This window comes from Neovison vison, chromosome 12 (genome assembly GCF_020171115.1).
Source record: "Neovison vison isolate M4711 chromosome 12, ASM_NN_V1, whole genome shotgun sequence".
In the NCBI taxonomy this organism is placed as follows: Eukaryota; Metazoa; Chordata; class Mammalia; order Carnivora; family Mustelidae; genus Neogale; species Neogale vison.
Window position 1 is genome coordinate 99,205,609 of NC_058102.1, and position 109,192 is coordinate 99,314,800.

The window sequence follows — 109,192 nt, forward strand, 5'->3', positions numbered from 1 at the left end:
AAAAGAATGACCTTTCAGGTAATGAGGTTAGGTCGGTCCTTGAGACCTGGCTGGACAGAGAGGTATCAGCAGAACCAGCTCCCAGCAAGCACCCAGGAAGGAGACGGCAGAGACAGAGATGGACAGAAAGCGGAAAGAGTGTGGGACCCCCCTGTCTCTGTCCACCTAGCTTCTGCTTCCCTTTCCCCTCCATGCCTAAGGAAGAACCCCAGCCAAGACAAAGCTGCAGCCAGACCCCAATCAGACTCCTACACAATCCAGGTCTCAAACTCTTGAGAGCAACCACCTCCCTTAACAACTGAGAAAGAATGGGCTGGAAACTACAAAAGAATTGCAAATTAGAATCAGAGCTAAGGAGCTGCCCAAATTAGGTAGGCATTTAAACAAAAAGAGGTGGAAAAGAGGCGGGAGCTGTACTTCCAGAGGGATCTCGACAGGTCTTGTCAACACGGTGGCATATCCCACCCTAATCTCCCAGGCCCCCAACTCCTTACCCATTTTAAGGGAAGGAAAATTCACCGAAACAAAAGTTATTCATGAATGATACTTTGGAGTACCTCTAGTCTGACCCCCTCCATTTAACGAGTGGGAAAACTAAGCCCAGAAAAAATGATGTGGTCCCCGCAGAGAATAAGCAGCAAAGCCAGAGCCAAGCCTCCTAACCTTTTTCTTGTGCTTTTCCATCCTGTGGCTCTCTTTCTCCTTCTTTAGTCACCAGTCCTGGTGTTTAACCTCAACCTCATCCTTCTTGCGGCAATTTAATCCCGTGTCTGCCTTACCCTACCTCTACACAGATAAAAACCAGATATGTCTGCTCCATCCATAGGCTCAAAAGACCGCGATTTTTCTCTCTCTGTCCTCTGGTCCCAACGCCCCCCCGCTTCCAGGCAGCTTCTGCCAGCCTCGTTGGTCTCCTTTTCGCCTTCCAAACTGCCCCTACCCCTTGGAGACCCTTCCGTCTTCACTCCCCCAACCCCACAATTCCTCCCAACTAGCTTTTGAGTTTGATAGGGACCAAAAATGATGCTTTGGCAGCAGTGACGGATGGATGTGATGTGCCTCCCACGGTAATGCTATTTAAAGGGGCGGCCTCACAATCCTCTCCTTCCAAAGTGACAAGAGAAAAAGCCTGCTCCTCAATCTCTCCAGAGCTGCAAACTCAGCTCAAGTTAACTTCTGACTTCCTCAACCCGCAGCCTGGCCTGTGCTCCCGCTTCCTATTCAGGTGGGAGGGAGAGGACTTGACAACTTACTGAGGTGTGGGGGTTGAGGGGGGATTCATCTTCGTTTCTTTTGATGACAGGTACTTAGGAGGAGCAGGAGGCCCTGTGGGGGGAGAACTGGAAGAACACTCCTCCCCCAACCTCGTGAGTGCTTTTCAGCCATGTGCCTGCTGCTTCTCCGAGTCGAACTTTGTTGGAGAAGAACAGAGAGAGGCACAAGGACCTACGTGAGGGAAGTCTTAGCCCTAGCTGGGACCTCCTTCCCTCTTGGGCCCCAGGGCTCAATTCGTAGCTGTTCTAGTCCTCCCAGGCAAAGGGTCACCAGGTAAGATCCCCTGGGCCCGGCCCAGCCCCACCTGCCCACGGAACTGAACACCATCATAAGAGGAGCAGTCTTTGCATTGCCTGCAGGAAAGGGAGCTCCTGGGCAAGCATCTCACCCCAGGCCTGGTGGGAGGGATAATTCCAGCTCATTGCCGCAAACAACTTAATGGAGATTTTAATGAAAACACTGCACTAATGAAAATGCTGAGGCTAGAACTTACTCTCTGCCTGCAAGACAAAACAATTGGAGTCAGAATTTCTCCCTGATAGTCATTCCTCATTTCCTTTTAAGGCCTGAATTAAACAAGCTGGGGATCTGAGAGCCTGGTTATGGGTGATTGTGTCCCCAGCTCTCAGGGGTCAGAGATCAGGGAAGCCTACTGCCAAAAATGCTGATGGGTCCCATCACCACATCTGTCCCTTCAGCTGGAGACATTCACCTTTTGTTTCAGGTGGTAATGAAGCGGGAGAACTGAGGTTCTTGTCTCACGGAGTTGAAAAATGAATCTCGCCTGACCAAGGAGAGGGAGTAAAGTGATAGGTTTTATTGAGTGAGGATACAGAGAGCTCTCAGGAGTGAGAAGGGTCCAGACTGTGGGCCACTGAGGGCTTTTAGGGTTGGTCTTTTATTGAAGGCTAACCAGGGAACTTCAATCCTTTTTTTTTTTTCTTTTTAAGATTTTATTTATTTATTTGACAGAGAGAGATCACAAGTAGGCAGAAAGGGAGGAAGGGAAGCAGGCCCCCTGCTGAGCAGAGAGCCCGATGCAGGACTCGATCCCAGGACCCTGAGATCATGACCCGAGCCGAAGGCCGCGGCTTAACCCACTGAGCCACCCAGGCGCCCGGGAACTTCAATCCTTTTAATGTCTCTACTGATAGCACCACCAAGTAAGGATTAGTGATAACACCTTCAATGGCTTACTTCCTTTTTAGGGTCTGGTAAATCTTTGTTGGTCACAAGTAGTTGTTATAAGAAGACCCCACCTCTGACACCTGGGACAGGATGGTCTGGTTTGTTCCCTTTAGTTTCCTTACAACTTCCACATTTGGGGGATTTTTTTTTGTAAAAAATAATAAAAGTAAAATAAAAGTAGACCGTAGACCGCTACCTATCTCTCCCTGCCTAGCCCTGCCCGTCTCTTACTCAGTAAAGCCACCATGCCCTCACCTTCTGTTTGCTCATTTTAGAATCTCTTCTAACGACCAAGTCTTCCCAGATGAAGAGGCAGTCTGGTCAGGTAGAAAATGTCTAGGATTGAGATCAGGCTTCAGTCCCGGTTCTTGATGTAGTGCTAAACATGTGACCTTCATTAAATCACTAAACATCTCTGAATCTATTTACTGGCCTAAAATAGGGAAGCCTTCCCCAGCTATCTTGCAGAATTGTCATAAAAGATGCGAGAGCACTTTGAAAAAGTATACATAACAGAAATGTGTGTGTGATTACATATTTGTAAAAAGATATCAGGTCCAATGACAACATCTTAGAAAAGGAGAACAGATTTCTACTGCCAAGAGTTAGGGAAGGAGAAGGGGACGTGATTGTAAAAAAGCAACATGAGGGATCCTTGTGGATCTTGACCGTGTTGGTGACAGATGCACAAACCTACATGGGAAAAGCTGTACAGGGATGCCTGGGTGGCTAAGCCAGTTAAGCATCTGTCTTCGGCTTGGGTCATGATCTCCGGGTCCTGGGATCGAACCCCACAATCAAGTCCCATATCCCCCACACATTGGTGTCCCTGCTCTACCTCTCCCTCCCTCTCTGTCCCTCTCACTCTGTGCTCTCGCTCTCACTCATTCTCTCTCAAATAAATAAATAAAACCTTTTTAAAAAGAGAAGAAAAAAAGAAAAAGCTGTACAGAACTAAATACATACACACAGAGGAATGAGTATAAGTAAAGCTGGGAAAATCTGGATTAGTTCATGAATTGTATCAAAGTCAATATCCTGTTTATGATAGTATACTATTGTTAGCCAAGAGGTTAACTACGGGAGAAACTGGTAAAGGTACATAAGATCTCTCTGTGTTCTTTTTCTTTTCTTTTTTTTTTACGTTGAAGTATGGTTGATACACAGTGTTTCTGTGTTATTTCTTACAAGTGCATGTGCGTTAGCCACCTCAATTTAAAAAAATAAATGTTTTGAAGTAAGCTTTATGCCCAACGTGGGGCTTGAACTCACAACCTTGAGATCAAGAGTCACAGGCACTATCCACTGAGCCAGGCAGGCACCCCCTCTCGATAAAAATTTTAATTAAAAAAAAAAAGTATCGGGGCGCCTGGGTGGCTCAGTGGGTTAAAGCCTCTGCCTTCATCTCAGGTCATGATCCCAAGGTCCTGGGATCGAGCCCCGCATCGGGCTCTCTGCTCAGCAGGGAACCTGCTTCCCTTCCTCTCTCTCTGTCTGCCTCTTTGCCTACTTGTGATCTCTCTCTCTCAAATAAATAAATAAAAATCTTTATTAAAAAAAAAAAAAGTATCTGGGGCACCTGGTGGCTCAGTGGGTTAAAGCCTCTGCCTTGGGCTCAGGTCATGGTCTCAGGGTCCTGGGATGGAGCCCCGCATCTCATCAGGCTCTCTGCTCAGCGGGGAGCCTGCTTCCTCCTCTCTCTCTCTCTCTCTGCCTGCCTCTCTGCCTACTTGTGATCTCTATCTGTCAAATAAATAAATAAAAATCTTAAAAAAAAAAAAAAAAGGATCATGTCTACCCTCTAGTCCCCTGCAGAAGCTTATGCTATCCGCTGGGAGGCTCCTCTCAAGTAGCTTTTCACGTGCATGGAACAGAGGTCTCCATTTCCTCAAGAACAAGATCCCAGAAGAGAGGGGAGGGTCTAGGAGGAGTCGTTCAGATGCTTCTGAGCCTTCCCTTGCTCATCAGTTTTGCCCTCAGTCTCAAAAGGCCTGACCCTGAATCACTCCTTTAGAAGGCCAACCAGCTGATGTCATGAAGCTGGATGCTCTGTTGCTTCTATCCTAAAGAGCAGACAATCGTTGCTAAGAAAAGCTTGTGTATCAATTATGAGTCCCAAGTTAAAAAAGTATTGACTGAGCCTGGGTCTTGAGAAATAAAGATCAAACATGCATACAAAGTCCCAAAACAGCTATCAAATGGCTTTAATGAACCCCAGATGGTTTTGTGAAAAACCAACAATTGCTTCCTTTTTTATCATGCAAATATGGACATGACCCTAATTAATCAGCTAGTTAATTATATTTGCACACTTCAACAGTTCTCAACCTGTGACACAAGATCTGTTGCTCCAGTCCTCCCTGGCCATGGGTGCACCAAAATGATGGATGGGGCCACTGTTTCCTGCCATGGAGTTAACTAAATCAGCTTTAGTGCTATCTTAAACGCCCCAGGCATTGTGACACTTGAAATTCTAATTAGTGCAGAAAAGGGCCAAGTTGAAACAGCTTGTACTCCCTCAAGTATACCCACTTTCAGGGCCCTATAATCTAATGAGGTCTATGAAGTTTAAGATCTAGAAGAGAAATCCCTGCCTGGAGCAACAGCTGTACCCAGGATGACAAGGGGATTTGGGTTAAATTAGTGGCTCCAGATAGGAGGGAGAGTACCCCCAAATGATCTGGGAGGGAGACCCACATGACTCTGATCCAATTAGTTGTCATGTGACCTCATATCAGCTAGACTGACCCTCTGCTCTGGGTTGTAGTGATGGCAAAGAAAAAGCAGGCGGGGTTCCAGCGAAACAGATGGAAGAACTTACTGGTTCCCCACAAGGTGTGGGAGAGCAGGTGAGGGGGGCTGGGGCCAGTGATAACCTCTCACTGCCCATGGAGGCAGTAGAGCTGGGGGCAGAAGATAAGACCCATGACTCCTGAGAGAGCCCCACAAAGGAAAAAGGGAGTTCCTTTGCTGCTGCTTTGCAGTAGGAGCAAGCTGAATGTTTGCTGAACACATTTGGAAAAGGAAGAGAGGAGATAATCATCCTAATGAATGTGCAGGAGACAATAGCAGCTCCAGTGGGAGGATTATAAGCTCATTATGGTTTAATATGATGATTGATCATCTCTGCCCGCCAGCATTAGCTTAGAATCATGATGAAGGTCGAGAGACCCATGCCAGTCAGAGCTCAAGTGCTAGTCACAAGAGAAAACATACTTGCGTGTCACTCGTGCTTTTCATGGTAAAAATTCACATACGTGGTCCCCAATTCCCTCACTTTTCCAATAAACTGTCCTTCACCCCCACCCCCAACCCCACCCCCAGCCAGCCTGACCCATTTCTCTATGATTTCTCAGCCCTGGACTATTCCTCCATATGTCTGTTCATCAGCTCTGACTCCTGAGCCCATCCCTTGAGAAAACAGCTGTAGCTTCATGGGTCTAGGTAGGTCCAAAGGGTCCTTCAGTGGGTACTGGCTGCCACTCGGTTCAGGTGGAAGGCCCGGGATACTTCCCGGTAGGCATTTCGAAGCAGGACATAAGGGAAACAAGACTCCAACATGTCCAGGGTCAGGAAGGAGGACTCCTCCACTACCTGGAAAAGAACAGGTCAAGAGATGAGAACCACAGCTAGCATATAACTCTGTGATACCCTGTTCCTTCACTCAGTTCCCTAGGCCCTTGGAGGCCCTTAGAGTTATGAGTGAACAACGTTCCAAATCATACACCCCTTCTTCCCACACTTGGTTTAGCTTTAGGAAAGCAATGTGGCCTCTTCGGCTTCATTATAATGGTCCCTGGGCCCCTTATCAGGGTTATATGAAGGACTCAGGAGCAGAAGAAAGGAAAGAATCACTTCTCTGCTGGCAGAAAGACTCCCATTCTCTCCCATTCTGGATGCCAAACCAAATGTGGCGGGCAGCATGGAAGCAAGTAAGGTTGGATTAAAGTGCTAATAACAAAGCTTTGCAGAGAAGGAAACAATCACCATGGCAGGCCAAGAAAGAAGGGCCTGGAATCCACATGGGTCCTCTTGTGCTGGGTCTCAGTATCCTCCCTCCCTCAGTACAGTGCTTGGGGAGCAGTAAGGATGCTGCATAAAGGAGCAGGCATGATTAATTAGTTTAATTAGAAGCCTGTGTGCTGTGGTAATCCCAGCAGCCCCCACAGCCAAGCAGAAAGATAGCTCGAGATGCCTGGATAAGACTGAGGGTAGCAGTGGAGGGCAGGGGGCATATTAGCAAAGAGCCCCACAACCTAGCACTGTGCTAGAGGGTCCCATCCCTGAGGAAGGAACAGGGCATGCTTCCCTCAGTGTCCTCCTCATCCACGCAGTTGTGGGACTAAAAAACACACACTGGAGAGAAGTGTCCCATATCCTCTGGCAATTCACACAGATGGGCCCTCCCCAAAATGTCTGGTATTTCAAATCCTGAAAATTCACTCAAGAAAGAGAATTTACCTTATGGACTCTAACATGGTTGTCTCTCTTTCAAGTTTTAAAATGTCGGAGATTCTGTTATTCTCAAATACAGGCACACACGATACACACATCAGCCTCAGAGGAACAGGCACTGCAGGCTGAAGGAAAAGTCTGCCAGGATGGATAGCTCGGATCTTAGGCTGGTTAACAGAAGGAATTTCTGGCCAGGCAAGACTTTTAAACCTTAAGCCAGGAGAGAAATAAGGTCTCTTTTCTGGGATATGACCCTCAGGTACAAGGAAATGAGTGATAGCTTCAAGAAGGATCCACAGGCCCAAGACTTCCTAGTGTTTGCTCCATTAAGCACGGAAAATCACAAGGCTCCTAACTGGAGGAAATTCAAGGCAGTGGAAACAGCCCTACAGCAAAGGCTGAGCAACTTAGGTTCTCGGCCCAAATCTGCCCACAGATTTTGGGGGAGACCTTGAATGTCGTCTTTCCTTCCCTCTCCTCAGTTCCTTCACCTATCAGTTGTAAGGACTGGACTAACAGCCAGGATCTGATCTCATCCTGACATCTAGGATTCCACAATTCTCAGAGAATCATCTCCTCTCCCGATGTAACCATGCCAAGAAGTAGCCGGCTTCCCGGGGGGCATGGGCACTGCCCAGGCTTCACAGCCAAGACAGAAAGACCCCAGGGAGAGAAGGGCCTGGCCAGGAGCTGGTACTACATGAGTCGCCTCTTAACTCAGAATACAGTTCCTTCTCCTGTATTTCTGTAAGAAAATATTTGCATTTAAATTGCTTTACAGCAGCTAGTCCCCTGGTCTCTCCCTTTCACAGAGTGCCTTGTCCTAGCTCTGTCCCAGCTACTCTGCAGCCTCACCATGATGCCACCAGGGGCAGAAACCTTCCCACATGGGAGGGGGGAGGAGAGCGACAAAGCAGGAGGAGGCAGGCCTGAGTGGCAACACAGAATCGCCACCTCCAACCTTACAGAGGTGAAAACTGCCCAAGGAAAGGAAGGAGCACAACTAAATCACCCAGAAACTAAAACAAGCAGCAGAGAGAGGGGACTAACATTCATTGAGCATCTATTACGTCCTAGGCACTTTCACATATATTTTCTTATGAATCCTAACCACTTCGTCAAAAGGATTATTGCCCACTTTGATGGATAAAAAACCAGAGTCTCAGGAAAGTTAATTAGCTTGCCCTAGGCCATGCTGCTCCAAAGATTGTGCCCTTTCTAGCATACTCCTGGCATTTGGCCTCATCTGTCTCCACTGCGCTCTCTCCCATCACTGCACACCCCCACACAGCCCTCACATCCGTTCTCCTCTTGTTTCCATCATAATCCTTAGTCAGTCCAATCGAGGCCTTTCTCCAGCTGGGTCTAGCTGAGACACAGCTCCTACTTGATGCCTGTGCACTTACAGGAGACCCAGAGGGAGGCCCAGGCTTGCCTGCGCCTAACATCTGTGGGCCTGGCAGAGAGTGCAAAAGGAAGCCTACATAGCATGGGACTAAATAAATCAAACAAACTAGTTTGTTCTTTTTCTTCACAATCTCCCTTTATAATTTCATGAAAGGCCAGGTTTGAATTCAGAATTCTTAGGACTCCTCAGAGTTCTCCGAGAACAAGGTGGAGTGGACCAGCCCGGTTTGCGGGGCGTTTGTGGACACATTCGGAATTCCCATCTGTGCCTCTGAACTCCAGCCATAGGTCCCTTGGCACTAGGGGTACAGGCACCAGCAGCACTGCCTGCCTTGGCAGGATGGACTCAGGGAAGAAGCTCGGCACCAACTCTGCGTAAGCCCTGCAGATAGGCTGCAGCCACTTAGCGGAGAATTCCGAGGTCCTAGAAATCTTTAGCGTGGACTTCCGGGTGGAGCATAGCTTCCGGGGGCATAGCCTGTCCCCGCAGGCCGGAGGTTCTCTGAAACACAAGGGCGGGAGTCCTCCTGACTGTATCTCCGTGCCGCACGAACCTGGAGACTCAGGCTTTTAGAGCGCAAGAGTGAGTAAGCGTGTTGAAGAGGAAAACAGGGTCATGAGGAAAAGATTTTTTTAAGTTAACTGAGTCAGAGTTCCCAGAACTTTCTGCCAAAGTAGCGAAAAGCCCACAGCTTGGGAGGAAAGAGATAGGAGCTGCCTGATTCACGGCCCACCTGGTACTCTGTCTTGCAGCTCTTCATTGAAAATTCCTTCCCTCTTCTGAGCCCCCATCTCCCCTCCCCCCGTTCAGCTCTGTGTTATTCAGCACCCTCTCTCCACAGGACTTTTTAAGGACAAGACATGCAGCAGTAGGGAGTGGTCAAGTAAAATCAAACACGAAGTGAACCGGCAGTAACCAATAAGGGACACAGCTGCCCCAGCAGGTCAGACTTGAGAAAAAAGGGCCCAGTCAGCCAGGGGCCAGGAAGGCCCTGTACTGCAGAGGAAGTCACCAAAGACTCTACCTTGGGAGTACAGGACAAGTCTGGAATGTTAACCAGAATGTGAGGCCTAGACCCAGAGAGTCAGGTAGATTTCAGTTCTGAGTTTGTGCTTTTGAGTGATGACAATGGCAGAGACCCAGAAACCCTCAAAAGGGGTCCCCCTCTGGCCTTTGCTCTCTCTGTTCCCAGACCAACTTGAACCAGATACATACCAAGCGCATGAGCAGAGAAATGGATTCCCGATTTCGGGTTTTAAGCTTGTCAGTCTCCTGGCCCAGCTGCAAGAGGCTGACAGAGGCCACCTGTAGGGGAAGAAATTTGTAAGAAAGCAGATTTTTATGGAGGTCAGAGTAGGACAGCCTCAGGCTACAGGAAGTTAAGAAAAGATCAAGGAGGGGAGTTAAGAAGTGCTGGGATGTTCCTGGAGACTCCCAGTAGAAAAGGAGCAAACCCCTTGGCTTGAGAGCCACACATTGCCTGTAAACCAGGCAGGGCAGACAGCAGCAGGCTGCTGGGGGAAAGATCGAAAGGGCTGAACACAGAACCTAGAGCAAAGGCAGGGGAGCTTAATCTCTTTTCCTAGGCAGCCTTCAGACAGCAGTGTCACCAAGCTGTTTACAGCTGACTCCCCACAGGACTAGAGACAGGGCTGGGCCTCTGATTTAGATGCAGAGCTCTTCGAATTCTCCTCCTGTCAACTCCCAAGTGGCTGTTCCCCTCCCATTCACCTCCAGGCCCCCAACAGATCAAATAGGGAGGAAGAGACATGATTAACTGTACCCCAGGCCCAGGTTACTCTCATATTGCAAACAAACAGGGCAAATGGGAAAAGGGAGAAGCAGGTCCCTTCTCACCCCATCTTAGAGATCTGCTGTGAATATTCTTCATATCTAAGAGGCTCAGAACCCATTCAGATTGGCTGGCTGCCCCATTTAAATGGAGACCCTCTAACTCAGCTTCCAGCATAATGGTATGATTCCGGAGAGAATATGATCTAGTGTGTTTGCTCCTAAAAGGAGACAAAGGAGGCCCTAGTTCTTAAGTCAGTCCCATGCCTTGCAAAGGAGTAAGCTCCCCATTCTGAGAATGCTCAAGCTGGCAGTGGGTAATGGACCATGTATCAAAAGTATATGGATGGAATTCCTCCATGGAGGACTAGGATGGAAAACTCCAGGGCCTCTTTCAACAATAGAAAGAGATTACTTATTCTGTGTTTTTCCAGAGGCAAAACTAAGATCAATGGTGATAGCTACAGGGAGTCAAACTTTGGCTAAAAATGTTTTCTAAAACAATTTTTTTCTTGAATAAATTGGATGTGACCTACTGTAGAATCAGCTGCCTGGTTAAAAGCTCCAGTCCTAGAAATGGAGACCAGGGGTTCTCAAAGTGAGATCCCAGGATGAACAGTATCAGCATCCCCTGGGAACTTGGAAATGCAAATTTCCCAGCCCCACCTCAAGTCTACTGAATCAGAAATTCAGTAGTGATTCTGATTTATGCTCCAATTTGAGAAGGTGGAAAAAATTTGACTTTTCTGTCAAGATTAGAGTTGGAAAGGGCCTTAAAGGCTCTAAAACTCAGCATCTCCAACTTGATCGTGCAGCTGATCTCTGGGAGACTTTATTAAAAACAGAGGCCTGGGACACCTGGCTGGCTCAGTCCGTTAAGCCTCTGACTCTTCATCTTGGCTCAGGATCATGAGCTTGGGTCACGAATTTATTAATAAAAGTAAATAATTATCTATTTTTTATTTAAAAATCAATTTATTAATTTTTTTAAAAACAGAGGCCTGGACTCCTTACCCTGGGATATTCTAATTCAGTACATCTGGCATAAGGATCAGGAATCTCTATTTCAACAAGCTCCCTGGGATAGTCTAAGGCACCCCAACGTAGTGAATCATAGATTCAGTTTAACCTCCGTATTTAATAAATGGGCAAAATGAGATCCCAAAAGTTTGGTTCTTCAGAGGTCACACGCATCTTAGTGGCAGATCCGGAACTAGAACTCAGATTTGCTGGCTCAATCCAATGCTCTTTCCAAGTAGTCCGGCAGAGGCTGAAACACCAGCTCTCAGGGAATTTAGAAGAAACTCCTGCCTTTCACGGAGTGGCCACTCACTCACTGAATGAATTAGGGAGGAGGTTAGACTCCAAGACCCGCTCAACATGGGCTATCTATGGACTGAAGTCACACCAGTTCCCGCTGGACTTTGCAATCTTCCATTTCATCCCCAAAGACTTTAGAACCTCCCATGCTTTATAGCCTAGGGCCACTCACCACCAGAAACTCCTTGAGGTGAGTTTCAATGTTCTTGTTGTAGAGTGTGAAGAGGGCAGCAGACACCTGGATGATGGCTTTGGTCAAGCAGTGAATATTGTTGTTGTAACCTAGGTTATGATTGACAGGAGAGAGAAACAAAAGGGAATACAGTGAGCTGCCCTAGGCTGAACCCAGCTGGTCGTCTCTCTGTTTTCCAGGCTAGGCTACCCCTGTTTGACACCAAAAGCACTAGGAGGAGTGTGGGGAATTATATACCTAAGAAATATGAGGACATGGTTAGGATATTAGGAGAAAGATATGCCTAAAAATTTCCACTGGAATTGAATTTTACGGATAGTTCATTCTCATGTATTTCTTGAAACAGAACTTTTTATACCCGAATCAGAAGCCTGGATTCTCCAGGTAAATGTCTCCATCTCATCTCCCTACCCCAGGAGACTGACCTAAATAGTACTGGTCGCTCAAACTACTCAGAGTAGTCCTTACTTACCATCCGTCTCAATACTGTAGAAGGAAGAGGGGTCAGTGGCCAGGAGTGGGAGGGAAACTGCAAGAAAGATCAAGAGCAGGCAGGCCACCTTATATTCTTCCTCAGGGGATGAAGTATCTGGTAAGATGGAAAAAAGAAAAGAGAGAAGTAAGGTCAGCAAACAGGAATTATCTTCTACAGAGACCCCACTCACAGAACTGGGGGGGTCACATAAGGTAACATCTATGAAACACTTTCAAAAGCACTCCAGGCAAGTCATTGCTGAAGGGGACAGGATTAGCTCCCCAATCCTAGAGGCCTCCTCTGGTGACTGGAGCAGAGCTCTTAGCGAAGGGCTCTGCAGACAAGTGGTCAGAGTTCACTGTCAGCTGCCAGATGGAATGGAGGGAGAAGCAGAAAGGAGAGGAAAGAGGCTCATGAAACCAAGAGAGAAGGGCTAGTCCAGCAGTTTGGAAAGGGCTTAATGCCGGCCCCTTGGTTTCATCCCATTCTGAGTGCGCGTAAGAAATGTGAAATGTCAGAGACAATGGGAGACCAGGGGAAGAAGTGAGTAGGGTCAGGGTGATTCTGTGGGAAGGGATGGTACCAGATCACTCTGGGGAACCTAGATGTATACCACACAGCTCAGCCTGAAATCTTATGTGACTGCGGATGGCTTTCTCATGGTTTCATTTGAATTAACCTGATTTCCCCTACTAGATTATAGGTTCCTCTGAGGCCTTGTCAAGCATCAAAGAGACCCTCATTTAATATTTTTTAGTCAACTGACAGGTCCATTGGTTGGAACCTGGCTAGGGGACTAAATTGCCTAAGTATTTTCTGGGGGTTAGGGACTACATTTTCAGTCTTTCTTTAGCTCCCAGCTTATGTGCTCAGAATTCACAATCCTAAATAAAGGCTTCTTTGACATTGACATTTGCTCACCTAGAAATACAGCCCAAGCCCTCCCTTGCCCAGTTCCCCCAATTTTACCGGCTTTCAGATTGGCGATAGCAGCCACCAGGGCTGGGTCAATGTCACAGCCCACTCCTGCAGCAGAAGCCAGCTCAAAGACACTCAGGGTCACCTAGTAGAGAAGAAAACATTCTGGACAGGATTCCCAGGAGAGAAGTGTTTGACAGAAGCTAGAGGGAGCTGGGGATTCCTGGATCACAGATCCTAGACTTCTGGTGTGCTATCATTTTATCTAGGTATTCCTTTCATGGCTTTCCATAACCTACAGGGGAAAGGCACAAATGCTTTTGTTCAGCATTGAGATACCCCAGAGTACCCATCAACTTGCTATTTTTCCCTCAGGTGCTTCCTACAATCCACCTGGCCCGGGTCACCGATGCACTGTTTTCAAACTACACCTCACTTCCTGACTTCCAGACTTTGGTTCATGTGCGTCCCTCTTCCACAGTGTCCCTTCCTGTCCTCTACTTATAGCTAGGTGACACCCGTCCTTTGAGGTTTAACTCATATCTCATAGGGTCTGTGAAGCCCTCCTCGAACACCTCAGCCCAAACCCATCTCTTCCTCCTTTAGTGATACCACTGGCTTAGCGTAGCTCACACAGTGGCCTGGTGTGAGCAGTTAGTTTTTCAGACGGGAGCAGAGACCTATGGCTCGTCTCACCACCTAGAAAACAATCCTTTAAAACCTCATGGCCGGGGTGCCTGGATAGCTCAGTGGGTTAAAGCCTCTGCCTTCAGCTCTGGTCATGATCCTAGGGTCCTGGGATTGAGCTCTGCATCGGGCTCTCTGCTCAGCAGGGAGCCTGCTTCCCTCTCTCTCTCTCTGCCTGCCTCTCTGCCTACTTGTGATCTGTATTTGTCAAATAAATAAATAAAATCTTAAAACAAAAACAAAAACAAAAAAAACCTCATGGCCTCCGAGGGGAGAAAAAGGCCTTGGAGTGAGAAGCTCTGGGTTCAAATCCCAGGAGGACCACTTTATAAATGTGTGACCTTGGCTTAAAATTACTTCTCCTCTTGGGACGCCTGGGTGGCGCAGTTGGTTGGACGACTGCCTTCGGCTCAGGGCGTGATCCTGGAGTCCCGGGATCGAGTCCCACATCAGGCTCCCAGCTCCATGGGGAGTCTGCTTCGCTCTCTAACCTTCTCCTCGCTCATGCTCTCTCTCACTGTCTCTCTCTCTCAAATAAATAAATAAAATCTTTAAAAAAAAAAAAATTACTTCTCCTCTTTGAGCCTCAATTTTCTCATCTGTAAAACTGGGTTGATAATCCCTCACAGAGTTGTGGTAGAGATTAAACTAGACCACTTGTATAAAACATCTACCCTACACACTCAGAGTCACTAATAGATCAGTAAACCTTATTCCTTTCCTCCATCTACACATAAAAGGCAAAGCTTTGCCACGTTCCACACTGCCCTTTATTTTAAATTCCCTTTAGCTAAATGACCGTGCTCATGGTAACCATGGCTGGGGAGATCAGGGATCTGATCCACAACCTGTGTGATGTTCTGAGAAAGAAAGGGATGACTGAAGGGGCTACTGTTTTCTCTTTCCCTAATCTTCACATTCCTCTCAGGCATAACAGAATCTCTGATGGACAGGCCACCATCCCCCCCTTCTCTGCTCCAACCTGCTTATTTTCACAAGCAGGCAGAGCCTAAAACTCAGTGCTGCCCAGGAGATACGGGTAGACAAGCTCTTGACAGTCTAGATTATTCGTTCCCAGCATCGGCAGCCGCCAGAAAGCCAGGTTCATCATGAAAGAACAGTCAGTAGGGGCAGCCATTCAAACCCACACGGCTCCCATGACTGCTTCACCCTTAACGTCGGGCAGAGAGATGGGGAGATTTCACAGATTTTTTTATCTCAACGTAAGGAAGTTTTTCCCCAATACCTAATTTTTTTTTTAAAGATTTTATTTCTTTATTTGACAGAGAGATTGAGAGAGAGCACAAGCAGGCAGAGCAGAAGGCAGAGGGAGAGGGAAAATCAGGCCCTCCACTGAGCAGGGAGCCCAATGTGGGGCTCAATCCCAGGACCCTGGGGCCACGACCTGAGCCAAAGGCAGTCACTTAACCAACTGAGCCACCCAGGCACCCCTCTCAATATCTAATTTTAATTTTTTCTGCTAACCAGTTCCCTCTTAATTATAGGCCTCTCTCTGTTAAAGGAATCAGTTGTAAGAGAAGTGACCTGTTCTATGCCTTTGAATGCTCTTGTTCCCAGCCTTTGGCTATATATCCTACCTAAGAGACTTGTTTGTTTGAGGTGATTCAAAAGACAAAAAGATGCAGCAGACGTGTGGGAGGTGCAGAAAAATGGTTGTTTACTCAGTGTGCCTGCAGAAGCCCTTCCTTCTTACATTTCTGTAGTAAATGGGGGCCTGAGTCAGGTGACCCTGATGTAGAAGAACCAAAAGGTTTTAGAGCAAAGAAAAAGGAAGGGCCAGGAAAAAAGGCAACTCTGAGGGCAGGCAGGGTGGGTGGGGATGGAAGCAATAAATCTTTTTACAAAGAAGTACCTAAGCTCCTGACTGAAGAGGGGATCTAATTTGCACACTTTAGGGGGAAACCTACAGATACTATCCTAGATCTTAGCTTTCTCCAGCAATGTTTCCCCACCTCCCACAGGTCAGCCAGGCTTCCACATTTCACCAACCCCTCATGTGTCCCCAGCTCTGGCCTCTCTCTCCAAGAATATTGTCTGACCAGTGCTCCTCACTCCACAAAATCTCTTCCAGTGCTTTCGTATTCAAATGCTGCCTGGTCTCCCTACGGTATTCCTCAGAGCCGCCCCATGCCCTTACAAAAGCCCTGGCTACATCCTTTTCAACAACAAAATCTCCTAAGTGGATCCTACCTCGCACTGTCCCGTACCTTGATGTCTGTGTCTGGAGTGACAAACTCCTTCAGGCACTCGATGGGACCCATAAGAAACGGGCAGTGGGAGGAGAACACCTGGAAGAGAGAGAAGATAAATGAGGACAGGGCCCATACCTTCAGAGATAGATGGAAACGAACAAAAAAAGGACCGAGACTTAGGCGAGGACCCCACCAGCCTCCCACACTGTCCCTTTCAGTCTGCCCCTAGGTTTCTGCACTCGTTTATCCCCAGAGATCTTCTAGGACCTCTACCAAATTAAGTTCCTCCTTTCTCCTCAATGCTCACCATACGTTTCCACGACTTGTCATACCAACCCCTCCCTCAGAGGTGTCTGTGACTCTGGGGCAGCCCCTTCTCCCCAGCTCACCTCCCGAAGTCCCTCTTGTGCCATAGCCCTAAAAGTGAGGATAACTCCAATGATGGTCATGCGCTTCAGCACGTTATCAGCCCCTGAGGAGAATGGAGAGCGTTGGAAACGTAGAACTTAGAAGAACAATGATAGCTTTGCTTCTGCGGACCCAGCCCAGCCCCCAGATCTCCTCCCCAGACCCCTGTCATCTAGCAATGCCATTCCACAGTTCCTTCTCCTGTCAGGAAGGTGCTCACCTGTCAGCTGGGGCAGCAGAGAAGCCATCAAATCAGTCTTGCTGAAGTTGGATCTGATCTGAACAAGTACATCCATGTTTTCCACCACCAGCTTCTGCAGCCAGGACACAGAGACATTGAGCAGGGAAAGATGAAACCGTGGTATCTCTTCCCACCCACCACCCACCTCCATCTCCTACTCCTATCCCTTGCCCCAGGCCTGGCTTCCAGAGTACCTTCAGTTCCACAATCTGAGAGGTCACATGCCACATCAGGTTTTCACTCAGGAACTTCATGCCATAGGGGCCCAGGAGTTCAGCCAAGGCCCGCATCTCTGCAAGAGAGTTATAGAGGTCCGGGAGGGGGGCTTTAGGGGGCACTGGGATGTTGACAACACAGGTAGATAGTATTCTGAACATTGACAATGACTTTCATCCAGGAAAGGAAGTGGGAAGTTGGGGAGGAAAAGTGGCCTGAAGTCCTGCGAAATTATTCTGGTGACAGGTCTGGTCTGCCTGTGAGATGAATCAGCTTTTCCCCTCTGGTACTCACACAAAGATTTACCACAAGTGATATTTACATTCTTCCAGAAATCTACAGTTTTCCAAGTTCCTTCCTGTGGTACCTGGGTTGCTCTTGCTGGACTAGCTATACTAACTTTATGAGTTGTAAGACCTTAAACAAGTCACTGATCCTATCTGAGCCTTAGTTTACTTCTCTGTAAAATAAAGAAGTCAGTATTTGCCCTGAATATTTCACAGAGTTGATATGAGAGTAAATAAGATACCATTATAAAAACCATTATAAAAACTTATAGATAGAGTGCCTGGGTGGCTCAGTGGGTTAAGACGCTGCCATTGGCTCAGGTCATAATCTCAGGGTCCTGGGATCGAGTCCCACATTGGGCTCTCTGCTCAGTGGAGAGCCTGCTTCCTCCTCTCTCTCTGCCTGCCTCTCTGCCTACTTGTGATCTCTCTCTCTGTCAAATAAATAAATAAAATCTTTTAAAAAAAAGAAACATAGATATTTATGATTAAAGGATTGTCATTATGATAATTATTGACAGCCCTCTGAAGTATATGACACATCATTCTGGTTTAACAGACATGGGAGAGTTAATTAAGTGCTTGTCCAAGGTCACTTACCCAGGTTAAGGGCTGATACCTGAAACCTACCGTGATGTCCTACTGCCCCTTACTGTAGATACCACAACTGGTTCCTTATCTAAGGTCTGGGGTCTTTGATGTTCCCCACCTCTGCTTCCCTCACTGTCCAAATTTTCCTATCCTTGAGCTACCTTTTCTTTTTTGTAATCAACACACATCCCCAGAATCCCAGTTGTTTTTTCCTCTGAATCCCTCCTCCTCTAGTCTGCCCAGATGCGTTATGTCTCTGGCCGTTTGTGAATTAAATGAAACCTGCCTGGGGAAATCCCCTGTTAGAAACACTAGAGGGGCATCTGGGTGGCTCAATGGGTTAAGCCTCTGTCTTGGGCTCAGGTCATGATCTCAGGGTCCTGGGATCGAGCCCCGCATTGGGCTTTCTGCTCAGCAGAGAACCTACTTCCCCCTCTCTCCCTGTCTGTCTCTCTGTCTACCTGTGATCTCTCTGTCTCTGTCAAGTAAATAAATAACATCTTTAAAAAAAGAAAGAAAGAAACACTAGAGACAAATCCAAATAGGAAGGAGCTCGTGGATGATCTTTGGCCGTGGGCCATCCCAGGAGAGAAAACCATAAGAGACCAAAAGTAACCTCACGAGACCAGTAGCAGAAAATTGAGTTTAATATAGTTAATAAGAGGTCAGAGGGAGAAGACATCAAGGCTCACCCTCTAGTCCTTGAAGTCAGGCCCAGTTGATCTTGGGGTCTACCAAGGACAGAGGAAGTGGAACTGGTGAGAGCCCTATCTGGATGAACTACTACCCATAGGCCTCTCCTATTTACAGTAGGAAGAACTGAGTTGAGAACTAGAAAAAACACTTCCTACCTGGTCAACTTGCTAATGCTTTTATAAAATGGCTGGCAGAGAGGAAGAGGAGCAGAACTGCCTGCTCTAGAGAGAAGACACACCCATCCCCCAGCTCAGATCCACCAGTGTTCCTTACTCTAGTCTTCTCAACTCCAGGCTCGCAACCCTGGGGCATCCTTCTCTTTCCATCTATCTATTTTTACAGTAGCATTGCCCCATCACCATGGTAACTCAGGGAAATTGGGGTGGGGGTGGTAGAAGGGGGAACCAGCCTTCCCTCCTGCTGCTCATCAGTTGTCAGCAAGACCTAAAGCTGATTTTAGATGCTGCCTACAGTTTGTGGGTGGAGTTGATGAGAGCGGACATCTGAAACCTCCAACAGGCAAAGAGTAGGGTCTGCTTACTGATGGAGTCCGACTGAGGGTAAGAAGGGGACGGAGTTGGACAACAGAGCTGTGTACTCTTCCGTGACACCTCTCCTCGACCAAGGAAGGGAAGAATGGAGAAGGCAGGATCATGGAAAGATCCCCCACATGCCCCAGACAACATGCAGGATCCATGATTTATATGGAGGTGAGAGGAAGGTGGAAGCAGTACAATAGTTCATCAATCAGTCGGTAAAACAAATCCATTGAAAAGGATCTGTATGGCTGCCAGCCCTCTTTAAAAAAAAGAACTCATTCAGTCCACAATCTTTTCCCACTGGCCTTGAGACACCAAAGCACATCTACACGTTGGGAGGCAGCACTACATATAACTAAGCACCCAGGTTCTAGAACTTGACTGCCTTGAGTTGAAATCCCAGTTCTACCATTTATGAATGGGTGACTTTAAGCAAGCTCCTTCAGCTCTCTGGGTCTCCGTGTCCTCGTCTGTAAAATGACGGTAATGAGAGTACCTATCTCAAAGCCATTGTGAGGATTAAAGGAACTAATACATGCGAACCGTTCAGAACTTAGCCCACAATGAACATCATCTGTTATTTTATCATCATTGTTACACATTAGCAATCCAAGCTCTGGTTAAGTAAGGCCCTAAAATTTATCCCTAAGATAGAAGATGCCATGACATCAGAACTCTATTTAATAATTCCAAATATCAGAATGTCCGCCTTACATTCATCCTTTACACCTCATTATATGCCCCACTCTTTATTCTGTGTAGAAATGGAAAATATTCACCACCCTTCTAAAAATAAACCCTTTCACTGACTTGAGTGCCCTTGTCTAGCCCCTACATCTCCCCCCATTTTCCCTTTCCACCTGCCACCCCCAGGCCACTCCTCAATTCTGGGTCTCACTTGGAATTCTCTTTATTGTCCCTAACATGTAATCTCACAGAGATGCCGAGGAGCATACAGAATGAGCCTCTGGGAAGGTAGGAGAATTTAGATGAGTTCTGTAGGCTGAGGTCCTGTACTGAGGGGAAAGGCTCAGCTCCTTGCAAGGAGACCAGGCCCTGGACTCACCAGAGATGTCAGAGAACTCCTCTGCGCTGAAGTTCTGCTCCCCCTCTCTGGGAAGGCTGATGAAGGCCTGCATGGCTGGGGAGAGGATGATGGTCCCACTGCTTGCCTGTCGAAGCAGACTTTCTAGGTACCTACAAGATTGGCCAAGAAAACACACAAGATTAGCATTCAATCCTTTCTCCATTGCTCCCTACCACTGCCACTGGGCTCAGGAAGAGAAACTCTGCCAAAGGCTGGGGTGGGGAAAAGAGACTCAAAGAAGACAGTAAAACACTCTAATTATCACCCCAAGCTATTGGCTCAAAAACAACTGGCAGTAATGTAATTCCGCTTCTCCTCCAATCTACAGGGTATTTCTCTGGGCTGTCAAATGTAACAGTGGGCACTCCCTCCCTCAGCCCCTGCTCTTTTTCCAACTGTTCTCGCCCCTCACCCTTGGCATTTCTCTGTCAGGTAAGACAAGCCCAAACTGACAAGAAAAAAATTCCTACTAATTGGGGTCCTTTGAAACATACTTAGCCTCAACCTTCCCAGTGAGAACATTGGACCGATAACCTAGGATTCTGGAAGCGGATCCTAAGTCAGACCTCCTGCACAGACAGAAGCCTCGTGAACACTGGACATCCAGTCTCCAGATATTTCCCCCGACCTCCAGGCAAGCTGAAAACCCTCCAGGGGCTCGGGGTCATGATCCCAGGGTACTGGGCTCGAGCTCCATATTGGCCTCCCTGCTTCTGCTTCTCCCTCTCCCACTCCCCCTGCTTGTGTTCCCTCTCCCACTGTGTCTCTCTCTGTCAAATAAATAAATAAAATCTTTAAAAGAAAAAAAAAATAAAAAAGGAAAGGCCTCCAGCCACTGTCAGCAAAGGAGGGCATGGCCAACGAACGCCACTCACCCAGCCACTGGCTCTGGGCCCAGGTCCTACAGAAGTCACAAGCTAACCACGGGTGGGCCAAACCCAGCCATCAAATGTGAGTTTATTTTTTCTTTTAATTTGAATTTGTTGTCAAAATTTTGAAACTGGGAGATTTTACATTACAAATAAGATTTTATTGGGGCAGTGATCAGGTGGAAGTAGGGGGTGGCCACCTGCCAGTTTTTCCCCAGCTCAGGGGGTTATTATCCGCGGGGCTCCTGCTGAACTGATATTGGAATCAGAGCGCCACCCAGTGGCTTGGGGAGGTAGGACTCCAGCTCCTTTCCATCCTTAAAGCCTCAAAGGAAATATTGCTAATTCCTACCTCCTCTCATTTTGGAGAGGAGGGTCCCTTCCTATTCAAAGCAATCTGTTAGACTTGACATGGTCACGTCAGAGGTGAGGCAACAGTATTCTGGAGATACGGTGTTAGATAGTTTTCAGGGAGAGAAGCTGAACAAAAAGAGAAATAAAAGAACTTCAGAAAGAGGAGGAGAGAGCATTTGAAATTAAAACAGTGAGAATCCAGAAAAGGAAGATTAAGAACTGGAGCTTAAAAGGAAAAGGGTCAGGGGCGCCTGGGTGGCTCCGTCAGTTAAGTGTCCAGCTGTTGATTTCAGCTCAGGTCTTGATCTCAGGGTCATGCTCTCAGGTCAAGGGATCCAACACTGGATTGGGCCACATGTTCAATGGGGAGTCTGCTTGGGACCCTCTCCCTCTCCCTAAGCCCCTCCCCCCACTTGCACCAAAGTACTAGTGCACGTGCGCGCTCTCTCGCGCTCTCTCTCTGAAATAAATAAATAAATCTTAAAAAAGAGTGGGGGAGGAAAAAGTTCAAATTTCTGCAGAGTAGATGAATGGATGTTACACGGAAGGCTCCCTGTGGACAGAAGGGGATCTTCTTATTGCTCTAGTCCTCAAGCAGAAAGAAGCCTATGTTTGGGGGTCTGTGACCCTGGGAGCTAAAATGCCTGGACCGAGTTCTGACCATGTAATGAAAAAAGTCCTAACAAAGAGGTAAGGAGGTGGAAGAGGATAAGCAACACTGACCAATTTGTGTAGAGAGTGGTGATCGTCTGTTCCCCACAAGAATCCAGTGGCTGTGTCTGCTGGAGGAGGGCATTGCGGATGACTCGGGAAACATCAACACCCACAAACTGGGCCAGTGTCTGTATGAAACTGATATATGCTTTGACTCCTGCCAGCAGCTCAGAAGGCCTTGCGATCTCCTGGGTCGTGGCGTTGTAGCCCGCCAGCCACACAATGGCTCTGGGTGACAAAAATCATAATCACAGTCACAATATCAAACACAGTAACAACACATTTCTACTGCTTCTAGGCACGATGCTGTGATTTAACTACAAATAGGATCTCCTTTAAATCTCACAGCAACCCAATAAGGTAGGCACTTTTATCATTCCTGCTCTGCTCAAACCCTGCCCAGGTCCCCCCTCCCACTCAGAATAAAAGTCAAAGTGCTTACGATGACACAGAAACACCTACACAGTGTGCCACTCTCCCAACCTCTTTAACCTCACATACGACCCATCTGCCCCTGGCTGCTTCTGCTCCAGGCCTACTGGCCTCCCCTGTGTCCCTGGAACATTCCAGATAGGCTCCCACCTCAGAGCCTTTGCACTGGCTAGTTCCTCTATCTAGAATGCTCTTTTTCCAGATCGTCACACACTTGGCTTCCTCACTTCCTTCAGGAGTTTACTCAATGTCACTTTCTCAAGCGGGCCTTCCCTGGCAACTTGAGGGAATATACTACATATTTCAAAACAAAACATAGAAGACTAGGGGATTATTCAAAATAATTCTTCCACTCATTTCTCTAATTGCTAACTGTAGTGCTTAAATCCAGTATCAGAAATGTTCCTCCTACCTCACGGGGTAGTGAAAAGAGAGGCACAGTGGAAGGAAGGGAATCTATTTTATCAAAATCTATATATGTCAGGAAATTTATACTCATTATATATTACCTTTAATTCTATACCAATGCTCAATTACAAGGTAATTTTCTCATTATAAGGTAAATATCATTATCCTTATTTAAAAGGTTGGAAACTAAGGCTCAAACAAGTCAGAATCCTTGCTCCAGTGTATTTCCCGAGGGCCAGGATGTCAACACAGGTATGCTGACTGTAAAAACCCCTCTCACTCTACTAAGCCAGTGGTGATCAGTTCTGGTTGTCCCCCAAAACCGCCTGTAGAAAGTCTTAGACGCTTTTCGTTAGTTGGATTTTAATAAAGATACTTGAGGCCTATGCCAGATCAGCCACATCAGAATGACCACCAAGATGAATCTAACAGAATCCAGCTTTCAGAATGATCCTACTAGGCCAGCATAGAAGACAAGGAAAGAATGGTACCTGTTGAGTCTGGCCTCCAGATGGCTGCTGAGATACTCAGAAGGGAAGATGGTATGTTCAAACACAGAGAAGCTGTGTACATGATTCATTGTCAGTGCCAATTCTGTCAAGTTTAAGTGTAGCTTGTCCATGCTGGGAAATTGAGAAAGTAAAATGACCTTGATTACCAATCAAAGGCCCGTCAAAATGAGCCTTGATGAGCGCCAGGGTCTGGCACTACCTGCTCATATCTGGGAAGGATATGTGACCCTCAGACCCTTTCATCTTCTAGGACTCCTAGACCAGTACATACCGATGCTGCCTTCAAAGGCAAAGGAGAAAATTCACATGTAAGTACTTTCCCCTCTCTCTGTCGTTCCTCACCACCATTTCCACGTTCCCTTGCTATACCTCCTTCCCTCTTCCTTGCTCCCCCTTCTTTGAGGAGTGCCACCTTGGCCCTCAAGGGCCCAGATCCTTACTTGGTGACAATGCAGCGATTCTTCCGGTGACTCTCAGCTCCTGGCTTGTCCCTCTCAGGCTCTCCTTTCCTGGGGGTCTGCTTCTGCTTCACTGTTTTCTTATTCTTGGCCTTGCTGATGGTAGTAGCACAGTGCTTAGGTAGAAGCTATAGGAACAGGCACAAGTGAGTAAAGAAATGAGATTCCTTCCTAGAACTGTCAAGAAGCCCATCTAACAGGCCCTCCACTAAGCTCTCTTTCTTCATTTTCTGCCTTTCTCTTTCTTTGCTTCTAGCATCTCTTCCTCCAAGGGGGGCCCACTTGAACTGCACACACTTCTTTCAGTTTTTCCTAAATATCCCTCATGGTTAGGGCTCAATGGCTCAAAATGGCAGTGTCTTTTATGGATCAGATCATCAAGTCCCTGCCCACATCCTGAGAAAGAGTCCTTCCTTATGAAAAAATTCAAGTAGAAGAATAGGATCTGAGAGCTCCACTCAACTGCACTTTTTTTTTTTTTTAAGATTTTATTTATTTTTTTTGTCAGAGAGAGAGGAGCTAGAGCGAGCACAAGCAGACAGAGTGGCAGGCAGAGGCGAAGGGAGAAGCAGGCTCCCTGCCAGGCAAGGAGCCCGATGCGGGACTCGATCCCAGGACTCTGGGATCATGACCCGAGCCGAAGGCAGCTGCTTAACCAACTAAGCCACCCAGGCGTCCCTCAACTGCACTTTCTTGAATCTTCCAACCTGAGGAGAGAGTTGTTTTTTGCTTGTATGGAATGACCATCTACATTTCCATATATTCCATCCCATGGAGTCAGCTACCCATTCTACTACAGTTCTCCAGAGACTCAGAACTCACAACATGACCAGAACTCTTTTTCCATTTTTTTTTTTAACAAGATAGCATATTTCTTGCTAGGTAGTTTTTTTTTTTTTTTAAGATTTTATTTATTTATTTGACAGAGAAAGAGAGACCACAAGTAGGCAGAGGCAGGCAGAGAGAGGGGGGAAACAGGCTCCCTGCTGAGCAGAGAGCCCGATGCAGGGCTCAATCCCAGGACCCTGAGATCATGACCTGAGCCAAAGGCAGAGGGTTAACCTACTGAACCATCCAGTCACCCCTCTTGCTGGATAATTTAAACACCAATTCTGTATCCCTTCTCTCAACCAAGATACCCAGTCAGCTGCACAGAAAACGTAAGACAGCATTATATATTCCAGTATCTTCTTCAAGGTAATCATCTTAGAACTCTCTCCATTTAACCCAATGCTGCTGAGCATGTGCAGAACATGTCTGGAAACTCCACACTCAGGATTACTCTCAGAACAGCATAAGAGCCATGAGAAAACTGGTTTTGTTACTTCACAGTCACACTAAAAGATGCGACACTAAAGATATGTCAACCCTGAAATGGTGCCAAAATACCTGAGGTCATTTCTGAATGTAGTAAAAGACATAACCCCATTAGTAATGGCAACATCACCAATTACTTATTGGAAATGATAATTACGGAGGGAGCAACACTCACTTGGTTGCAAAAGTTCTGGTGTATGAGAAAACAATTACTCATATCATGTTTTCGTCATCCTTGATGGAGCACTGAGCAAATCTCTTTAAGTGTGTCCCTTGCATGTAGTAGGTATTCAAATTGAGTGATGAATATACTCATAATCTTGCTTACTTGCCTATCTTCTTTGCATTCCTTATTTAAATTTCTTCCTAATATGTATTTGTATTCCTTTTTCCCTTAAATCAGGACATTCCCCCAAGGGCAGGGATTGTGTCACTTCCTTCTGGGGCCCATCCTAAAACCCAGCACAGAGTTTAGAGCCCAGTAAGTACCAAATAATATTGCAGCTAACATATACTGAGAGCCGTGTACTAAATATTTAACATGCTCAACTTCATTTCATCTCTAGGATATCTCTATGAAGGAACTATTTTTATGCACATTTTACATATGAGAAGATGGAAAGGTTATGTAAGTAATAATATTAACACGCACACGCGCGCACACACACACACACATCCTGGCTCATCCTTCTCCCAAAGTTGCTACAAAGCCTGACTCAAACCCAGGAAGGGTGGGTAGTCTAGGAAACCTAGAAGACTCCAGGGCAACAGCAGAAGAAGCTCCTCATTTTCAAATTTTCTGAGATTTAGATTGAGTTCATCGTGACCAGGTGCTATGTATGAGTCAGTCAAGGAAAGGGAGAGAGGAGAAAACAAGCAGATAAGGACCAGAAAGTAGTCCTGAGGATAAAGAGGAAGGGCCTGGAAATGTTCACAGGGCCCCAGATTAGGGTGCAGATGGACAGAAAGGGGAGACAAGATGTGATGTCAGGGGCCACTGTCCTAACTATGTGTACACAGGGCAGAGAGAGGAGAGGAATGAAGTCAGAACGTTAACTCATCTCCCAGAAGTCTTCAAATGAGAGCACAGATTTTGCTGGTGTGCAGCTGTTCAAATAAGAGTATTTTTAGACACCTCTATCTAGTCCTGAGGGAGTAAAGGAGTAAAGACTGAAGGGTTACACCAAGAAAAGAAACCTGCCATAAACTCAAGTACACAAAAGCCCTAGCCCTACTTGGGAGACGGGGCTAGAGAACTTGGGTATTTGAGAGGAAGACAAGGGAAACAGAGGGAAACTGAAATAGAGACAGAACTCTGAGCCTACCTGCTCACTCAGGTTTCGTTGTTCAGCACAGATCTCTAGGACGCAGTTGCTGGTCTGCTTGGCCAGCTCTTCCAGGAAGGAGTTGCAGTGATGAAGGCCGTGGTTCTTCAGGTGGGGGTACTTTGGGAAAAAGGAAGCAAGGAAGAAACTGTCATCACCAAAACAGCCACTTCTTCCTCATAATCTGCTCTGATCCCCTGGCCTGAGCTGCCACTCGTTCTACAGAAGAAACTCAGACCCAGAGATAGGACATATTCTACATCAAGCTGAGATATTTAGGGACACATGTCACATACCTATGTGCCCTTCTTAAGACCAAAACCAGCGTTTGGAATTATGTTTTGGGGAATAAGGTTGAGATGTGATTAGAGGGATGGTAGAGCGTGGAGTCCAGGGAACCCACCTCCTCTGGGCACATTTCATGTGTGCAGTGGACAAAATGAGCGCAAATCAGGGGGAAAGCAATGGCATAACGCAACATGGTAGGCTCCTCCAGGGTCATGGCAAACATCTTCTCAAAGGTGCGGAGATGGAAGCTGCAGAGAAAGGGGAAGGGTTAGGTGCTGATCCCTTCCAGGTAGAAAGAATATTCATTCTTTCAGCAAATATTTACTGATCTTTACCCCTCCCTCCTTCATTTCCATACTCTTTTTTGTTTTTTCTAAGTGAGGTCTATGCCCAACATGGGACTTGAACTCATGAACCGGAGAACAAGTCATATGCTCTGCTGACTGAGCCAGCCAGGTGCCCTACAATTTCCCTACTCTTAACATAGACAGGAAACCAAGAAACCTAACAGTTTTAGACCTTTATTCTGGACCCCATGGCAGTTTAGAGCGGATCTTCGTTCCCCTATACAAAATTTGCTATTCTTCTCTCAGAACCTCTGTACAATTTGGGCCATTCTTCCTAATTTAGAAATCCTTCAGTAATATTAATCCACATCCCTCCCCAAAATTGCCCAATCAGGCTTCAGGAAACTTTATCAGGTTAATTCCGTGATACTAATCTTTCCTCAACCCTATATCCTCTCAACGTCATGCACTCTTTATATACTTTCTTATGTTTGCAACTAATATGTTGATGTCCTTTTCACATGTGAGTGTTTATCTTCCAACCTACACTGAATGCAGAAAGCAGAGTCAACATATTGTGCTGCTTGTTTGATCTGCCAAAGGACAGTTATGTACAACAGTGGGCACTTGATAAATGCTGAATGATACCTAGGAAGACAAACTAAGTTTCATCCTCCAAAAGCCCTGTTCTCCAGTTCTCTCAATTATTTTCAGCTCTCTCTACTAAAATTCCACATTTTCCATGTCTCTTTTAAATCACAATGTCCAAGAATAAAAAGAAGCTGAAGAAGTTTCCAAAGATAATAATGTGGGAAAGGCCACACTAATGAATTATCCCAAGTAATTATCCTAAAGAAAGCCAAAACAAAAAGAAGCCATCCTCAAATTCCTATCACTTAGAAGAAGCTGGAATGAGAAAGTTGGAGCATCTGTCTGTAAGGAGGCCCCAAAGATAAAAGGTTTTCCCATCTATAGGAAGGAACTGCTATTCTCCACAGAGGACAGGAAAGAGATCAGGTCAAACGATAAAGAGCTTAGAGGAAGGACATACCAGAAAGTAGACAAGTCAGAAGTTTCCACCAGTATGTTCTCTACTGAGTCCAGCATTCGGGAGTGAAAGACAATGAGGTTCATCACCTTGGCTAAGTCAGCGTTCTCGTGCAGGTGCAAGGGAGCCTTAGCCACACTGGTATATGCCTATGGTTGGTGTTGGGAAAAGAATGAAGAAGAACAAGATCAATGAAAAGAACTGTCCACCTTGGAACTACAGTTTGGCTAGGGTTTGTCCTGCCAATCAGCAGTTTTCTTTTTTTTTTTTTTTTAGATTTTATTTATTTATTTGAAATGGAGGGAGAGAGCGTGAAGGAGAGCATAAACAGGGCTAGTGGCAGGCGGAGGAAGAGGGAAAAGCAGGCTCCCCACTGAGCCAAGAGCCTGACGTAGGGCTTGATCCTGACCCGAGCCAAACGCAGATGCTTAACCAACTGAGCCAAGGTGCCCTTCAACCAGCAGTTTTCAATGTTGAAACACTCTATACAGTAGAGATTAGGAAATAAAATAGAAGGGATTGTTGGAGAGGGAGAACTCTCAGAATGGAGAACCATTAACAGGAATAGACCTACCTGTAGACGGAACCAGTCCAGCCTCAAACCAGAGAATTCAAATTTCTCTCCACTCTCAACTGCAAGAAAAACAGAAGTTCAAAAGAAAATAAGAAAACAGCACTCTATATCCAACTCCACAGAATGGTAGGTCCTTTTCAAAGTCATATTGTCCCATTCCCTGGCTTGGGATCAATATTTCTAGAACAATAGATGTTTGCTCTTATATAGACCTCTCCTCCTCCACGACCCTCCAGTTACCTTGTTTGAGATTCAGGGAGGAGAGAGTACTGACGAATGAAGACATTATAATGGACTCCTCCTCAGGACACACAGACAGGTTCTAAAAGAGAAGTTGCAGTTGCCATCAAGCAGGTAGAGTTTCCACCAGGATAGAATCAAGGACCAGAATTCTCACTCCGTGCATGAAGATACAAGAGCTGCTAAGCACCACAGAGAAAGAGCTAAGCAAGAGGCTTCCCTGTCTTGCTAAACCCAATTTCTCTTTATTTTTCTCTCCTATTTCTATGTAGCTTCATGTAGGAGGGGGGAAAAAAAGACTGCGGAGATTACTCGTGTTTTTTTTTTCTCTTTTACCAAATGTAGAGAAGAAAATCGGGCTTTTTGACACACAATCTACAGAGCATGAGACTCAGCCAGGGTGGCCCCCAAGGGGAAATGACTGGGCATCGCCCTGACCTTTCCAAAGTAGAGGCAACTGAACTTACTTGAATGATGTCGCTCAGCACAAGAGCATCAAATCTAGCCAGGTACTGAAGGTGGTATTGCTGTATCACTTTGATGTGTCTTCGGACCAGAGCCCTGATCTCCTCCAACAGGAAAAGCAGTTCTGCAATGCTCCTATGAAGTCAAGGGTGAGAACAGGGAGATTAAGAGACTAGAAATATCAACTGAGACAAAGGCAATGCAGACACTGAGACCTCCCAGGTCATTTGATGTCTCCCTGTCCCTTTCCCTGGGCCCTCTAAGGTCAAGATTCTTAACCATGTTGAGTACTAACGAGTCAGCATAGTCCTCAGGGGTCTTTGTCTTGGTGACGTTTTCTGTGTGGCGAACCAGCCAGGTTACCTCATCACGGATGAAGGACAGGGCCATGAAAACATAAAGGGCCTAAGAAGAGGACAGGGATTATGAGAATTTTCAACCTGGAAAACAGATTTCAAAGCACAAAGAACTATCATGACAAAACATGGATGGATACCATTGTATAGCCAACCCCAGCAATAGTGTCCAATAATGAACACAGAGACCCGCAAAAAACCCATAGGAAACAGAATCAGATATGGTCATATGTTGACATTAGCGCACAGCCGATTCTTTTTCATCCTATTAAATCTTAGAAATATTTACTAGGCATTTATGTGATTTGAAAAAAAAAAAAAAAGCAGCAAGCTGTGTCTTCAATTAGTTCATGTTCAAATAGAGGATAAGACAAGTACACAAATAGCTATGATATACTACCCCCTGATGGTGCCCCAAAAAGAGATTCAAGAACTTTCAGGGGACTCCCAGAAGATTCAAAGGAATCAGCATATACATATACAAACAGATCACGAAAGCCTCAGAAATACAAAAACTCCTGAATGCCAAGTCATTCCACACCACCCCCCAGCCCCCACACACAGAGAGACTTTTATCATTGGCCGTTATCCCCCAGTCAACATTTCTCTTTCTTGCCTTGGGACCCAGCAGTCCTGGCTCATCGGTTAACACACTCTCCAGCTCCTTCACGGCCATCCGCAGAAACTGGCGTCGTTGACAGTGGAACTGGCCACTAAGAAAAGAAAGTGGAAGCTAGAGACTAATGCCTCTCCCATCCTTAAAAATCCTCCTAAGGCATTTAGGAAGGGGGGTCAGGTAGGAAGAACGTTCAGTGCCACAGTTAGACTTCGTAAGAAAACACAAGAATCTGTAGGGCAGCAGCAAGTTCTTGGGTTGAAGCAATAAAGCTGTACAGAACCTGGGGGTGGCTTAAGTGAGAACAAAAGTCCAGAGAGATTCCTATTCCATCCCCTCTTGGAGGGCCCATTCCCCACCTTTACCTGTTTGCAATTACATGTTCCTTGCTTTCCTTGATGTCTGCCACTCTCTTGCCATACCTGAGGATTGACACAAACACAGCAGCGTGGGCCACACCACTGATTAGAGGCCTTGGCCCACCTTCCCAGTCCCGAGAGATTCCAAATCACAGCCTATGTAGGGCAAGCAAGGGCAGCCCTCACTGACAGGATCTGTGCAAACCCAGCTGTGCCCCCCACCCCACCCCCGCCCCTTGATAAGAGACTCACAGAGCTTAGAGATTATCCTGTTCTCTTCACTGTTTTGCAGATGAAGAAAATAACCTCTAGGAAAGAGAAATGACTTGCCAGGAGTTACACAGGGTTTTAGTGGCAAAGCTGGGACTGGACTTCTCGTCCCGTGCTCCTGCCTTATTGTCAGGCCAAAGTCCTCTTCCAGGTTTGAGGGAAATAAAAGAGGCCGAGCATAAATATGACATAGGCCCTGCTCTTAAGTAAGAGCTGTTACTCCAGCTCTCCGCTGGGTCCCACCCATCTCCTCTTAGAATTTTCCTTTATCAGTGATCTCTTTGTCACTTTAATCTCTCGGTCTTGGCTGGTTGATCCTCTTCTTCCAACACAGGAGTTCAAAGCCTCCCTCATCCTGAAAGACCCTCACTTGACCCCAACCATCTCCTGAACTTTCCCATTCTCCCACACTACCAAACTCCTCCAAAGAGATCCCTAAATGCTTTTTACTTTGTCACCCTTCACTGACCCCTGAATCCCACAAGGCCTTTGACACTAAAAAACTGCTCTCTTTAAAGTCCATGTGAACAGCTGAATCACTAAATGGCCTTTTCGTTGTTTGCTGTTTGTCTGTTATGTTTGACTCTCCTGACCATGTCTCTTTTTCTCCTAGTGATCCATGCTCAAAACTCCCACTTTACCTTAGGCTCTGTGTTTTCCCTAAGTTCCTTCTATCTGTCTCCTCTCGTGGGCATCACTGTTGCCACTGCATTAGTCAAACTTCATAACCTGTCTTTTCCCTTCTCCAAACGGCTCCCTATTGACCTTGGCACAGAATCAAAGAAATGTAGGGTTGGAAAGTATCTTAATTAAATCAGGATTCAACTCCGTGGCATTCCTGGGGAATAGTTATTTCAACCTCTACATGGTATGATGGAAGGCAACAGGATTAAGAGTAAAAAAATCTGGAGTTATTTCCTAATTCCATATTAACTGAGTGACATTGAGATTGAGCTCCATTGTCTCATCTACTAAATAAAATTTAATACTTATACCTGAATATAAGTAACATGAACATCAAATTAGATCGTTTATGCCAAACAACTCCCTATGCTATGAATCTTAACATTTTAGTTGTCGTTCTTCAAACATGTCTTCCATTCCTTAAAAGCAATAATCATTAGAAAGTTTTATAGGTATGGGGGCACCTGGGTGGCTCAGTGGGTTAAGCCTCTGCCTTCGGCTCAGGTCATGATCTCAGGGTCCTGGGATCGAGCCCCTCATCGGGCTCTCTGCTCAGTGGGGAGCCTGCTTCCCCCTCTCTGCCTGCCTCTCTGCCTACTTGTCATCTGCCTCTCTCTCTCTCTGTCAAATAAATAAATAAAATCTTGAAAAAAAAAAAAGTTTTATAGGTATGTAGATATGGATGCAGATACAGACCCAAATCCACTCCTGTAACTTCTAATTATTAATCCTAGATTTACTCTCTCTTAACGCCTACAAGGGTTTATTTAATGATTATACCAGCTGTTGAGTGTATGAGGAATAAGTATTCTCACAGACTGTAGATAATACATCTGTTTGGAAGGCAATTTGGTAGGAGCTATTAGAATTTGAAATATAACTGGGTGGCTCAGTAGGTTAAGTGTCTGACTTCAGCTCAGGTCATGATGTTGAGGTTCTGGATTGAGCCCCACACCAGACTCCCTGCTCAGCGGGGAGTCTGCTTGTCCCTCTGCCCCTCCTCCTGCTTACACGAGCTCTCTCTCTTTCAAATAAATGGCATCTTTTTTAAAAAATAAAATAAAATAAAATTTGAAATATGCATACCCTTTACCCTAGCAATTCCACTTCTGAGAATCTACCTAATAGAAATGTTCACAAAGGGTGCCTGGGTGGCTCAGTGGGTTAAGCCGCTGCCTTCGGCTCAGGTCATGATCTCAGGGTCCTGGGATCGAGTCCCGCATCGGGCTCTCTGCTCAGCGGGGAGCCTGCTTCCCTCTCTCTCTCTCTCTCTCTGACTGCCTCTCTCTCCGTCTACTTGTGATCTCTCTCTGTCAAATAAATAAATAAAATCTTTAAAAAAAAAAAGAAAAAGAAAAGTGGAAACAGTTCAAATGTGCATCATAGGGGATTAGGTAAATAAATTATGCTTCAACCTCATAACAGAATACTATGCAACTGTTGAAAAAGATAACTGTCGGGACGCCTGGGTGGCTCAGTTGGTTAAGCAGCTGCCTTCGGCTCAGGTCATGATCCCAGCGTCCTGGGATCGAGTCCCACATCGGGCTCCTTGCTCGGCGGGGAGCCTGCTTCTCTCTCTGCCTCTGCCTGCCTCTCTGGCTACTTGTGCTCACTCTTGCTCCTCTCTCTCTCTCTGGCAAATAAATAAATAAAATCTTAAAAAAAAAAAAAAAGAAAAAGATAATTGTCTACAGCCTGATATGCACAGATATCCAAAATAGAGTAAGTGAAAAAAATCAAACTGCAGAATGTAACACAGAGTGTGGATCCTCTGCTCTTTAAATATTGCTTCTATAAGGTTGAAAACACATGCACAGCTTTACATGTTTATATATACACAGAAGCATCTGGAGGACATATGCCAAACTATTCTGGGAGATGAGACTATAGACAACTTTCACTTTGTATTTTGTACACGTTTGAATTTTAGTTTACAACTGTAAAAAAACAATAAAGGTATTTGACCCCTTCCTCAATCCAACACCTCTTTCTCTTTATAGTTCCCTATTCTTCCTTACACAAACTTCTTCAAAGAGTTATTTGCTGGGTGCCTGGGTGGCTCAGTGGGTTAAGCGGCTGCCTTCAGCTTGGGTCATGATCTCAGGATACTGGAATCGAGTCCCGCATCGGGCTCCCTGCTCAGCGGGGAGCTTGCTTCCCTTCCTCCCTCTCTGCCTGCCTCTCTGTCTACTTGTGATCTCTCTCTGTCAAATAAATAAATAAAATCTTAAAAATAAATAAATAAATAAGAGTTATTTGCTTAATTTGTTATCTCCCATTTGCTTCTAAACCCATCACAACCCAGCTTTCAGTACTCAACTTGAAGTCCGTAGGAGGGACACTAAGACCATCTTTATAGCCAGATCCAATGAACATTTTTCAGCCCTCTTTTTCTTTTTTTCTGACCTGTCAATGTTATGTAACGTAAATAACTGATCCTTCCTCCTAAGAATGCTCTCTTCCCTTAATTTCTGTCTTCCTTCTTCTCAAGACCCCTAAAAAATCTTAAAATAAGATTAGTTGGCTCCCACATCTCACCCTTTCCAGCTGCTAAACAAGTCCTCGGTGACCTTGTGCACCTGGAGCACATCCTCCCGGATGAGGGTGATGTACAGGGAGCCCTGTAGGCACAGCTTCCACAGCTTCTGGCACTGGCTGTTGGAGTTGAGGCAGCCACTACAAAGAAGAAACCCAACTGCAGGTGGGTAGAACAGTGCAGAGGAAGACTTTTAGAATTTTCTATCCATGTAATGTGCTGCTACATTGATTCCCAACTCATCCCATAAAACTTACTGATAATCCAGCGCTCCATTATTTCCACAGACAGGTACTCACAGGCCATCTATGAGAAGAGAGGCAGAGATAGTCAAGCCATTATTGAACTCGGTCTTCCCCTAAAGACTGAGGCTATCAAGATAAGGGCGTCAAACTAAATTTAAGTACCAAAACCAACTTTTATTTTACCAGACTGGATCAGGGTCCTTTGATAAGCCAATAGCTGGGGAACCTCCCAATAATGGAAGTGAGGCAACCAGAAGCAAAAACAAATACAGTTGAGAAAAAGAAGAGGAGGTTGGGCTGGAAGTCAGGACAAATAAAAGATTTAACATAACTTCTCTTCAACAGTTCATAAAAGCAATACTCAAAACATTCACATGATTTCTCCCTCTTATGGATTCTTTTACCACTTCAAGTAGAAATCACTCATTCGACATTTCTCATTCATCTTGTACCATCCCTTGTCTTTTTATGACTGTATGGCATATGTTCCCCTACAAGACACTAAGTTCTTTAAGCACGGCTGTTGGGCCCATAGTAATTGAACAAAACTATGTGTTAATTGATGCCTATGTTCAAGTTCCTGCTAGGCTGAATAGTGTCTAATGACTCACTTTCATCTACCCATTCACTCTATGATTAGGTATTAAATTCTTTCTATGGGCAAGCACACACTAATCCCTGTCCAAACAAAAGCTCCAACCCAACCATGATTTTTAGCTACAAGAGGTGATCAACTTAGATACTCATCCTAGAAGAGGTTTAAAGCACTCTTAGAGGTGATATTTCCTAAAAGAAGCACCCTCTACAGAGATGGCCTTGGCAAAAAGAATGCCATCCCTGACAAGAGAAGGGAACCTACTGTGTCTGAATTAGCAGGGTTGATCATGGCCGGGGGGGTGCTGATAAGACTCAGAAGCTGGGCACTGCGCCATTGCTCAGCCCCCTGGTTCCTCCGGACAAAAAGGAAATGCAAAGAGAGGAGGGCTTCACTCACAGCCTGTGGGGAGAAACAAATGAATCTTTAGTGTCAGTGATGAGGATGATATACTTCCACCGGAGGAATTCCCCACTCTCTTAGGGAACTTGCCTTTGTGTGAGGCCCAAACTCCTCCGTCAGCTTCTTCAGAGGTTGGTCATACTCTAAGACCATCTGCCCCAGACGGGCAAAACTGGGGTCACTGGAAGAAAGCATAGGAAAGAAGAGTTACATGTCTCCTTTAACCATGATATAAACTCTCGTGTTTTTGCATGTAGGATAAAGCTGCATACCTGGGCTAACATTCCCCTCTACCTCCAAAGATATATATACTGAATTGTGAATTACATACATAGATAACCCATTCCAGATCCAGGTGCATAAAGCTATTCGAGAGAACTATATAATTTGGGACAGGTCCTTGAAAGTTTCTTTCTTGTAAGCACCCAAAATGGTGTTGAACATAGGATAGATACTCTATAAATTCATGTTGATTAGTTGTAATTCAAGTGATATGCCTAGACCCAAATTTGTATACAACCCCAAAAGATATATATTCATTCAAACTAATGGGTAAGGCATGTGCCTAGGTATTCATGTAGACACATAGGAATACACATCATACATAGAACAATGTGTCACAGCCTCCTCTGATCCCTCTAGTTTTCATTTTTTCAGCCCTTAAGTACTTTTATTTGCACTAATGGAGGGGCACAGAATTTCAGATAATCCAAAATCCATTTATACTTGGCTTCAAATGTATTATCATATATTACTTACCTCTAATGGCCTTACCTTGCTGATATTATTCCTACCAATACTAAAAACAAAAAACAACTTTCATTTCCTTTTGCAATAACCTGAAAAGCATGGTGGAAGCCAGACCAGGATTAAAAACTGATCAGAGATAATGCAAATTGGATAATCCACTAACAGATATTCAAGAGTTAACTATATGTAAACGGGCAGTACACTTGTTGAAGTATGCCATTAAAAGTATTTTTTAAGGGGTGCCTGGGTGGCTCAGTGGGTTAAGCCGCTGCCTTCAGCTCAGGTCATGATCTCAGAGTCCTGGGATCGAGTCCCGCATTGGGTTCTCTGCTCAGCAGGGGGCCTACTTCCCTTCCTCTCTCTCTGTCTGCCTCTCTGCCTACTTGTGATCTTTCTCTGTCAAATAAATAAATAAAATTTTTTTTAAAAAAGTATTTTTTAAGTGTGGGGTGGTTTTCTTTTGTTTTTTTTGGTTTTTATTTTTTTTGGCCTGGGTCATCACATAGATTACAGGTTCTCAAATGAGAAAACATGGCTTCTATTTCCTTTACATCCTTGTACCTCATACCACCATGTACGAGATTCTTCATCTCCTGTACCCCCTTCACTCACCTGTGCCCATGCAGCATCTCGTGGGCACAGTTGTACATGCCAATGAGGACTCGGCGGTCTTCAATCCGTGACAGAAGTAAAATAACTGAGGTGTAAGTCACAATCAAGTCCAGGTAACTCCGAGTGAAGTCAAAGTTGAGATTCTACAAGGAAAATACATAGGAACCCAAGAACAGCAATGCCAATTAATCCCTAATTCGCCAACCATTCCAGATAGTGCCAAAGAGACTCTGAGAGGGTCTCTTTAGAAGGAGGACTGGCAGGATGAGAAGGAGAAAATCAGAACAATAGTCAAGGGTTAAAAGTGAGCTCAAGATACAAAAAGGCCAGGAGATATGGTAGCATTTGGAGGTTAGAAGAAGGGCAATAAGAATATTTTTGTCATTTTTATATTAAATCATATGGCTGATTTACTTAATATACACAAATATACTTTAGCTTTAACACTTGATATAAAAGAATTACAATCCTAGTATGAATAATACAGTATATTATATTATAATCCTGAAGGAATAGCCATTCCTCCAGTCCCTTCCCAACCCACACTGTCCCAACCAAGACCTTTTCTATGGCTCTGAGAATAGGAGAGAATTAAAAGAATCTTACAATATCAAAATGGCACTGGCAGGCATCAATGGTGTTAAGAAGTTCATATACATGATCCTGGGGGTAGAATTGGAGAAGAGAATGAATAAAGAATAAAGAGAAGATGACTTATAATACTAGAATTTTAAGGGAAAGTTTCTTCCCTTATATAGGTCCTAAACAGCCACCAAATAACATAAGGAAGCATTGCTGAATAGAAGGAGCTCCTTCTCAGAAAGCCAGCAGTGGACCCCTATCAAACTTACCCTACCAAATGCTCACGTTTCCACAGGCACACTTCATCACTAGATTATGGGCACTCTGACTTTATCATCCCAATGTCCCCTTCCTCCACAAAAGAGAATTACAAAATGAAGATCATCTGATAGGCTCTTTTATTTAAATTCAGTTAATTAACATACAGTGTATTCTTAGTCTCAGAGGTAGAGATCAGTGATTCATCAGTTGTACATAACACCCAGTGCTCATTACATCACAAGCCCGCCTTAAAGTTCATCACCTGGTTCCCCATCCTCCCACCCTTCTCCACCTCCAGCAACCCTCAGTTTGTTTCCTATGGTTAAGAGTCACATATGGTTTGTCTCCCTCCCTGATTTCATCTTGCTTTATTTTTCCATCCCTTCCTCTATGCTCCTCTGTTTTGTTTCTTAAATTCCACATATGAGTGAAATCTTTGATAACTGTCTTTCTCTGATGGACGTATTTCACTTAACATAATACCCTCTAGTTCCATCCACATTGTTGCAAGTGGCAAGATTTCATTTTTTTGGTGGCTGCAAAATACTCCACCATTCATTCATATATATATATATATATATGTATATATATATCACACCTTCTCTATCCATTCACCTGTCAATGGACATCTGGGTTCTTTCCATAGTTTGGCTATTGTGGACATTGTTGCTATAAACATTGGGGTGCAGGTGTCCCTTCAGATCACTACATTTATATCTTTGGGGTAAATACCTAGTAGTGCAATTGCTGGGTCATAGGGTAGCTCTATTTTTTACTTTTTGAGGAACCTCCACACTACTTTCCAGAGTGGCTGCACCAGCTTCATTCCCACCAGCCGGGTAAGAGGGTTCCCGTTTCTCCCCATTCTCTGATAGGCTCTTTCTAAGATACCAGAAATCAGACCCAGTTTTTTTCTTGGATTCCATCTCATGTTCTCATTAATCATTAACAAATGGAACTACTACCCAATTCTCTACATGTTTCTATTTGCAGACCACCTACTATGTGCTAAGTACTTAATAGGTAATATATTCTTGCGCATGATCACAAACTAATGAGGGATAGTATCAGAATTAGAACATGGAGCCCATGATCTCCCCTCTATACTACATGACTTCTGAACCTGTCTAGCTCTATGTGGCCTCAATTACTAGGAGGGCCTTTCTGCAACTTCTTGCACCTCAATTCCCACAAGTTAATGTTAATGGAATTAACATTTGTTGGCCTCTAACCTTATTATATGCTTAATACTGAGGTGGATGTTTTCCATGCATTATCTCATTTAATTCTCACAAATACCTCACATAGTAAATTTTAATCCAATTTACAAAGAAACTGAGATTCAAAGAGTTTCTTGTCTAAGATCATGTATCTGGTGTTTTGTTTTGTTTTGTTTTGTTTTGTTTTTTTAAGATTTTACTTATTTATTTGACAGAGAAAAAGAGAGAACAAGCAGCGGGAACAGCACACAGAGGGAGAGGGAAAAGCAAGCTACCTCAGCAGGGAGCCCAACACAGAGCTTGATCCCAGGACCCCGGGATCATGACTTGAGCTGAAGGCAAAGGCTTAACCTACTGAGCCACCCAGGCACCCCCTAGTAAGTATTAAAGCTAAAATTCAAAACCGGGTCTGTCTGATAATTCAGAGCCTATCTACTTGACAATGCACAACATCTCAGTGTCTCTATTATCCCTCTTGCCCTAAATGAGCCATACTATACACCTTGGGCTCAGAACTTTACCAATGCAACAGTGTCCTGAAATCCCCTCTGGACTCCAGATTTTCCTAATGAGAGACTTCTTCATATGAATCCAGCCTTCTTTCAACCACCCCACCAATGCCTACCTTCTTCCTAACCACTACTCTCAATTCCAAGATTAATAACCTCTGACCTGGGGTACATGGGTGGCTCAGTGGGTTAAGCCTCTGCCTTTGGTTCAGGTCATGGTCTCAGGGTCTGGAATCGACCCCCACATCAGGCTCTCTGCTCAGCGGGGAGTCGGCTTCCCCCTCTCTCTCTGCCTACTTGTGATCTCTCTCTCTCTCTACCTACTTGTGATCTCTCTCTCTCTCTCTCTGTGTCAATAAATAAATAAATAAATAACTTCTGACCTGAACTTCCTTCAGGTTTTACAGTTTTCTGTGGCCCCACTTCTCTTTTCATTATGTGTTGAGTGGCTTGGATTAGCCCCCGCAGGTAGATACAGGGCATCCAAAGCAGGGTTCCATACTCTTGCATCATTGAAGAAATACTATGATACCATCACAAACTTGGATTGCTCAAATGGCTAAAATTTGTGTCATTTCTTTTTTTTTTTTTAAGATTTTTTTCATTTATTTGACAGAGAGAAATTACAAGTAGATGGAGAGGCAGGCAGAGAGAGAGAGGGAAGCAGGCTCCCTGCTGAGCAGAGAGCCCGATGCGGGACTCGATCCCAGGACCCTGAGATCATGACCTGAGCCGAAGGCAGTGGCTTAACCCTCTGAGCCACCCAGGCTCCCCTGTGTCATTTCTTTTTTTTTTTTTTTTTTTTTTAAGATTTTATTTTATTTATTTGAGAGAGAGAGACAGTGAGAGAGAGCATGAGCGAGGAGAAGGTCAGAGGGAGAAGCAGACTCCCCATGGAGCTGGGAGCCTGATGTGGGACTCGATCCTGGGACTCCAGGATCACGCCCTGAGCCGGAGGCAGTCGTTTAACCAACTGCGCCACCCAGGCGTCCCTCCCCTGTGTCATTTCTTAAATGCAGAAATAATACATGCTCACAGAAAAATTAGAAAATACAAACGGGCATAATTTTAATTAATGTTTAAAACCATTCAAAATTCCATCAATTAGAAGTTCAAATCTCTTTATATGCATGTTTATCCAGGTAAATATACATATTAGGGACATCTTATGTCTTACTGTATTACAATTTGCTTTTACATTAAAGAACATATGAAGAGGGATGCCTGGGTGGCTCAGCTGGTTAAGCAGCTGCCTTCGGCTCAGGTCATGATCCCAGCATCCTGGGATCGAGTCCCACATCAGGCTCCTTGCTCAGCGGGGAGCCTGCTTCTCCCTCTGCCTCTGCCTGCCATTCTGTCTGCCTGTGCTTGCTCTCTCTCCCTCTCTCTCTCTGATAAATAAATTAAATCTTAAAAAAAAAAAAAGAACATATGAAGAATAAAAAAAGAATATACAAAGAACATTTTTCTATGCCAATTGACATAAATATACATTATCATCTTTCACAGCTGTATATTCATTTGTAGGCATATACTCTATATATTGGATACATCAATTATTAACTTGTCATTTTTTTTAAGATTTATTTGTTAGTGAGAGAGGGATAATGTGTACGTGCGTATGCATGCATGCACATGTACAAGTGCAGGAAGGGGCAGAGGGAGAGAATTCCCAAGCTGACTCCCTACTGAACCAAAGCCATACTCAATCCCAGGGCCCATGAGATCAAGACCTGAGCCAACATCAAGAGTCAGAAGCCCAACCGATGATGCTACCCAGGTACCCCTCAACTTGTCCCTATTGTAATGTAGCAGAATACATTCTTTTTTTAAAGAGTATATTCTTTTACATATCTTTGCACTTCTGATTGTTTCTCTAAGAATACTTTCTAGAAAAAAAAGAATTTCTAGAAGTAAAATTGGTACATCAAAAGTATGTTTTGGGGCACCTAGGTGGCTCAGTGGGTTAAGCCTCTGCCTTTGGTTCAGGTCATGATCTCAGGGTCCTGGGATCGAGCCCCGCATCAGGCTCTCTGCTCAGCAGGGAGCCTGCTTCCTCCTTTCTCTCTCTGCCTGCCTCTCTGCGTAGTTGTCATCTCTGTCTGTCAAATAAATAAATAAAATCTTTAAAAAAAAAAATGAACAGCTACTAAAGAAGGAGTAACCTCTGAAGGATAATGCCTACACTGGGGACCTGGAGTGGTAGAGCTCACCCGAAATTCCATGACATCCACAAATGACTGGTAGTAGTTGGTAAGGAATCTAATTATCTCAGCTTTTTCCCGATGTACTGGTCCTAAATGTTGCTGAGAGAAACACAAAACAAAAATTTTAAAACACAAAATAAGAAGACAATTGATCAAAGTAACCCAAGAAGAATAGGAGTTATACCTAAAACACTTTTTTAAAAAGATTTTATTTATTTGTTCGACAGAAAGAGAAAGCGCACAAGCAGGGGAAATGGCAGAAGGAGAGGGAGAAGCAGACACCCTGCTGAGGAGGGAGCCTGATTCAGGGCTCAATCCCAGGATCCAGAATCGAGACCTGAGTGAAAGGCAGACGCTCAATCGACTGAGCCACCAAGGCATCCCTACAGAAAGCGTCTTGAAGAGGCTTGAAATACACTGACAGACAAAGACAGAAAATATACGATGCTCTGAAGGTTTTGAACAGGGGAGATTCTCTAGAAAGAATGATGCATGTGATCCTGACTAGATACAGAGTGCTAAAAGAGAGGAAATTTCAAGGTCCCTTTCAGTCAAAAAGGCTTACTATTTATGCTAAAGTCAAAAGAGGCAGAGTGAGAAAATGCTACAAGTACAATGATAAGAAATCTAGAGCTTTTAGTAAGGGGGAAGTAAGGGATATTTCAAGAGAGGCATAACTCAAAGATAATTAGCAAAGAAACACTGAGTTGGAAAGAGAAACAGCAGAAAATATATGCACCCTGCTGGGTTGATCAAACTGTCTTCTTCTATAAGAACAAAGTGTTCTCATGAAGCTTGCAATGGAGAAAGGGGAAATGCTTTGCTCTAGCTTACCCTGCAAGAATCCCAACTTATCTCAGAATTCTCAAGACTACAAGAACCTGAAGCTCTGTGACTGAGCCAAAGAAAACTGAAAGAAGGCTACTCCATCCCTTGCCAACTTCTAAGAAAGGCAGTCAAAAGAGGCAAGTTTAAGCCACCCAAGTGTAGAGTTATTTCAGAGAAAGTGACAGGGGGAACCAGGTTCTCACCGTGCTGTTTCGGACATCTATGTTGGGAAATTTCTTGTTGATGTACTTGAGAGAAGATTCCATGGACTTTTCCAGTAAGAAAGGTGGCTTGGATTTGGGGTCTGAACAAGTCTGTACCAATAAAACACACCATATTTTTACTCTTTCTCCCTCCCCTCCAAACATACTTCTTCCTGATGCATTCATTTTCACACAGTCTTTCTTATGGAAAGAGAATCTGGGAATCCATTACAAAAGCATAACAGTAGAGGAGAAACAAGTGTCAGGGCATGAAGCCAACTATCAGTAGAGCTAAACAACCTGGGTATCTTGTCTTACCAAGAGGAGTTCAGTGTTTGCTCAGCCCCAGTGCTAAGAGGAAACTCTCTCCCCGCCCCCCAGCTAAAGCCGGAAGGAGTGAGAAAAGCAGCTGCTTGGGAGTTAGACTTCACGGGTGAATGTGTCACAATGTCCATATGTAAGTGTCTCATCCCAAATGGCATTTGTGGGGGACGTTGTGTCACAGAAACCAAGTTCCTGGTGATTTTTATTACAAAATGCATGAAAGTTCCCTCTCTCTATTTTCTCTTCCAGAAACTGCCTGTTCTTGCCCATCTTTATCTCTTTACTTCCCTAGGCCAGTCCCTTGCCCCCTAGCCTGATCCTGTCCCCAGCATCTCTCAATTCCAGAATTCCTATCCTAAGCACACACACACACTACAGCATGAACTCTCATACACTGTGTACCTCAGAAGGCACCAACCCATATTTTATTGAAATACTGTATCTATTTTTTCCTTGTAGGAAAGTCCATGGAAAAGTTTTTGCCATAGAACAACTTTGGATATCTTCAGAGTATGGGGGATCAGCAATAAACAATGAGACCCAGACTTCTAGACCCCAAACATTTATTAAGTGACTCAGAACAAAATTATTTCCTATCCCTGTATACCCAGCAGAAAGCAGACTCTCACTGGGGCAAGAATTATACCTAGAAAAAGCCTCCCCTTCTGCCTCATAGGCTGGCCTACATAATCCAAGTGACTGAAAGCCAGTTAAACCAGTGGGGAAAGAAGACGGTGTCTAACTCCTGGAACTGCCGGCCTCAGAGTCCCCTGCCCTACTATTGCTGGAATAAATGGCACTAGTCCAGTTGCTCATACTTACCTTCTTGATGTTATACATGCGGATGAGAACCCCCTGACCTCGATCATTCAGGATAGTGAGCTTCTCGGCTAATTTATGCTGGTAGGCAGAGGTCAAAGACATGATGGCCTCCGAGAGAGAGGAGTATCCAGACAGCAATGTCGAATCTCCCCAAACACTTTCAGCTTGGGTGGTGACACCCCCTGGGCGGAGGGACACAGCCTGGTTGGTGCGCTGGTCTTCCTGTTGCCTCTACAATTGGCTCACGGGTAAAAGCAGTCATTACGGCTCACAGACCTTCAGAATCTTCTTGTGCTTCCTCTTGCACACTCAGCAGCAGACATTTCCTCTTTTTAGCCATGCAGCACTTTTGGTAAGACTATGAAGCGGGTGGAGGCAAGGGAAAGGAACAGGCTTTGAAGGCTCTTCCACAGCCTGGTACGAACCTTTTTGGCCTTAACCCTTCACTAGTGTCCTATAAAAAGCTCAACCAGACAGAAAAAACTATCGACCACCCCACACCCATACACCTTTATACTACTTCCTCTTTTATATACCCCCATTGAAATTGCCTGTTATTCTCAGCTGAACCTTAGGCCTAACCATCTTTTAAGGCCCAGATTAAATCCTAACTCTTCCTCATTGCCCCATCTAGTGTCAATTATTATACAGAACACCATATTCTTCGCTATATTCTCAAGTATATATCTTATCTCCCCCTACTACATCATAAGCTCCTTAATGTTAGGAATTGTATCTAATACTTCTTCATATCTTTCACAATACTTTAGTACAGTGATTCTTAAAATGTAGTCATATCAGCATCACCTTGAAACTTGTTAGACATGCACATTCTCAGGACCCACCCCAGACCAACTGAATCCAAAACTCTAGGGTAGGGTCCAGCACTCTGTGTTTCAGCAAGCCTTCCAGGTAATTCCAATGCATTCTCAAGTTTGAAAACCATTGCTCTAATACAATAGTTCTTTTACTTTTTTTATTTTTTTTATTTGAGAGAGAGCATGAGCAGGGGTGGGGGGGCAGAGGGAGAGGGAGAAGCAGACTGCCCGCTGAGCAAGGAGCCTGATGCAGGGCTCAATCCCAGGACCCTGAGATCATTACTTGAGCCTGAGCCGAAGGCAGACACTTAACTAACTGAACCACCCAGGCACCCATTTGTCAGTGCTTAAGAAACTGAGATCAATCCCTATCCTCTGAGATTCAGAATTGGGAGGTTTGCAGTGGGGCCTAGAAATCTGCATTTGTAAGTACCCTGGAAAGTTTTGAGACAAATGTTCTATCAGAAACATGGTGAGAAACACTTACCTCCTGGAGCCAGTAACCACTCAGTAAATATGCTGATTTATTTGTTGAATTATTAAGACTAACTTGGGAAATAGGCCCCATGAAGAACCAAATTAACTGAGATTAACAAGGGGATTTTAATAGCAGACTTTAAATGTTAGGAGACTGAATGAATTTTAACACTAAAATATTCTTGCCATTCCAACCGGGCCTTAACTCCCTAACTCAAGAAAATAGACTCACTTTCAAGTTTCTTTCAAAGCAAAAAGCAGAAGGTCTTCATAAAAATTCTATATTGAGTTGTCATCATGTCTTCTTCCTTTCCAATACTTTTTCCGCTTTTCAATCACTCTCATTTGGCATATCCCAGGCTCTTACATTGTCCCAGTAAATCCTGGGGTGGAGGGATGGGGGAGAGCTGATAGTATTATTATATACAGAAACCTAAATAAACTTAAATACATAAGCTTAACATGTTTGTTCCCAAGAAAATATACTTTTTATTTTTTTTAAGATTTTATTTATTTATTTGACAGTCAGAGATCACAAGTAGGCAGAGAGGCAGGCAGAGAGAGAAAGATGGGGAAGCAGTCTCCCTGCTGAGCAGAGAGCCTGATGTGGGGCTGGATCCCAGGACCCTGGGATCATGACCTGAGCTGAAGGCAGAGGCTTAACCCACTGAGCCACCCAGCTGCCCCCAAAATATATTTTTTAAAGAAGCAAAAACACAGCAGTGCTTAACACATGAAATTTCAAACATCTCTAATGGAAACTTTACACTTTTGGAAAATAGAATCTGCCTTTCACTTTATTGACTGGTTAGAGTCCCTAGAAGGCTAGAGACCCGGCATAAGGTACTCCTGACCCCCGGAAGATTTGAATCACCTGCTGCTATCAAAGAAACTCAGGATCTACTAGAGTCATTTGCGGGATTTCTATTGGTCTTTCACCTTGATGGGGGAGATTAAGAGCAGGCTGTGGGGTACCAAAGCATAGGAAGCTGAGCCCTAGGACAGCAGCAGCCTTCTTACAGGTTAGTATAGTTCTACTGGATCTTTTTCACTCGTATGCCTTACCCTCTTGAAAATATGTTGAAGAGTCTCCTTACAAAGTTCATGTAGTTTTCTCCTGTTCCCTACTATATACTTCCCAACCTAGCAGGGACCAACCCAGTAGTCTACTGTGCATGTGCCATGTTCATTTCTACCTTTCACACTTATGTATGTTTTCCCTCTTGCTGACCCAAATCCTAGTCAATCTTCTGAAGCTGGCTCAAAGAGTCCTAAGTTGAGCCCTTGCTGAACTCCAACTTGGTCTCTATTGTGTATTTCACATCTAAATTAGGTCCCACCTTTATATGCCTGTTTCATATTACCCTGCCACTTCAGCTAACTCCAAGATTGCTGGAGCCTGGAAATCACTTGTACTTGGAGAAAAGCCTACATTTGGGCATCAGACAGAATTTTGGGCTTGAATATTGTTGAGTCCAGTGGCCTAAGCCTTATGACTTACAGGCCAAGACCCCAGGTCTGGAGCCAGAAAGCTTGAGTCCACATCTCAACTCTATCACTCAGCAGCTTCAGTCTCCCTGCCTGCCAAGTGGAGAGGATATTAAGAATCATTCATATCACATGTAGATATTTTGTGTATTAAAGAAGTTACTACATGTGAAGTGAGGACCTCATTCTTTACTATGTACCAGGTACTTTAAGGGCTTTACATGTATTACCTCAAATAATATTAATTATATCAACCAAACATGCACTAGCTTTGTAACTTTAGGATATCTATCACCACTGAGTTGGTTTCCTGATCTATAAAACAGTGGTCATCCCTCAAAGACCCGTAGAAGTGGTTATATGATATGGTGGTGTTTGTAAACGTTTGGCTCAAGACCTCGTACACTGGATTAAGAAGGCCAGAAAGAAAGTAAAACTTCAGGATTTTTAAGATATAGTGAGCTTATGTACTTTCTGTGAAATTCTACTTGGCACCCCATAAAGAAAAAGGCCAGGTTTTTTGGGGTTTTTTTGTTTTTTTTTAAGAATTTATTTATTTGACAGAGAGAGCTCACAAGCAAAGAAAAGCAGGCAGGTGAGGGGTGGGGGGAAGCAGGCTCCCTGCTGAGCAGAGAGCCTGACACAGGGCTCAATCGCAGGACCCTGGGATCATGACCCAAGCCGAAAGCAGAGGCTTTAACCCACTGATCCACCCAGGCGCCCCAAAAAAGGCCAGGTTTAAAGACGGGACCAATCATTCCAACTGGTACTCCTGAGAGAAACTTCACTGGAAAAGCTATGCAGCAGCTCCCCCTGGAAACTGGAAGAGCCCTCCTGCGGACAGCTTAGTTACCCCAGAGCACAGCCTGGTAACCCTGGCTACAAATCAGAATCCCCTGTGGAACTCTTTTAAAGACACAGTTAGCCAGACTCCATTTGTGAAGATTCTGGTCCAAGAGTTCTGGCAGCTCTGTCACTTTAAAACTACTCTGATTCTCTTGCACAACCAAGATTGAAAACCACTTCTTCAAGACTTAACTATGACATCAAAAACTTCCAAACCTCTGAGAAACCATCGACCATATGGTGGGAGAAGAGGAGTTGAGTATCTTGAACAGAAAGTTGATTCACATCACTTGACAAAGGTATTCACTCTGCTTTCCTTCTCCCCAAACTTCACCTGTTTGCCTTGTTTTGACCTCCAGAAGGACTGTTTGCCTCTTCAGATTCAGACAGTTCCCTTCAGATTCTTGAGAGTCACTGCTTCAAGAATAAGGTAGGACTCAAGAGCGTTTAGACTCGGTTTAACTGTCAAGGTAGCATCGAGGCTGGAATCCTCTTGCAAATCCAACATGTATTAAACCAAATTGGCCTCCATTATAATCTTGGCCTCCCAACTTGAGATATTCAGCTATCAATAGTTAGGTATCAGGATTAAAGCTCTTCTTCCACTATCTTTAAGAATCTAAAGATAACTACACAATATTGGATTATACTGCAATCTTTATTTCCCAGAAAGCCAATTTACTTTACAGTAAGTGTTCATGGCTCTAATATTATCATTAATATGCAGTGTAAGCTTTAAAGGGCCACCCTGGCTTGTGTTCCTGAAAGGTACTGAGTCTAAATCCCTAGACTTAATCATCTAAATGCCCTCAGGAAAATGTGACATTTAACAGTCTATCTCTGTGCCCTTTGTCTATGCCCTAGGCATGATACAAAGCAGAATTGAAATGGGCTCTTCCAGGCACTTTTCTATCCTTACTGCTTCTGCCAGTCTGTCTTGATCCCCCTCCCCCATCAGACTAGTCTGTCCCTGCTTTGCAGAAATCTCAGCTGTAGCTGTTGCCTGGAAACTTGGGAGTCCTTGAAGTGAATGTCTGCTGGATAGCTAAAGACAGCTAGCCATAAGGGAAAGTAGGCCTCCTATTGGCAGTGAAATGTGGCAGATTCGAGATGGTATATTCTTAGTTTTCTTCTAAGAGTCTTCATATGTTAAGACTCTTAGTCTTAAGTTGTTCATACCTACAACTTTAGAGATTTCAGACTGGCATTCTCAGATAATTATAAAGTAGCCTGAACTTGAACATGGTACTATTCATTCTTCCAAGCCCCGCTCCCCCAAAGTGGCTACGCTGATCTGACAAGTAGCATCCTTGCCTAACAAAGAGCTTAATTTAGATAGATTTGGCAAAGAGATGTGAGGGAGCAGTGCTGAACAGTAAAAGAACCAGCTGCCCCAGGCTTGCTTTCTCAACACTCAAGTTGATCGTGTTAAACTTCATCATACCCCAGTACTCTGAGCTTTCCAAGGAGCCCTGCCTGTATAATACTCTCTTTGAGAGCAAAGGATTCTATTCAAAACAACCTAGAAGACTAAAATATTTGTGCAAACATTAATTTTTGGTTTTCCAAGGTATGTAAGAAGTAAAGTTCTCCTATTATCTAACTGTTGAGGCTATTGCTTTAGTCATCCCAAACTTTCATAGCAAGATACCCACATCTCTCTCACTCTTCTGAGAACAGAAAGTAGGCCTATGTCAAAATTACCTGATCTTAAATGTCAATATTTTCTTTTCCAATCCTTAGTTCTTACTATTTAGGCCTCATGGAGCCAGAAGACTTAGAAATATGTCCTTATGACCCAAACCACAGGATGCCAGCCAGCAGGTTACAGTACCACCTGGCATCATGTAGAAAGGTAAGTTTTCCTGATTTAAAAAAAAAAAAAAAAAAGTTAAGTCAGTGGAGGGAGAAAAATAAGCTCAGAATATAAAATTTAAAGTTTTTGTTTGTTCATTTGGTTTCAAGAACAAGCTTCTGACTATATGTAGCACTTAGCAGTTCTTTTTTTTTTTTAAAGATTTTATTTATTTATTCATTTGACAGACAGAGATCACAAGTAGGCAGAGAGGCAGGCAGAGAGAGAAAAGGAAGCAGGCTCCCTGTTGAGCAGAGAGCCCCATGTGGGGCTCCATCCCAGGACCCTGAGATCATGACCTGAGCCAGAAGGCTTTAACCCACAGAGGCTTTAACCCACTGAGCCACCCAGGCACCCCAGCACTTAGCAGTTCTTAGTGTTGGAAATTGTTTGTCTTAAGTATTTCCAGAAGGGAATGGAGGGTCGAATACAGGCATTGTATAATAGGCATTTAACAAGAGCTTTTTTTCTTTTAGAAAAATCCAAAGATAGCTAAAAAAATGGCTAACTGCAAATATAATGCTTGTCATGTGGTCCCAATCAAAAGGCTCAAGGAACATGAGGCTAACTGTGTCAATAGAACTGCTGTAGATGATGGTAAGTTTTGTTTTTAATTTGAGGGGCAGATAAGTTACATCAAGTGTTATTGCCCCTTGCCCCCCATATTTCATATGTACAGAAGTCTTAGCCAAATGAGAGGAAGGAAAAACAAAAAGAAGTTTCTACTCTGTTTCTGTAACTTCTGGTCTGTTTTATTTCAGAGCCATTTAATCTTCCAAAGGTTATTTCTCCAAGTTTGGAACCAAATGAAAAACTTTCTAATGCTGCCAATCAGATTCTTGACCCTGATGTCTGGAACATAGGTGAGCATGAGTGAATCAGTGAACCCAGTTTTAAAATGAAGGCTTGGATCCTAAGTTCTTCGTAGCTAAGTACTGTAGTCCTGGGTAAATTAAGTCTTAATACTCCTCTCACAAGATCCTGCAGAACAATCAAATAAATCTGAAAATTTCCTCTGTCTCTAAAGAGGCAACCCAGCAAAAAGGGAGTCTAATTAAACCTGAGATCACTTATAACAGTTTAAAGAATCTTATCTTACTACTATCTGGCCACTTGCCACAGAAAAAAAGTATTGGTATAAATTGAAACTTGTAGTCTGAAAGGTTTGGATTTATCCTATCTCAAGTGATATCTTTTCTCTAAAATGTAGCATGTTATAACAAACAGAAAATTCAATAGTTCTTCTGTCAGATCGAGGTTCAATTATATGCTCAGTCCTTAAGGAAAGTTACTTCTTAAATACCTCTTCCTCACCTATAAAAGGAATAATACCTACCTCACAAGATAGATTAATATTAAATAAAGATGTATATGTGTACTAGGGTAATGCAAGTCCCTTTAACAAAGTTTAAATTGTGTTGATATGATGGTTTAACATAACAGATGTTTCCTTATATATAAGCCCAGTGCAAGAATTCCATGGAGATTGTGCCTTGAGAACTCAGGCTTTTTTCATCCTGTGGCTGTCACCTTCCACACTTGGCTTCCCAAACTGCCACAAAAAGAGAACAGAGGTCCAGGTCCCCCTTAAGCATCTTGGCCCAGAAGAAAATACTTCCAGTCACATTCCATTGGCCAAAACCAGTCATATGACCATACTCAGACAAGTTGATAAGAATGCAGTCCTTGCAAAGCAGCTAATTCCCAGCAACAACTATGGATGGGAGATTCAAATCTCTACTGCCGATGGCTTTCTCTGCAGCAATATAAAAATGCTATAGTACTGGTATCACATCTCCATCATCTCTCTTTCTTTCTAGATAACACACATCATTCTCCTTCATTTGTTCTTAAGACATTTGCTCCAAAAACGCTGGTCTGTGAAAGGTAAGATAAATCATCTTATAGAAGTTATCGGAATAGAGAGCAAAATACCTTTAAGTTTAACTCTTAAAGTGAAATGGCCACTAGGCCATAGCCGTGGCAAATGCCTAAACTTCAGTCTTGAATTTCGAAAGATCTGCATTCATGGGATCTGAGTACTTCCATTCCCTCCATAAGACTCTCTCTGGACTTTAATCCATTAAGGACTTGATTACATAAGATTCTCAATTCTGTGTAAGAGTTTCAATTCCTAAAACTTTGAAGGGAAAATAATTACTACACTCTACATGAAATAACCTAACAAGATTGAAGGGTATATCTAAGGGTTAGAGAAGCCATCAGTGGAGTTTCCCACCACATACATAGGGGGACAGGAAGTACAAAGGAACTATGTAAAACAGAAGCTTGCACAAAATCAATAATTCTTACTCTGACCTTTAATAATGTCAACTATTTTTGGGGCGCCTGGGTGGCTCAGTGGACTAAAGCCTCTGCCTTCAGCTCTGGTCATGATCCTAGGGTCCTGGGATTGAGCTCCGCATCGGGCTCTCTGCTCAGCAGGGAGACTGCTTCCCCATCTCTCTCTCTCTCTGCCTGCCTCTCTGCCTACTTGTGATCTCTGTCTGTCAAATAAATAAATAAAATCTTTTAAAAAAAATAATGTCAACTATTTTTGATAAAGTAATTTAAATCTCCTAGATAGAATGGTTATCTAGACTAAATCTCTAGTTCTGGTCTCCAACTAACTTTTCTTTTTTGGTCATCTCCTACAGTGACTCAAGAGACATAAAAAAACAGTCTATGGATGGCAAACATCCTAACAACTATAAGTCCTGGAGAAAAGGTAGAGTAACTTTTTAAAATGAATATCCTAGTTTTACAATATTAACATAGCTTTAACTAATACTACTAATGTATTCTAAATCTTCAAAGATTCTTTTTTTTTTTCCAAATAATTTATTTATTTGACAGAGAGTGAGAGAAGGAGAGAGAGCACAAGTGGGGGGAGCAGCAGAGGGAGAGGGGGAAGCAGGCTCCCCGCCGAGCAGGGAGCCCGATGCAGGACTCGATCCCAGGATCCCGAGATCATGACCTGAGCTGAAGGCAGAGGCTTAACCCACTGAGCTACCCAGGTGCCCCCTAAATCTTCAAAGATTCTTAGACAAACTTTTATTCTTTAAGAAAATAAAGCTATTTAGGGGAGCCTGGGTGGCTCAGTGGGTTAAGCCTCTGCCTTTGGCTCAGGTCATGGTCTCGGGGTCCTGGGATGGAGCCCTGCATCGGGCTCTCTGCTCGATGGAGAGCCTGCTTCCCGCTCTCTCTCTGTCTGCCTCTCTGCCTACTTGTGACCTCTGTCTGTCAAATAAATAAAATCTTTAAAAAAAAAAAAAGAAAAGAAACCTATTTAATGGGTGCCAGGGTGGCTCAGTTGATTGAGCAACTGCCTGTGGCTCAGGTCACGATCCCAGAGTCCCGGGATCGAGTTCCACATTGGGCTCCCAGCTCCATGGGGAGTCTACTTCTCCCTCTCACCTTCTCCCCTCTCATGCTATTTCTCTCTCAAATAAATAAAATCTTTAAAAATAAATAAATAATAAGCTATTTTCTATTCTAAGTCCTTCTTCCCCATAATAGAAAGCAGGGAAAGTCCCAGAGGCTTTAAGTCAGACTGTAGAGAAAAAGCTGTCTAGAACTCTATTTCAAATGCAACTAATGTTCATCAAGCTTAGGGCTTCCAATAAAACACTTACAAAATGACATTACCTTAATGTTCTTTTTCTACCCATAGGTCAGAAAAACTGATGGAGAAGCTGTGGATTAAAGAGCCAGCAGGCAGAAAATTAATTGTCTTTTTTCAAACTTTGGGGAAATCTTAACTGTCATGTTTTAGGTAACAACTCCAGTCATTGTTGGCATCTTAAAATGTTTTTATTTATTTAAATAAAGAATATTTTTCCTATGACAAGCTTCACTGGATTTTTTTAATTCTTCCTTGTTTTCATATCCCCATTGGTCAACCAAAATCCTAGAGGGATTATTTGCCTATTTCCCTTATTAGTAGAAGAAATACAGGTATCAATGTAAGCTATGCTATTCCTTAATCAGGTTCTTCATCCTCCAATTATTTTTCTCCTACTCCAAGTCATGTACTATGTGACCATCAGATCAACCTTCTTCAAACAGTTTTGTACAATTCTCCCATGCTTAAAAGATACAGTTTTGGGGGATGCCTGGGTGGCTCAGTTGGTTAAGCCGCTGCCTTCGGCGCAGGTCATGATCCCACCGTCCTGGGATCGAGTCCCACATTGGGCTCCTTGCTCAGTGGGAGCCTGCTTCTCCGTCTGCCTCTGCCTGCCACTCTGTCTGCCTGTGCTCACTCTGACAAATAAATAAAATCTTTAAAAAAAAAAAAAAAAGATACAGTTTTGGGGGGCACCTGGCTGGATCAGTCAATAGAACATGTGACTCCTGATTTCAGGGTCGTGAGTTCAAGCCCCACGTTGGATGGGGAGTCTACTTTAAAAAACAAACAAACAAAAAACAGAACAAAAGCTATAGTTTTTATGACAAGCTTGAGTTTGGAGCCTGTCTCCAAATCTCCCTTCTTAATTCTGCAGCAGTCAGTTTATTCCGATCGTAAACATACACCTTTTTTTTTCACTCCGTTCATTTAAAAATGTCATCCCTTGCCCTTCAACCATTAAAATCCCTTTCTAGGGATTTCACAAACCTTCCCAAGAGAAGCTGGAATCACATGCTACTTCATATTTGCTATACCATATACCATTAGCCCGGTGCTATGCATGTAGTAGATATTCACATACGTGATATTTAAACTGAACCAAGACCCAACTTACAACAGGCCAAAATTTGTTCCACTTTAGCTGTAATTTTTTTTCAGCTAGCTAATTTTAATGACCTTGGTTTTTTGCTAGTTTACTGACTGGTTCAGGTATATATAGACTTAAAATTAAAAGTAGAAGTTACAACCAAATGGATATTTTCTGCCCTTAGAAGTCTTATCCCTAAGTATTTTCTAGATCCTTTTCAAATCATCTTTTTCCCCCCTTCAATTAAAGCAGAAAACAGAAGGGAGAAAAACTAGATACTTTTAGTATCTAACACATTCTAGTATACTTTTACAAAGGAGGGCTACTGACTTGTTCCCTTACATTTACATAATATAAAAAAGATTTTTATCTCCTAAGGCCTTACATATATTTTGAATTTTTTAAATTAACTTCTGTATATTAATACCAAATGATATGAAAATCAAAAGGTGTCCAAGTAAAAATGGCCCAAAAAGATAAAGATGTCTTCCATACTCATATTTTCAGGATATGGAATCGTCCCCTCAAAAAGTCTTAATTGGGGTGACTACATAATTTTTCCTTCAAACCAGGATACTCTTGACCATGAAAGGATAATAATAATTATCCTGAGAAAAACAAAAAACCAGGTTGGCCATCCTAGTCTTAAGGGATAAAACATCACTAATTAGGCAGTTGTCATTCAAAATACGTGTGCCAGATCTATTCATAACTCACTTTAAGAAGTTTTAAGGGATCCCTGGGAGACGTAGTTGGTTAAACATCCAATTCTTTGTTTCAACCCAAGTCCTGGTCTCAGGGAGGTGAGATCAAGAAAAAAAAGTTTTGAGCCTCTTAGAAGAAGGCACAATAATAACTAAAATATCACCTTTTTTTTGGCCTTTGACATAACATTTGGTCAAAGCTTCAAAAACAAAAACAAACAAACAAAAAACTTACAGAAAATACTTAATTAAAAAAAACAAAAACAAAGTTTCAAAGTTACTGCCTCAAAGCCTGCTTAGATTCCCCAAAGTCTTAACTATTCCTCCCATATTCCCATAACAGGTAGTTTATGTCTCCATTTAACATCCCTTCATTGTGATTTACTATTAATAAACTATAAGATGTTTTAGGAAAGGCATGATCTTGACTATGTTATAGTCCTGTGCCCACAAAAAAAAAAAAAAAAAAAAATCAAAGTTGCTGAATGTGAAGAATCTACATAGACATGGGGTAAAAAGAACCTCTGTGGGCGCCTGGGTGGCTCAGTTGGTTAAGCAACTGCTTTCAGCTTAGGTCATGATCCTGGAGTCCCGGGATCGAGTCCCACATCAGGCTTCCTGCTCAACAGGGAATCTGCTTCTCCCTCTGACCTCTCCCTTCGCATGCTCTCTCTCTCTCTCAAAGAAATAAATAAAATCTTTTTTAAAAAGGATAATTAAGACAAAAAAAAAAGAAAGAAAGAAAGAAACTCAGTGACCTGGCTTAAATATTTATACTGAATTAATCAACCTTTCAAAAACCTTGATAACCAAATTCACTGATCTTCACCAAAAAGTCCTATCAAAGCAATTTATTTTTGTGTGTGTGTGTGGGTTTTTTTGTGTGTGTGTCTATCAAAGCAATTTAAACTATATTTGTGTAGTAGTAATAAGACTTTGTACCTATAAAGGTTATTCCCTATGATCAAGTTTAAGATTTCCACTTTTACATTCACAATATGATGAACCATGGGGAAAAAAATCACTAGGGCTCATTACTCATATCATAAATAACATACCAGGGCACCTGGGTGGCTCAGTGGGTTAAGCCGCTGCCTTCGGCTCAGGTCATGATCTCAGGGTCCTGGGATCGAGTCCCGCATCTGGCTCTCTGCTCAGCAGGGAGCCTGCTTCCCTCTATCTCTTTCTCTGCCTGCCTCTCCATCTACTTGTGATCTCTCTCTGTCAAATAAATAAATAAAATCTTTTAAAAAATAAATAAATAAATAAATAAATAACATACCAAAACATAACTCATTGTTTCCCCAGACTTATCCTATTGTTGTTCCATACTACATGGCCTTTTTGTGCAGGTTTCCCAAGCAGCTGTAGTATAAAATGAGAAAAGGAAAAAACCTCCAATATTTTAGTCTCTTTAAAAATTGTAGCGGCTCTGGTCCATTATAAAGGAGGAGTGTTGACAACTATAGTATAAGGCAATGGTTTTCAAACTTCGGTGGGTATTAAAATCACTTGAAGGCTGGGATGCCTGGGTGGTTTAGTCGGTTAAGGTCTGCCTTTGACTCAGGTCATGATCCCAGGATCCTGGGATCAAATCACATCAGGCTTTCTTGCTCAGCGGGGAGTCTGTTTCTCCATCTGCCTGCCATTCTCTCTGCTTGGGCACTCGTGCTTTCTCTCTCTCTCTGACAAATAAATAAAATATTTTTAAAAAATTAAAATCACTTGGGGGCACCTGGGTGGCTCAGTCGTTAAGCGTCTGCCTTTGGCTCAGGCCATGATGCCAGGGACCTGGGTTCGAGCCCCGCATGGGGCTACCAGCTCTGCAGGAGGCCTGCTTCTCCTTCTCCCATTCTGTCTGCTTGTGTTCCCTCTCACTGTGTTTCTCTCTGTCAAATAAAATCTTAAAAAAAAAAAAAAATTTTTTTTTTAATTAGAATCACTTGAAGGCCTTGTTAAAATAGATGATAGGACATCTCACCTCTGAGTCTCTGATTCAACAGGACTGTGGTAAGGCCTAAGAATTGACATTTTCTCAAGTTCCCAAGTGATGTTGTGGTCTGTGACCACAATTTGAGAACCACTGGCCTGAATACAGTTCAAGCGCTAGGAGGAAAGGAGGATAAAAAGAGATTACAAGAAAACATAAGAACCTAATCTCAGACAGAGGTTAGAAAACTTTTTTTTTTTTAAGATTTTATTTATTTATTTGACAGACAGAGATCACAAGTAGGCAGAGAGTCAGGCAAAGAGAGAGGGGGAAGCAAGCTCCCCACCAAGCAGAGAGCCTGATGAGGGGCTCAATCCCGGGACCCTGGGATCATTACCTGAGCCAACGGCAGAGGCCCAACCCACTGAGCCACCTAGGTGCCCCTAGAGGTTAGAAAACTTTACAGAAAAAAATGACCCTTGGGTTTAAACATTTGATATTTTTTTAATTTTTGCTTTGTTGTTGTTGCTGTTGTTCTCTCTTTTTTAAGTAGGCTCCACACCCAGGGTGGAGCCCAAAGCAGGGCTTGAATTCAGGACCCTGAGATCAAGATCTGAGCTGAGACTGAGTTGGAGGCCAAAACCACTGAGCCACCCAAGCACCCATTAACATTTTTTTAAATAACAGAAAAATGGCAGTTTTATAATTTTAGAACTGTTCCGTGCAAGACTAGTCTTTGGCATAACTTTTAGTAGGTAAAATTTCTTTAGTATTATTCTGCCATTCTACCATCTTTTCAACAATCTTCTTTCAATAAATTTCATTTCTTCATCTATTTGTTCATAAAGCCTTGCCAACATGATACTAACAATGATTTGAAAACTCTGACTTAACAATTTACATTTTAGATATCAACACCAGAAAGAGAGTGAAGGGTTGTTTGTTGCTGACTTCTTGGAAAAAGAAACTAGCTAGAAGTCAAGGAAAAACACAGAGAACAGATTTCTCAAACCCACTCATAACTGTTACAGGCAATATGGATTACACAGGTATATAACATTTACATATTAAGACACAGAAATAATTTAAAGTATAAATTTTTAAAAATCACTATTAGTTTTTTCATTCATCTTGTATTAGCCTGTGTTTCTAGAGCTAAATGTTGGCTATTTATTCCAAACTCCCATCAAGGACTCTTTCTTTAAACATAAATTTATTTTCTTTGGTTTCCTGGTAGCAGCACCTATCCCTGCTACTTTGCCTGAAAAATTACAACCAGCACCAACCTTTCACCCTCCTCTAAAGCAGTACTTCCCAATCTATCCTCATCAGTAACACTATCCATTACGATCCCCTAGATCTTTCAATTTGAAATATTTTGCAACTGTGTTTATTGAATAATTTTCCTATTTTTAATTATGCATTTAACTACCAATCAGAATTTATAATTAGGTGAGAGAATCAGAACTTTGCTGATGACATTCAAACCAGAAATAAAGAAATTTAACATTTTAGTCTTCTGGTGAGCAAAGTTTAAGTTTTATTGGCTATCTAAAACACTGAAAATCCCTAAGGAATCTCAAAGACTACGGAATTCCTTCAATCCTAAAAGCTGGGAAAACTCATTTGCTAACAAAGATCTTTGAGGGGGCACGGGGTTGGGAGATATGCCTGAGGCCTCAGTTGCTTAAGCACCAGACTCTTGGTTTTGACTCAGATCACGATTTCATGGGTCAGCAGGGAATCTGCTTGAAGATTCTCTTCCTCTGCCCCTCTCCACACATTCTCCCTCTCAAGTAAATAAACCTTTTTTTTTTTTTAGTTTTTTTTTAAGGGTGCCTAGGTGGCTCAGTCATTAAGCGTCTGCCTTTGGCTCAGGTCATGATCTCAGGGTCCTGGGATATCAGGCTCCCAGCTCCACAGGAAGCCTGCTTCCTCCTCTCCCACTTCCCCTGCTTGTGTTCCCTCTCTCACTATGTCTCTCTCTGTCAAATAAATAAGTAAAATCTTAAAAAAAAAAAAAAAAAAAGGTGTTTGTTTTTTAATCACTAGGGCACTGGTCTGTCTTTTTACTCGTTAGTCCAGAGTCTCTGTTTTTAACTTACAATTATTTATTCAGAAATACAATCTATAATTTAGGGATAAATGCTAGCATATCCTCAGAGCCAGCAAGGATCAGATTCAGTCCAGGGTATTAATCCTGGCTAGCACCTAGATTGACTCTTTATAAATGCCTTGGTCTCTCATTGTTTTTTCCCTTTTCAAATATATTCAACCTGGCTGAAAAGCCAGGCTGAAAGAAAGCTCAGCAGGTATCTTAGATAAAGCAGGAACTTTCCTGGTTGGAGATGAACGAACAAAGCATTTAAGAATAGAAAGAATAGATGTGTGGTGCCTTTTTCTTTTTTCTTTTTTTTGCACATTTTAATTTTAAAGTCTCCACTGAAAGACAGTTTGGGGTTTTTGTTTTGTTTGTTTACTTATTTAAAAGCTGGTGGGCATGGGGTGCCTGGGTAGCTCAGTCAGTCAAGCATCTACCTTCCTTCCGCTCAGGTCATGATCCCAGGGTCCTGGGATGGAGCCCAACATCAGAATTCCCTGCCCAGTTGGGGGATGTCTGCTTGTCCCTCTCCCTCTGTGTCTCCTTCTGCCCATCCCTCCACTCATGCTATCTCTCCCAAATAAATAAAATCTTTCAAAAATAAATAAATAAATAAAAGTTGGTGGGCTTGTTCCCTCATGCTAAATGGAACAGCTTTTTCAAATGAGGATCCCGTCACCCTGACAAGGCATTACTGAATGCAGTGAAGCCTGACTTTGGGTTCTAGTTTGGTACCCACCCCCTCCATCCTCTCAAGCCCAGAAATTCCAGTCTGCAGGTATCTGAAAAGTACGCATGGGTCACGGTAACAGTGTCAACAATTTGACCAGCTTACTGCAATTTAAAGCCTGAAAAATCACATTTCACTTCAAATCACATTGGCTGCACCAATCTGCATGAATGTGATAAATTCAGAGGTTTAGGATTTCAGAAAGATTACTTTAAGATATTCCTAACAATCTGAAACTGATTTACCAAAACAGCAGCTTTCTCTAAAATGCTTTGTGCTAAGCTTGCAATGAAGCTTTCGTTCTTAGCTATTATCTTTCAAGAAGCACTTTAACAGCTTGATCCTCCTTCACAGGAATTATGCAGGCTGCTCGGGTGAAAGAATAGATTTCCTAAATTCAAAACAGTGCCTAGGTCAGTGGTTCTCAGCCCTGACTGCATATTAGAATCATCTAGGAAGCTTTTTAAAAATAACTATGCTCAGCCCTTTCTGATTAATTGGTCTGGAAAAGGAACTTGGCATAGTATGCCTTAAAAGCTCCCCAGATGATTCTAATGTACAGACAAGATTAAAAACCACTAGCCTACATGAATGGCTTGGGCAGGGCGTCTAACAACACATTTCTTTTTAGGGTCTTAATATGAGCCAAATACTATGAAGCACACTCTCCTCAGCCCAAGGGCTGATAATCTTTAAAAACAACCACCACCACCAACAACAACAACTGGGTAGGGACACCTGGGTGACTCAGAAGTGTCTGTCTTTGGCTCAGGTCATGATCTCAGGATCCTGGAACCCAGGAGAGCCCTGGGACAAGGCTGGCTCCCTGCTCAGCAGATAGTCTGCTGCTGCTTCTTCCTCTGCCCCTTCCCCCACTACCACCCCTCCATGCCCTCCCATGTGCATGCCCTCAAATAAATAAATAAAATCTTTTTTAATATAATTTTTTAAAGAGTTTATTTATTTGACAGAGAAAAAGACAGCAAGAAAAAGCCGGTGGAGAGGGGAGGGAGAAGCAGCCTGCCTGCTGAGCAGGGAGCCTGAGGTGGCACTTGATCCCAGGACTCTGGGATCATGACCTGAGCCAAAGGCAGATGCTTAACCACGGAGCCACCGAGGTGCCCCTAAATAAATAAAATCTTAAAAAAAAGAAAAAGAAAAGGTAACAATCTATGTTTACTAAGTAGTCTCATAAGTTATATTCAGTTCTTGCTATCAGGACAAGTTCTCCGAAGTCACATTTAGGCTCTAGAAACCACATAATGTTCCAAAAGTCTCAATAATTGAGCACTCAGACTGATCTCCCATACTGCCTCCTGCACCTTGGATAGTACAAAAATTTATCATATTTTATTTTGTTTTCATATTTTGTTAATTTTATTTTCTTGGTTTTGAAAAACAGTATCACCAGATCTATCCGTAGTTCAACATCTTCCTTTTTTTTTTTCTGTCTAGCTTTCAAAGGACACAGTCCCTTTTTTCTATAAATCCCTCCCAGCTCATCGTGGGGCCCCACTGATTTCTTCCTAACGTAAGTTTCCAGTCGTGACCACATTTTTGGCATGTTATACTGCCATTTCGCCTTTCATCCTCTTTAGGCCTGGTTTCCTAAGCACCTCAGGGACAAAACTGTTTATACGCGTGTGTGTCACCGTTTCCACAAGACTCGCAATCTATATTTGGGTTTCCATTATCAAGTTATAACTTTTTGGCCCTCTTCACCTCTCCCAACTCTTCACTGAGCATTGAGCTCTCTCCTCAACTCGGACTCCCTTTAATCTAACTAAGGCATCCTTCCTCCAAGCATTCTTACTACTACTGACGATTGGATTTTAAGATTCTACAGTGTTTGCTAAACGAAAACTAGCTTTCCCTCCTTGGTTATTTTGGCTAGACAACTTCCACAAACAAGGCTTCCTCCCAACCAGCAGCCGACACCAGCCAGTCCCCTTCCCCTGCGCGGTGCCCGTATCTAAGCCCTCATTCTCTTTCCTAAGATGGCCGACACAAAGCCCAAGGCAGGCTTTGGGTGAGTTCCACCCACGCAAGGCCACTATCATTCCGGAGACCCCACAAGCAGGGGCTGAAATAGGAGAATGGCCCGAGGAAGTGGAGCGGGAAGAGTGAGAACTGGCCAAGGCGCCGCAGCCCGGGAAGCCCTGGGAGGGAGGGTCTCCTTGGCTCCCGCGGAGCCTAGACCAGCGTCATAGGAAGTGGGGGCCCCACCCCCTAACGTCAGGGGCGGAAGTGAGCGTTGCTGGGGCGCGGATGCGGGGAGAAAGCGGCTGTGGAGAGAACGTGTCTCGACCGAGGTAAGAAAGACGTCCCCGCCTGGCTTGGGGCCTCCACAAACACTCACCTTTAGGGTTCTGGGATACCTTCACCACCTGATGTCTTCCCTTTCCGCCAGCCTGTAGCCTTGGGCCTTGTGGGTTCTCAGCTCTGCTACGGGTGGTCCAGCCACCGCCTGCCCCCTCGAGGGCCTCCCTGCCTCCTCTGTGTACATTGTTTTAAGTTAACCACCTTCCCCACCTCCTGTTTAGTCCCATTGCTTAAATCTCCTGATTGTTTTGTTTGAAGTAAGAAAAAGGATTGTTTTACCAAGACCCCAGCTCTGTTAAGAGTTTAACCAGTTGCTTCAGACTACATCCAGCCCCCAAACTTGACTGCATCGCGTAATTTATCCGTTTCACCGCGGTCTAGTACTAGGGAAAAGGTAAAGAATCGCCTGTTAACAGTTTGGTACGGAAGATACTTAAGTGGACACGGCTAAATGATGATAAAGCTGTGGATTTCAGTACCCTGAATCTACTGTAATTAGTCGTTTTGCCCCCAGAGTTCAGGCTGGCTTTCCGTAAGTTGCTGAATCTCGTGCTGATTGTTCCTCTATAAATACCTTAAAATCAGGGAACATAATACTTGGTTCTTCCTTCCAAACATCTTATAGTTAATGAATAAGTATAAAGTATAAGTAAAAGTTGTCAAAAGGAAAGTTAGAATTTCTTAATCCAGACATGAAAAAAAAATTTTTTTACAGCAGTTTCGTTAGTAAATGTTATTAAACAAATAGGCTGTGTGGCAAATTACCAAACTAGAGTTCCAGCTGATCACTTGTATTTCCTACCGCAGATTCCAGGGCTGCTTATGTCATAGAATGGGGGGAAGGGGTGTGGAACTGTAAGATGGGCCAAAGGAGAGCTTGCCCTAGAGACAACAACTGTAAGCCTAGCTAATTTTCAGAAGTTTCCTATGAGAATGGTCTTACATAAATGCAGTTTTTTCCCATAATGATTTAGTTTATTTAATCACAGTGCTAAATTGGGGGAGATCTTCGGTAGAAGAGGATTCAAACTACAGGATCATTTCTTGTCTTTTATCTTCCACATTTCTGTTACAGACTTGTTCTTTTATTACTGTATTATCCATAAAATGGATAGTCGTTAAGTCCTAACAATCAGAAGTTTTCCCTCAGTGCTTAGAGGGAGTGACTACTAACTGGAGAGATTTAACCTAAAGTCTGTCCATTTTTGTATATGGGATTGGTGGAGGAGAGGGGAGGTGAAGCATCACTGGAGTAAGTGTGACACTTCCTGATCATAAAGTCTGTCCATTTTTGTATATGGGATTGGTGGAGGAGAGGGGAGGTGAAGCATCACTGGAGTAAGTGTGACACTTCCTGATCATATTTAAAGAAGTCATAGAACTAGTAAGCTAGGAGTACCTGGGTGGTTCAATAAGGTGACTACCTTCAGCTCAGGTTATGATCTAAGAGTCCTGGCATGGGGCCCCCACAGCAAGCTCCCTGCTCAGCGGGGAGTCTCCTTCTCCCACTCCCTACTCCCCACTGCTCACGCTCTCACTCTCTTTCTCTCTCAAATGAATAAATAAAATCTTTTTTCAAAAAATAGTAAGCTAGCAATGTCTCTGGGCTTATTGGATGGACTAAGTGCATACTGGTGGACCTAGACTTCCAGCATTCCCAGGTGCCAGGAGAGAGCAAGACTGGCAGCCTGCCCATCCTGTGTTTTTAAGAACTTCAGAGGAGAGCTTTAAAACAGTACCTTATTCCTATGTTTATCCTGAAGTTTAAATAGTAGTACTCTTGTGGTCTTGACTTGGCCCCTTTAATGTTAAATACCAACCCTAATGGATGGTAAACAGTGACAGGTTGTTGTAATGGCACTTAAAGTACACTATCTTATCACCTGAATACACTTTTTTTTTTTTTTTTTTTTAATTTGAGAGAGAGAGACAGAGAATGAGCGAGGAGAAGGTCAGAGAGCGAAGCAGAATACACTTTAAATTAGTAGTCCTATTTACTGACCCACTGCTTTTTTTTTTCCCCACTCAGTGCTTGGATTCAGCTTCTTCATTTCCAACATGGAAGAAACTTACAGTATGTACTTCTTACTGTTTTTAGAAAATAAGTTAAATTCCTTACATATAGTTTTATGTCTGACAAGACTCTTAGGGTGTGTTTGGAAAGATTCACATTTCTCGGTGAACTGCTGAGGTTGTCTGTGTGGTGGTAGAGAAGTTCCCAAATTTGAAATAAGACACTTGAAATCTATCAGTCTTTGAAAAGGCTACAGCTGGGTCATCTGTGTTAAACTGTATTTTTATTAAATGAAACATAATTTCTTAGAACTTTAGTTTCTCCTATTGAAGACAAGGGTATAGTAACTATAACCTCTGTTTTCTATTATGAGGGACAATATGATATTCATAATAATGCTGATATACATTGAGTTCTTGGGGTTAAAGAAATCCTATGAAGAGTTCTTATTTCTCAAGTGATCCAGGAATCTTAGATGGCCCAAGAAGTCAGAAGGAAGCTAGCATCTAGAATCATATAAATGTAGAAACAAAAGAGACTGAAAAAATCATTTCATTTAATGTTTGGATTTTACATCTGAGAAAACAGAACCTGGGTTAACTGATTTGTCCAAGTGACATAGTTAGGGAGAGAGTCACACGTTATTCATAAGCAGTGCCACACTGGATACCGTAAGGCACTATGGGTTCTAGATCCTGACCAAGTTTAAGGAACAACGGCATCAGTGCGTGGATGAAACTTGACAACAGGGCCTACTTTGTTTCTTACTTTGCTGTATTGTTCAGAGTCTCTTTGGAGTTAATAAGTTCCAACTAAAGAGTATTTTTTAGTTCCATTCTACCTTCAAAGAATCTTAATCACCGATATTTATATGGAAATAGTCTTCATTAAATATCTACATCAGAGATTCTCAAATTTGAGCATGCAGCAAGATCACCTGGGGAGTTTGTTAAAACTAGCTTGCTGGACTTAACCCAGAATTTGTTTGGTTGGTTCGTTGGTTGGTTTGGGGTTTTTTGTGTGTTTTGTTGTTGTTGTTGCTTACGCCCAGAATTTCTGATTTAGAAGGTCTGGGGCTCAGGAATTTGCAATTCTAACATGTTCTCAGTTGAGGCTACTGATCTGAGGACCACACTTTGAGAATCATTGATCTAGAAGACTGATTCTCCTTGGTCTGCCTTAGGGCTCCCTCCCCTACCTCCTTAGTTTTTCTTAAGATATATTAATGTAGGCCACCTGGATGGCTTAGTCGGTTAGGTGTCTGCCTTCAGCTTGGGTCATGATCCTGGAATCCTGGGATTGAGCCCTGTATGGGGCTCTCTGCTTGGTGGGGAGCCTGCTTCTCCCTCTGCCCCTTTTTGTCGGGGACCGCCTCTGGCCGGGAAAGTCCCCACCATTACAAGATGGCGCTTGGCTCACTGCCAGCAAAATATGCTGCAAGTAAACAACGAACTTTCTGGTGAAGCCCGCCTAAAGGAGGACATAGTCATTGGCTGTTTCAAATTTAATCAGCATAGTAACAGGACTCTCATTGGCTCTCCCCATTGTTTGGCCCCTTATTGGTCACCCTGCTCACTGATTGGTCATGTAAACGTATATAAGTGTGTAGACTTGCGGAAATAGAGAGAGAGAAGATACACCAGAACCGGGGCTTCTTGTCGTCCTTGCGGGTCGAGGGTGACACCTTTCCTTGCTTGTGTGCTCTCTCACTCTCTCTCTCAAATACATAGGAAAAATGTTTTGTTTTGTTTTGTTTTGTTTTTTAAGGTTTTATTTATTCATTTAACAGAGAGGGCTAGTACAAGCAGGGAGAGCAGTAGGCAGAATGGGAGGGAGAAGCAAGCTCTCTGCTGAGCCAGGAGCCGGATGTGGAACTCGATCCCAGGACTCTGGGATCACGACCTGAGCCGAAGGCAGCCGCTTAACAAACTGAGCCACCCAGGTGTCCCAATAGGCAAAATATTTTAAAAAGACACTTTAATGGGGGTACCTGGGTGGCTCAGTGGGTTAAAGCCTCTGCCTTCGGCTCAGGTCATGATCCCACGGTCCTCGGATCGAGCCCCGCATCGGGCACTCTGCTCAGCAGGGAGCCTGCTTCCCCCTCTCTGCCTGCTCTCTGCCTACTTGTGACCTCTCTCTCGCTCTCTCTCTCTCTCTGTCAAATAAATAAAAAATATCTTTAAAAAATTTTTAAAAAGATACTTTAATGTAAACCTGGAATTCCATGTGACATAGGTAGATTTATATTTATTCCTAGAAGTTTACTACTCCATTAAATTAGAAAGCAACAACTCCTCTTTATGTCTCTCATTCTTTACTTTTTTCAGCCATAATTTTTTTTCTTAGAAAAATATCACCTAGAAGTTGTTAGAAATGCACAATCTCTGGGCCCGGTCCCAGACCTTTTGAATCAGAATCTGCATTTTAACACAGTCCCCAAGTAATTTAATACTACCTTAGGATATACTTGACCTTCTTCCCAAATTGACCTTAAACTATAATATTTTTTTTAAGATTTTATTTATTTATTTGAGAGAGAGAGAGAGAACATGAGATGGGAGAAGGTCAGAGGGAGAAGCAGACTCCCTGCAGAGCTGGGAGCCTCGTGGGGGACTCGATCTGAGCACTTCCGGGATCATGACCTGAGCTGAAGGCAGTTGCCTAACCAACTGAGCCACCCAGGCGTCCTTCAACTATAATCTTAATCTGATCTAAAGCTCTCCAGCTTCTGTTTGGGACTGTACCTCTTACCTGATGAAACTTTTGTCAGGTCTCCTTTCCTATTTCTATGAAGTTTCCTCCATTTCTCCCCCTGGGTTTCAGGCCCTATCAAGGTGTGAGAAACGTCTGAGTCTGTGGTTTTGGAGAGAGCTTGTCCATAGGGCCTACTCTATTTCCGCAATTAAGTTGTATTCCCAAAAAGCCAGATAGAATTTGTGATGAGCAGTTTGATAGTATTTATTACAAATACAAAGTATTTGTTACTTTAAATGCACATAGACCTCAATGCAGTGCTTTTGGGTATCTGCCCAAGAGAAATACTCCTAGAACACAAGCATTTACCGGATTGTTAGTCACAGCATTTTATATAAGAGTAAAAAACTGGAAATGACCTCTAAATGTCCATCAGTAAGAGAAATTATTAAGAATCCATGGCACATGGGCACCTGGGTGGCTCAGTTGGTTAAGCAATTGCCTTCAGCTCTGGTCATGATCCTGGAGTCCCAGGATCAAGTCCTGCATCGGGCTCCCTGCTCAGTGGGGAGTCTGCTTTTCCCTCTGACCCTCTCCCCTCTGATACTCTCTCTCTCTCTCTCTCTTATTCTCAAATAAAATCTAAAAAAAAAGAAAAAGAATCCATGGCACATCCATATGCAGCACTGAAGTATTCCTGTTTGGTTTGGTTTGGGGGTTTTGGTTTGTTTGTTTTTTTAATATTCTTTTTATATCCTGACATAGAAGGAGCTCCAAGATATATGAAGTTTTTTTAAAAAAAAAAAAAAAAGGCAGGCACCTGGCTGGCTCAGTTGAAGGCAGATACAACTCTTGATCTCAGGGTCATGAGATCAAGCCCTACACTGGAGGTGGAGATTACTAAAAAATATAAATAAAAACTTAAAGAAAACAAATAGCAAAATAGGTACAGGAAATCCTGTCACATGCTACAATATGGTTGAACCTTGAGAACATTATGCTAAATGAAATAAGTCAGTCAAAAAAATACCTACACTGTGATTTTACTTACATAAAGTATCTGAAATAGACTCATAGAAACAAGAAGTGGAATTAGTGGTTGCCAGGGATTGGGGAGAGGAGAGAATGGGGAATTATTGCTTAATGGATATTGAGTTTCAGGTTTGCAAGATGAAAAAGTCTGGAAACTGGTTGCGTAACAATGTGACTATACTTAACACTGTCAAACTATGCACTTAAAATTAATTAAGACATTAAGTTATATGTTATGTATATTTTTGCCACCATTAAAAACTTTTAATTAAAAATAAAATAAAATTTTTTTAATCTAGAAAAACAGTTTAGAGCTAACTTAAGTTACCAGAGGCCAAGAAATAAAACATTATGGTAGGAAGTCATCATTACCAACTGTGATATATGTCACTGTATGGGCAGCATAATGTGTATGAATCATAAGGTATGTCTAGTCTGTCAGCTGCTGACATGGCCTAACATTTGCTCGTGATGGAAAGGATTAAATGAAGGGAAAGTAATAAGAATTGTATCTGTAAACTGTCCCTGGGTGTCCTGAAGCTTCAGAAATGTGAAAAAAATTGCTGGTCAGGATGAGCCTGGTTGGCATAATAAACTTGCTTGTCCTCTAAGACTTTTCCTTCCTATTCATTCTGTCCTTCAGATCACCTTTCTGGCTCATTTGCATCACGATCATGGTTAGCAATTTATTCCATGTTTACCACTCCTCCAGTGAAACTGTCTGTTTCAATTCCCCACTGGCTTCTGATTCTCATAGCAGTCTCCTGGTTTATAAGCTCCTTATCAAATGTGAATTGTTTATCTTATTTCATTTTTATCTTTGCCTTCAATGATGGTAACAGCATTTTATTAGGTCACCTTTTGTCCCCATAATATATTGAGAATGTGTTTAACCATTTAATTTCCCTTTCTTAATCAAGCTTGCTAAAATTTGTAAAGCCTACGTGTAGCTTTACACATTTAGAGAAACTTGTTTAGTAACTATAGAGATGATTTCTGAAAGTATAGTCTTCTAAGGGAAGTTTTAAGTAGAATAATCTAGGTTAGAGGCTTTCCTTCACAGAGCATCCCCATATGTCTGCAGTTATCTTAAACTTAGCACATTCTGTTTTTACAGATTATTTTTTCATCTAACTTGATAATCACTAGATTAAAGAATTCTCTGATTTTTTTCCTCCTCTGTGTGCCAAACTATGAAAAATAAAACCACCCTATCTGATCAAGGTATTGGTTTCTTTTGAGAGGTATCGAGCATAATCAAGATCAAGAACTACTTACAGTAATAAGTCCAAGCAGACAGATGAAAAAGAAATCATCTATCAAGCTTCCGTAGAGCTTATAACTGATCTTTTTTCATGTCATAACATACTAGTAAATAGGCAAGAATGCTGGCAAAGAGGATTAATTGCCCTTAACTTGCCCTAGAAATGACTGGTGGGGACAGGAGGCATGTGTGCAGAGGTAGCCTGCATCAATATATGGGCACACCATCCATTCTAACCTTAGCATACTGGTTGAGAGGCTTTGGTTAGGCTAGCTAGAGATAAGAATGACCCTGAATTAGCACTTCTAGGAAGAAAAAGAGGATATCATTTCATGTAACTTTACTGTTCTTTTCATTTTTGGTTACCTTTAGTGTAAAACGAATTTATATACAACTAAATATGAGCCAAGATCCTATCCCATGATAGCTTGTTTTGCTGTACTTAGGAAGATTTGTTGGTAATACAGTTTTATCTTGGAGTTATGTTTTCATGTTTAAATGTTTAGTCACCCTTTTTTTTTTTTTAAATTCCAAGTTGTTGTGAAGACTGTCTTGTTCTATTCTTGTAGACTCTGTTGAAAAATCCAGTGTGCCTGGAATACAGTGGTTTTACAAAGGCTTAAAGCTTAAGCTGTATGTTTATCCTTCCTTTCTCTCTTTCAGTCGATTCCCTGGACCCTGAAAAGCTATTACAATGCCCCTATGATAAAAACCACCAGATCAGGGCCTGCAGGTTTCCTTATCATCTCATCAAGTGCAGAAAGGTAAGACATTATTTTCATAATTTGCCTTGAGTTCTTTTAAAAAGCCAAATTTTGACAGTATCATATAATTTTAGCAAAAATGTTTTAATTTAATGCCGGACTTGGTTTGGGCATTAACACTTCTGTGTTAAATGCCAAATTTATAGAAATGAGTCCATTTCTTTGGGTACATACGTGTTTTCTTGTTTCTGTTTTTTTCTACCTAACTAGTGACAGAACGTCCTCTATATACTCTTCTCACACTTTATAAAACAGAGGAAACAGTAATGTTGGCTAGCATGAGAAATCCCTTTTGCCTTGTGAATTCGATGTGTTCGTTGTCCTGATAAGGGTTGAGTGCCATAATACATTTATCTTTATTTTTGTTTGGAATTTTTAGAGAAGTTGAGCAGCTAGAGGTTAGATTATTCCTAAAAATAATGGTTTCTCCAAGTTTCAGTCTTTATTTTTTTTTTAAGATTTTATTTGTTTATTTGACAGAGATCACAAGTAGACAGAGAGGCAGGCAGAGAGAGAGAGAGAGAGGGAAGCAGGCTCCCCGCCGAGCAGAGAGCCCGATGCGGGACTCGATCCCAGGACCCTGAGATCATGACCTGAGCCGAAGGCAGCGGCTTAACCCACTGAGCCACCCAGGCGCCCCAAGTTTCAGTCTTTAGTTGAAGCATCTTTTGGTGGGGGTGGGAGACAACTAAGCAGAGTTGTGGTTTTTTTTTTTTTTTCTGGTCACCCTTTTGTAGTCTTAGATGACATAAACTACTTTAAAGCTGGCAGACTAACTGAGGCACTTTGTAAGGATTGTTAGAATACAGATGTCAGATAGAAAGGCCAAAGGTCTGCAGGATTTATGCTTGGACAGCATTTTTGGTATTTAATCCAAACTGCATATAATTCATGTATGCATTAACATCCTTTAAAGTGTGTTCTTTTGCAGTCCTAATGACAGGATTATGATGCCATTGTTGATCATTTCTCCAGCTCTTTTAAATCTCTAGAGCAAAGATCCCTTAAATTTGCACCTGGATAATGTGGGCCCCCAGATCCCACCACAACTTCTTCCCCTAGGATTGCAAACATGTCCCCAAGGACAAAGGTTGGGAAAGAAAACCAAGCAATAAAAAGACATTTTCTTTAACTCACTTTTTTCCTTTGTTGAGGGAGCAAGAAAGCATGCGCACTTCGGGGGGAGAGGGGGAGGAGCAGAGGGAGAAGGAGAGAGAAAGAGAATCTTAGGTAGTCACCATGCCCAGCTCAGAGCCCAACCCAGGGCTTCATCTCAGGACTATGAGATCATGACCTTAGCTGAAATCAGGAGTCAGATGCTTAACCAGTTGAGCCACCCAGGCACCCCTTTCACTCCCCTCTTCTAAACCTCTTAATCTTTGACCGCAAAACTCTCTGCAATGGAAAGCTCAGTATCCCTTATGAAAATCATGAAGGTAACTGCCCTCATAATTTTCTTCATCCTCTGTTTTTTCTTAGCGTCCTCCCACTTCACATTATTTTTACTCTTTTGAGTATAATTTATGATAAATGTTTTGTTCCTTCTAATAAATCAACTTCTTAATACCTGATATGCTTCCTGTAGGATTTGGGTGATATTAAGCACTTTGGGTTTTTTTGTTTTGTCTTAAAGTAAAGAACTTGATCAGCAAGTAGCCTTTCCCATTTGGGCTTTTCCTTAATGAAATAGTTGAAATAAATGTCAAATTTTCCACAGCACCATTTCAGGCACCATTCCTTTAAATAAGTATCCCTGTGTTAATCTGAAAACTCCTCAGCCAGCTTCTTCTAGGGCTCCCTCCCCACAGCTGTTTGCCAGCACTGTTGCGTGGCGGTAGCAGGGCTGGACTGCAGTACGGACTAAGAGTAGGTTTCCTTGTTACTGTTTCCTGAATATCACCCTTCAGAGACATCCAAAGAGTTCCACCATTACAGGCTGCTCTGCCAGTCTTGGGACCCTGAGAAATGTCGTTCAAATACCCAATCCTGGGGTGCCTGGCTGGCTCAGTCATTAAGTGCCTGCTGCCTTCAGCTCAGGTCAAGATCCCTTCTCCCTCTCCTACTCCTCCTGCTTGTGTTCCCTCTCTCACTGTCCCTCTCTCTGTCAAATAAGTAAATAAAATCTTAAAATAAATAACCAATTTTAAATTCACTATTTACTTCCTTATAAAAGTCACTGTAAACTCAGTATCTGTGTTGTCAGTCTCTATGAACATAATAAGAAAGAAGCTTACATTTTGATGAGTTTGAGGTCATCTGTACAGTCTGTGTAAGTGAGAAATAATTCATTCCCTCTTAATTTTCTACCATGAGTTTACCTACCACAGTTAAGCGGCAAGTTTATTGCGAGATTTTAGGGGAGTCATTTATAGAGTAAGGCTAGGCCACTCCCTTTGAATCTGAAGAGAATCAAAGAATTGACAGACCCCTTAATTTTTTCCACAGAATCATCCTGATGTCGCAAACAAATTGGCTACTTGTCCCTTCAATGCTCGTCACCAGGTTCCTCGGGCCGAAATCAGTCATCATATCTCAAGCTGTGATGATAAAAGTTGTATTGAGCAGGATGTTGGTAAGACTAGCTGAAAGGTTTCCATCCTACATGTTAGCCCCTTCCGATTTGTATTACACTGCGTTGTCAGCTTGATTTTTGGCTTTCATCATTTCAGAAGAATAGTACCTTTCTGCCCTTGAGTATTTTATCTCATCCGTAAAAGGTTGTCAGGCTGTGTTTATCAGACTGCTTTCTCTTCTGAACAACCTGATCCATCTTACCAATTTATCTAAAAATAAAAATCCTTTTTTGCCGTAAATATGGTAAACATCCTTGTTTCTGCTTTTTCTTCTGTCAGCAAGGGGATAAGACCTCTGTTTAGCTTTCATAGCATCCATTTTTCAGAAACAAAGACCTATTAGGCTACCCTGAAAGCTTTTAAACCACTTAACCCCTTTAAAAATAATAACCTTACGATGTCCCCTTCTTACATCAGAATCTTTATTATCTTGCAGTCAACCAAACCAGGAACCTTGGACAAGAGACTCTGGCTGAGAGCACATGGCAGTGCCCTCCTTGCGATGAAGATTGGGATAAAGGTGGATTGTACCTACATCTTATTTTTCACAATGTCTAAATCTCAAGTCATTTAGTTTAGGCAGAAGGAAGATTTTCCTTTTTTATGAGCATCCCATGTTCAGAACGCCTTATTATTTTTATTGGGCCCCCAAATGAGCACATTTGTATCACTGTGCAGGCATGTGGAACAGCCTATCCCTCTCGATTGGAAAAAGCACTTCTTTACAACTGCCTTTTTCCATAAATTGTGTTGTACCATCTGTGTTTGGTTGTTACTGGGCACGTTTATTATTTATGTTGCTTGCATTTATATCCTTCAATTCCTGCTACTGTGTCACTTCGGCAGGGTACTTGATCAATTTTTACTTGCTTCTCTAAGCTTAGGTGTATTATTTCCCAACTTACAGATTCAACTAGCATAAACTGGTGATTTACCTAGGGATGCCACAAACTATGTCTTGCTTTCTTTGGCAGATCTGTGGGAACAGACCAGCACCCCATTTGTCTGGGGCACAGCCAACTACTGTGGCAACAACAGGTAAATGAAATAGGCTCATTCCCAGCACTGCCTCCCAAAATCTAAGTGCTCTGGTACCAAAAGAAGCCACCAAAGCATGGTTTGGTTTCTTTGTTAATGATGTTACTTGGTGGTAACTTAGATAGTTTTGATGGGTTATTTTTTTTTCTTTATTCCTCGATTCATAAAAAGGCCACATGGTTTGTGTTAATCCCCGTGGGAACACAGAAATACTAGTTTACAGTCTAGCAAGGGAGACAGTGGCACCAGACATTCTTATGTCTAAGTTGGGTTTTTTGCTGAGTTGGCACTATTTTAATGCTTTGGAAAATATTCTCCAACGACACCTCTCTGAGTAATTAGTGTCTAAGGAAAAATAAACTTAAAAGTTCTTAATTTGAAATTGGGCAAGCCAGAGTACCTATTGGGTAGGGAAGAAAATGCATCTCCTCTGATTTTGTATCTAAGTGTGGGGCTTGAACTCATAAGCCGGAGATCAAAACCTGATCTGAGATCAAGAGTCAGATACTTAACCACATAACCGACTGAGCCCCCCCGGGCACCCCTCTATCTAACTTAAATCTATGAGATTTCTCATTACTACTTCATCTTCAAACCTTAAAAGATAAAGTTTCAGGGATGCCTGGGTGGCTCAGTCAGTTAAGCTGCTGCCTTCGGCTCATGTCATGATCCCAGGGTCCTAGGATCAAGTGCCGAATCAGGCTCCTTGCTTGGAGGGAGCCTGCTTCTCTCTCCACCTCTGCCTGCTTGTGCGTGTGCTTGCACGCTCTCTCTCTCTCTGACAAAGAAATAAAATCTTTAAAAAAAAAAAAAGATCAAGTTTCAGGTATTCAGAGATGAGAATATTTATGGATCAGAAAACAAAGGAATGAGATGCGAGACTTCATTTTTTCCCCAAATAGAATACTTATCAATTTTTATTTCTTAGCTCCAAAGATGAGTTGGTAATTGTACATGTACCTTATTTTGTGTGTGCACTAAGATGGAAAAACTTAAAGATGAATTTTAATAGTACAGTATTAATTTTACCTCAATTCTGTGAGATTTGTTGCCTTTGGCTTGGTTGTCTTGGCATTTTATTTTGTCTCTTACATTTATTGAGTGAGCTGATGAGCCTGTCATACAGCTGAACAGTAGATGGCATTGCTGTTTATCTCAATTTCTGGAAAATGAAAATGGTGAGACCCATCTTAATGCTTGTACAAAACAGTGAGCTTTTCAGAGAAGTAGTAATCATTCTAATTGCAAGAATGTTTTGATGGAAATGTGTTTACATTTCAGAATGTAGGTTGCTGTTTTCCCCCAAATTACAAAAAACACATTTTGATTGTCTTGTGTGTGCCTGCCTGAGGAATATAGATATGCTGGCATAGGCAAATTTGTCTTTTTTTTTTGCAGCCCTGCAAGCAACATAGTTGTGGAACATAAGAGTAACCTGGCTTCAGGCATGCGTGTTCCTAAGTCTCTGCCATATGTTCTGCCATGGAAAAACAGTAAGTGAAATAAAGGCAACATGCTTTTACTCTTTTCATTGTGCTGAATACAGTTGGTTTTGATTCTTCAAAGACATATTCAGTGTGAACTCATTACCTCACATGACCCCGAGAGTGAGTACCTCCTCAGAATTTGCATTCTGAGCACCTCACTCACTTCACCCTAGTCCCTGCCCCAGTTAGTAGCAGGAAATTATGAATAAGAAAATACAAAAAAAAATTCCAAAAGAATATTTTCAAACCGGGACAGCCGCTGACATCAAATACCGTGGGTAAATTTGGAGACAGTGAAAAGTCTACTGATAATGGGTAGTAGGAATTCATCGCTGACACTCAAGGTATAATATCAGTAGAAACTGGGATTAGAAATTGTATTTCAGAGAGCTAAAAGGAAATGAGTAGAAAGAAAATGAAAGTAACAAGTTATAGAAACTAGCATAAGAAATTTCTAATGTCTTCCCTAGATATCAGAGGCTGTGCTGAAGAAATAGGTACTAAATTCATATCATATCACCCTGATAAATTCCCACATATGGAACACCCAAAATACTATCATTTTTATTTAATACAAACTTTCCTAATGTTGCCCTCAAATGCAAATTCCCTTGATTCAGTCTGTGCTACTGTTTGAGCTAATTTTTTAGGTGGCTAGAGGACTTCCTTTAAAATATTTTCCTTGGGGCACTTGGGTGGCTCAGTGGGTTAAGCCTCTGCCTTCAGCTCAGGTCACAATCCCAGGGTCCTGGGATCGAGCCCCACATCAGGCTCTCTGCTCAGCGGGGAGCCTGCTTTCTCCCCCCACTAACCTGCCCCTCTGCCTACTTGTGATCTGTGTCTGCCAAATAAATAAATAAAATCTTTTTAAAAAAATAAAATATTTTCCTTTGGGTACTTGAATTTCCCTAAAAATGAGATCACCAAATCATATGCCTAAAGGCTTGATAGGTAATAAAGTATTCTTTTCCATGCTCTTGAACAGAATCCAATCACTAATTTTAAATTCTTTCACTTTTATATTGTAATTCAGTGTACCCCAAGAATAAGTCATTTGTGTTTAGTAAGAATAGGGGAAGGAGTGAATTTCAATTGTCATGGTGTATTTATTTTGAAATATTTCTACTCCATAGATGGAAATGCACAGTAACTGAATATCTCATCAAGTAAGTGTTTCAGTTTTATTTCACTATCTCTTCAGATAGTAGCAAGATTTAACTGGACATAAAGCAATTTGGGTCCAATTTTCTTTCAGATTATGGTATCAAATTAAAGCTTTGTGTGTGCCTGTGTTTTTTAAGTATATAGCTTCTGTTATGGCTCTAATGAATAGGCATTTACTGGTTAAATTAGAATTCTGTTAACATGCCAAGTTGTTTTCCCTAACGTTAGTACACACTGCCTTTTTCCTTTTTCTTTTTCTTTTTTTTTTTTTAATCAAAGTTGCATTCTGGATCTATCATGCCTTTTTAATGGACTGAGATTAATCAGACAGCTGTGCTTCACTGCTTTGCAATTCTTCCCCTGTGCAGTACAGTTTAACACTCAGCAAAAAATTCATACTCTTTTTAATGAGCAGTTAAAAGTTTGGGGTCTCTAAGAAGCTTGCACTGTTGATCTTATCTGAATATTTGATTTCGCACGATCTTACAAAATCTGTATGAAGAGACTAAAATCTTTCACTTTCTAAAGATGAAACCTTTCCTTGAGGTAACCCTATGTGACTATGGAAGAACCAAATTTGATTCTTCCAATGCTTTTTTAGCTGAGGTTGCTCAGCCGTATTGCTCCTGCCAAAAGGAATATTGTTAGGCTAGGAAAGAGACTATGTCCTCACTGTCTTGCAGATAGTAAGCCCCCTGTGAATATTTATTTAAGGAGTGAGTAATTGGCCTCTTGCCTTCCAGTTCATTCACTTCCTCTGGACAGTGAAGCAGATGGATCTCCTGTGAGTTAGGGTTCATTTTATACCTAAACTGATGTTTCTCCTGGTGGGAAGCAGAAAAGCGATTCTAAAACCAAATACCCCTTAACTATGGACGATGATATTTATGGGTTGCTTCTAGGTGCTAGCCATTTTTCTTGGTATATTTTGTAAAATTGTTAAATACATAAGAACCAGAAAATGGGATTTGGCCCCAGAATGGAAAGAGACAGGACAGCACTGGGGTGTGTCAGGAAAGCACACAGCACCTGGATAAATGGTGAACTTTGAATCCTTCTCCAACACACTGCCCAAGATGCTTGGTTCTCATATAGTACGGATTACTACCTAATACAAACGGTCTGGGGGCATCTTGCTGGCTCACTCAGGAAAGCATGCAACTCTTAATCCTGGGGTCGTGAGTTTGAGCCCGACATTGGGTGTAGAGATTACAAGAAATAAATATTCTAGGGGCACCTGGATGGCTCAGTCAGTTAAGCAGCCAGCTCTTGATTTGGGCCCAGGTCATGATCTCAGGTTTCTGGGATCAAGCCCCACATCGGGCTCTCTGCTCAGCGAGAAGGCAGCTTCCTTCTCCCTTTGCCCTGTCCCCACTCGCATATGTGCGCATGGTGTCTCTCTCTCTCTCAAATCTTTTAAAAAAAATAAAAGTGAAAGCCTAGGAGAAGCTTCTATCTCTAATACCTAAGACTAGACATCTTCTCTCCTTGGGAACTTTTCACTATTAAACCCCTTACATGCTAAAAATGTATTTTCCTGTATAATCTCTGAGGAATCAAAACCCCTTACATGCTAAAAATGTATTTTCCTGTATAATCTCTGAGGAATCAGTAGAGAAAAATGATCCTAGGTTAGGGAACAGTCCTTAAACAGCCACAGAATTTTTTATCCTCTTAATAAAAATAAAGTATCATTTTTTGAATGCCAGTTGTTATAGAATTCTCTAGCTTCTTTGGAAAGACACAAAAGAAATAGAATATAGGATTTATCCCCTTAAGGAACTTAAGTGTTGGTGGAGATTTTCTTGAATGCACATACATGAAGAGGGTTTGTTCACCTTGCACTTGATATGCTTTATCTCATTGTGTTTTTATCAACAAATCTACTTTTTACTAGATAAATGTCTTAAAGCAGGTGATATCATATTAATTTTTATTCCCCTAATGTGTGTTGTAACAGCTCAAAAAATGTTACTGAATTAATGAGTAGATAGAGCATATGAGAAGAGAAAAAGATCAATATACGTTAGCTGAAATTAATCCACAGTTGTCTGGAGAAGTCAATTGTATGGATAGTCCTGATTTTCTTCTCAGTGGTGAAAACTGGTGACACGGGATTGTACAGTGATCTTTTTGTAGAATGTTTTTGATTCAATTAACAAGTTTCTTAGTGGTACTGAAGAGCTAAGCGTCAGAAGGTACTTGCTGTTCTGCAATAAGCAATGTCAGATTCTTCAGCTGACTAATAGATGTTAATCGGGTTGTAGTTATATGGCCTATTATCAGATGTGGTTGGTGTTTTTATCACTGAAAGGAACTAAGAACTTTTTTTTCTCTCATTTCCTTGCAGATGCCAGACCCTAGAAGACTCTTGCTTCTTCCTGCCACCAATGGGTTCTTCATGGTTTTTCCTCCTAATCTAATTATAGAAAGATAAACTGTCTGTGACTTTCAAACTGACAAGTACCTTTTTTTTTTCTTCCCTGCTTTGAGTCTTCACTCATTTGATGCAAGAAAAGAACCCTCAAACTCAGAACTGTTTCAAATAAAGCATCAATATAGATAGCTTGATAGTTTGGTTAAGTACCTGCAGCCCCAAGATCAGAAATCACATCCCATTTCACATTAATGAAGCATAATTATTTAAAGTTATCTTAAGGATCCAGCTAAAGCAGGCAAGAAACTTGGGTTGGAAAAAGTAACTATGTATTTGTGTTACACATAGATTCTTTTAAAATTTATAGGAATGGTCCTTTTTTGATCAGTACATCTTATCCAGAGTCTTCAAGACGTTGATAGCATTTAGATAGGAAAACACCCCATTCTTGTTTAGAATCTTTAGAACACCTTGCTCCCTGCATATTTCCAACCTAGAGTAGGTTTCTTTTCTTTCGTCTCTCCCACATTCCAGCTAGAAATTGTGCTAGCTGTCAAACCAAGTGTAGATTATGTAGGAGTGAAGATTGGAATGGAGGAGAGGAACAGTGTATTTGTGGAGAAGAGATAGGCTTTCCACCTATGTGTAAAATTTGATTAAGCTTCAAACCTTTAATGTGTGATGGCCCTGCTGACTCTCCTGGAATGTGTGTATAAGAACTTAGATTTCTGAAACACGCAAGGCTCTGCTAGCCTCTGGTTTAGTTGACCCTTACAAGGAAACCTCATAATCTCTCCAGACCAAGTTTTTTTTTGTTGTTGTTTGTTTGGATTATCTGTGCATTTTTGTATTTTTGTTTTGGTTGGTTGGTTGGTTGTTTTTTTCAGGTTTGGTTTGGTTCTAAATCTGTCTTGCAGGGAGAGGGATTGGGTATCTGGTATAGATAAGGGCTTGGATGAAGGACACTGATAATTTCAAATGTAGCATTTTTGGGAGTAACAGATAAGGGAGAGTGGACTCCTGTGGAATGCCTTCTTTCATGATACTCACACAACACAGGGTTCTCTCCTAAAAGAAGCAGAACTGTTTATTTAGTTGCAGGCCCTAAAAATGGTTTCAGGATAGCCCAGGGACAATGGTATTTCTGCTTCTAGCTGTGTGATCTTAAGTGAATACCTAGACCATTTCCTCTGAAGAGGGTGATAATGTATTGAGGGAGGGAAAAAAAACACCCAATATGCCACTAATTCTAGTTATTTGTGTATCAGTCAATACCTCAAACCAACTTAAGGTTATTTAATAGTCTCACTACTGGAAAAAAACAAAACCATTTAGATTTCATTTGTTTGGGTGATGACAGAACAAAACTATTACACTACACTTATAAACCAGAACTCCTACCTAGTTTAGGGAAAACAAGCAGGGTTGTGAGTCTCATTGCAAAGAATTAGCTGCTTGAATACAACTCAACAAAGGAATCAAATAGAAATCACAAAATCACAAAAGGTCTGACCTTTTTGAGTGGGAGCAGCACTCACTGTAGACCAAGGCCTACCTGTGTTAATTTTGTTAGCTCACAAAATAAACAGTCCTGTGGTTTCTTCTGCAAACTAATGATTAAAGCAGCCAATTTGGTCCAGGAGCTGTCAGAAACGGCATAGGATGTTTATTGGGCCTAGAATTCACTAGTCTGGATTTAATTTGCTGGCGATTTTTGGATTCCCAAAAACTAGAAAAATTGGGGAGGAAAAACTAACTTACCTGTGAGATCCTCTTTTTCAGAGAATGCCCTCCCTTTGGAATGAGGCCAGGTAAGCAGCTAAATATTGTTTTAATTTCAGTTAAAGTCAAGTGTTAATGGCTAAAAGGTTAAATGCAGTGGTGTTTTTCAAAAGCTCAGCCCAGAGAGCCTTTGAGGCCTGCAATTCGATTTTATCCAGGGCCTCCATACTCTACCCCAAGGAGAGGATTTGCTTTTTTGGAAGGTTGCCTTTCTCTGTAGGGGTTCTGGAAGTGCCATTGTGGTTTGCAAATGTTCTCACCAGGAATAAACATGTATAGGTAAAGATGATGCTGACCTCTCTGGGTAGCTGTACTAGCTAAACCATGGAGAGTATCTGGATTTAATTTCAAATAATGCACTGCAGTACTCTTTCATTGTGGAGGCATACTGGTAGCTCCTTGTGTTAGTCTTGACCTCAGACAAAATGGACCCCAGGAATGCCGGTATTTTACATATGTGTGTGTGTGTGTGTGTGCATATATACATGTATGTACATACATATGTATATATAAAATACTGGCATTCCTGGGGTCCTGTAGTTTGTACTGTGCCCCCCTCGTATTAAGCTCCAAAGTTGGCAGAAACTGAGGAGATAACATTATGTTTATTGTTGCCATTTTTTAGAGAGGCAGGTTATAAAAATCAAGGTGATTTGTATCCTAAATTTTAAACGATTCAAGCAGGACTGGCCTTGGAAAGGAGACCTGTAAGAAAATATTTATTTTCTTGTGCCAATTCCATGGGTAGAAGAAAGAGAACTACCTAAATACCAGGAGAAAAATTCTATAGTGACCACTCATTGTTTTGATCACTGTCTTTCTGGTACCATCAAGGTTCGGAACATATTCACATCCTGCTTTACGGTCATGGCCTCTTGAGAGGCCCCTGAAGACACATGAACCTGTTTACCCATACCCACAGTCTCAGGTGACTTTCTTTTCCATCTGTACCATGATCAATGCAGACATGTGTACGAATAGGGCATTTGCCCTTTCCATAGCAATTCCTCTGCCTGGTGCAATTCACTTAACTCATAAACTTGGTAACTGGGGAGACAAATATAAAAGTTCAGAATGCTAATAGCTAGGAAAAATAGCATCCTAGGCTAGACAGTAACCCTGGATAACAACCATATGGTCAGGAGATTTGCATTTGTGTTTACCTTATTTAAAGACTTTTATATAAAAACTAAAATAGCATAAGAATCTTTGAAGAAACATAAAGAAGACACGTTTAGTTTTATTTTATACAGGCACACACACATTTTTATGGGGAAATAAATCCAGGTTGTATGAAAAATGGCAGACGAACCCAGCCATACCTCCTCATTTTTATTAAAATACTTGTCGTTGAAATAAATATGCTTTCTTAGTTCAACTGTTTCAGTTCCATTTCCTCAGTCTTGGATTTCAGGTTTCATAGGCCAGGGTCAGGGGCTTAGATTATTTAGCTCTTGTGTTGGTTTTCTCTAGAGTAGAACTTTCTAGCAGAGGTGCAAATTGAAAGTGATGGAAAGTCTTGATCTTGAGATTAGAAACTCCATTGAGATACCCTTTTGTTGAATTGGAGATTTCAGCAGAAGAGTCCGTTTTAGCTCTAGAAAACCCTTGAAAAATAAGCATTTATTAATATGATTCCACTAGGTATGTAATTTTTTTTATTTTTATTTTTTTAATTTATTTGACAGAGATCACAAGTAGGCAGAGAGGCAGGCAGAGAGAGAGGAAGGAAAGCAGGCTCCCTGCCGAGCAGAGAGCCTGATGCAGGGATCGATCCCAGGACCCTGGGATCATGACCCGAGCTGAAAACAGAGGCCTTAACCCACTGAGCCACCCAGGCGCCCCTAAATGAGTAATTTTGATGCCCACCCATCATATCTCATATACCCTTGGACCTGGAAGGGAGCTTAGAGAGTACCTAATCCAAAGCTTCCATCTTACATATGAAGGAAAGGGCCCTATACAAATGTGGGACATAACATATGAAAAAAAAAAAAAAGGAAAATGATAAATTCAGAATTCAAGCCAGTGTTTATCTTCAGGGGAGAAGCCAGCAGGGATGGGATCAGGAAAAAAACACAGTGTATTAATATTCTGTTCAATAAGTTGGGTGGTAGGTTTCCTGGTATTCATTTTTTTTCAAGATTTTATTTATTTATTTGACAGAGCGCACAAGCAGGCAGAGAGGGAAACAGGGTTCGATCCCAGGACCTGGGTATCATGACCCAAGCCAAAGGCCGTCACTTAACCTTCTGTGCCTCCCAGGTGCCCTTCCTGGTATTTATCTTATTACACTTCCTTCATATGTGTATATTAACCAGTATATAATTTTAAAACATCAGCAGCAATTTATAGTTACAGAGTGCTTACTGTAGGCAAGCCACTGTTAGTTGGCATTTTCTGTACTTTAACCCAGGGTAGAGGGGGGGAAAAAAAGGCCTCAAAAATGTTATCTTAGCCAAGGATCCATGGTTTGTTAGTACTAGCTGTGACCATATCCTGGGACTTCTAATTTCTAATTTACTGCTTTTGGCTTCTCGACCCATACTGCTTCCCTATATGGTAATTTTCCCTCAAGCTCTCATTCTCCCAGGTTATGAGCTTCCTCCTGAGCTCATTTCCATGTCTGTCAGCTTGGACTTCATGGTCAGGCACTTTAGTGGCCTAAATCAGCACACTGATTTTTCTTGACCCGGTTGTTCTTTTACCATCTCTCTTCACCAATTCCCAAGTCAGGTGAAACCCACCGTTTCTTGCATTCCATTTCTTCTCAGTTATTGAGCATAGTGGTAGAAAATCACAGAAGTATGTCAGCTGCCTCCACTGCAGATATATGACTTCTTAACTCATACTCATTCCTGTTTGGCTTTTTCAGATTGACCTGATGACCACTGCACCCTTTTTTTTTTTTTTAAGAATTTATTTATTAGAGAGAGAAGGAGAGAGAACACAAGCAGGGGGAGCAGCAGAGGGAGAGGGGGAAGCAGGCTCTCTGCTAAGCAGAGAGCCTGATGCAGGACTCTATCCCAGGACCCTGAGATCATGACCTGAGCCGAAAGCAGAGCCTCAACCCACTAAGCCACCCAGGCACCCCACTGCACCCTTTTTATTACTCTCAACTTTACAGTTCCCACTTCCCATACTGAGCAGACAGCTTTGCCTCTTATTCTCTAGAGAAAATACTGGTCGGTCCATCAAACTTAACTTCCTCTTTTTCCCATCCCTAGACTAAACTCTTAAAGCATCTACTTTCCCTTTATTTCAGGGGTATGCTTCCTCTCCAAGGCTACCCTCATCCTCATTACCTATACTGTTTCCTGGTGTATTTAAGTTATCTGTTGATGCATAACAAATTTCCCCAAAGCACAGTGAATGAAAACAATAATAAACTTCTGTTACCCTCACAGTTTCTGTGGCTAGGGAATTCGGGAGTAACTTAGATGCGTAATTCGGGCTTGGGTTTTTCGTGCGATTGCAGTCAAGATGTCAACCTGTCAGCGGGCGCTGCAGTTTTCTGCAGGCTTGCCTGAGGCTGGAGGATTTGCTCCTAAGGTGGCTCACTTACTTGCTTGGCATATCTGTGTTGGCTGTTGGCAGAAATTCCAGCGTCTTCACAACATGTCAACTGCCTTCCTCCAGAGTAAGTTAAGAGCAAGACGAAAATGGTCAATTCTTCTATGACCTAACTTCAGAAGTCATATGACATCATTTCCACAATATGCTTTTGGTTACACAGCTGAGCCCTCGTCAGCGTGGAAGGGGATTTAACAGGAGCATGAATACCGGGAGACAAGGATCACTAGGAGGATTTCTTGGAGGCTGGCTGATACACCACTTTTTTTTTTTTTTTTAAAGATCTTATTTATTTTTTGACAGAGGAATCACAAGTAGGCAGAGAGGCAGGCAGAAAGAGAGAGAGAGAGAGAGAAGGAAGCAGGCTCCCTGCCGAGCAGAGAGCCCAATGTGGGACTCGATCCCAGGACCCTGAGATCATGACCTGAGCCAAAGGCAGAGGCTTAACCCACTGAGCCACCCAGGCGCCCCTGATACACCACTTGTATCCTCCACTGTCTTCCGTAAGTTATTCCCTCTTTACCTTAATTTTGTTTCTCTTTAACTCTTTTCTTTATATGTGTTATACTTTTCATTAATAAATAGTCTAATCTTGAACTGTGTAAGCTACAAAAATAAGGTTACATTTGTTTTTTAAAATACACACACACCCTTTCCCAGCCCCATGCACCAAATAAATTAATAAATGTAAAAATAGGGATGCCTGGCTGGCTCAGTCAGTGAAGCATGAGATTCTTGATCTCGAGGTTGTAGGTTTGAGCCCACATTGGGTGTAGAGATTACCTAAAATCTTTTAAAAATATATCAATAAGGGGCACCTTGAGAGCCATGAGCTTCAGCTACCAACTAGACCTGTTCTTCCTCATACATGAATAATCTAAGTCTGCTCAAATTCAGTTAGTCCCCAAATCCCAGCATTTCTGTACCAGAGATGACTTCTGACACTGGCCAGTTCCTTGTCTCGCCACTGCCACTGCTTCATTTCCTATCAACATCCCTGCCTGGACTTTTACAGCAGCCTCCCAAGTAGTCTTTAGCCACAGGGTTTTCCCCATTTCAGTCTGTCTGCCACGTGCCTTAGCACAGCATTCAAGATGTTTAGTAATCCATTCCCAGTTTACCTACTGATCACAGCAGAGGCCTTTTGAGCACTTGATATGTGCCAGGTGCTGGACCAAAAGTACACCATATGCATTGTCAAACTTAATTCCACATAACCCCATGAAGTAGATTTTATTAGGTCCCCATTTGGTAGATAAAGAAACTGAGGCTCATAGAATATAGGAGATCTGACCAAAGTTTCTTAATTGCTATATGGAGGAACCAGAATTGGAGTGAGGTCTGCTGGCCCTAAAGGCAGTATTCCTAATCTCACTGCATTTTGCACTTGTTCCAGCCCTGCTGTCTCCTGACTCTGCTCAGAGTTGAGCCAGAGTGAACTCACCATCTCTCAACGCTGTGCTCTCTAGTGACCATACCTTGGCACATCTTGTTTTCTAAAACACACTTGTTTCCTCCCTGTCCCAACACTTTCCTGCTTAGCATATTCCGCCTTCAAATTCCAACTCAAATGTTACCTCCTCGAGTTACTATTCCAGGCTCTCTGATCTAAGCTCTTACTGTCCTCTGTTCATACTGTCTTTAATCACATTTATTAACTTGTGTTATAATTCTCTTCTAAATGCCTGTTCAGTCAAGGTTTATTCTTTTTTTTTTTTTTTTGAAGATTTTATTTATTAGAGAGTGAGAGAGAGCATTAGAGGGGAGGTCAGAGGGAGAAGCAGACTCCCCATGGAGCTGGGAGCCTGCTTCTCCATCTCTCTCTGCCTGCCTCTCTGTCTACTTGTGATCTCTGTCAAATAAATAAATTAAATCTTTTTTAAAAATAAATAAATAAAACTTTTTTTTTTTTTTTACTTTTAACTTTCAAAGTTCCAGGAAAAAAAATGCCATATGCCAACCTGCCCCCCCCCCCTTAAAAAAAAGAAGTGTGTTGCTGCAGTATTGAGTACTGTGTGGCCAGGGCAGGCAAAAACTACTTGAGAACAATGGCTATGAAGGCAGTTGGGAGAGGTAACGTTGGACTAAGAGTCAGTACAAACTTATCTTCCATCTAAGACCAGCCCTGCAACCTTGGAAACATCAGTTAAACTTTCTGTGCCTCATTCCTGCCTCCCATAAAGTAAGTTTGAACTAGATGACCTCCAAGGTTCAGTCTAACCCTACACTCTTGTTTTCTTTGTTATCAATTGAAAAATATGTTTAAAGAGGAAGATTATACAAGATAGTAAAGCTAGGGCTGCTTTACTTTTGATTATTCTCTAAAATGTTCCTGTCAACCTTAAAATATTCCCTGAGGCTATCTAGCTGAGGTGAGAGAAGCAGTGGGAAGAAAGTAACCTAGAAAGTGAAGGCTTTTTGCCTTCACCATACTGAATCACATATAGTGTGTTAAAACCTCACCAGAGCAACTGGGGAGTTCCCTAATTTCCCAATTTGGAGTTTTGGTTAATCTGCCCCCAGATGTCAAGGGGAAAAGAAATTATCTTTTTTAACCTTAAACATCCTCTACTTTTTATTTATTGAAATTCAATTAGCCAACATAGAGTAACTCATCAGTTTTTGATGCAGTGTTCAATGATTCATCAGTTGTGTATAACACCCCGTGCTCATCACATCACGTGCCCTCCTTAATACCCATCACCCAGTCACCCCATCCCGCCACCTACCTCCCCTCCAGCGACGCTGTCTAAGTCAGTCAGAGAAAGACAATTATCATATGGTTTCACAAATATGTGGACCATAAGAAATAGCACAGAGAATCACAGGAGAAGGGAGCGAAAGCTGAATGGGAAGAAATCAGAGAGGGAGACAAATTATGAGACTCATGACTCTGGGAAAGGAAATTCTTTAAAGAACCATTATTCACTCTAGGAGCTAGAAAGAGTCCTTACAACCTCCAAATCCAGGCTTGTCATAAAAAGGACTGAAAACGCAGCCTCTAGGCTGCGTCAGACCAGAGATGAAACAGCCCATGTCCCTGCAACATCTCTAAGGGCAATTTGTGGTGCTTACTGTCACTTTTGGCCTAATTTCTTTTCCTTCAAGACTTGCCCTTCATTCTCTTGCTTCTCTGATGTAAACTTCTTTTCAAAACACAATTTCCAGGCAAACCTTCAGTGGTAGCCAAGGGTCGGTTTGCCAGTACTGTTTCTAGTTATTTCCTTCGAAATAGGAGACACCTGGCAGCGACTGGTGCTTTCTTCAGAGAATGCTGCTGTTCCCGTGCAGCCCTTCATTTCTCCCCTGCTAAGGTGCTTTCTTAGTTTGCTTCAAAGCTTGTTTACCAACTAAAGCTTAGTCCCTAGACTCTCCTCCCTTAACCCCAGCCCCTGCATTGTGCTTTTCAAAATGCAGAGAAAAATGACAGCTTCTTCTCAGGCCTCTCCAGTGAAGACTACAGAATCACCAGGGCCAGTATGTCAAAGTATACAGCCTTCACCAAACCTTTGCACAGAGAGATTGCAGATAAGCAAAAGAAAAAGCCTCTTAATGTATAACACGGCCTCTTTTCCAAGGGCGTCTAACAGGGAGGCCACAGGGCTGCCTCTTCTTGGAGCAGGAAATAAGATGAGCATGACCGAGCAGAGTGTAGTCTGTAGCCAAAGATGACACAAACTCCAATGTCCCATCTATTGCTACATGCAGCAAATTAAATGGGATGCACAGAGGAAGATCTGTTATACTTACAGCCCTGTCCTCGGGCCATTTATAGTCAAAGGCACTGTTTCCCAAAGCATAATCCAAATACCTACCTCATAATTACTTGGGTGCTTATTTTAAAATGCAGATTCCTGGGCTTTGGTCCAGCCTTCTTAAATCAGAATATCTGGAAGCAGCCCCCAGGAACCCATTTTTCACAATATACCTCATATCATTCTTATGTACTGTCAACTTTCTCAAACCACATATTACTTTGAGTAAAGGGTTTTTAGGAATTTAGGAGGAAGATAACACTACTTGAGTGTTTCAGGACCGAGGTCCTTCATGGATCCTTAAAAACTCCACACACTAATCACAAACAGTATAGCAAAATAAAAATTAAGAACATGAAGATAGTAAAGGAACAGTACCTGAGTCAAAATTATTTAAACGTATAAATGGGAAAAGTACAAAAGTTTTTGGCAGTGTTAACAGTAAGCACTCAATACATTTTAGCTGCAGTGACTAAACTGTGGGTCCCTAATACACAGATGGTGGGAAGTACAGACAGCACAGCATTATCTCCATGCACTGTGTTTACTTATTACTTTTTGCTTTCTTTTGAATGTTTTTTAAAGATTTTATTTATGGGGGCACCTGGGTGGCTCGGGAGGTTAGGCATCTGCCTTCGACTGAGGTTATGATCCCGGGGTCCTGAAGATGGAGCCCTGAATTGGGCTCCCTGCTCAGCAGAGAGCCTGCTTCTCCCTCTCCCTCTGCCTGCCGCTCTGCCTACTTGTGATCTCTCTCTCTCTCTGTCAGATAAATAATTAAAATCCTAAAAAAAAAAAAAAAAGATTTCATGTATTTGAGAGAGAGCACACGGGGCAGCAGGAGAGTGTGCAGAAGGGGAAAGAGAGGGAGATGGAGAGAAATTCAGGCAGATTCTGTGCCGAGTATAGAACCTGATTGGGGGGGGGGGCTCATCGCATGACCCTGAGACCAGGACCTGAGCCAAAACCAAGAGTCCCACACTTAACTGACTATACCACCCAGGTGTACCGATTTCTAACTTTAAGTAAAAAAAATTTGAGGGGGGTGTCTGGGTGGCTCAGTGGGTTAAAGCCTCTGCCTTCGGCTCAGGTCATGATCCCCGCGTCCTAGGATTGAGCCCCGCATCGGGCTCTCTGCTCTGCAGAGCGCCTGCTTCCTCCTCTCTCCACCTGCCTCCCTGCCTGCTTGTGATCTCTCTCTCTCTCTCTCTCTCTCTCGCTCTCTCTGTGAAATAAATAAATAAAATATTCTTAAAAAAAATTTTTTTTGAGGGGTGGGGCACATGGGTGGTTCAGTTGATTAAGTGTCTGCCTTCAGCTCAGGTCATGTTTCCAGGGTCCTGGGATGGAGCCCCACATTAGGCTCCCTGCTGAGCGGGGAGCCTGCTTCTCCCTCTCCCTCTGCTGCTCTGCCTCTCTCTCTCCCTCTGTCAAATAAATAAATAAAACTTTAAAAAAAAAATTGAGGGGTACCTGAGTGGCTCAGTTGGTTAAGCACTGGACTCTTGGTTTCAGCTCAAGTCATGATCTCAGGGTCATATAATGAGACCTGTATCAGGCTCCATGCTCAGGAGTCTATCTGAGATTCTCTCCCTCTGCCCCTCTCCCACCACCCCTCCACATGAGCCCATGCGCACCCACCCACACTCTTTCTCTAAAAAAAAATAATTTGAAAGACAAAGGGCACCCTTTCAGTCAAGGTCAGGCATCCAAAAAATAAAAAAAAGAAATGACTGCTTTTTACTTAATCTGCGTAGAGCATGTTGTAGTCTGGGAAAGGAGAGTAGATTTCAGGATCTAATGTCGTTTGTTTTCCTAGCCCTATACCCTCAATGGATTGATATTATTATTGTATGTCCTAATTTATTTTAAGGGTATTTATTGACATTGTCCCATTTCACCAATAAAAGATCCATTTGAGAGTTTTCACTACTTATAAATGACCTTCACTTCTGAAGATGTAGCCCAGGGCCTTCAGGGATTAGCCAGCCCATGGTTTCAACCTGGACTGAAGGATTGATAATGGGTTTGAAACGAGTTTTCTTTGCTAGTATGCATGGAAAGAGGAGAACAGCCATGAATATGAAGAGAACAGTAGAGAGGGCGCACACACACACACACACACACACACACACACACACACACCTTGTATCCCAATCAGGTAGAGGACATGGAGACAAATAAAGGCAATTCCTTATTTTTCTTTCTCCCTGCCCCTAAGGCCTAACAGGGACCATGTGATCTTTGCCTAAGTATAACACATCTATCTGCTGCTTCCTCTTTGTGGGCAGAGTTAACAGATGTGAAAAAGGGCATAGATTTCGACCACCCCACACGTAGGACAACTTATGCAAGGAGGGGAGGCTCTTTATCAGGCCTCTGAGAGAAATTTTTTGATAGGGAGAGGACAGCAAATGGGGGAAATTGTACCCATCTTTCCCTACAATCCAGTCTTCTGAAAAGGCAGTCTTCCTAGAGAGAAAAATGTGGCCTTAACAGATTCTGAGAAGGAAGAATTTAACCTTGGAATAAAGGTGGAATGTTGGTGAAGTTTTAGCCTATGTTGTAAAGAAAAAGCTGAGACAGGGTTGTTTATCCCCTTGGCGTCCAGCAGGTGGAGATACAGTCTAAGGCTTTCTGGGACTGCCATGAAAAAGACTAGGCAATAGGTAGCTTCCAGAGTCTTCTGAATCCTGAAGGAGAGAATAAGCAAGGTACTCTTCTCAGCCCCCACGTGCCCTAACCTACTTATACCCTATTTCTCTTCCTTCCCTTTTTTGGAGACTTTGACCTCAGACTAAGACGGGGGGGGGTGTCTTTCTTTTTTTTTTTTTTTTTTTTTTTCAAGTTTTTTCGGTTATTATTTATTTAAATTTTATTTATTTATTGGAGAGAGAGGGAGAAAGTGAGGGTGCGAGTGGAGGGAGGAGCAGAGGGGAAGGGAGAGAAGGAGAAGGGAGAGAGAGAATCCCAAGCACGGAGCCCAGTTCAGGGCTCCATCCCAGGACCCTGAGATCATGACCTGAGCTGGTATGAAACCAAGAGTACTGACTGAACCAGCCAGGCACCCCTTATTTACTTATTTTAAATAGTCTCTATATCCAGCATGGGGCTCAAACTCCCAAGCCCAAGATCAAGAATAGCACATTCTGGGGCGCCTGGGTGGCTCAGTGGGTTAAAGCCTCTGCCTTCAGCTCAGGTCATGATCCCAGGGTCCTGGGATCTAGCCCCGCATCGGGCTCTCTGCTCAGCAGGGAGCCTGCTGTCTCCTCTCTCTCTCTCTGCCTGCTTCTCTGCCTACTTGTAATCTCTGTCTGTCAAATAAATAAATAAATAAATAAATCTTTTAAAAAAAGAAAGAATAGCACATTCATCTGACTGAGCCAGCCAGGCCCCCAAGAGTTGTCAGTTTGATATGAGGCTAGGAAGGCAGGTTACAAAAAACTCTACAGTGTGGGGAAGATAGGAAGAGGGGAATCAAAGAGATATTTGAAGCAGTTTCCTGAAGTCCAGGTCTGTGCTGTTTAGCACAGATTCTAGGTTGGCAGTGAGGTGTCCTTCGTGCTAATCTGGAGATGACAGTATCTTAAATCCATGGAGAGACCATCCTTATAAAATTCCCATACATCTACAAACCTAAAAGTGACACAAACCAGGACCAGCAGAGCGGCCAAGAGGTAGCATAGGTGTCCAGCCAACCATCTGGCATCTCTAGATGCCAGGCGCTAAGTTAATGCATGGGTGGGCACTCTCCCTGCCAGTGGGCACTAAGCCATGACCATTAGTTGGTTACAGTCAGGCTGCCAAAGTAGAGGGCATCCCAGGGCATCGTGCCCATCAGCTTCCCCTGCCACAAACTGAATGAAGCCCAGAACTTCTGCAAGCCCTCGTGCATATGGAGAAATAGACTCTGTTCCTCACTTGAGAGCAACAGGAGAAAGGGAGGCAGGGAAAGGGGATAACATTCTATCTAAAAGCAGTAGCAGAGGTTCTTCATCTCAACCCCTCCACTGGAAAAGAAAGGCCTGGAAATGGAACTTTCTGAATGGGGAAATGGAACTTTCTGAATGTGACCTAGAACTTGAAGTTGGGAGTTAGTAGGATAAATGGGAATTCGAGTGAAGGCAAATGTGACATGATGAAAAGACCTTAGTATAAAGATAACCTGGATTCTATCCCACATTAGCTCTATGACCTTGGGCAAGTCATTTTATTTCTCTGGGCCTTGGTTTCCTTATCTGTAAAATAAGAACATTGGCTAGATGGTATCTAGAATATCTTCCTCCTCCTGTATCTTGTATATAATTTTGAGAAGTGATCGACTCTCCCTTATTGAGGGTGACCAATAAAGCACCCACAGAACCCTAGGTGACCCCAGGCATAAGCTTTGTCTAAACTAAAAGAACCATATACTGGAGGAGTGGGTGGAAGTGAAAGTTCTGAGTTCCCAGTGTCCCTGCCCCAGCTAACTCTCTTCCCACACTGGGCATCCAACACCACAGAGATCTGAAGACCATAGGTCCAGACCTTCTAATCTGTGTACTCTGGAGGCTCTAGTCAACCTTGTAACTAAAAGAATGGAAACCTGCTGTGCAGAAATAAAGTGATGCTCATTCGGGCAACATCCATTGCACAGGAGCCCCTCCCCCAGCCCACTTCTCTGCAGTTTCACTTTCTGCAGTTTGAGCTACTTGCAGTCAACCACAGTCCAGAAGCCCACGAATGTCTCACAATATGTCAGAAGATCAGTAGTAACCTATGTCACGTACCTCAGTTCATCTCATCACGAAGGCATTTTATTTTCTCACATCATCCTAAGAAGGGTGAGTGTGGTACAGTCAGATATTTTGAGAGAGAAGCCACATTTATAACTTGTATTACAGTATGTTGTTATAATTATCCTATTTTATGACTTGTTAATCTGTTACTGTACCTAATTTGTAAGTTAAATTTTATCACTGATATGTATATATAGGAAAACATAGTACAAATAGGGCTCAGTGCCATCTCGGTTAAGGGTATCCAGTGGGGGGTCTTGGAATGTGTCCCCACAGATGAAGGGAGACTACTGCGTTAATCATATTGAGTTTGGGGCTGAGGCAGGTCTGTCTCCAATCAATTGCTATATCACCTACAGACCTGCCCTTCCTCATTCAGGCCCGTTCCTGCCCATTCAGATTCACAGTGTGCTGAGTCTGTCCATTCTGGCTGTCTCTGTAGTGTTCCCCTGGTCCCTGGGAAAGGATCTGTGTGTGAATTTATCCTGTGAAGAGAGGCAACACTTTCCTTTACCTCCAGGCATTATCTTACTTCCTTTATCCAGGTGAGTTTCCACAGGATACTGGAAACTCCCCATTTACCAAAGCTTCCCTATATACTCAGACATAAGAACATATTCCACTTAAGAATTGAGAACAGAGAATTCGGGGAGATTCCAGAATGACAAATACCAATACTCACCCTGAGACCTGAGTTCTACCCTTTGTCCTCAACTCCACCCTAAGGAATCCTAAATTCCCTCAGAAAATTAAAAATGGTCAAAATAGATTGACTGACAGCTTGTTTTTCCTCATTCAGATACATTATGCTGAATTTCAAGGGGAATGTCATTTTTAGCTCTCACATTTCACCAGATATTTTACTATATCCCAGTCTCCCAGGCAAAGTGGGGAGGTAGTTGATGCAGTAAATTGAAGTAGAATAGGTTTAACTCATGAATCCTACTTTCCAAGAGTTTATAATTCAGAGTAGATATCTATTATAACAAATTACATCTAACAAATTATATCTGTTGTAACAAATTGCCCCCAAAATGTAGTGACTTAAAACAACAACAAACGTATACTGTCTCACACAATTTCTGTGGGTCAGGAACTCACTCATGAGCTGCTCAGCTGGATGGCTCTGGCTGGATGTGTCTCATGAGGTTACAGTCAAGATGTCAATTGGGACATCTAAAAGCTAGTTGGACTGGCCACCTACTGTGAGGTGACTCACATGAATGAACTCAAATTCTGGCAAGTCAGTGCTGGGTTTTGGGGAGGACACAAGTTCCTCTCCATAGGGCTGCTTGAGCATCCCCATGACCTGCAGCTGGCTTCCCTCGGAGCAAGTGATCCAAGCAATAAACCAAGTTGGAAACTGCAATGTCTTTTTATGATTTAGCCTTGCAAGTTGCACATGTCACTTTCACAGTACTGTGTTGGTCACACAAGCCAGCCATGATTCAGTGTAGGAAGGAAACACAGAAAGGGCCTGAACACCGTGAGATGAAGATCACTAAACTATCTCAGAGGCTGACTATACCATAATCCGTCTAGGACTTTAGAGTTACCATAAATAATATATTACGCTAAATAGAAGAGATAGGATGTTTACACACCTGCAAGAAATTTGAATATGCTCATGATAGAGCAAATTCCATAGTTTTTCACAAAATGCCATTAAGTAAACTAGATGTCAGCAAATCCTATTTTCTTTGAAACTGGCTCAATTTTATTTTTGAACTCCTTGAAAACATTCTTCAAAGTGGGCTGAGATTTCATGATATCATGGTGATCATAATCTTTTTTTCTTTTTTTCCTAAAGATTCAATTCATTTTTTTTAAAGATTTTATTTATTTATTTGACAGAGAGAGATCACAAGTAAGCAGAGAGAGAGAGAGGAGGAAGCAGGCTCCCTGCTGAGCAGAAAGCCCGATGCGGGACTCGATCCCAGGACCCGGAGATCATGACCCGAGCCGAAGGCAGAGGCTTAACCCACTGAGCCACCCAGGCGCCCTCAATTCATTTTTTTAAGAGAGAGTGTACAAGCAGAGGGGGTAGGAGCATAGGGAGAGGGAAAAGCAGACTCCCCTCTTGACATGGGGCTCAAACCCAGGACCCTAAGATCATGGTCTGAGCCAAAGGCAGCCGATTAACTGACTGAGCCACCCAGACAGCCTTAATCTTTTTTCAAAGAATGTAGGCCATGCTGCTATAACAAAGAGACCCACAAGCAGAATAGTTCAGATAAAAGAATAGACCAGAAGGACATGAGGAGACAGTCCTTGACTGCTGGAGAAGGCTTGTATGGCTTGGTCAAAGGAGGCTATAGTGTGTCACCATGTCTCAGCAAGCAGAAGGAAGAAGGAGGAAGTAGAGGGCAATCAGCTTTCCTTTTTAAGTACATGACCCAGAAGTTACACACATTGCTTCATTCACATTCCATTAACCAGAACTCAGTTCTGTGGCCACCCCTACTACAAGAGAGGCTGGACAGAGTAGTATCAGGCTGGCAGACTCCTAGTGCTAAAATTCAGTGTGTGGGTGACAGGGGGGAGGGGTCTTATTACTAAAAGAAGAGGAAACTTGATGCTGGGTGACAGCGGTCTCAGTCACACCTACAAAATATAGTTCTGTCGGGGAGAGCTCAGGTCAATTAAGTTAACAAGCAGGTGGACCATGTCTCCAGATACAACTCAAGAATTGCATGTACATCAAAAACACACTACTAAGAAATGTTATCTTGCTAGAAGATTATCTTAGTATAAAATTATTAATCATACAGTTCAAAAATTAATTTTGTGATATCACAGTTATGTTTACATTTGCTTCTTCTTTTTTTTTTTTTTTTAAAGTAAACTCTATCCCCCTCCCCCTTGTGGGACTCAAACTCACACCTCTGAGATCAAAGTCACATGCTCTACCTAGCCAGGGGCCCCGAACATTGCTTTTTTTTTAAAAAAGGCTTAATTTAGGGGCGCCTGCGTGGCTCAGTCATTAACATCTGCCTTCGGCTCAGGTCATGATCTCAGGGTCCTGGGATCCAGCCCCGCATTGGGCTCCCTGCTCCGAGGGAAGCCTGCTTCTCCCTCTCCCACTTCCCCTGCTTGTGTTCCCTCTCTCGCTGTGTCTGTCTCTGTCATAAATAAATAAATCTTTTTAAAAAATAAATAAAAGGCTTAATTTATTCAAATACTATTTACTGATCAAAACAATATGCTAGGCAATGGAAAAACTGAAGTTAAGGAGACCCTGATCTCATAGAACTGAGTCTAGTGGGGGAGACAAACAAGAAAATAGGTGCAGTGACTAGAAACCTGAGGAACTGGATGGGGGATTAAGGAAAGCTTCTTGGAAGAAGTAACATCTGTGCTGAGAACTGACCAATAAAATACATTCCACTTCATTCAAAGAGCTTATCAGACTTTGAAAAGATTTCAGATTCATCAGCTGGATTGAATGAGGTTTTACTATTTGCAGTCAAGCACTGTGGCAGGTAATTGTGCAAACACTATATTCATTTAATTCTCCCAACAAATCAAGGAACATATGAGCTCTGCTTTACAGATGAAAGTACTGGGACCCAGGGACGTCAAGAAACTTGCCAAGGTCACATATCTGATAAGTGAAGGAGGCAGCATCCAAACCCAGGTCATCTTTCCAGTATAACACATGCCTTTCTTGTGCAGATTAGAAGCACATTAACAAAAAGCAAACATTAGCATTAAAAATTCTACGGAATATGCTTTCGTAAGATATTTACAGTTGCTTCTATCATATATACATCCAAATGTCTTCACTTGCTAAACTGCACAAGGGCTTTAGAAATACCCTGCATGATTAAGTGCTAGATGGTGTAGTCCGGACTGTGAGTGCAAGGACTCAGAAGAGTGGGGTGTTACTGAAGAGTTAGAATAAGCTGGGGAAGCATGAGCTGGCCTTGATGAATGATATAGAGTCCAGTGCATCCCAGACCCTAAAATCACAGGAGATAACTAAAAATAAATTGGGCTCACAGTGAAGCAGTACTGAAACATTGAGCCTCCAGTGACTGAAAGAGGTTTTACTAGGAAGAGGCTTTTTCTGCTCCTCATAGGTAGGGGAGCAATGAGGCTTCAATGTCAATTTATCCCACATTTAAGAAGCCCTGGGAGCTTCTCCCCTTTCCTAGGAAAAAATACATTCCAGGGGCACCTGGGTGGCTCAGTCCATTGAGTGTCTGCTGTTGGCTCAGGTCAACAACCCAGGTCCTGGGCGCCTGGGTGGCTCAGTGGGTTAAGCCTCTGCCTTCGGCTCGGGTCATGATCCCAGAGTCCTGGGATCGAGTCCCGCATCTGGCTCTCTGCTCAGCAGGGAGCCTGCTTCCCCCCTCTCTCTCTCTGCCTGCTTGTGATTTCTCTCTCTGTCAAATAAATAAATAAAATCTTTAAAAAAAAAAAAAAAAAACCAGGTCCTGGGATCAAGCCCCATGGCAGGCTTTCTGCTCAGCAAGGAGTCTGCTTCTCCCTCTCCCTCTCCCTCTGCCTGCTGCTCCCCCAGCTTGCACGCATGCGCTCGCTCTCTCGCTCTCTCTCTGACAAATACACAAATAAAAAGTCTTAAAAAAAAAAAAATGTTGGGCGCCTGGGTGGCTCAGTGGGTTAAGCCGCTGCCTTCGGCTCAGGTCATGATCTCAGGGTCCTGGGATCAAGTCCCACATCGGGCTCTCTGCTCAGCAGGGAGCCTGCTTCCTCCTCTCTCTCTCTGCTTGCCTCTCTGCCTACTTGTGATCTCTCTCTCTGTCAAATTTAAATAAATAAATAAATAAATAAATAAAAAATGTTCCATGCTCTGCTGACTGAGCCAGCTATGCACCCCACAATCATTCCCCCTAGCTGTATGTTATACCATAGAAGGGTAATGGCAAACTCCTCTACATGGAAGAGAACACCAGGCCTGGATGGAATGGTCCCAGGCTGGACAAGGTTATTTATGCCCCCAAATCCCTGATCTATCCACAACAGTCACCTGGAAAAGAGCTGACAGAAAGGAAAAGGCCCTTCCTCCCATGGAACTCTGCCTCTCCTATCCCCCCACAAATGAGCACTGAGTGGGAAGCTGACCAAAGGAAGAGGTAGGAGGTGCTGTTAGGGTCAGACAGAACCCAGCAACCCAGCCCCCAGCCAGCGGAAAACGCCATTGTCTGAGTTGCTCTCTCAACTTCCTGCCCTCAAACATCTACCTCGCCCAAGAGGCCTACTCCATGTGGTGCCTCCTGCGCCACCTCCTGGTTAGCAGGCACGGCACACCAGGAGGACAGGAGACCCCTGGGTCCTCCGAGAGAGGAAGAGCAGCCAGACCTGTCCCCTGCGGGGAAGGGCCAAAGAGACAAGAAGCACAGGTTTTTGGATCGCTAGAGGAAGATGTTTCCAGATCTTAATGAAGATCCAGGATACTCTTATCTTTCGCACCCCCTACTTCTTTCTCCTAGTGGAGGTCACCGGAAGATCTGGAGTGTTCTGACAAAAGTGAGCAACAGCGGATGGGAAAAGAGAGGGGGGTGTGTCTACGTAGGTGTCTGTGCCTTGAGGCAGGTCACTGTGGTTTGGTAGTGGGAGAGGAGAAAACTTCAGAAGACTGAGTGTGACTGTGGGTGTGTCCCGAGTCGCAGGAGGAATCTACAACCCAGTTCTGTCAAAGTCCCCAGGCTCCCTGCCCTACCAGCCCTCACCCTATGCCCATTTCAAGACTGATGAGCCCAAATGCTCATTGCCAGCAGATTCCCATTCCCAACCACTGACTCCCAGCTCCTTGGTCCCTCCCCCATCCCCATACTCACTCCTCCGCTGGCAGGATCTCTGGGCTTTTGGCTGGGAACCCAGCTCAAAGCGGAAACGGGCAGCTGGGAGGTGTGATTTATGTCTCTGACTTCACCCCAGGCTGGAGCCCAACACATGGACCCTCCCCTCAAAGTGCCCTTTCGGCAAATTCCCTCCTCCTCCTCCTCTTCCTCAGAAATCTCAGGCTCTTCTAACTGGTCAGAGGTCATCTAGGAGAACCACTCCATCTCTGCTATCATCCCCCCCCCACCACTACCACTCATACCGCCACCTCCTGCTGACTGGAGATGGAAGAATCTATTAACTTTACAATCACCACAGGAGGCCAGATTCCCCTATCAAGGCAAACAATAGGGAAGTCCCTCCGTATATCTAATGTCCTTCTGTCCTGCTCTTGAGCCAGTAGCTGGTGAAACAAAGGGCAGCTACTTCACTCCGAATTCAGCCTCTGGGGTCTCAAGCTCCTTTGGCAGATTTAAAGAACTTCTCCAACTCTCTGATTGTTTCTCTAAAGACTTCTCAGAAACAAATCCAAGGTATCAGGGTGCCATTTTCTCATTTCTAACCAGTAACATGTCAGGCAACATCGTGCATAACTCTATCTCCTGTCTGTCAAGGGCTGGAAAGCGCACTCCGCCTTTCTTCAGTTTAAGCCAATCCTGAAATCCAGAGTGGAAAAGATCTTCACAGGAGGTGATAATTCCCATAACTCCTTGCAGGGTGTCCCACCTTTACCAATTAGTAAAGTCCTATTAGAAATCTCTTTTCGCCTTTTCCTGCCTTTTCGGGAGTCCTCCTCGTCAGTCAAATGGTTTTGTTAACTTTAGAGGGTTATTGGGAAGATGAAATAGGGAAAGGGATTTGAAAGATATAAAGGGCTGCCTCTTCAGATTATTTTGAGGTCAAATGAGATAATACTTAAGGCTTAGATCTGTACCTGGTACTTGGTAACTTAGCTGATTTTCCCCATGATAACCTCAAAAATTAGAGAGGGACCTGAAAGTTTGCCCTTCCTAGACATTTAGAGCTCGTAGTCTCGTTACAGCCTCCTTAGATGGGAAACTCAGATTCCTAGGTTTTAATTTCTGAAAGTACATGATTGAATGAATGAGTGAGTATGTCCTCCATTCACTCTTCTGGGATCTGGCCTTGCCTGGCCTGGCTTCCTTCCCACCACCCCCTGCAGAGCCTCTCCCTCAGAGCCCTGAGCTCATCCTAGTTACCAAGTGTTTGTTTAGTTCTGTCCCCCTCCCCCCAACACACACAAGGACTCCAGCCCCAATGCTGGCTTTCCCCAGTGAGTTCTTTTCTTTCCCCCACTGATTCTTACATAGGAATCTGAATGTGTTGGAGATGGAAACTCGGGCCATCTCATTCAATTCCTTCAGTTCAGGAAAGACAAAACTGACAGCCAGAGAAGGGCAGAGTCGTACTCAAGGCAGAACTACCAAGTCAAATACCTGCATCCATCCCAGGGGGCCCTGTCTGCTGTCAGGGATAGGAGAATTCTCAGCCTCCTCTTCTTTTCTCCACCTAAGCAGGTAGAATAAATCACTATTTTTAAATGCCTGGAACACAAGCAAAGGCTGGAAAAGGGCTCATGAAAGCCCCTCCACACAGACCCTGGGGTTTCTTCTTTATTCCTCCATCTTACCCCAGTTCTTATTTCTGGTCCCTTTTGGTATCCCCGCTCCATCCCCAACCCTCCAGTCACACTTGTTTGGCTTCTGTGCTAACCTGCCTATCATTTGTGTGTCCCTCAACAAATACATTTTCTGGGATGCCTGGGTGGCTCAGTTGGTTAAGCCGCTGCCTTGGGCTCAGGTCATGATTCTAGCGTCCTGGAATCGAGTCCCACATCGGGCTCCTTGCTCAGCGGGAGCCTGCTTCTCTGTCTGCCTCTGCCTGCCACTCTGTCTGCCTGTGCTCACTATGACAAATAAATAAATAAAATCTTAAAAAAAAAAATACATTTTCTGTTTTTTGTTTTTTTTAAAAAATGGACCAGTGGCTCTCTGGGAGTGTTTAGTCTGAATCCATGCAAATACCCAAGGCTCCACAACGGGTCATATTTGACTGGCAGCTCCTGAGGGCTGGAGTTCCCTGGCCATTCCTTCTGCCCCTGCCAGTGAGGCTCAAGTATACTCCAGACAAAGCCAGTGGGTTGGTTTCTCCTAAAGTGAAGCCAGATTGCTTGGGTTTGAATCCCGGCTCTTCCACGGACACTGGAACGAGTGACTTAAACTCTCTGTGCCTCAGTTCCCTCATCTTAACAGAGAGATCTGCAGTAGCTCTCTCATACGGCGGCACCAAGCAAATGAGTTCATACACCTAAAGCTCTCAGAACACATAGTGTGTATTATAATATGTATAATTGTAGATACTGTGTTAGTATGTATAATAATACCATAGGCCATTATTATAGGAAAAGACAGGGACTCAAGAAAGCTGTGTCTCTACCCCCACCCCTATATATACTGGGTCATGAGGCCTGGGATGCCATTACCCTTCTCCAAACCTGTTCCCCTGGCCCCTAAGCAGTCATTACCCTTCCCTAGCCCCCTTCTCTCCCCTGGGGCCCAAACCTGGATGTGGGGAAGGGAAGGAGGAAAGGAGGGAAAAACGTGGCCATTTTAGGGCAGAGGAGCTGTTAGAGGGGAGAGGGAGTGGGGGCAGCAAGGGAGTAGACCCAGAGTTGGGAGGCTCCTTATTGGGAAAGGCCCCTGTCTGATTCTGGGAGACAGAGGCCAGGCCTGGGCACTTGGCCAAGTCCAAAGAGAAGGCCCCAGGCCCTGTCCTGGCCCTGAAGCCAACACCGGTGAAGAGAAGACTAGATGCTCATTTGCTTTGGGCCCTTCTCCACACGGTCACAGCACACAGTCTCCTACCCCAGCCCTACCCCTTTCTGCCTAAACCCCCATGGCCATTAAAGTGATGAGAGCCAGGAGGAGGACCCCCCCTGCACAAGTGTGTTGGGGAGGGGGCGGGGCTCCTGCTTTGGCTGTCTCTAGGACCCTGCCCACCACCCGCAATTCCCACTACCTCGGTTCCTTGTCCAACACTGTGAGCTCCTCCTACAGGAACTCAGCCAGTTCTGGGGAGACCACTGCCAGTGAGGGGGGGCCCAAGGGTGAGTAACAGTTCCCGCGGGGATCGGGGTGCCCATGACTAATCAATGAGAGAGTAAGAAAGGAAACTTACATTCCTTGACTTGTAGGGCAGTGGATGGAGGTGGGAGGTGGGGCAGGGCAGACTGAGGCAAGGACAGCCAAGTAGGGACACAGAGAAGGAAGCTAGGCTGCAGTGGGGGTGGGGTGTCTCTTCAGCCCTGCTCTTTCCACATCCCAGGCTGCAGGAGGGGCAGGCCCTAGGTAACCAAATATCTGGGTCCCTGCTCTGTTCAGAGGCTCCCCATCTTCTGGCCAATGAGGCCCTCCCACAGTTCATTCAAGTGGGACTTCTGGTCTTGAACGTGTTGAGAGGGACAGACTGGCATCTCATTTGCATTCCTTAGCCCCTATTCCATTTATCTAGGGGTCCCCATTCCCCGAAGACTCAGCTTGGAAAACCTCCCCTGTGCCAGGCTGAGGGCATACGAGAGGAAGCGAGCTGGGAGCCAAGGTGCCCTGGAAAGGAAGGAAGCCAGTCTGCCGCCACAAAGGAGTCAGGAAAAAGAGGGAACAAACAGCCAAGTGCTTCCTGCCCATTCTCTTTCCTACCTCCCCACCTAACACTCCCTACCAGCCTCCTCCAGACGGTCCCCACATCTCAGGGCATGGGGGAGAGGGTAGAAAGGGATGCAGAGACCTATGCTGGATATCACCTACAGCTTCCAGCTGAGAAGCTTTCCTGGCAGGGGGCCCAGGGCTACTCTCACAGAACCCCCTGTTTCCCCTGCCTAGTGATCACCTCCACCTCAGTCAGTCCCTGAAGACCCTCGTCCCAGTTTTTTCCACTTGGGGAATAAAGTGACCCGTTCCTCTTTCTGTTTTATGGTTTGCTTTCTCTGGCCCTCCAGAGAGGTTGAAAGAGAAGGCCATGAGCTAGAGAAGAGATGGGATGGTGGGAAAAGCAGGCAGCCCTCATCCCTCAGGCCACTAGCTCACCGCCCCCCTCAACCCCGCACTGGCAAGAGATCACGCCCCAGCTGTGGCCTGTTGACCACTCAGGACACAGATGCCCCCACCTGTGCACATGTGCACACTGACACAAGCCTGTTCAGGTATTCAGACCACACACACACACACACACACACACACACACAGAGTCTTCACCTCACATCCACATTCACCGCACACAGGATCTTCTCCCCACCCAACGGTGAACATCTGTGCAGGGATACAAAAACCTGGACCAACTTGGACCCAAAATCTATCCCAGCTTTGACACTTCCTCAGGCCTCTTTCTCCTCTTCTTCAGTCCCAGGGCTTTCCCTACAGAGCACAGCAGGGGAGGGGTGAAGGCACCTTAGGGTGCTCCTTCCCCAAGCCTGCCAGTTGTGAAACTCAGTCAGCTCTGTCTGGGTTTCTGGAACCCAGCCCCCATCCCTGAGGTGATCATATGGAAAATGTCCAGCTGTGGTTGCTTGGAGAGATGAGCTCAGCCCGTCTGAGTGGGGCTGGGGGCCTGGACTCAGCGTCAGACTTTCCATCTCGGACCTTACCCCTCCTCCTACCCCCAAATACCACCCCAGGGATTCAGGAGCAGGAAGGGGGCCAAAGGGACTTCTGACACAAACATCTCAGGCCGAGACGGGTTTGGCAGAGGAGCGGGGACACTGAGTGGAGAGCAGACCAGAGCTGGAAGCACCTCCAGGCCTGCTTCACCCCTGCCCACCCACTTCAGGGAAAGAAACCCAGAGAAGAGAGACACAGGAGACACAGCGTGATGAGTGTGGAGGAAGTTGACTTCAGAAATCAGTACCCAAGAGGTGGAGGTGAGGAGGACAGGGAACCAGTGAAAGAATTGTCACTTCAAGGACCCCAAAATGGCGAGGGACAGAGAAAGCTGGGTCCTAAATGGGAAGCAAGCGGGGAGCAGACCAGAATGCCTACAGGCTCCCGCCCTCTCCAAAGCACCTCTTGGTGACCAGCAGAGTTCCCGACCCAGCCAGAAGAAAGGACGGCCCCCCAGTTCTAGCATCTTCAACTCACCATGCCTCCACACACCTCTCTCCACATCCTCCCTCTTCCCCCTACTTCTTTTATTCCTGGTCTTTTCCCCTTCACTCCTTTCATCCGTCTTTCCAGGACCCTCCCTCCTGCTGCCTCCACTCCTTCCCTTTCATCCTCTGGGCTCTACCTCTGCCATTTCTCTCTTTCTGTAGCCTCTCCCTGTCCACCCCTTTGCTCCTTTCTATCCCCATCATAGCCCAATTCCCCCTCCTCCTTCTTCTCCCTCATTATCTCCCATCCACCCCATCCCCAACCCCAACGACCCAGCATGGCCCACTGAACTTCGTACATAGTTAGCATTCAAAATGTGTACTGACTTGGGTCAACCACCCTTCCTATGTGTCTTGCATGGTTCTCAGCATTTTCAAGTAGACAGAGCTCTACTGCTTAAAAGGCTGGAGCTGTAGAAGGTTTTGAGCTGCGAAGTAGCATCATCAAGAGCCTTGGTTTAAGGAGATTAATTTGCCTGCAGTGAGTAGAGCAAATTGCGGGGTGGGGGGGTGAGACCCTCTTTTCTCCTTTTCCATCTCCCTCTCCAGCTGTTTCCTTCTGACTCTTCCTCATCTTCACAGGCTTCCCCACATTAACCACAATGTCTCCCTCTCTCCCTTCCATGAATCTTCCTTCCTTTCTTCAGTTTCCCTTCCCTGCACCCCCAACCACACAAGCTCCTTCCACCACCACCCCCCTTCGTGGCACATCTGTAAGCAATCCGCTTATGGTGGGGGGTGGGGTTGTGATCTCTTCCCAGCCAGCTGTGGGGGTGTGGCCAGCCACAGCAGGCTGGATGTGAGGGTGTGAGGATGTGAGGGTGTGGTCTGAAGGAAGGGCTGATCTCCCCAAGGTGAAAGCTTAGAGCTCCATCCCACCTTTCCCTCCCCCAGCCACTCAGTGATCTACCAAACACCATTTCCCTTCTTCCCAGGTCAATCTCTATCACACATCCCTCTATTTTAGGGACCTGAGGGCCTTAGCCCTACCCCCACCCCACAGTTCTGTCCTCTGGGACCCCCTAGGCAAGCCTAGATCAGAGATGGGGACAGGCAGGTCTCCTTCCCCAGCCTCTGAGAGGCTGGATAAGCTACTGAAAGGGATCTGAGCCAACAGGTCAGGAAGGGAACGCCTCCCCTTGGCTTCTCCCCTGGGGCTTTGAAGTCCAATCGATTGAGGCCAGGGGCGCCTGGGTGGTTCAGTGGGTTAAAGCCTTTGCTTTTGGCTCAGGTCATGATCCCAGGGTCCTGGGATCGAGCCCCTCATCAGGCTCTCTGCTTGGCGGGGAGCCTGCTTCCTCCTCTCTCTCTGCCTGCCTCTCCACCTACTTGTGATCTCGGTCTGTCAAATAAAGAAATAAAATCTTAAAAAAAAAAAAAGGATTGAGGCCAGAGGTGAGAAGGGGCAGAGGCTCAAAGGGCAAAGCCCATTTCAACCTTTGCTGAAGGTAAGGCAGGAAGCCCCCATATATTTTTGCACTCATAAATTGTATACAACACTGCGTTCTATTATATTATTATCTCAACTCAGGAAGCCACAACCTTGGAGTCCAGAGGTTGTTTAAGAATCTTTCAAGGTTTATAAAATCTTTAAAAAAAAAAAAAAAGGGGGGGGGGCGCCTGGGTGGCTCGGTGGGTTAAGCCACTGCCTTCGGCTCAGGTCATGATCTCAGGGTCCTGGGATCGAGTCCCGCATCGGGCTCTCTGCTCAGCAGGGAGCCTGCTTCCTCCTCTCTCTCTCTGACTGCTTGTGATCTCTCTCTGTCAAATAAATAAATAAAATCTTTAAAAAAAAAAATCTTTCAAGGTTGGTTCCCCATCGAGCTGTAGCTGCAGGAGAACAGGAGAGGGCTGTACTCCCCAGGAGTACTCTGTATCACTGAACCCCTTAGTTTTGGCCCTACAGACTGTCCATTCTACCCATAGGGGCTGGCTGCTGGCCACACCTAGACCCCTTGCTGGGGTCACTGTACACCCCACTTACCCCCAAATTCAGCACCCCAACGGTTAGATCTCCTGAGGGGAAAGGCAAGGCGACAGACCTATCTTAGCCCTTGTACGTGATCCCTGGAAAACAAATGTGCTCATTACAAGGTGATGATGGACAGGGAGGAATTTGCAGCCAAGGAAGGAGTGTGTGTTTGTTTGGGGGTGGAGAGGTGAGGAGTGCAAAGGGTCCAGAGACTCATGGGTAGGACTTCTGTACTTTCCTGAGAAGCAAGCAGGAAGGACATGCAGTCCCTCATCCCCAATCTCTCACCAGGGCAAATTTATTATTTTGTTAAGGACAAATGGCATACCTATGCTATACACATAGACACACAGACACACACGCACAGACACACACACACACCCTGATTCCTTCCAGATCAAAGAGGTTGTCATCTCTGTATAGCTAAAGCTAATGAAACCATCTGTCTGGGTTTGGGTGCAATTCTTGCTCCCAGCCCCTTCTGATGCCCTAACTTCCTGTCTGGGATTGGTAATCCTTCCCAGGAGAGGGCTAGAAATGGCAGGCAAACTTATAGGGGTGGGAGGGAATGCCTGGCTCATCTTCAGCCCCTCACAGCCCCAGTCAGATGTGTATTGGGAATCCTGGTGTTCCAGGTCCCTCCCTGATGGGCTCCAGATGTGCTTACATCTGGGAAGGCTATCCCAGGAAACCGATGCTCCCGCCCACAGCTCCCACCCCGGATGGATCTCTTCTCCAGCCCCCAGGTTTTGGAGCACAGAAGCTTCAGGCACTCCTTTCCTCTCCAGAGGTAGGTACAGGGCAGCAAGGGGGAGAAAAAGGATGGAAAGTAATGGGGGTGGGGTAGGTGAACGAATAAAATGAGGTCAACATTTAGAACACCCCAGAGAATCGTATTTCCCTTTTAACTTCCTATCTGGGGTTGTTACATTTTGCTGTAGGATTCTGTTCCAGAAAAAAAAGAACAGAAAAACTGAAGAGGGTTTGGAAGCAAAGACTCTAGCTGCAATGGAGGAAATTCCTTCTCATTGATTTGCTTGTTTTGCACCCCTGGGTCTTTTTTTTTTTTTTTTTTTTTTTTAAACCCCAGTGTCTCCTTAGCCCTGCCCCTCTCCCATCAGTGTCCTTCCCCTAATTCCTGTCCTTTTGTCGCTCCCCAACCTGGCCCAGCTTGGGAAATTTCCCAGTTTGGTTCCTACAGAGCTATCTGGTCATAGTCTCAATCCCTAGGTTCAGAGGCCTGGAGCACCCAGAGAACTTGGGCATACTGCCTCCCAGGACTGGTCTTGTCACCCCAGCAAATGTCATCCACCCTTCCTGTGCTCTGAGCAAAGTGGGGGTGGAAGGGAGAGAGTAGTCTGGGTTTACTTTAGATCTAGGATATGGGGGAAGGGGTTCTCCCCACCAGACAGGGAGTGGGAGTGGGGGGTGATGACTCACAGATGATGGAGCCATCAGTTCCTCTAGGCTGAGACCTGAGTCAGGGCAGTGACAAAACCCAATGGTTCCCAAGGCTTGCTCCTGGACTTTCCGATTACCCTCTCTTAGACACACACGCTGAGAGCAATGTCTCAGTGTTAGCCGGCTCTGGACCCAGACTCCGGGGATAACTGTGCTCCTACTCTACTTCCAGAGATCCCCCTGCAGCTCCCTAAGTTTCCTAAGTATCCCTTTTTTCTTCCCTCTCTGAAAATGACTCCCACTTGCCACCCCACCATAGGGCAGAAGGAATGGGACCCCCTCCCCTTGGCCAAAGCCAGGAGCCACAGACCACCTGACCCCTCGGGCCCCTTTGTCCAGCAAACTCTTCCCAGTCTTACTTGTATTAAGTGACACTGAGAACATGATATTTGCACAGTCCCGCACAAGAGTAAAGCGAGAGCCGCCAGCCCAGGGTTTCCGGCTGTCCCAAGTCTCTCTAGGCTGCAAGGGTTGAGGGAAACAGGATCTGTCTCAGCCCACGACAACCCACTTCTGTGTGCTACCACATGCCAGTGAGGAAGTTTTGTTTCATGAAGACCTCACTCAGCCCAAACCACCCAACCAGGCTTCTTATAGACCTGACAAGCCTTGAGTCTATTCCTTGAAATCAGGACATCCAGCCTCAGTGTTCTTAGAATTTCCAGGCATTTGAGAATTGGAAAGAAACAACCAGGTCTCACTCCAGAGAAATCACATGACAAAAATTCCACCCAGTTTCAGAGCACTAATGGATTGGGCACGCAGTGGTTCCCCCACTCCAGCCTGGGGACAGTGGACCTAAGTTAAAGATCCCTGCTCCAGAACCTTCCCCCTAAAGAAACTGAGCCCAGTTTAGAGGGCTAAACCGACAGTACAGTGGAAAAGTAATGACTTTGGAATCAGCTGGGATTGAATCCTTTTGGCTAAGATCAAGTGAATCTGGATTCTACCTTGACCCCTTTCTTTCTGTCAATCTTGGCATAGTCACTTGACTCCATGGGCCTCCGTTTATCGACAGTAAAATGATGATCCTGATACATTCAATGCTGGACAGCTGGGAAGATTAAATGGGATAAAGGTAGGTTAAAGGTCAAGCGCAGGACCAGACACACAGCACATGCAAAATAAACCACCAATACTCCGCATCCCACCCTAGTGAAAGTAAGCATGGCCTCTGGCTTTAGAATGTGCACCTCTATCCTGACCATCTCTGGAAATTTTTTCCTCTTTTTTTAAGGCTCCAGCCTTCAGGACAGGCAGGCTGGTGACAGCAGGAGCCTGGTGAGCGTCCTGCCCTTGCCCTTCACTCCTTCTGCCCCTCCATCAAGCAGACTGTGATTAATAATAGCCAATCATCACAGCAAATCATTCCTACTGAGCCATGAAGGGACAGAGGGCACCAGAGAGGTCAGATCTGAGAGACAAAACAGAGACACTTGGAGACATATAGGTTGGACCAGAGAAAAGCTGAGAGATACACAGAAGAGAGAAAGCGAGAGGAGACAGAGCATTTAGAGGTCAGCTGGCTAAGAAGAAAGGGCATTGGGTTTAGAGAGTCAAAACACTTGAGTTCTAGAGTCACCACTGACTGGCTAGCTGCGTGTGACCTTGGATAAGTCACTTCAGGTGTCTACACCCATTTCCTCTTCTGAAAGAGAGGGTTGGGCTGATAACCTTTAGGTTAACCTCCTCCTGGCTGACCTTTTTAGGCTGGCTTCCAGACCTGGAGGCTGTGCCAAAGCAGCTCCAAGCAGGAGGGAACCCCAAGCCAGGCCTGACCCGGAAGCAGAGGAACGCAGAGCTAGGCAAAGGCAGCTGTGGTGAGAGGAAAGGCAGGAGGTGTTGGGGCCACTGGGATAGGACTTATAAGGGCAGAGAGAGCCAAGAGAGGAGGGATATTGGGGATAGTAGAAAAGCCAGCCAGAGAATGACTAAGGGGCTCCCGGTATAAACAGGAGTTGGGAATGGACAGGGAGGGGGCCCGTTTAAGTTGGCCAAGGCTGGGGGTGTGGAGTGAGGAGGAGGACTGGGGCAGGACACTATGTCCCCTGTCCCCCACCAAGACTCCTGGGAGGAGCTGAGTCACACACCTCCCTCCCTCTGCCCCTCCCCACCCCCACCCCAAGCTCCCAAATCCTGGGAAAATCTAAAGTGTTTGTGCCTGGACTGAAAAAAAACGAGAGAGCTGGTTCGTACACTTGTGATTTGCCGGGCTATACAGTGGTCAAGCCACAGGCCCTCTGCCCCCAAAAGGGGTTCTCAGCCCTTGGCTTGAGCAGTGTCCCCTAGAGGTTACCTTTGCGGCAGGGGCGCACTTAAATTCTGACCCAGGGATTACTTGGGTTCCTCACCTAAGAAAGCCTCAGGACCTACAGATGTGAGAGTGGGATGGGCGCCCACGTCACCCGACAGTCTGACCAGCTGACCTCTCCCTTGGGCCACAGCTGGCTCTGGAGAGGGGCTTTTAAAAAAACAGCTGGATGGTTTGGGACAGGAAGTAGAGTAGCAGAATGAGGAGGAGACTGTGTGGAAAGAAAAAGCACTGATTTGGGGCACTTTCATTCTGAGACTCCCAGGCCAGAGTGGGGCAGGGGCCTGGGGAAGAGAAGGGGCAGGGTTTGATTTGTGGGATTATTATTCTGGAAGGGGAGAAGTCCTGGAGGAAAAAGGCAGGAAGGGGGCAGGGAAAAAAAGGTTAGGAGAGAATCTAGGCCCCTTGGTCCCCCTCCCCCAGACTAAGATAAAGACTAGAATCCTGAAAGGTGATCTCATCCCACAGAGCCAGGGCTGGGGGAAGGGGTGGGCTGGGGGTCACTGCCTTCCCCTGCTGAAGAGTCCTTTCCTCTACA

At 43.9% G+C, this 109,192-nt stretch overlaps 3 protein-coding genes across 3 annotated transcripts; 2 read left to right on the plus strand and 1 right to left on the minus strand.

Annotated features, from left to right (window-relative positions):
* Positions 1–4,643: 4,643 nt before the first annotated feature.
* NCKAP1L (NCK associated protein 1 like) lies at positions 4,644–43,824 on the minus strand. Its single transcript, XM_044227564.1, has 31 exons — positions 43,661–43,824; positions 42,515–42,625; positions 41,490–41,582; positions 37,311–37,367; positions 36,705–36,847; positions 35,433–35,523; positions 35,205–35,342; positions 34,358–34,406; positions 34,103–34,259; positions 30,617–30,673; positions 30,252–30,348; positions 29,575–29,684; positions 29,282–29,414; positions 28,815–28,896; positions 28,575–28,633; positions 28,004–28,149; positions 26,781–26,913; positions 26,378–26,497; positions 23,718–23,863; positions 23,257–23,388; positions 21,935–22,153; positions 19,968–20,098; positions 16,767–16,864; positions 16,552–16,645; positions 16,313–16,395; positions 15,939–16,019; positions 13,075–13,168; positions 12,103–12,219; positions 11,610–11,719; positions 9,542–9,631; positions 4,644–6,057 (listed from the first exon to the last, which is right to left on the minus strand). The coding sequence occupies exons 1-31, from the start codon at positions 43,760–43,762 to the stop codon at positions 5,926–5,928; spliced, it is 3,405 nt and encodes a 1,134-aa protein (XP_044083499.1). The 5' UTR covers positions 43,763–43,824; the 3' UTR covers positions 4,644–5,925.
* A 5,227-nt stretch (positions 43,825–49,051) lies between these two features.
* On the plus strand, positions 49,052–52,831 carry LOC122891017 (gametocyte-specific factor 1-like). The gene is made up of 6 exons (XM_044226409.1): positions 49,052–49,144; positions 49,621–49,741; positions 49,906–50,007; positions 50,965–51,031; positions 51,802–51,872; positions 52,818–52,831. The coding sequence occupies exons 1-6, from the start codon at positions 49,052–49,054 to the stop codon at positions 52,829–52,831; spliced, it is 468 nt and encodes a 155-aa protein (XP_044082344.1).
* Positions 52,832–61,576: 8,745 nt separating this feature from the next.
* GTSF1 (gametocyte specific factor 1) lies at positions 61,577–78,132 on the plus strand. Its single transcript, XM_044227233.1, has 9 exons — positions 61,577–61,636; positions 63,676–63,720; positions 69,314–69,414; positions 71,860–71,986; positions 72,424–72,507; positions 72,962–73,025; positions 74,424–74,518; positions 75,646–75,678; positions 78,027–78,132. Exons 2-8 carry the CDS (start codon positions 63,705–63,707, stop codon positions 75,660–75,662), a joined length of 504 nt encoding a protein of 167 aa, XP_044083168.1. The 5' UTR covers positions 61,577–61,636; positions 63,676–63,704; the 3' UTR covers positions 75,663–75,678; positions 78,027–78,132.
* Positions 78,133–109,192: the final 31,060 nt, after the last annotated feature.

Bases quoted from the DNA above. Each gene is read 5' to 3' on its own strand.
- NCKAP1L (XM_044227564.1), bottom strand. From the start codon at position 43,762: ATGTCTTTGACCTCTGCCTACCAGCATAAATTAGCCGAGAAGCTCACT. The intron at 28,634-28,814 runs GTAACTGGAGGG...TTTTTCTTGCAG, and splicing joins CTCCCTGAATCTCAAACAAG to TTGAGAGTGGAGAGAAATTT. The intron at 23,389-23,717 runs GTAAGGATCTGG...TCAATTTCCCAG, and splicing joins AATCGCTGCATTGTCACCAA to CATGGACAAGCTACACTTAA.
- LOC122891017 (XM_044226409.1), top strand. From the start codon at position 49,052: ATGGAGCCAGAAGACTTAGAAATATGTCCTTATGACCCAAACCACAGG. The intron at 49,742-49,905 runs GTAAGTTTTGTT...GTTTTATTTCAG, and splicing joins TAGAACTGCTGTAGATGATG to AGCCATTTAATCTTCCAAAG. The intron at 51,032-51,801 runs GTAAGATAAATC...CATCTCCTACAG, and splicing joins AAAACGCTGGTCTGTGAAAG to TGACTCAAGAGACATAAAAA.
- GTSF1 (XM_044227233.1), top strand. The intron at 69,415-71,859 runs GTAAGACATTAT...TTTTTTCCACAG, and splicing joins ATCTCATCAAGTGCAGAAAG to AATCATCCTGATGTCGCAAA. The intron at 72,508-72,961 runs GTGGATTGTACC...TTTCTTTGGCAG, and splicing joins CGATGAAGATTGGGATAAAG to ATCTGTGGGAACAGACCAGC.